General features: G+C 36.8%; 6 protein-coding genes across 7 annotated transcripts; 3 read left to right on the top strand and 3 right to left on the bottom strand.

Moving 5' to 3' along the window:
• Positions 1 to 14,546: 14,546 nt before the first annotated feature.
• ranbp3a (RAN binding protein 3a) lies at positions 14,547 to 47,425 on the bottom strand. 2 transcript variants are annotated; one of them, XM_077202745.1, is made up of 18 exons: positions 47,355 to 47,425; positions 39,325 to 39,407; positions 34,766 to 34,821; positions 34,651 to 34,687; positions 33,199 to 33,285; positions 33,047 to 33,118; positions 32,634 to 32,699; positions 32,341 to 32,433; positions 32,167 to 32,258; positions 31,087 to 31,197; positions 29,966 to 30,057; positions 29,790 to 29,865; positions 29,560 to 29,668; positions 26,195 to 26,319; positions 25,980 to 26,106; positions 22,469 to 22,611; positions 22,214 to 22,391; positions 14,547 to 17,813 (listed from the first exon to the last, which is right to left on the bottom strand). In XM_077202745.1, exons 2-18 carry the CDS (start codon positions 39,338 to 39,340, stop codon positions 17,764 to 17,766), a joined length of 1,530 nt encoding a protein of 509 aa, XP_077058860.1. In that variant the 5' UTR covers positions 39,341 to 39,407; positions 47,355 to 47,425; the 3' UTR covers positions 14,547 to 17,763. The 2 variants fall into 2 exon arrangements, with proteins under 2 accessions (XP_077058860.1, XP_077058861.1); XM_077202746.1 differs by lacking the exons at positions 33,047 to 33,118; positions 33,199 to 33,285; positions 34,651 to 34,687; ... (1 more) ...; positions 39,325 to 39,407; positions 47,355 to 47,425 and adding an exon at positions 33,000 to 33,020.
• Positions 47,426 to 48,510: 1,085 nt separating this feature from the next.
• On the bottom strand, positions 48,511 to 57,461 carry ctns (cystinosin, lysosomal cystine transporter). The gene is made up of 10 exons (XM_077202719.1): positions 57,122 to 57,461; positions 56,965 to 57,043; positions 56,787 to 56,874; positions 55,915 to 56,018; positions 53,281 to 53,418; positions 53,102 to 53,201; positions 52,807 to 52,926; positions 51,541 to 51,711; positions 49,124 to 49,241; positions 48,511 to 49,027 (listed from the first exon to the last, which is right to left on the bottom strand). Exons 1-10 carry the CDS (start codon positions 57,183 to 57,185, stop codon positions 48,858 to 48,860), a joined length of 1,152 nt encoding a protein of 383 aa, XP_077058834.1. The 5' UTR covers positions 57,186 to 57,461; the 3' UTR covers positions 48,511 to 48,857.
• Positions 57,462 to 64,318: 6,857 nt separating this feature from the next.
• Positions 64,319 to 65,364, top strand: ccl25b (chemokine (C-C motif) ligand 25b). The gene is made up of 4 exons (XM_077202718.1): positions 64,319 to 64,377; positions 64,514 to 64,586; positions 64,916 to 65,033; positions 65,202 to 65,364. The coding sequence occupies exons 2-4, from the start codon at positions 64,523 to 64,525 to the stop codon at positions 65,299 to 65,301; spliced, it is 282 nt and encodes a 93-aa protein (XP_077058833.1). The 5' UTR covers positions 64,319 to 64,377; positions 64,514 to 64,522; the 3' UTR covers positions 65,302 to 65,364.
• A 30,568-nt stretch (positions 65,365 to 95,932) lies between these two features.
• On the bottom strand, positions 95,933 to 109,467 carry LOC143711322 (serine/threonine-protein kinase NIM1). Its single transcript, XM_077202717.1, has 4 exons — positions 109,311 to 109,467; positions 106,047 to 106,337; positions 99,186 to 99,454; positions 95,933 to 96,884 (listed from the first exon to the last, which is right to left on the bottom strand). The coding sequence occupies exons 1-4, from the start codon at positions 109,330 to 109,332 to the stop codon at positions 96,132 to 96,134; spliced, it is 1,335 nt and encodes a 444-aa protein (XP_077058832.1). The 5' UTR covers positions 109,333 to 109,467; the 3' UTR covers positions 95,933 to 96,131.
• A 3,049-nt stretch (positions 109,468 to 112,516) lies between these two features.
• On the top strand, positions 112,517 to 117,029 carry pole4 (polymerase (DNA-directed), epsilon 4, accessory subunit). Its single transcript, XM_077202716.1, has 4 exons — positions 112,517 to 112,873; positions 114,444 to 114,528; positions 114,631 to 114,672; positions 116,816 to 117,029. Exons 1-4 carry the CDS (start codon positions 112,622 to 112,624, stop codon positions 116,827 to 116,829), a joined length of 393 nt encoding a protein of 130 aa, XP_077058831.1. The 5' UTR covers positions 112,517 to 112,621; the 3' UTR covers positions 116,830 to 117,029.
• A 2,709-nt stretch (positions 117,030 to 119,738) lies between these two features.
• ccl44 (chemokine (C-C motif) ligand 44) lies at positions 119,739 to 122,479 on the top strand. The gene is made up of 5 exons (XM_077204251.1): positions 119,739 to 119,903; positions 120,277 to 120,406; positions 120,721 to 120,868; positions 120,963 to 120,995; positions 122,090 to 122,479. The coding sequence occupies exons 1-5, from the start codon at positions 119,843 to 119,845 to the stop codon at positions 122,096 to 122,098; spliced, it is 381 nt and encodes a 126-aa protein (XP_077060366.1). The 5' UTR covers positions 119,739 to 119,842; the 3' UTR covers positions 122,099 to 122,479.
• Positions 122,480 to 123,447: the final 968 nt, after the last annotated feature.

Here is a 123,447-nt window from a genome sequence, read left to right as displayed (position 1 = left end):
ACACACACACACACACACACACACACACACACACACACACACACACACACACACACACACACACACACACACACACACCCTTTCAGCTCGAGCATTGTTGGACCCTGTTGACCAACTGCAATAAACATTGATGCAATGCATCTATATAACAAATTATGTATATTTATTAAAGAGTAAGTTATGGTATGTTTATTTATTTAGATGTAGAATCACTGACTTAACGAGAACATATTTATGAATTTTTTTTTTTTGGTGCCAAAAAGATCTCATATGTATTACATTCGATATATAACGTTTAATAAACTGTATCAGCTTTAAAACTAACCCTTTGTGATGTATTATACTGTCATGCTTTTACTTTTTTATTGAGATTGTTACTATTAAAATAATAAATATCAATGCACTTTGTAGAGTAGCAGAAACATTAAAGAGCTTTTATGTCTCAGACTCTGACAAAAAATTAAAAACCTGTCAAATAGTTACAAAAGCTGTACATTTTCATGTTTTGTCTATTTTATTTGTTTTGTTTTGAGTAGAGAATTGTGTGTGGTTATATTGTAACAAATGGACAAGAGTTTGAATGCTTGTGTGCTGCACTTGTCTAATCAATGGTATTAACTGCACAGATGTGCAAATAAGAACATCAGTCAGTGTCATTTATCAAAAGCTGTCAACAGAAAAACAAGCATTCCAGCAGGAAACATGACAAAAAAAAATCTTGTATATTTTAAAGTGCGGTTTCACGAACTTCATTTCCATCCTCCTCTCGTCCTCACTGGTGGATGATAAATGTAAGTCGAGAAAAACGAATCTCTTGAGGACACATATTACCCATAATCCCCCTGAGTTTCAGTTCATAGTGAATGGCCATTCCTGACAGATGCATTACTGTCAACAGTTCTTGGTGTACGTGAATAAATGCCCGTGTAAAAATACATAACACACACTTGCAAACTCTGAGACTCAAAAGACTGTGAGAGAAACTGGTCCTTTAAAAATGACATGCATTTACAGTACATTGCAGCATTTAAATTACACAGTTGTGGGATCATTCTCAGGAAACTATCATTTGCCGTTGTGTCTTCTGTGGGAGAATTCTTCTGTCTAAAGCTGAAGGAAAGTCACACATTGTATATCCAACTATGTATCTTTGTGTTGACTTTAACAACTAATCTATTGACTCTCTTAAAATAAGCTGGAACACATCACTAGAAAATCTTTGATAAAGCCTAATACTCAGAGGGAGGATGGAATGTTTTAGATGTTGACAAATTGGCTAAAAAAAAATTGAGCAGGAGTTTTGGATTTGGATGCCTAATTTGATTTTTTTTGACGGAAATTAAAGGGATAGTTCACCCAAAAATGAAAATTCTGTCATCATTTACTCACCCTCAAGTTGTTCCAAACCTGTATGAGTTTCTTTCTTCTGCTGAACACAAAAGAAGATATTTTGAAGAATGTCAGTAACCAGACAGTTGACAGCACACATTGACTTTTATAGTATATTACTTTATAGTATATACTCTTCAAAATATCTTTTTTTGTGTGTGTTCAGCAGAAAAAAGAAATTCATCCAGGTTTGGAACAACTTGAGAATGAGTAAATGATGACATAATTTAAATTTTTAGGTGAACTAATCCTTTAAGGAGGAAGCATTCAAACTGGTTTTCAAATAAGCAAGCTTGAGTCATAGAAGCTGATCTTTAAACTTTTCACCTCATATAATTTGAAAGAATCCATATACTGTATATTACCAGCTCATGAATCCACTTTTAAAAATAAGTGCACTGTCTTTAAGTAAGCAACTTTTGGAAATTTTACAGAACATGTCAAATTTGTTTAGAACGGTTTAGATGGGGTAAATGCATCTAAACAGAATTTTATATCAAATATTATACATTATAATCTGTTCTTAATTAAATCTTACACATTTTATAGCAATATGATTTGGAATATCGGTCAATCATTTATACAAGGTGTAGCATTTTGAATATAAAATGTACAAATCAGTTTCTGAAAAAATGTATTACTGCTAATAATAACTCAGTTACTAAAGCTTATTAGAAGTCTGTTTATAAATTAATCATCATTACTAACATTGTAATAAAACCAAAACATTTTGCCACTGTCTTCCTTTTGCCAAGAAGTGAAAGAATCTCTCTCTCATCTATTGTATTTTTGTTCTTACAGTACACATCTTTATCTTCAAATATCAGCAACTTTATTTCTTATGTTTTATCAGACTATCAACATTTTTGTCAAGGTTTTTTCCAACTGTGTCCACAGTTTGTATGATAGGGAAATACTACATTCACAAAGCAAGACATCTTGAAAGTTAAACCTAATTGTAAAGTAATTGCCTTAGATTTACATTTACTATAAACATCACTTAAAGGTACACTATGTAACTTCAGGCCCTCTAGCTGTTAAAAACAAAACTGCATACATTTTGCAGAACAACATTGTTTTGGTTGTGCTTCGGCTCTGTGTGACTGTTCGGATGAATATGACACTTCACAATAGATAATGCTTTACAATGAACTCTGTTAGAGAGCTAGTTGTGGTCAGAATTATTTTGCTAATTTTTTGAATGAAAGATCAAAAGGATAAACAATGCAGATTTATTTTTACAGCCATCTTTGATCATATTTACCAGGGGTGCCAATAATTATTACCACAACTGTACATATGGCAATTCATCTGTTATAAAATACCTTACTCACCTGTTGAGTAATGAAAACACCATCACCGTCGCTTTTACAACTTTTCAAATCCCTCGGTTCTCGCCATCTCAGAAAAGCCAACCCGATGTTGATTCTTGTTTCATTACGAGCTCTGTCACATTCTCTTATTGCCAGCAGACTCTCCTGTTTTGTGTTGTTGTTTTTTTTACGGGGGATTCCCCAGAGGTTCGAGATTTAGCATGTCAACCTTTCTCACTCATTGTGACAACTAACCTCTGTCACCCTCACTCCATATACGCGTCAAAGTAGCCGGAGCAACTTTTCTCCATTTACGGATATGATGAGACACGGACGGGCGAGTGACGCATGTACACAATTTCCCACAATCCATCCAGAAGGGTCTAAAATAAAAACACTTATAACAGACTTGACACAGTGAATCAGGGTAAGACAAAAACCCGTTTTGGAAGAATGATTGATGTATTGACTCAATTGAATGGGTTTTGAACATCATAAAATTACAAAGTGTTTCTTTAAAAAAGCTGTAATAAAAAGTTTTTAAAACATCCCTCATTATTGACCTACTTTTAAACAAACTGTATTTTTTCTCTTTTTTTTATTCCCCATTTGTTATAATTCTACGTAATGTTGTATTATTATTGGAATAACTCTTGTACTTTTTTTTTTTTTAAATATAACAATATTGTCATAGTAGTTGATAGATTTAACTTGGTTATGCATGCAATGCAATGCAATGAAAATACGTTTTCTTGACAGATTCACAGTACCTTTTCAAATGAAACTCTAAAAAAAGTTTTTCCCTGAAATGTTCAGGCACAAACGGTGCCATTTCCTGACAAATGCTACAATAGGCAGATAAGGCAGTTGTGATTTAACATTAAAGCCTGTAAGAGCCTTTCAAGACTCATTTATGACTTTTCTATTTTTATATTGTTTATCTAACCGTGAGATTAGATTTCTTTTTCCCCTTATGTGGTTCTTGCTTTGTGCTAAAAGAGTGTAATGCAGTGTAGCATGTGATCTATAATATAAATTACACAATCCAGGCTTTATTTCCAAACATTTCAAACACAAGTTGAAATAGCCTACACAGTGATGCTGTAATTGGCCATGTGCTGAGCGCCCTCTGCTGTCCATTGACTGAGAGAAGCACATAATACTAGACGGCCACAGGCTTGTTTGACTTTGAAATGAGAATGTATGTACACGAGAGATTTTGGCGAGCCAGCAGGGTGATCACACTAAGCAAATACTGCTCTGCTTTGAGGAATCGATCACTGTAATTTGGATGGTAAACTCCACCGACCCGTGAGAGTGTTACGTTATCTCCTCAACACAAACATCATCTATCACTGCGAGGCCCTTCTGTTTGCCTGGACTCGATTCTGTCATTATACAATGTCTGGATCTCACTGGCCATCTGAGTGGGTCACTCGGGTGAACCCAGACAGACTAAACATGTCGGGAGTCATTATTTCCGGTGACGAAGCTGGTCTCGATTACCTGAAATCAAGGCTTAGGGCTCAGTTTTCATGTTAAAGTGATCACTGATTTGGTTGTCAGTGCATGAGAATGTTTTCAACCAGAACACTCTCATTACGAGCTCTGATTGTCTAATTTTGTATCAAGAGGACTTCAGCGTGAAACTTATGTAACACTACTCAGAGTATCATTGCCCATGATATTTTTTTAAAGTTACCATGAAATCCAAAGATGAGAATAATCTTTAATGGAATATTGCAGTATTTATTGTACATTATTTACATTTATCCATGCACATTTTTTCCCCTCCCTCTTGCAGTGAGATCTCTTCTCTTCTCTGATGATGCGTTTACTGGCGCAAGGGTGGGACAACCTGTCAATCACATGAGATCACAGCCATTGCAAAGAACAACCATACAAAAGCAAGTCCTGCCCTACTATTTTTGTTTGTTCCAGGGGCCGTTTCATTCGGATATACATCACAATAGGGATACTATCGCCAGTTCTGTTTCATGCTGACTTCAAGCAGACAGTTTGTCTTTTACAGAGCCCTAAAATATATCTATTACAGAGTCCCTAAGAGGATAAGTGACTGGAAAAAAAATTGGAGTAAAAAGTTATATTTTAATGCTTCTCCATTCCCCCACAAAAATATTGCGTTCCCCCAAGTAACTTTGCGTTCATTTGCAAAACATTTTGCTTTCATTTTTCTAGGCCACAACTGTATTTCAATGCATTTGCTAGTAATAAAGTTCACATTCGCAAAACCTTTGAGAGTAAGCACAAAAGCATTTAAATACAATATTTACTCCCATCCCAGTCTGCAGGATACTGGCACTGCAGGACTGGAGTTGGAAAGCCCTGCCCTATGGGAACATGGTGATTGAAAAATATGAGATGGGAGGAAACAATTTCAATGCTTTTGCTTTGCTCGCAAAAATGTTTGCGCTCTCTTGAGATATTGCAATGAATGCAAAAACTGTCCAAATGTCCATTTTATACTTTCAAAACTAGAATCAGGATCTGGTAAAACTCTACGGAGTCCCTATAAGGGAAATGATGTCAGATTACAGATTCAAAATTATATTCCAACAATTTGCATTCAGTTTTGTGTTCTTTGCAGTTTATCAGGGAAGCGCAACCAATTGCAGAGAAAAAACTATTTTTTTTTTCTTAAAGGGATAGTTCACCCAAAAATGAAAAATCTGTCATCAATTACTCACCCTCAAGATGTTCCAAACCTGTATGAGTTTCTTTCTTCTGTTGGACAAAAAAGAATATATTTTAAAGAATGTTGCAGTGGCTACCGTCAACTGTCTGGTTACCAACATTCTTCAAAGCATCATCTTTTGAGTTCAACAGAAGAAAGAAATTCATACAGCTTTGAAACAACATGAAGATGAGTAAATTACACTGAACAAAATTATAAACGCAACACTTTTGTTTTTGCCCTCATTTTTCATGAGCTGAACTTAAAGATCTTAGACTTTTTCTATGTACACAAAAGGCCTATTTCTCTCAAATATTGTTCACAAATCTGTCCAAATCTGTGTTAGTGAACACTTCTCCTCTGCATAGATAATCCATCCACCTCACAGGTGTGACATATCAAGATGCTGATTATAATCACAGCATGGTTATTGCACAGGTGTGCCTTAGGCTGGCCACAATAAAAGACCACTCTAAAATGTGCAGTTTTATCACACAGCACAATGCCACAGATGTCTTAAGTTTTGAGGGAGCGTGCGATTGGCATGCTGACTGCAGGAATGTCCACCAGAGCTGTTGCCCGTGAATTGAATGTTTATTTCTCTGCCATAAGCCGTCTCCAAATGCGTTTCAGAGAATTTGGCAGGATATCCAACCGGCCTCACAACCGCAGACCACGTGTAGCCACACCAGCCCGGGACCTCCACGTCCAGCATCTTCACCTCCAAGATCATCTGAGACCAGCCACCCGGAAAATTGCTGCAACAATCGGTTTGCATAACCAAAGAATTTCTGCACAAACTGTCAGAAACCGTCCTGGGAAGCTCATCTGCATTCTCGTCGTCGGTTATGGTATGGGCAGGCGTATGTTATGGACAAGAACACATGTGCATTTTATTGATGGCATTTTGAATGCACAGAGATACCGTGACGAGATCCAGAGGCCCATTGTTGTGCCATTCATCCACGATCATCACCTCATGTTGCAGCATGATAATGCACGGCCCCATGTTGCAAGGATCTGTACCCAATTCCTGGAAGCTGAAAACATCCCAGTTCTTGCATGGCCAGCATGCTCACCGGACATGTCACCCATTGAGCATGTTTGGGATGCTCTGGATCAGCGTATACAACAGCGTGTTCCAGGTCCTGCCAATATCCAGCAACTTCACACAGCCATTGAAGAGGAGTGGACCAACATTCCACAGGCCACAATCAACAACCTCATTGACTTTATGCGAAGGAGAAGTGTTGCACTGCGTGAGGTGTCTGGTGGTCACACCAGACACTGACTGGTTTTCGGACCCCGCCAATACAGTAAAACTGCACATTTTAGAGTGGGCTTTTATTGTGGCCAGCCTAAGGCACACCTGTGCAATAATCATGCTGTCTAATCAGCATCTTGATATGCTACACCTGTGAGGTGTATGGATTATCTCGGCAAAGGAGAAGTGCTCACTAACACAGATTTAGACAGATTTGTGAACAATATTTGAGAGAAATAGGCCTTTTGTGTACATTGAAAAAGATCTTTGAGTTCAGCTCATGAAAAAGGGGCAAAAACAAAAGTGGAGAAGTCCAATATAAAGTTTTGCTGTAGGCAGTACATTACAGCAAGAGAACTGATTGTGTGGAAACGTGTCATACTCTGGACTTTTAAAGAGGACAGTTGACTGGCTAACATCTAATTGTTGGAGAAGTGATTTTAATCAGATTTAAAACTTGCCTCAGAATTTAGTTTGGATCAAGCTCATTCAAATAAGAAAGCATTGAGAACATAGACAAATATTCAGGCACAGATTTGCCCTTGTCTGCTAATAATTAACTGATTAAAAATGACTCTGTTCAGAATGTAATCAAAGATTAAATGATGGCTCAATGTAAGCATTGGTTAAACGCTTTAACCAAATTAGACAAATCTCAAAAAGCAAAGACCTGAGAAAAATAGTGAGATTATAGATTTATACAAAATGTTGATTAAGTAACCTGACTTTAACATAGAAAAATATTTAAGTTACATGATTCAGAGAACAGTCGACATAATAGGAATCCAAAAGTAATAAATATGTAAAAATTGAACGGATTCCACAGCTCCACCGCGAGCATGCTAATGGAGAGGGTAATTATCATCATCACTGTCGGTGATTCATCCAGGGAACATTTTCTGTGGTTGACCACATTTGTTTTTTAAAGGGAACAGTGAGGAAACCCACAATCAGCGCTGAGAGACGCTGCACACGGACTCATTACACTCACTAGTATGACTATGTCTATGTATACAAACGTGCGTTTCAAACATCTGTATCCATAAACATTCGGACAGAAGCGAGATGTGGCACTGAGGCTTCCACCACCTTATTGTGTCTGGAAAAACGAAAAATAAGGTGCTACAATTTTAGACTTGAAATACTACACCGTCATTTGTTGCTGCACAAAAAAGAGGAATATTATAAAGGGTCATTTTTAAATGTTAGTGGCACAGTAAAATCAATTTAAAAAATAACATGAAATTAAAGAATTTGTTAGCCTTGAACTTTAAAAAGAGTCCACATGACTCATTCACATTAAGAGACATGACTGTATTATGGAGACTTTTCTAGAACTCATGTTTATTGTCCTAAAGCTGTTAGCATGAGACACTTTGACTTCTTAAAGGTTTGGGGGAAAGTGTTCCTCACAGTTCATCTGAATGCTGCATTCACAGCCCCACGCATGCAAACACTTTCACAGCCGATCCCAGACCTCACCAAAGCTGACATATCACACCCTCACTGTTAAAATAAACTGAACTGAAGCTGTCCAGAATGAGTGGCGTGTTTAAGAACTATGGAAAATTACAGAAATGCCCCAGTGGAGGAGAAGCACAAAGATGTTTTCACATATCAAACCAAGCATTGAGGATAATTGCTCTTTGTGTACTTTCTTCTACTGTACAGTCAATACATTGTTATGGTCACTGTGATTTTGACAAGTAAAACATGTTCCTGGGTCAACATATCCTGTTGTAAGTCTGAACTTTACATAAACCCTCAAATCTGACTGGTTGATTGGAATGTTGTTCCAGGATCAACAAAGATGTTGGTCAACATGATGCATTTGGTGAAATGATGTTCAACACATTGATATAGTCAAAAATACTTCTTTATCCTGATAAAACAACAACAAAAGTTACATTGAATAACAAAATATCAAACCAAGCTTGATTAAATCAAAGACTTGGGGTTCAGGAGTTTTTTTAGTAAATGTTTGAAGTCAGTTTCACTCAAGTTCACTTAACCACAGGTGTGGTTCATAGATTATGTGATTCATGTGAGGGTCTAGATTATGTGAGGTGCCAAACAATTCTTATTTTTTTGCTAACACTTTATTTTGATAGTATAGCATATACACTACCAGTCAAACGTTTTGGATCAAAAAGTCTCATCTGCTCACCAAGGCTGCATTAATTTGATTAAAAATACAAAAACAAAAAACAGTAACATTGTCAAATATTATTACAATTTAAAACAGCCATTTTCTATATGAATACATAGTAAAATGTAATTCATTCCTGTGATCAAAGCTGAATTTTCAGCATCATTACTCCAGTCTTCAGTGTCACATGATCCTTCAGAAATCAGTATAATAATGATTTGATGCTCAAGAAATATTTCTCATTCTTATCAGTGTTGAAAACAGTTATTTAATTTTTATTTCAGGATTCTTTGATGAATAGAAAGTTTAAAAGAAGAGCATTTATCTTAAATAGAAAGATTTTTGTAACAAGCACTACCGTTCAAAAGTTTGCGCTCAATTTTTTGTTGGGGGAGAAAAAAAGATCAATACTTTTATTCATGAAGGATGAATAAAATTGATCAAAAGTTACAGTAAAGATATTTCTAATGTTACAAAAGATTATATTTCAAATAAATGCTGTTCTTTTGAACTTTCTATTCATCAAAGAATCCTGAAAAAAAAATGTGCACATAATAAATGTTTTTTGAGCATCAAATCCTCATATTAGAATGATTTCTGAAGGATCATGTGACACTGAAGACTGGAGTAATGATGCTGAAAATTCAGATTTGATCACAGAAATAAATTACATTTTAAAAAATTTTTACACAGAAAGGTTATTTTAAATTGTCATAATATTTAACAATAAGACTTATTTTTTTATTTTGAATCAAATAAATGCAGCCTTGTTGAGCAGAAAAGACTTTTTAAAAACATTAAAAATCTTAACATCTTAACAATCTTAACATTAAAAATCTTAACTGATCGAAACATTTTGAACGTCAGCGGCAAAACATTTCAATGGTCCACAAGTGTAATCTGACATTTTCTATGTTATGTTTGTCAAATGTCCAAATCTCATTTTCGAACAGTTACAGTTGCTGCTGCTTTGCCTTCATGACAAAATTAAACTGATCTTTTGTTTTAGTTCTGCGTTTAGTGCTTCAAATTTATTGTAATGAAGGAGTTAAACAGCAGAGGATTTAAAATGACCAGATGTAACGTTACCTTAAAGCATGAAACCGAAATCTTTTCTTTTCTATTGTGACAAATGGCTTATCGTATACGACTAAAGAAAAACAGAAATTGACTGCATTGTTGAAAGTGTTGTCGTTTACTAACAGCTGCACTCGTTTCATATGATTAACAGGTTGCTGGATAAGAACAGTTAAAACTCATCTCGGTATTGGACAACCCAGCCCTCGTGCCATCAAAATAAGATTTGTCAATTTTGTATGTGACTCTATCAGTAAGTGGCAGATTGGAAGAAAATTACCGTTGTTTGGCACATAAATAAATGACGGATAGTTACATACGTATAATTGCCAACATTTTAACTTTTATGGTACACCTCAAACAAGGGAATTTATAGTAATTTATAGTGTTAATGTTAATTAGAAAGTCCACGAATGGCTTGGGTAAGCAGAGAATTCACAGCTTATATGGACCGCACGCCACTGATATATATATATATATATATATATATTATATATCGTCTAAAAAATTAGAAAATATTTGGACTTTCAAGCCACACTTTAAAAAATCGATAGCATTTAGGACCGCACAAACACACTTTTTAAAGAAACATTTGACAAGTTCAATAGATACAAAATGAAGAAAATAACATCCGGACTTCATACATCCTTTAAAAACACTTCAGGATCGCTGGCCTAGCATCATTTGTTTAGAAATGTCATTTGGCATGATAACCTGTTTATCAGAAATTTGAATCCATTCTTTTTGGGTGTGTATGTGTCCAGAATTGTCCAAATAGGGCCTCCGCATGAAATAGCAGTGGGCATGAACATTTAAATCTCTTCACTTAACCTGTAGTTTGTCTAAATAACAGAATGCAGCCAATATCTGTTATTATTCTGTGGCTATTTGTACACAAAGCCAACCGTTAAAGAGTTGCTGGTGTTTCTTCACCATGCAGTTATAGTATAAATGAAGCTATAATTAGTTTACAAAAAAAGCTTCCAAACATCCATTAACAAAAATAACTTGCTCAAAATGGCCTTGACCTTTAAAGCGCTCAAGCACGAGAGAATGGAAGAAAACAGTGGATCTCTTAAAGTACACAGACCTCCACCGAGTGGATACACTCCTCTGCATAACCATGGCTCTGTCATACTAAAATCAAGTTTAAAATGGAGAGTTTGTGGCTTTTAGTCTATTCTTGAGAAACTGAGATCATCTACCTGTATATGGTAGTGAACTTATAAAAAAAGACGAAAGTAATAATAAATAATAATTTTCAACGGATGTACACATTTATTACATGGCTCTCTGGAATACTATTAGTATAAGAACTATTATTCAAGCATTATTGGAAATAAAGCAACAAATTCTTAACCTTTATTTAAGACTGTTGAAAATCTTCTCAAACCAATTAAGGCCATTGTTCATTCCTCTGTTGACCAGTGTAACAAGTTTCTTCACTATTTCACTAGAAAGATCGAGGGCTTATACTAAGTCCTTTTACCTCTATCACACCAGTTGAGCTAAGTTGATATTCAGCCTTTAAATCCTCCGACCACTACCTTTTCGAACTTTGATATGGTTGGAGTCGATTTTATTATAAGTACAGTTAAGTCCATGAATTCAACTACCAGTATTTTAGACCCGGTTCCCTGCTCAGTTATTATGAACTGCCTTGCATCAACCTGCCCTCATATGACTTCGATTGTGAATTTATCATTGAGTTCTGGAAGTATTCCTCCAGAATTAAAAACAGTTGCCATTACACCAGTCCCTAAGAAGCCTGGTTGTGATGTTTCTGATTTGTCCAATTACAGGCCTATTTCTAACCTTTCTTGGCTAAAGTTCTGGAGCGTGTTGTGGCTATACAGTTGAATCATCACCTATCACTGAACAGTCTTTTTTAACCTTTTCAATCTGGGTTCAGAAAAGGCCATCGTACTGAGACAGCTCTATTGAGGGTTGTAAATGATTTACTTATTGCGGCAGATTCAGGTGCACGCAGTATTTTGGTCTTATTAGATCGCATAGCTGCTTTTGATACTATATGTCACTCTCTACTGCTAGATAGGCTTACTTAACGAATCGTGCCCACTTTGTAAGCTTGGGTAATTACAAATCTGACACCATGCCTGTTCGACAGGGAGTTCCTCAGGGTTCAGTGTTGGGTCCGATTTTATTTATTATTTACATGCTTCCTCTTAGGCAGATCATCAGGAAATATGGTCTTGGGTATCACTGCTACACGGATGATACGCAGATTTACATCACCACTAGTCCTGATGTTCATTGCTCATTAATAGCTTTGTGTAGTTGTCTAGCAGAGATCAGTTTATGGTTACAGACTTACTTCCTGAAACTGAACAGCTCCAAAACTGAATTGATGCAGATTGGTACAGTGGCGGCTACTCGTAAGGCCGAGTAGATACGTTTGATTGTTGACTCCAGCATGGTAATTCCAACTTCACAGGACCAGAATCTTGGTGTCATTTTTGATCCACAGTTAATATTGAAGCACATATAAAAATCTCTAAAACAGCTTTTTACCATCTGAGAAACGCTGTTCGACTTAGACCTTTTCTCTCTTTTGCAAACACAGAAAGGCTAATACATGCCTTTATTACAGCTAGGTTAGATTATTGTAATGCCTTGTTCTCTGGTCTTCCAGCTAAAACTTTGAGCAGGCTACAGTATATTCAAAATTCTGCCACCCGTGTGCTCACTCGTACTTCTCCTCGTGAACACATTACACCGGTGCTTTCACAGTTGCACTAGCTTCCCATAAATGCGAGAATTTATTAAAATTATTATATAAACATTCAAGGCATACATGCGACTGCACCAGAGTACCTTTGTGATCTCATTAGCCCTTATACACCACGTTCTCTCCGTTCTTCTAATTCTTTTTTACTACATCAGCCTTCATGTAAGCTTAAGACCATGGGGGAAAGAGCCTTTTCATACAAAGCCCCCAAGCTATGGAATGTGCTTCCTCCTATACCATCAGAAATGCACCAACACTGGAAGACTTTAAAAAGCTGCTTAAGACATTTATTTAAGGCTGTTTTTCTTTAATCGTTGTATTGCCCTTGTTGTTTGCTTATTTTACTGTAGCGTTTTGGGTTTAAGAATGGCACATTACAAATAAAATGTATTATTATTATTATACTCTATTTTAAAGTGCCCCCATTATGCTTTTTCAGATATAACCTTTAATGTAGTGTGTAATATAGCGTCCGTTTCATGCTAAACCGATCAAGATCATTGCAGAGGAATATTGTTTAGGTGATTATGCGAGTTGGGCATTGGCTCAGCTTTTCAGGGATGAATATGATGTTCTGAGGCATACAGAAATATTTGGAGAATCCTATATTTCAGATTTCTTGAAAATAATTTGCCATAAAATAAACCAGCCATTGAAATTGTCAACTATGAGTAGCATTTAGTCAAGTTAAAAAAAAAAACTTTCAGTTTGTATGTTCCCGTTTTCATTTAGTTTTAGTTCCTGATTCCTGTGTTCCCAATTCTAGTTTGTTTCCATTGTAACTTCTTATATTCACCTGTTTATAGTTTAGTTCCTTTAGTTCCCGTATTTAGGACCTTGGTTTGATTCTGCCCTTTGTCCTGTATTGTCTTTGTGTGAGTTGCAAAGCTCGTGTGCTTGTTTACTGCACCTACGATTTTGCTCCGTGTTGGATTGCCTTTGTTTCTGTAGCCGCTATTCAGACGGTCAGTCCAAATCTGACTGCTATCCGATCATATTTAGCAAGTGTGAATGGCAAAAACATAACATGAAATGTGATTTTTACAAATCATTTTTGAGCTACATTCATATGTGGTTTGAAATCCAATTTAAATCACATTTCTGAAAATCCGTTTTAGTCTGACTGCTCTAATCAGATTTTGCATGGATTTTACTACACAACATGTTGTAAATAAGACAACATCTGTATTGCAAGCCCCTCCACGTTGCTGTTGTTGTGGGGGTTTTTTTTTTTTAGGATGCACCTACCAACGCAATGTTATTGGCATAGAAACCATTCTGGAAAACGAAAGGAGGATTATCACATTTAGAAAATCACATTTAAATAAACTTGAATGCTGCTTCTCATATGCTTTCAGGGTGCGTTTTATCTCCACAGGTTGACGTTTTGCATAACATCTTAAAATTACCAAAATGATCTTTAATGTAGACTTAAGATTACTTAAGTATTCATTACTTCAAAGAGCTCATTGTTTCTGCATTAAATTCTTATATTGTTTAAAAGAATAAATTTTTCGCTAACTGTGATTTTGTATATGTACATTTCTGAAATATATAACTTAGACAGTTACCTCTGATAACAGATCACTCTAAATTGTAATATGGACACTTTCTACAAAGCTGCTTTGAAATGATGTGTATTGTGAAAAGAGCTATACACATAAATGTTAATTGAATTGACTTCTGAGAGTCTTTCCCAACTGGGAAATGGACAAATCATTAATGGCTCCTTACACTAATGGCATACCAACATTTCTGACCAATCAAATTTCTCTTGAACAAGAAAGCCTCCCTAATACCACCAGCCTTTGAATAGCAATGGCAAGGAAGCTGGCGCTGAGGTGTCATTATAGACCCTTTACAGAAAACTGCAAAAAGTACAAATATTTAAGGAACAATCAGACAGTGTAGAGATTGCAGACAAAGAAAAAGACTTTATGGAACAAAGGCGGTACAGGTTTCCAAGTGGCAGAATAACGTGACTTAGAAGCAGCATCATATTTCATATGTAAAATCAGCAGGTGTGTGTGTGGAAAAGTGAAATGGTCTGAATTATTTTTAATTTGCAAACATGAATACAATATAGAAAGAATACAATATATTCCATTAAAAAAGAATTATGGTTGAGATTCTGGAAGCATAATGGAGAAATAAAAAAGAAAGAGGAAAGAAAGACAAGATCATTTGCATATTCTAGGTTTGGGCTTTTATAATGGTGCAACTTGTCACATGGTTAATGGAAAAAAAGAAATGTCTATAACCGACCAAATATATGCCCACATTATTACACGTTTCAAATTCGTGGTTAACAAAAAGACAAACTTTTTCCAGTGAAGCCAACAGATGTTTATTCCAATAGCAGCCTAGCCCTTCTAAATGATCTTTAAACACTTCCACCAGAGTGAAATTGTATATTTAAACCACGAGACCAGTGCAGTTGAGTTGTTCTGGACCAGAAATAGCACCGGCATGTTCACAGTCTCTCTAAGGTCTATACAAACAACCCAAAAAAGACGGGGGGAAAAAAAGTGTGTCCTATACATCTGCTGCCTCTAACACACCGAATGTAAACATTTACAGACATTTACAGCAATCAAATCGCACTGAGCAAACATCTGTTTTGTAAACCTTTAGCCCTGCTAGTTTACGTGCTTTCATATTAATGGGAAAAATCTAACTGTATAGAAACACATTCATTCTGAAGCAGAACAACAGAATGTAATGCTAAAAGCAAAGCAAGTACAACACAAATATGAACACAAAATAAAACAGTCAAGTGCTGTAGTTGGTATAAACACTAAAACCTCCGCAAACAGGACAAAAATATTATTTAACTTTTAAACTGGCTAAATTTATAACAAAGGCCTATTTAGCATTTTGAACTATGTATCTACATATCTCTCGTTTTCATTTTTTAACAATATTTTAATTAAAGCGTATTTGAAGAGTATCCTACTATAAAACTACAAAATGTAACTTGTTCTCATCTGAACACATTTAGGTGAAAAACGCAATGAAGGATGATTATTTCAGCTCTTTCTTTAGTCTTGTTATCACATGCTACACCCCCTGCTCTTCCTGTACGTGAATGGCAGGATGGCGCAATGGATCATCGGCTTCAGACACATTACAGCATGTGTGTGGACAGAAACAGTCAGACAGTGTACCATACATTGTTGTCTATTGTAACATTTTGTGAATACGCTACAAGTGAGTACCGATCGCTGGCAGTGTATTAAGGATATTCAGCAGCAGAGTGGGAAAAGCCCTTCTTCGACTACATTGTGTGAGGCTTCTGTATGTTGTTTGGTAGTAATGCGCCTTACGAGTGATGCCTGACACACACTAGCTGACAACCCTGCCTTCTAGAACTTAAGATCAGGTTGTGCTTCTTCAAACTTTATAAAAGGGCAAAGCTTGCAAAAAATATCTAGGTCACATTCACCCTAAAATCAAAACAAAACAACAACAAAAATTATTACTTCTTATTAAAATTATTGTTATACAATTGTATGTATAACTGTAATATAATATAATACATCAATGCAGCCTAATTAGTATGTATAATATAATAGAATAGAATAAAATACAATACAATACATCAATGAAGCCTAATTAAAGGCCATTCATATGTTTTGTATTATTTTGATTATTTTTTGACAAATAAGCACACTAATTAAAGGTAGTATAACAAATACTACGTGACATGATGTACATTAAATAATATTGATTTTGCATTACAATAATGAAAATGCATTTTCTTTCAAATTAAAGTAGGCTGCTGAAAATTGAGGTTGGATGAATCTTATCTAGAAAAATAAGATCTTAACAAATGATTCGATTGATTTTAGTGTGAATTACGACCCAGACATGTTCCTTTGAGATTCAACCCAACAGGCCGGTTCGAAACGCTCCGCAATCACAAAGAGTGATTCCACTCTTTAAGAATAAAATAAAAATAGTCCAAATGTCAAACTAATCACTATTTTTTAACAAAATTCTTGTTAAATGAGACACTCTTTCACTAATTTAATGACAAAAACTCTTCAATAAACAAAATATGTTATATATGAAAAACACTGTAAATAGTATTATTGTAGTAACAGATAGTACAGAACCAATTTTATGATAATAATTAATGTCATCATTAATAAGACATTTTGCTATAAAACTTGCGATCCTAAACCATGTACAATACTAACTCTAGATATACAGGTCATTTTCATAAAAATATACTGTGTGAAAAGGTACTATTGCATTAAAACTGGAGGATAATTTACAGTAAGTATTTGTACAACTCTTCCTTTTGTCTGTTGGCGAGGTCAACCTCGGCGTGATGGTTTTTAAAAGTTGAAACGTTTTACCCAAAAATGAAAACCGTCTTCGTTTTACACACCCTCATGTCATGCCAGACCCATATTCTGTGAATTACTCCTATAGAGTACATAGAGCTTTGAAACGACAAGAGATACACAACAGAATTTTCATTTATGGGTAAACTTTTCCTTTAAGTAAACAGACTGAACAAATTTAATATAATATGAATAATGTAATAAATGAGGTCCACTTAAAGCTGCATTGTGAATGTTTCCGATTCTGAAATGTTTATATAACTCTCTTATCAAAACTCTGTTTAGATAAGAGCAGTCTCATGAGTGATCAGCTCTCTTTTAACATTGTACTGTTCTACAGCACTATATGAGCAAACTACAGAGTAAACTAAATGCTGCTTACGCATCCCATGACTCATCTGAAATCCTTCTGAGATCTAAAGTGAGGGAAGATTTAAACAGTGCAGCTGAAACTGAGATGGTTGGTCTCTGTGTGCACTGTATCCTGTTTCCACTTAAGAGGGGATGGAATAATTAAGTCTCACATAAACGAGTTATCACATTTAAGAAATCTTGATGCTTTACTAAAACACTAAGAGCCTCTCATTTTCATCAATATGATGACATTGAGTGTGTTACGTGTGCAGTCTTTTTTGCGGTTAAAAATGCAATAAATAAAACCAGCTGAACATGACTATAGTACACCTGAAGGAGTTTGGAGAAAAACACCTGCATAGTTTTTGAGCTGATCAGAGGGCTGCAGTGAGGCATTGTGGGATAGAAATCAGCAGCAGGCTCAGCACTGCGCGTCACCTGTGGATGAACACACACCAGCCTCTGAGTTACCTGGAAATAATAGACAAAACCGGATTAAATTTGCAAAGCACAGATTTAATATTTTATATAGTTTATATCTCGCAATTCTGACTTTTGTAATTTCGCACTTGCGAGAAAAAAAAAAGTACGAATTGTGAGATAAGTCGCAATTACCTTATTTATTTTTTTATTCTGTGGAGGAAAGGGAGAGATAAGTGCTTTACTTCTAGTTTAAAAAAAATGTAGGGGTGTAACGATATTCGAACCGAACCGAAAAACCGCGATACAGAACCCACGAATCGCGATTCTCTCATGGCGTACCGAACACGCCCCGCCCCCTGCTACCCCGCCCAGCCCTGGCTCACCGGACCTCATGTCTTATGTGTACACAACGAAGTCAGTTTTGTAGCCAAACCACCATTAACACCATACAATAGCAAGCCCCATATTTTGTTACTTTCGATAATAAGCAAGGTGTAATCTTTCAAATTCTGTCTATTTGATCACGAAATTCACTGGTTAGTTTGTCACATAGCTCAGCAGGCAAGTCATCCAAATGAACTCTTGCACTACATAAATGCACTACATTAGCCTATATTAGGCTATATTTTACTTAACGTGTTAATGATATCTTGGTTATTTGTGTAGAACATTATATAGAAACTGTGTCTATTCCTCGCTTAGTGAGGCCAAACAATAAATCTAGTGTAGGATCTAGGAAAAATCTTATTGTAATTAAACCAGAAAATCTAAATATCAGTGAACAAAAACAATTTCTAAAGCTAGGTCTTCTAAACATTAGATCGCTCACACCTAAGGCGGTTATTGTAAATGAAATGGTCACAGATAATAGTTTCGATGTACTTTGCCTTACTGAAACCTGGCTTAAACCAAATGATTATTTCGGTCTAAATGAGTCTACTCCACCAGGATACTGTTATAAGCATGAGCCCCGTCTGATCGGTCGTGGTGGCGGTGTTGCAACAATCTATAGAGATATTCTTAATGTTACTCAGAAAACAGGTCACAGGTTTAATTCGTTTGAAGTACTTGTGCTAAATGTTACGCTCTTAGATGTAAGAAACAAATCCATATTATCTCTAGCCTTGGCTACCCTATATAGACCTCCAGGGCCCTATGCTGACTTCCTAAAAGAGTTTGCATACTTTCTCTCAGATCTATTGGTCAATGTCGATAAAGCAATAATTGTTGGAGACTTTAACATACACGTAGATAATACAAATGATGCGTTAGGGGCTGCGTTTACAGATTTATTAAACTCTTTTGGGGTCACGCAAAACGTCGGTGGTCCCACTCATCGTCTAAATCATACACTAGATTTAATTATATCATATGGAACCAATCCAACTGATATAAATATTATACCGCAAAGTGACGATCTCACTGATCATTACATGGTATCTTGCATAATACGTACTGCTGAAATTTGTCATGTTGCACCACATTATAGACCAGGCAGAACAATCCTTCCAACCACTATAGATAGATTCTCAAATAGCTTACCTGATCTATCTCAGCTGCGCAGTGCACCCAAACAAACAGATGAACTAGAGGAAATGACTAGCAGTTTGAGCACCATGTTCTCTAGTACACTAGATATTGTTGCACCAATTAGATTAAAAAAGGTTAGAGAGAAAACTAAAGCACCATGGTACAACAGTGCTACGCATGCAATCAAGAGAGAAACTCGTAACTTAGAGCGTAAATGGAAACAAACTAATTTAGAGGTCTTTAGAATCGCGTGGAAAGACAGTATGTCACGTTATAAAAAGGCTCTAAAAGCAGCCAGGGCTGAGCATCTCCACAAACTAATAGAAAATAACCAAAATAATCCAAGGTTTTTATTCAACACCGTGGCTAGACTAACAAATAAACAAACATCACCAGAGCAAAATATTCCGTTACAATATAGTAGTAATGATTTTATGAATTACTTCAATGAGAAAATAGAAAGCATCCGACACACAATTGTAAATATACAATCCTCTATGATGTCTTATGATTCGGCCTCAATTATCGCCCCTCTGGAACAACTACACCGCTTTACAACTATAGGACAGGAAGAGCTAAATAAACTTATCATTGCATCTAAACCAACAACAGGTTTATTAGATCCAATACCCACTAAACTACTGAAAGAAGTGTTACCTGTAGTGGAAGAGCCTCTTCAATATTATTAACTCGTCTTTATTTTTAGGTCATGTTCCAAAAATATTCAAGCTGGCAGTAATAAAACCTCTCATTAAGAAACCGCAATTAGATCCAAATAACTTAGCAAATTACAGACCCATCTCAAATCTTCCATTTATGTCTAAAATACTAGAAAAAGTTGTGTCTGCTCAATTGTGCTCTTTCTTGCAAGAAAATGATATCTATGAAAAATTCCAGTCGGGATTCAGACCGCATCATAGCACAGAAACTGCGCTAGTTAAAATTACAAATGATTTACTTTTAGCTTCTGACCAAGGCTGTATCTGTGTTCAGGGACAGGCATTAAGCTGGTTTAGATTGTACTTATCAGACCGTTACCATTTTGTCTGTTTAAATGGGGAAAAATCAAAGATAACGTCAGTAGACTATGGAGTGCCACAAGGATCGGTGTTAGGCCCTCTGCTATTCTCAATATACATGCTGCCACTTGGTAATATTATAAGAAAACATGGAATTAATTTCCACTGTTATGCTGATGACACTCAATTATATATCTCATCACGACCAGATGAAAACACTAACTCATCTAAATTGACAGAGTGTCTAAATGATATAAAATGCTGGATGACGTGTAATTTCCTGCTATTAAATTCAGATAAAACGGAGGTACTACTTATTGGTCCAAAAAACTACCCACAAAATCCCTTACAATACAACTTTAATTTAGAAGGATGTCCTGTTACTTTGTCAACTTCAGTAAAAGACCATCGCGCTCTTTAAGATCACTAAATTCGAGGCTTCTGGTCATTCCTAGGATATCTAAGTCCACTAAAGGAGGGAGGGCGTTCTCGCATTTAGCTCCTAAACTCTGGAATAGCCTTCCTGATATTGTTCGATATTGACTCAGACTCGCTGTCCCAGTTTAAAACTAGATTAAAGACGCATCTCTTTAACCAAGCATTCACTTAATGCTTAACCTTTAATACTACTGCTGAATCAGTTCGAATGCATTAACATTATGAACATCAGCTATGCTAATTATTTCCCATCTGCCTTTCTGCTGTTATCTCAGCGTTAGGTAAATAGCGTTCGTCAGCTCCAGTTTGTATCCAGCCTCTCACGGAGACTTCAGATGCCCCAACGCCTGTGAAGAGACGACTCGACGCCTGTGAAGAGACGACTCAAAGCCGGCGATATGTTGTGCCATAAATTAATACATGATTAACTAACTGTATTTTTCTATGTACATTTCCGAAATGCACTTTCTGTAAAGCTGCTTTGAGACAATGTGTATTGTGAAAAGCGCTATACAAATAAATTTGAATTGAATTGAATTATTTAATGTATGATTAAAATATCTTTCATGAAAATGACAGCAACTGTGTAAATTATTATATTTCAATAAGGAATTAGAGTAAAAATACAAGTTAATGCAAAAACCGCCTTATGTTCAGTTTACTTGTTTTCATACAATGTGTTGGGTGTTGATTATTATATCAAAAAAAATAAATAGCATCTCAATTTAGGCTAAATGTCTAGGCTCTGTTGTTAACCTTAATGTTATAGTAATGTGCGGACTCCCTATATAGTTTAAGTTTACAGCATTAGCAGATCTTTTTTTTTTTAATCCTTGCGTTTCAACCCGAAACGTTTAATTGTAATTGAACTAATTTAAAGACAGACACCATTTTTTCATTAAACCACAGTTTAAAACAAACAAAAAAAAGCAATTTTAGCTTTCTAAAACCCACCTCACCCCCACCCCACCGAACCGAACCGAGACGTTAAAACCGTGGGAAGAACCGAACCGTCAGTTTTGTGTATCGTTACACCCCTAAAAAAAATTTAGTTTAAAGTTTGTGAAAGCAGTCTCAATTCATGAACTTCAAATTTCCATTTAAGGACAGTAAAATCTCTTGTTTTATGGCTTTTTCCTGCATATTAGTTAGACCAAATGACTTTGATTTGGTGGACAAAAAATATATATTATTATTATTATTATTAATTGTTATTATTACTATTACAATAAGAAATAAGTTTTTTTTTAAATCACATCAAACTACTTAAGGTTTTTTTATTATTTCATTTTATTATTTATTATTTGATGTAAGAGTTGTATTTTTTGTGTTTTAATAAATTAATGTGGACAAAAAAGGATTGAATTTTTGCTGCTTATGGTAATCTATGAATACATTTTATGCTTGATTTTACAAGCACATTCCACAACCACAAGCTCAGAATTTGACATGAAAGATTACCTGGATCAGGCGTAGCCGCTTTGGGGGGCGTGCGGGACTCGTCGTCGTCGCTGAAGTGGATGACCTCTCCGGCGGGGAGATCCGGCTGGCCGTCAGACTCCTGACCCCCAATGCTTCGCAGCGCCAGGATACGATGATGCAGGGCTGCAAAGAGCTGGGCAGCGTCCTTAGAGCTGGACTGAGAGATGAGATTAGACCACTTAACACTCACTGTTCACAGCCTCTCATTACGGCTATAGGCCTCATCATTCTTACAGATATGAGGAAGACTTTGACGCCCTGCTCGTCTGTGTCCATGGCTGTTATTCGGAGACTCTTCTCGCTGGCTTTATCCACCTGCATCTGAGGCCAAAGCTTAGTGTTGAGGATCACTCGAAGACTTCCTTGAGTCCGCATGACTGCAAACCACAAACAAACCCCAGGATCAGCTCTCAGTAAACAGAAACACTACGCCGTGAATGAATTACATTACACCCATGCTCCTTTTAATCCTTGTGTCTGACAAACATGTTTCATGAGAATTTGTAGCAAAAAAAAAGTTTCACAGGCCGGTCGGTATATAGTAAAGATCAATTATATGACCAGTATTTGGCCATTTTGAGACTACTGGCATCAGCCACTGACTTGAGCAACCATGGCGTATAAAACAGAAGTATTAGCTCCCCCTTGTGACAATCTGCAGACAGCTTTGTCTGTAATGAACATGAGATGTTTTTGTACGGTGGCCCAGTAGTGCACAACACAACAAAATTTAAAAAGCAAACATAAGTTCACAGCACAGCGAAATTAAGCCACAACACAACGGAAAAATGTTCAACACAACGAAATAAAGCCGCAACACAGTGAAAATGTTCAAAATCCAAAGCTTGATAGTATGGTAACACTTTATTTTGATAGTCCACTTTAGACATTCAACTAACTATAAGTAACTTTGCAGCTACATGTCAACTAACTGTCATTAGAGTATTAGTAGACTGTCTGCTTAATATCTGCTAACACTTTATTTTGTTGGTCCCCCAATAGATATTCTACTGACTATAAGTAACTTGGCAACTACAAGTCAACTTGTTCTCCTAACCCGTACCCTAACACCTAACCTAACAGTCTACTGACAGTCTACTACAGCCTACTAATACTCTAATGAGAGTTAGTTGACATGTAGTTGAAAAGTTACTTATAGTTAGTAGAATGTCTAAAATGACTATCGAAATAAAGTGTAACCGATAGTATTGGTAGTAGACTGACTTACTACATGTGACTTTTTTCCAAGACCTCCCTTCATGTATTTACAGTAAACAATTACAGAATCCTACAGAATATTTTTTTTATCATGTTGTTTCAAAGGTAGTAGTTCCTATTAACCAGACTGACTTAGAACAAGTGAAAATAGCTCCCTGTATGCACAGTACACAATTCCTTTTTTATAAAAACATTAGGCCTACAGTAATTCATCTAAAGTTTTTTCTTGTCATGCCCCAAATCTTGTGGTATGTTCCTAGTGACCAGACTGACTTATTAGAGTTGAAATTGTGCCAATACCTTCCTGTAATTCTGCAATTCACCAAATGGTGATTATATTATATTATAATAAATTGTACGTTTTAACCACGTGGTGGAATTGCCAGACGTTCCCTGAGCAAGCGCGTCAAAGCATTCTCGCTATAATTCATGTAGGTGAATTTGAAGTAATATTTTATGTCGATATACAGTGGTTACACACTGTTAAAACTAATCGTGGTATTGATATATTAAGACTGCCGACTCTATAGAACAGTGGCATGGAAAACTAACTTTACCGCGCTCCGAGAGCCCGCTAGTGGTCGTGAGCATTTCTGTTGTGTTGTGGCTTTATTTTGTTGTATTGTACATTTTCCGTTGTGTTGTGGCTCATTTCCGTTGTGTTATAGATTCATTTGTTTGTGTTGTGAACTTATGTTTTCTTTTTACATTTCGTTGTGTTGTGCACTACTGGGCCACCGTATTTTTGAATATGTTCAGAGGTATCAAAAGTATTCACATTCATTACTCAAGTAGACGTATAGACAGGGGCGCCGCTAAGGGGGGGGGGGGGAGTTACACTTATGGGGCCCCCAGAGATCGATTTTATTAATGGAATGGGTGCGGTAGGGGGCCCAACCTCATATTCTTTCATAAGGTCCAAAATATCTAGCGGCGCCCCTGAGTATAGATACTAGGGCTTAAAAAAAAAACTTCTGTAGAAGTTGAAGTATCAACTCAAGCTTTTTAATCAAGTAAAAGTACTGGTTTCAAAATTACTTAAGTATAAAAGTAATGTAAGGAAAAAAATGCCATTAAGGACAAAAGCTTAGGCCACACCACAGGGGCCTATAGTGCACTACCCCACCTCCTCAAAAAAACATTTTCTAAAGGCCATAATGACTATAATGTTATATTAAAATGTTAATGTTGAAAAATTTGGGATGCACTAGGCTACCTGTTTCAGCCGCATATATGCCCATTGAAAATGAACGCATTTTAGTACAATGCACATACATTAAAGAACCATATATGTGTACTTCTGAGCATTAATGTCCTTGCTGGAGTGTGACGTGATCTGTGTCATGTGCAGGTGCGATGGATCGCGTACAAACCAATAGGGTGTCGGAATGTTATACGTTTACACTTTTCATCCAACCACAATCAAATGCACTCTATCCGGATGGTGCGGTTTATCTGGATAGTTGTTGTTGTTGTTTTTTTAACGATGACAAGCCGGAATGAAAACAAGCCAAAATGAAATAGGAGTAACAAGGCTATTTTTAAAATGTAAGGAGTAGAAAGTACAGATAATTGCGTGAAAATGTAAGGAGTAGAAGTAAAAAGTAAGCTGAAAAATAATTACTCCAGTAAAGTATGGATACCCAAAATTTCTACTTAAGTAAGGTAATGAAGTATTTGTACTTCATTACCCGACACCTCTGAATATGTTTAATGTATTTTGCATAAATATTGTGTAAAAGGAGCATACAATAAATTTCAGCAGTTTTGTGCATTTCATGTGCTCACTTTAAATTGTTTTGAAATAATAGTTCAAATGTTTGGGGTCATTATTTTTTTTTATATTTAATTAATGATTTTATTCAGCAAGGACTACCAAACTGATTAAAGTTTTCTATTCATCTCAGAATCCTGAAATAAAAAAGTATCACCATTTCCACAAAACATTTAAGCAGCACAACTGATTTCAACATGGATTTCTTGAGCAGCAGATCAGCATAATAGAATGATTTCTGAAGGATCATGTGACACTGAAGACTGGAGTAATGATGCTGAAAATTCAGCTTTGATCACATGAATAAATTACATTTTAACATTAAAATCAAAAAGAGTTATTAGTTGTTTTAAATTATAATAATATATTATATAATATTACAGATTTTACTGTATTTTTGATTAAATAAATGCAGCCTTGGTGAACAAATTACTTCTTTAAAATACGTTTTTAAAAAATCTTACAGACAGCAAATGTTTGAATAGTTGTGTATATCATAAGACTAAAAATACAGACCTACATGTATGAAGAACATTTTTTAATTTTAAAACTCCTTTTGTGGTTCAAGGAAGCAAAAAAAAATATCCTGGAATGACATGAGTACACGATGACAAAACTTTAATTTTTGAGTGAACTATTTCTTTAAATGTCAGTCATTGGCCATTTAACTCTGGCACATGTCCACTATCAAAATTCACAGTTAAACGTAAAGAGTGAAGGTGATTCGACCAAGGCCTTTTACAACATCATTACCAAGTCTGGATTGTAAGGTGCCGTCATCCGCTGTCGCTGATGTCATGTCATTAAGCCTGAGCACTCCACATCCTCTCTCCACCCACGACTGAGACGTCATCTCAAACACAAACAACTTACACTGCATCTGAAAACACACAGGACAGTGCAGCATCATCTTCTGTTTTCATCAAGCGCATTTGCATGGATCAGTTGCGAGAGCTGCTCTCTCTCACCTGCAGCACGTTGCTCTCAGACTCCTCTCCTGTCCTGACCTCCACCCGCTCTAATAAACACTTCTGAGGCTTGTGTGCTTCATGTCGCGCCGCCGACTCCTCCAGAGACTCTTTCATGTTGTCACCTACAGCACATTAGAGAGTCACATTAATGATTTAGTGCAGTGGCTCCTAAACTGTGGTGCAAGAAAATGGTCATGAAATGGTAGAAAATGTAACTTAGACTACCAGAAAAAAGTTTGGGGTCATTAAGAATATCTTGTTTTCGGAAAAAAATATTTTTTTTATTCAGCATGGGTGTGTTATAGTGATCAACAACACATTGATCAATGTCGCAAAAGATTTATATTTCAGATAAATGCTGTTCTTTTGAATTATTATTATTATTGATAATAATAATAGATGTTTCTTAAGTAGCAAATCAACATGTTAGTATGATTTCTGAAGGATCATGTGACGTAAAAGACTGGAGTAATGATCTGAATATTCAACTTTGATCCCAGGAATACTTTTAAAAATGTATTAAAACATAAAACCGTTATTTAAAAATTAATTAAATTGCACAAAATTACTGGTTTTACTGTACTTTGGATCAAATAAATGCAGCCTTGGTGAGAATAAGAGGAAAACAGTATATCAACTAGTATACGTTTACATTTTCTTCTATACTTATTTTTCATTTTTATATTTTTATTGGCTGAGCTTAAATTAACATGCTCACTGCATGCTGTTACACTATATTTTGAACGTCCTGCTACATTTGTTTTGAGGGATACAACTTTATATGAATGTCTCAAGGCCCATGCTCGGTTTTATAATTGTGTGCTCTGTTGTTGTTTTACAAAAGAATGAATCTTGGTTAACCATACTCTTAGAAACATGTCAACCTGAAATCAGTCTATTGGTAAAAAACAAAATTGTCCTGTTTTTTTTCTTTGTTATTTTAATATGTTCCTTGAGGTTCACTTGTAATTTCCAAGATTTTTTGCATAAAAAACAAATGTTTATACACAGACAAGATTTTTTAACCCTGATTCTGACCCTCTGTCTAAAATGATCCGTTTTTAAGGGGCGGCTCCTTTAAGGCTTGTCAGTACAACATCACTGCATAGGAAACAGTACCACTGTTGCTGTTGCACGCGAGTAAGTGTATTGAAAACTTTATCCATATAAAACAGTCATTACAGCTGAATGCTTCATCTTTTAACAAAATTTTCTTTGCAAACTCTCCATTACACTGTGCCTCGCTAACAAAACAAAATACTCCGAACAAACATATGATCCTCCGACGCGATACGGGACACCATTAAAATAAACCATCCATTTGTTCCGGACGCTGGGATCCTTCTGAAATCTGTACAGAGACGCAAACGAGCCGTTTAAACAGGACGCGTCAAAACAAACTTTCTTTCCATTTGTCCTGTTTTTGTCAGACTCAAGTGCGTGGAGTAGATCAGAAATTGACTGTGCACATGTATACTACATCGCAGTGGTTCCAACCTTTTATGGGCTAGCGCCCCCTATCCATTATCCAGGTCCCTTACCCCCCGGTTTTTTTTTTCTTTATCCATTTGAAAATCTTGTTAAAATATGCTATTATAAACTCGTACGGGCAACAAATGAACTTCCAACTCTCTCCCATGCCACTGAAAGTAGATATAAGATGGGCTCTCATTGGACAGTAAAAACGACCGTAGGCTATACGGTCATTAAAACGGTTATGTTTGCACTTAGGTTTTTATTACGCATTTAGGAGAGTATTGCAAGAAGCTGCTTACATTAACCTTACTTTCGAGAAAAAAAATGTCATGAAAAATTGTGTTAAAATTGTAGGCCTAAAATACCTTGGTATCAGCTTGTTTTCATCAATGGTAAAATGAATACAATTACAATTAATTTGATTTGTCATGACTAATTTGTGTTCATAATCAGTAAAAAAAAAAAAAAAAATCTCCTAAACAAGAATAAACATATGAACAATTAAATTATTGTATTAATTATTTTTAACTATCTTGAAAGTATCCAAGCAGCGGTTCGCGCTCAGATGTGACGGCGGAATTAATACATTATCAAAATGTGATTACAGAATATTTATTATTTAAATTATCGATCAAATTGTCATTTTCTTCTTACAGTCTTGTGAGTTAACAATAATGCCTGACCAATAAATTACTTGGCATTAGTTAATGCCTGACAAATTTAAAAGTTTTAACTTATAAATAGAATTTAGTTTAATTAATTGTAAAATTCGTCGCCGGAGTGAATGGGAACATTATTTATTGAAAATATATTAGTGGTTCTTAAGTTAATACTTTTTTAACAGCTTATCAACTTTCCATTCCTCCACTGCATGATTCTAGTCAGCGCCGGATTGCTGTCAGCGTCAGTGATTATAACAGACCTTATTCACAGCAGCGCTAGCTTTGATTTTTAACGGGATAGACATACATCTCTTCAGTGGGTTGAACTGTGATTTAATGCGTTTTTGAATTGTTGACGAAACACTATAAAAATATCTTCCAAGAAATTTCAGTTGACAAAAAACCCCCGAAAATGGAGCGGTGGAAAATCACGATTGACCTAGGAGCTTTTACGGCGGATGCCATTGAAAACACGATAAGTCTATCCCTCACAGCCTCGCTTTCATACCCGTCATGGTGCTCCTCTGAATTAGGTCTATGGGTTCCATTTGCTTTCGACGCAACGCTCACATCCAGTGTAGGCAAATGTTAGCTGTTAAGCAATTGAATGACAGTGGTGTTAGCCTACGCTGTGATGATGTGAAACTATTCATCAATGTCTTGCTTTGGAGGCAGGCATATGCAAATGTATTTTCCCGTGTGACATCACACATCCCAGAATATTAAAACGATACATTTTTGGAGGTTCATTAATTAAATGTTTTGTTTATCATGAGGAGGATGTTTTAAGCTATGAAACTTGCAGGATGTTCTAATGGTAAAAAGACATGACCACTTAAAATGACTAATCACAGTAGATTTTTTTTTTTTAAATGCATTTTTGCACAATCCTAACATGCACTAAAAAAAACAGGTGACCACTAATTATTTATGAACTAAAAATGCATTTATGAAACATGAAATAGTTGCATATGGTTATCACATTTAAAAAATGTGATTATGCTTCTGACTTTATGCTGGCTTTTGTTGCAAACACCAAATAATCTAATGGTATAATACACATTTAATTAGTCACTTTACACAACATTTTGCTTTCAGTGTGAACAGAAAAGCTGTTTGACGCGGCAGTGTTCTCATTTTCGCCATAGTAACGATGACCATTAATCTCAAAACTCAACATGATTTTTGTCAGGTTAGGTTTGTGATTGTGTCTGGAACACATACTCTTCTCCACAGTTTGATCTTGTGAGGATGAAAGCTGGCTGAACAGGCCCATCTCCGACTGAAACTCTCTGCTGGCCCCTGGTAGTTCTGTGCTGAGTTTCGGCAGCGCCTGAAAGCATGCAGTACAAGTGGGATTGAGTGATTTACAAGTCTTGATACTCAGCAACTGTGAGCTATGATAACCTGAGCATGTCAAATTATGACAAATAGAAAGGAATTAATCGCTTTACCAAGACCCGATCCAACATGTTCTGCCCAAAGACAAACTTCACACTGTTGGCATTGCTGTTGTCAGGTTTCTGTGTGCTAAAAGAATCAATATTGATGCCAAGAAAAGTTACAAGTTTCTGTCTGAGAAGATCTGTAAAATGTCTTAGAACGAACATGAACATTTGAACTGCAGTACCTAGAAGTGGTGCACTGCAAGAAGTAATTTGTTTCCTCTGAACTTTCTGGCAGAAAACGATCAGTATTCTGAGAGTCCCAGCTGTTTCCCACCTGCAGCAAATGCAATACTTTAAACAAAACTCCAAAACCAAGCTTTTTTTTTCTTTTTTTCTAAATTATTGCATTATTTGCAGTCTGTAACTTTTTTGTGTTCAAAACTAGCAAAAATTACATAATGAGCAAGTACATCATGAATTCATTTTCCAAACTGTGTTTTTGTCTTGTCCTGAATCACTAAGGGTACACCTATAATAAGTGTTTATATTCAGACTATTCAGACTGGTTCGGGTGGGCAATGCTATGGAGTAGCCCAGTACCTGCGTGACTCATCATAATCAGAGAGAAGTAGCTCCGGTTACGATGTTCTTCCGCAAGACCCATGCAGTTCTGTTTATTAACCACTAGAGCGCCAAAAGTTACGGACTGCAGATTAAATAAGGAACATCAAAAGTTCTGATTTGCAGGCATTTATTCGGAATTAGGACTGGGTGATAATTAGATCAATTATATCTTTACCTTTTCCCTAGATTTAAAATATAGTGAAAAGGATTAAATAATCATATATCTAATGTATTTTCTCTGAAGCGGTATGTTTTTGTGATTTGTTTTCTAACAGTAACCAATAATAAAATCAAACTTTATTCAAATCTACTATATTGTAATTAGATTTTTTTTTAAACTAAAACATTATCAAATCTACTATTAAAAAAACAACAAAGGCAAGTTCTCCCCAACTGTTATTCTTTTTGTTTTTATATATCAATATATCTAATTATTTTCATGTATGTGTGACAATATAACAGATTAATAAACAGCAATATTATCAATATACACTACCGTTCAACAGTTTGGGGTGGGTAAGATTTTTTTAATGTTTTGTAAGAAGTCTCTCTTCTGCTCTATTTGCCGCTTTTTTTGCCCCGACGCAGGCTAAATAAATAAAAAGCCAATTAAATCCTCGTAATATTCCAAATGTTGCTTCATTTTTATATTGACAGCAAAATCGCTTGCACTGTAAATATTCAATATATAACCCAGTCCAAAATCACACAGAGAACATCAGTATCAGATGAATCAAACCTTTGCTCTGTCCCTCATATTCTGTCCAAATACAAAACTGTCCTCAACCGGGGCATCGTGTCCTTCAGGTTTGTCATCTGTTTTTTCCCCCAAAGAACTGTTGTTCTGTACCTTAAAAGAAATAACAAAAAGTCGTTTTAAGTTTTAAAAGTGTGACCAAATGACATATGTTCACTTTGCTGTATTCACACATCAAAGATTTAACAAAAAATATCGGGTCAGCCAAAAAAAAAAAAAAAAAGAAGATGTTTAGCACAAGATGACAAACTATTTTCTGGAAACCAAAAGTAAACATGTCTGGCCTTTGGAGCGTAGCCCATGCTGTGTTCAAACATGCTTCTTTTGTAGAGTATGAAAAACACAGAGTTTAAACATTTCAGTGGCCCCTAAATATATGTGGACAATTAAAGCCTCACTTCAAAATATATAAATTCCTTTGTGTTATATAACAAAATGGGATTTTATATAGCAAAAATACATATTTGAAGCAAATAAATTCACAAAAAGAAGTATGGTATGCTTAAAATGATATAAAACAAGTTATTATACGGTTTAAAACTAATACAAAAAGTATTTTGACACTGATTGTCAAATCATTATACTGCCATTAATCTATTCATCTATTTTTTTGTGATAATTCAATTTAAAGTTCCCCTATTATGCTTTTTCGAACATTACCTTTCATACGGTGTGTAATATGGTTGTTTGTGAATATAAAAGGTCTGCAAAGTTTTAAAAATCAAAAGTGAATGATAAATAAAGTTATTGTCTTCTAAAAGAAAAAATGATTCAGAAATTCAGAGTCATCAGCTATTCCACTCTTATTTCCAGTTACATACCTACGCAACAATGTAACAAATTTGCATAATATCAGCCTATGTTCTTCATTGGCTGCTCACAAACAATGTATACTTTGACCTGGCATTAAACACTGTAGTTGTAGCTAAGACTGGAAGAGTTTGGTTTGTGTTGTCGACATGTAGAGAAGAGGCTGTTTTCAGCTCTGCAAATCCACTTCAAAGGATGAGAACTCGGGCTCAAATTGATACGGTAAAACCGGCGGTTCGAGTCATGTCTTACCAATGCCACGTCATTTTCCTGTGTGCCAGCAGCAGACATCTCTGAGTTACGTTCACATTCTGTTCCTCCGTTTGAACTGCTGTTGCTCGTGTCTGGTGAAACAACAGACATGTCACATGTTGTATAGTTCTCCTTCAGCTGGTCTACTTGAGCTGATATTCATCATGTACTCACTGTTCTGAGGGGGGGTTCGGGCCGGAGGGGGCTGCAGCACTGGAGGTCGCAGAATGCTGCGCTGGGCTTCTTTGGGTTTGGGGCTAGGGATACCTGAAATGAATCAATCAAATAATGATTGCTGTGAACTCATCATCCCTCAAGCTGTCAGGCCCTCTGAGGGTCTCTGGTACTGAAAGTTCAAATGGTGACTATCTGTGGAATCATGTAAATAAACAATCTTATGAAAGCACCACAACTGGACATTAATCAACAGACTGTTCAAAACAGCAGATGCTTGAACAGTGACTCACCAGTGCTCGGTGCCTGACCGTGGATCAGAGTTGGGGGTTTCATGCGAAACCCCACAGTTTTCTCTTCTGATGAAAAAAAAAAAACAATTGAGAAAATTAGATCTGTCAACATGAAACTAAAACTGACCATTTCTTCCTTTCTCCAATGCAAATGTATTGTGCAAATGTTTGTCTTTGTAAACTTTGAAACTGTAATGACTAAACTCCAACTTTCCATTTTATGTCGGTCAAATACAGACCATTTTTGATCTATTCATGATGGATAAAATCAACTCTTGAGTCATTTATTTCTCACTGAATATCCTGCTGCACTCATAGATGTCACATAATGAACATAAAACAGGCTGCCATTTCATGCTGACTTACAATGTGTGATTTTGTATAAGTTTGTAGCACACTGTAGCAAGTCTCACCGGGTTCTGAGTCGGAGTTTCCGGTTGGTGACTGACAGAAACTGGATGGCATGAAAACATTATTCTTAGAAACTGTGAAACGGAAAAGAAGTGTGTCAAAAAACCAGGCTTAAGATCTGTTATTATTTTCCAGGTGTAAATCTCTGGATTACCGGAATGAGTTGGTGGGAATTGTGTAAATGGTGATGTTCTTCCTCTTTTGGCAGCAGGACTGTATCTGCCATCTTCTTTATCAGAGTCTGGGGGAGAAAAGGAGTCCGGAAAAGACACATGCATAAATGAATTCTTCACACAGAACTCAATGGATGAAGCACATTTTCAAGATATTTTCCACCCCAAAATTAATTTTTTTTTAAAAGAAAATGAAGACTGTTTTAGGATCTTTTTCACTGTAATAATATTTTTGACATTTAAGCATCCTTATTTAAATTGCAGTTATATAGCTGAAAATATTTGTTTTATTTATTTATCTCTCAATATAATTTTAGCAAGAAATTAATTGAATCAAGATGATTTTGGTGGTGAAATTTGCTAGGGTGGCTCGATTGAGGCAAAAAGCATAATGACGATTATTTTGGTCAATATTGTAATCACAATTATTTCACATGATTTGGTTAGTTTACTCAAATGAAAATTCTGCCATTAATTACTCGCACTCATGTCCTTCTAAACCTGTAAGACTTTCGTTCATCTTCAGAACACAAATGAAATATTTTTGATGAAATCGGAGAGATTTTTGTCCCTCCATTGGCAGCCTAAGTAACTACCACTTTGACGCTTCAAAATGTTCAAAAAGAGATCGTAAAACTAATCCATATGAATTGGGTGGTTTAGTCCAAATTTTCTGAAGAGACAAGATCGCTTTACATGATGAACAGATTGAATTTATTTACATACGATCTCTTTATGAATTTTTTGCAACATCAGAGTGGTAGTTGTGTAGCTGTCAACGGAGGGACAGAAAGCTCATATTTCATCAAAAAGATCTTCATTTGTGTTCCGAAGATGAACGAAAGTCTTACGGGTTTGGAACGACATGAGGGTCAGTAATCAATAACAGAATTCTCATTTGTGGGTGAACTATCCTTTTAACGATAACTATATATTTCAAATATGTATTTGTTGTAAATTTCCTATGATTTCTACATTTTAGATACCAGCCAAATTTAAAGTTAAACTTAAAGTTAAAAAGTTAAAATTATTTAAAATAAGTAAACAGTCAGTAATACAATAAAAAAGCAAATTACAAACAATAGGACAAATACAATAGGAAAAAGATAATAATAAAACAAACAGTGCTTTTTCATTCAAGTATATAAGTATTCAGCTACCAGCCTACTACAAAAAAAATGAATAATAAAACACAGCATTGTCTTCACTGTAAAAATTAAACTTCTTTTTATTCTTATTAAAGCAACCAAAGTAATTCGGTCAAGAGCAGGGAGTGATTTCGTTTAATCGAACAACCCTAAAATGTGCATTAATTGGGCCACAACAAACATTAATTTTTCTTTTTTCCCCATCTAATTATATAAAATATATTTCTTTGTGAAATTCAGCATTTCAATAATATCTTTTGTTGACTGTAAAAAGACTAAACTCACCTTCTCCATCCTCTGTGCTGGATCCGTCTGCTGACCTCTGGGGACAGAATCAGTGTCTTAAAGCCAGTTTTGGACAGGTGTGATCAGAGTCAGTAAGAACTGGTGCTGGTCTTACCTTTTGGGTTTTATCCTTCTGAAACACAAACACTGGAGGAGCAACAGCAGGTTTCTCTGCAAGATGAAAAACAAGATGTCTGAGTCAGTGTGAGTGAATATGATTCAATCACTCTGTACCAAAATCAAGTGTTTTCTGTTTTACAACATTCTAAAACGGATAAAGTGTAAGAAATGTTGATTATAAATGTATTTTATTGTAGACATTTATGCATTGTCCACACTAATGCGTCTTCGTTTGAAAAGGCATCTTTTGCTCTCCGTTTTGGCTGTCCCCCCACACTGAGACAGCGCTTTTTTCCTGCAAAAACTGAGCTTTTTAAAAATGCTTTTCGCGTTGTAGTATGGATTCTGAAAAAGGAGGTATTTGTTACGCATACTGAACCAATAGTTTGTCCCTCTAATTGTGGCATTCACTTTTACACTGTTGCTAAAGATATGTTACTTTGTACAATCTTCGTACTGCGATATGAAGATTGCCTGTGATATGACAGAAAAGTTACGCACAATTGCTGTCCTGCAGCCAAAACAGTAGTTGCGTTTTAGACCAAACATATAATGGTGACCTGAACGCATCAGTGATATTTCGCTAAATAAAATGGTCCTGTCAGAAGAATAAAATGAGAACTGTTTGATGTCTGTTCTGTCTGTATCATCTCAGTGTGCTTTTATGAGGTTTTACGCGTGGAGAGCATTTTGAAACAAAAAGGCATTTTTCAAATGTATCCGGATTAATGCAGGCGTAGCTTTAGATAGTGTATTATAATACATAAATAGATTACAATTCAGTAAAAACTGAAAAGTATCAATACATTTGTTTTTAATTATTACAAACAGACTATTATACACAAAACTAAATTTATGGCTGTCAATTTAACAATTTTACATGCTAGAGCGATTGATTTAATAATTGTGCTGTGAACTGTAGGCCAGTGATAGACTTTTGAAGCTACTTTTTGGGAATGTCTATTTCAATTATTTTCCCAAAGTAATGTAATTTCTTTGAATCATCATTTTCATATTGAATATCATTCAAGTGGTTTGTTAATCAATTGACAGCCCAAAGATTTATTTACTTTTAGTACTGCACTGAATCTCCTCTTTGCATATAGGCCTATAGCACTATTTGAGTTACTGCCTGCAGACTGTTCCAAATCTGTCACATGGGGTTTCATTTCAGTTAAGATACTGAATGTAGGTTATATAATTATATGGAAATAAAACTATACAATATGCTAACTTTTGAAGCCCCCTTTTAGTACTGTCTATTCAATTATTTTGCTAAAGAAATGTGATCAGTTTGATTCAATTTCATGTTAATAATCAATAGACTGCCTCAATATTTATTCTTAGAGTACTAGAGTCCGGCATCGAGTCTCATGTAGTATATAAATATATAAAGAGAGACAGAGGGAGAGATTATACATGGATTATACAAGGATTAAACAAGAAAAATAAGAGATTTTTCTATATCTAATGATCCTTTTTGGTGTCAATCTAAGAAAACCAAATCAGGTTGCACAGTTTAACAGGGAGAATATTTTTCCTAGATGTTAGTTTAACCCTGTAATACAGGTCCTTCTCAAAAAATTAGCATATTGTGATAAAGTTCATTATTTTCCATAATGTAATGATAAAAATTAAACTTTCATATATTTTAGATTCAGTGCACACCAACTGAAATATTTCCGGTATTTTATTGTTTTAATACTGATGATTTTGGCATACAGCTCATGAAAACCCAAAATTCCTGTCTCAAAAAATTAGCATATCATGAAAAGGGTCTCTAAACGAGCTATTAACCTAATCATCTGAATCAACTAATTAACTCTAAACACCTGCAAAAGATTCCTGAGGCTTTTAAAAACTCCCAGCCTGTTTCATTACTCAAAACCGCAATCATGGGTAAGACTGCCGACCTGACTGCTGTCCAGAAGGTCATCATTGACACCCTCAAGCAAGAGGGTAAGACACAGAAAGAAATTTCTGAACAAATAGGCTGTTCCCAGAGTGCTGTATCAAGGCACCTCAGTGGGAAGTCTGTGGGAAGGAAAAAGTGTGGCAAAAAACGCTGCACAACGAGAAGAGATGACCGGAACCTGAGGAAGATTGTGGAGAAGGACCGATTCCAGACCTTGGGGGACCTGCGGAAGCAGTGGACTGAGTCTGGAGTAGAAACATCCAGAGCCACCGTTCACAGGCGTGTGCAGGAAATGGGCTACAGGTGCCGCATTCCCCAGGTCAAGCCACTTTTGAACCAGAAACAGTGGCAGAAGCGCCTGACCTGGGCTACAGAGAAGCAGCACTGGACTGTTGCTCAGTTTTGCATGTCATTCGGAAATCAAGGTGCCAGAGTCTGGAGGAAGACTGGGGAGAAGGAAATGCCAAAAGTCCAGTGTCAAGTACCCACAGTCAGTGATGGTCTGGGGTGCTATGTCAGCTGCTGGTGTTGGTCCACTGTGTTTTATCAAGGGCAGGGTCAAGGCAGCTAGCTATCAGGAGATTTTGGAGCACTTCATGCTTCCATCTGCTGAAAAGCTTTATGGAGATGAAGATTTCATTTTTCAGCACGACCTGGCACCTGCTCACAGTGCCAAAACCACTGGTAAATGGTTTACTGACCATGGTATTACTGTGCTCAATTGGCCTGCCAACTCTCCTGACCTGAACCCCATAGAGAATCTGTTGGATATTGTGAAGAGAAAGTTGAGAGACGCAAGACCCAACACTCTGGATGAGCTTAAGGCCGCTATCGAAGCATCCTGGGCCTCCATAACACCTCAGCAGTGCCACAGACTGATTGCCTCCATGCCACGCCGCATTGAAGCAGTCATTTCTGCAAAAGGATTCCCGACCATGTATTGAGTGCATAACTGAACATAATTATTTGAAGGTTGACTTTTTTTTTGTATTAAAAACACTTATTTTATTGGTCGGATGAAATATGCTAATTTTTTGAGACAGGAATTTTGGGTTTTCATGAGCTGTTTGCCAAAATCATCAGTATTAAAACAATAAAAGACCTGAAATATTTCAGTTGGTGTGCAATGAATCTAAAATATATGAAAGTTTAATTTTTATCATTACATTATGGAAAATAATGAACTTTATCACAATATGCTAATTTTTTGAGAAGGACCTGTATATGAAATAATATGTGTTTTTGTTGGGTATCACAATTGATACATCAGGCTTTTATTTCAGTAAGAATTTGGAGCTCGCACTCAAGGATGAAAATATCAGTTAATATCAGCAGCTACACCAGATTGCATATTTTTGCTCAAGTAATCAAGTAAATCTAAGCTGCTTGAGTTCATCCTGAAATATTGCTGACAATATATAAGTTATTCTTACGTTTACTTTATAAAAATCCATAAAGATTTCACAGCAAAAAGACACACGTAGCCCAACCTGAAGTGGGATGTTTTTAGAATTATAATTACTAAAAGGCTTGTTAATTGTTAAAAAAGTTTATTACACGGCTCTGTGGAATACTTGATTCTGATTGGTCAATCGCGCCATCCAGTGGTTTGTTATTCCTCGATAACAACCGCTGAAAACAGATAACACAGGCTCATCCGGGATACTGAAGTCAGCAGTGCTATACGCTTGCAAGGAACGATTTTTCTTCGACGAAGTTTTGCGTTTGGTGAGCTAATAAAATATTAAAACTCAGTCAAATTAATATTTTGTGTAAACGCAGCTTCTGCCATTTTGAGACTATTGTTTTGTACACTGTTGGATTATAAAATGCAAAAAAACAAACATCTTAAATCAATATCTCTTATCTCCATAATGATTTATGTGGCGAAATGCTGTGTAATAACTGGTATGACTGTATACCGTATCTCTTTAAATGTCCGTCTATTTTAAAATTGCCACGCTAGCAACTGCTCTATCCGCAGAAGCTTTGCATTTAAAGACCTAATAAAATATTGATCTTTGGCAAGTAGCCGTGGCGGTCCTTATTCTGAGATAACAACCGGCTGGATGTACATTATCCCTTAAATAAATGATCAATCAGACGAGAGAAGGCATGATGTAGATTGTGTACAACAGGATTTCCGGCAAAGTTTTGATTACGTTGATAATTTAGAGGCCTTAAATTAAGTAGTCTTTATAGGGTTAATATCTTAGAATTATAAAGCCTCTGTCCTGTCACATTCTTTGGCTGATCTTTGTTAATACAAGAGCACAAATACGCACAAAAAACAAAGCCCAGAAACAGAGCAGAACAACTCATGAGGGCAATGGGAAAAGTTCCAACCCTTTAGAAACAGATGGACTAAAAAAACTGAAAACCCACAAAAGACATTTTTGGCTTCAATTGTTTGTTTATTTTTGTTACCATGGGCTTGCAGAGATAATGTCCTATAACACATCTACTGGTTACCGGCTCTGATGCAGTGCACTGACCCATTTAAAGCCTCAGTCCATTATCACTGAATGAAAGATTCTGAGAGTGCAAATCAAACTGCAATGACTGTCCCAATAATATATAATTCAACAAAAGAACTGCAGAAGAGATCATCTCTTTATCCGTTAGCCAACACAACTCACCGTTGTCATCTGCCATGCTGCTGTCTGATCCCTCCTCAGGATGAAGTTAAGCTCTTCTGTTTCCAACCATCAGAGAGAAAACACTAAATAAAAAATGGTAGCAAAAGCATAAGAGTTCAATTAAATAAATAAAAACTGACAAGAATAAAATATCCTAAATATAATAAAGATGTAAAAGGCAAAGCTTACCAACTTACAAACACCAAAACTTTAAAAGAACCGTTCAACCATAACTGAACATTTTGTCATGTTATTACATTTGTACGACTCTACATTTCTTCAGAATATTATGGCACTTTTTTAATACTACAAGTGAAGAGTTTTTAATGAATTGGTAAATCTAGTTTAGAAAAAAATAGCCTGAATGATTCATTCAGGGATCTGAAACTCACTGATTCAATGATCCAGTCATTATTAATCATCATATTGATCACACGTGGCTACAATCAAAAAAATATAGCCTATATTCAAACAGCTGTGATATTTTACATGACTACTTACACGGCTGAATATTCGATCCCTTACTTCAAAGGCACTTATTGTTAATAATATGATTACAGATTATAACCTAGATGTTCTGTGTTTGACAGAAACCTGGCTAAAACCAGACGATTACATTACTTTAAATGAGTCCACCCTCCAAGATTACTGTTATAAACATGAACCTCGTCCGCAAGGCAAAGGGGGAGGTGTCGCTGTAATTTATAGTAATATCTACAGAATTACTGATAACAAGTCTTGTTTTAAATATAATTATTTTGAAGTGTTGGTGTTTAATATAACACTATATAGTGTAAATGATAAATCACGTTTGAGATTTATGCTGGCTACTGTATACAGGCCACCATACAGACTTTATCAAATAATTTGATAAGTACTGGCTGCAGATAAAGTCCTAATATACATTTTAATAGACATGTAGATAATGAAAAAGATGCATTGGGATTCGTATTTAAAGATATTCTGAACTCAATTGGAGTTAGACAACATATGTCAAGATCTACTTATTGTCGTAATCATACTCTAGATCTAATATTATCACATGGAATCAATAGCCGCTTTTCCATTACTCTTCAAATTGTGCAAATTGAAATTGCGAATTGAAAATATGCCCAATGGAAACACGTCAATTTTGCAAAAACTCCCATATGTCGCAAAAAAGTTTTTACGCTCGCATGAGGTGGTTTTTCAGGCAATTCGAAAAGGGAATATTTCGCAAAACTGCAATGGAAACAGTTTTTGCGCATTTACAGTCACATGACGTAGATGGAGCAGTATGTTTGGACAGAAGACGAGGAATACTGGGAATACGGGAATACTGGATTCTAAACAACAAAGAAATGCCACAATTTACTAAGATCTTGAAGCAGATAGGAGGAAGAAACACCACATATGTGCTGCTCCCAAGTATAAGGGGCAGTCCCTGAACGCAATGAATGCTTGAATAACATTGCCTATGTTTCCTTTGATTAAAAGTAATGGCTAATGTGGTGGCTGCGATATACTTAAACCTACCAACATCCGTTGCCATGATTTTTGGAATGACTTATCGAAAGTTTTAGACACATAACATTGGTTAATGGAAACACTGTCATTTCAGAATAGTTTTTAATTGACATTTAGAAAATATCGCAAAGGTTTTTCGCAAATCTGTTATTGAAACACGGCTAATGTTGATGGCGTTGAAATTCTACAGCAGAGCGATGAAATCTCAGATCATTATCTAGTCTTGTGTATACTTCATTTAGCCAAGGCTGCAAAGTCGACTCCGTGTTACAAATATGTTAGACCCATCACTTCTGCCACTAAAGATTGCTTTTTTAAAATTCCTGATCAGTCTAATCTCCTCAGCATCCCAGATAGCTTAGAAGAACACGATATTGTGACAGAAACTTTTGACTCTCTTTTCCAGCACTTTAGACACAGTTGCTCCTTTGCGCTTAAAGAAGATAGTCCAACGCCATCAGGGCTTGCAAAATCGCTAGCCCGACATCCCGGTGCTACTGCTATTGTGTTTTCCAGTCGTGCTAACCAAAATGCATAACCAGCCTGCCTGACGGGCTATCTGAAATAGTGTAATCAAATTCCTCCCTTTATTCGCATTATTGACTAGTTATTTTAATGAAAAATATGACCATGCAAGTTTTTAATCATGGTGATTTATTCTGCAGCGCAATTTCTCATGAATCTCCATGCCTATTTAAGAGAAACACATGATCAATCAAAATTAAAGCACCACTTTCACATGAATGCTTTACTTTGTGTGTCAGAATGTTTGAATCCATGTGCTAACACACCATCACTGTAAAGCTGCTTTGAAACAAAAAAATCTATAGGCTATTGTAAAAAGCGCTACATAAATAAAGGTGACTTGACCATCATATATTAAACAGCATAAAATATTTAGAGCGCCATTTAGAGCACTTGCCTCAAAAAAGTCTGGCATTATTATTATTTATTGCTACACTTCAATATGTGAATTATTCCATGAGAAAAATAACATTTTTAGCATTGTCAGGCTTTAAAACAATGGAGCTGCGCGCTCTGGTTTATGGCTGCTATAAATCTGACCTGCCACAAGATGACAGTGTTTTCAAAACTCCTGCCGGTTGCATAAACCGCTAAGACTAGTCTTACAACCTAGACACCAATTTTTTTCTTTAAGACTGTTCATAGCTTTTTTTAATCAGTTACATAAAAGAGATGAAAACTCATCTCTTCCGTGAGTACTTAACATTTAAAAAAACAAAAACTTTCCTTCTCTTTTAAATCCTTCCTTCTCTTTTAAATCTTCCCTTGTCTGGCTTTTGCTACTCTGAGCAATGCCTGAACTTTGTATTTTGAGCACTTCTTGCGTTGTTCTTGCCTCTTCATGATGACTCGCTTGCTTTAGTCCTCAGTTGTAAGTCGCTTTGGATAAAGGCGTCTGCTAAATGACTAAATGTAAATGTACATAAAAACGTAGATTAGCCTAATTTAATACCGAAAAGTAAAACTGACATCCCCAGACTAACTGCTAGTGGGTCACACCAGAACTTAAGACACTGTCTTAACATAATGGCTATGTTTATACAACCGGCCCCTGATGCTTAGAATCTTGCATGGAACAATCAGAGAAAAGTGTCAAAATTTCAAAGAGTCATTTCTCCATCCCTCCTGCATCCAACTGCAAGTTCTGACGTTTGGGGAAGACAACTGGTGCTTTCACCGCTTGTAAAGCAGTGCCGTTCTCACTTAATTTATTGTTGTTAAGTGACAGATTGCATGCGCAGTGGAGAACCATTGATTGTGCGTGTGTGACAATGTTATGAGGAGCATGGATTTACGGCAGTATTTCAGTTCTACTCAGCCACAAAAAAAAAACAGGTCAGGATGAAAACGTTTTTGATTGATGTTTTGACTCCTAACCAATTTTCTGCTTTAAACTTAATCTTTTTACTTGGGCTAGTAAAATTCATTTCGGTTTTTTGCATTTCATGGAAAGAGAGCATGATTGCGTACAGCGAGGGCATAAAAACTGCTAGATCTGCTTATTTTTCAGCCCTAGATGGCCTGGATGACTAGTAATTTCCTACTACTTAATTCTGAAAAAAAAAGTTTCTAATTGTTGGACAAAAAACTTACTCAGAAATAACCAAGAATACTGTCTAACACTTGATGGCTGCTCTGTCAAGTCCTCGTCGTCGTTTAGGAACCTGGGTGTGCTCTTGATACCAGTCTTTCATTTGAAAGTCACGTGTCTAGTATCTGTAAAACCGTATTTTCCCATCTTAAAAATATATCTAAATTAGGACTGTGACGGTGGCAGTTTTTTACCACCGTGGTGGTAATGGACCAACCACCGGCGGTGGCACAGTGGTTGGAGAATATATACACCTCAATTAAATACATTTTGAAATAAAAAAAATAACAATAAACGAGGCTCAAACATCCATTTCGTAACAAACATGCGTGTTTGAGCACTTCCATCAATGAAACATCACACTAAAGCCTGTAAAGCATTGAAATAAATATCAGTAAATAATATGAACTTAAATAATATAATAAAGTTAAATATTTAAAAAACATTTGTTTTATATTTCCACACAAAGACGCGTGATATAGCCTACCGCTCTGAGCTTTGAGAGAGATGTGGGTCTGAAGATTGAATTTTATGTTCCACAAAGGCAAGACATTTAAGCTATGTTTAATTTTGCGCTTCCAGGGAAAGCGAAACCAAAAATCACCCGTGTGTGAAACGCGGTTTACAAATAAACTTGACGCACCTTACCAAGTATAATAACAGGCACAAACTGTGTTAAAAATCTTTAACAAAGGCTATCTTTCTTTACTTTAAAGAGTTATTTTGACAAAGTTTTTCTACTTTACCACGGTCAAGAATGTGAATATAATAGGCTTACTTAAAAGCGAACCAAAGGAAGAAACGTTTAATCCCCAGCGAAAATGAGTGAGACGAGACGTGAGTAGATTTTGGAAAAGAAACAAGAGATTCCATGTCCAGTGGAATAACTAGGTCATGGAATAGGCGCTGATAATCGGGTGACCAGATCGCAAAACAGAATGCAAAGCCGACAAAGCTTAAATTTATGAGCTCACGCTAGGGTGACCACCCGTCCCGCTTTGCATTGTACCGCACAGCATTATCACCCCTTGTCCCGCACGTCGCATATTGACAAAATGTCCCGCATTTTCATCAGTCTGTTTTTTTTTTTAAATCATTTTAAGAAAACGTGCATGCGGTCTTTTACCTTTTTAAGAAAGCATTTTATTTATTCTTTTTGCGGCATAGTTTTTCACCTATATTAAACAGTGCGTCGTCAGAAGTACAACTACAACAGCGTTTTTTTAAATCCTATCCAATGGTTGAAAGGACAGGAGTCAACACGGTCACTAGTGGGTTGTGACGGCTGTCAATCAAATGTGGAGCGGTGATTCGTTCCATGTGTTTCTGTCAGAAAACAAATGGATAATTCGGTAAATTAATTTTTAAATTTAACAGAATTTATCAACTTGTTGCCTGCTGTGGTTGTTTTAATTCACATCCTTTCTAAAAAAAATATGAACGTTTTTGGTGTAATCTTATATATAATATTAAATATTAATAATATTTAATATATTAAATTCATGTTGGTTTATATTATATTTGTTCATTATTTATTTAGTTGGATTTTAGTTGGGCTTGGTAAGAAATGTTTCAAAAATTGTTATCTGCATGATGCCTGCCTTTTGGCTCAGTGATGTTGAATTTAAACGTCATGTAAAATAAAGACATGTTATGTTACATTGTGATGTAACGGTGTTTTCTGGAAGGGACTAAAGAACAAATAATTTTTATCAGCTGAAATGCAGAATACAAATGTTTTTATTAAGTTAGATAAACATATAACAGTTTCAGGTTATGTTTTAGTGTTGGTAACATGTCCCACACAAACTTATAATTGTCCCACATTTGGTTTGTTTGATGGTGGTCACCCTAGCTCACGCACAACTCTCACTTTCGTCAACAATCCAAACGTTTCCATGGTATTTTATGGTTTCCATGCTAACCCATTATTTCTTTTGTAAACAAAGCTTTCTGCTTCACTCCTGTCATAATATTACATTTAGTCATTTAACAGACACTTTTTTCCAAAGCGACTTACGAATGAGGACTAAAGCAAGCAAGTCATTAGAAGAGGCAGAGCCGGTCCGAGCCTTTTGGGGGCCCTACGCAGAAATTGATTTGGGGCCCCCCTCCCACGCGAAGTCACCTGTGCTTGACGATTATTGACACAAATGTCACGCAATAATGATACATTCTAAATGAATACAGTGAGTATTAATACAAAATAAATACTTCATAAAAAATAGATGCCTACTTAAATAAAAAAGTTTTAACTTTTACTTTACTCTTTTACTAACTCTTTGAAACTTCTTAAAACAAACGGTCTCAAAACATATAAAATAAATTATTTGCTAAAATAATGACAAAACTGAGAAATCAGAAACATAATAACAACAATGACATAATAACAACAATGACAATTATTGTTGAAAACTGTAAAAATATTATAATTTCTCAACTGTCTCAATAGTGTAACTGTCCTCAAATTATTATTGTAACAGACTTTGTTGGATTGTACATGACAGAATCCAACAAAGTCTGTTACTATAATACCGGTAATGATGTACTGGCGCTCGTTGTATGTGTGTATGCAATCTATTTTTCCCCTCGGGGCTTGCCGTCGATAGGAATGGGTTGTGCGCACTTGGTACTGGAGTGTTGCGGGTTTTTGGAGTTAGTAATCTGATGTGTGGTATAATAAAGTGGAGAAGAGTTCAAACTGCTATGTTTATTATTTATTCAAACTGCTACCCTTACACCTAGAAGGTTAAGTTCCCCTGCGGCTATTTTCTCCAACTTAAACCGATACCGTGACTATGCACAGTTGCGCACGAATTGTCTATGCACTCGCGAGGTGTCTAGATTATGCGCATGACTTAAACGCTGGCAGACACAGCAGCAGTTGTTGGCAGGTATATTGATCATGAAATCAGAATTTTCTTGTCTTGAATTATTCATTAATTCATTCATATTCATTCATTCATTCATTTATGTCACTTGTTTAAGTCATCTAAAATATATATATATTTCTAAACTCGATTGGGGGGCCCCCTGGTCTGTCAAAAAAAATTCTACTCAGCCACCGCAGTGTTGCGGTTGTCAAGTTTACCGGCACAGCCCTAATCTAAATTACGTTAGAGCTGCACGATTATCACAAAAATCATAATTGCCGATTATTCCCTTGAAATTGTAATTGCGATTATTAATTACGATTATCACAATTTACATTGAATATATATAGGCGTATTATACATGTTTACACAAATTTTTTTAACACACACACACAAGTACTGTCCCCCTTTACTTAACATACCCATCAATTGTAAGAATGACTAATAGTAAAGACTACTAATAGATAAACATTAGGACTATGCTAAAGCAATTAAATAGCAGTCCCAAACTAGTTTTTGTTAATACAATGTTGATATGAGCCACCACAGTCATTTAATAATATAAAAAATAACACAAAGTGAAAATAAAGTGACATTTTGGGCTTATGGAAACGACAGTTACCATAGTAAATACACAATACTAACAAGAACTGTTAATGAAACAGCTCCTGGTGAACAGAATGAAAATCACACCTGCATTCAAATCCTTCTCAGCTAACACGTGATTTATTGGTATTTTACTTTTATTCCGTATTTTATTTACTATAATTCACTTATATTCCAAATGAAATGGCTTCTTAAACAAGAAAAAATATAGGGCGGAACTTTATTTGTTTCCATGGAGAATTGATTGGTGGCTAGCTACAATTGTGTTTTTGTTTTAAAATATCAAAAAGGCTACATTAATATTCTAGTTTCAGATCAACTTTAAATTAATTAAAAAATATACTCATTAATTAAACATTAAAATTCTTATTAATAGAAGAATAGATATTAAACAATGTTATTTTCTGTACTTGCATCCAAAACGGCACCTAAACTCACTACACATATCACAGTCGACTTTCTAGGCTGGAAAAAAAGCACACCGTAATTCCTCTAACTCAAACGACGTTCAACGTTATTTAAAACGTGTTGAAACTGACACATCAACTAACGTTACTGCCACAAACCCGCAGATAGAAATAACTGCAATACACGCATTTGCAGCGACAGCTCGTATACGATTGATGGAAATAGCAGAGGTTACATGCCCGCAAATAAACAGAAACAAATATACAGTACTTGTACATAATTAAAACTCTTCTGTAAGAGAATATGAATAAACACAAATGTATGTAAACATTAGTTCTGTCTCTTACTGAGGCCGGTGCGTTTAAATGCTTCGATAAAATTGCGTAATTAAACCAAAAACAATAAGCAATCACTCGGTCTCTCAATTCCAAACAGTCTAAGACATCATTACATGATTCATTATAATTAATAAACGGGTATGGCAAAGAAAAACGGGTATTTATGACACAAACACCTCTTACCCTCGTCTGTCACCTCCGCCATCTTACTTCCGGCTGTCTAACCATAATCCTTTGCGCTCAACAGTGACGCAAGAGCATGACGTGAGCTCACTTCTGTCGAGCGCTTGCTGAGTAGAGGAGTGATATTAGCTTACTAAAGAATTATAAAGTTATTTTATTTTACTTTAACCTGTTAACTGTCCCTCCGCTTTTTGAGCATCGATTTTAATAGATCATGAATGCTTTGGAATACAGACCTAAAGTTAGGTGAATCACTTCAAAAGTTATAAGTCAGTATACTGAACTAAAAAAATATGTATTTTACAAAATAATATCAGTCTATTTACTTGAAAAATCAAAACCATTTGTTTAAAGGGTAAGTTCACCAAAACATTTAAATTCTGTTATTGATTACTGACCCTGATGTCGTTCCAAACCCGTAAGACTTTCGTTCATCTTCAGAACACACATGAAGATCTTTTTGATGAAACCTGAGCTTTCTGTCCCTCCGTTGACAGCTACACAACAACCACCCTGATGTTGCAAAAAGTTCAAGAGATTGTAAAAATAATCCAGAAGAAGTGAACGGTTTAGTGCATATTTTCTGAAGAGACTTGATCACTTTAAATGATGAACAGATTTAATTTAGGCATTTATTCACATTTAAGCATTGATCAGCGAACAAACAGAAGCTCATTGGTTCTCGCACATCAAGCGAACATGCTTGAGCTTCCGTTTATCATAACTGATGTGTGTTGATGAATGTTTATATGTGAATAAAAGCCTAATTCAATCTGTTCAGAGAATTTGGACTAAACCACTCAATACAGTACATATGGATTAGTTTTTGAACTTTTTTGAGCATAAAAGTGCAGGAACAGAAATCATTCAGATTTCATAAAAAAATATGTTAATTTTGTGTTCAGAAGATGATTGAAGGTCTTACGAGTTTGGAACGACATGAGAGTTTGTAATTAATGACTATCTATATTATTGGTGAGCTATCCCTTTAACCAAGTTGTGTCTTAAAAAGTTGATATCACAAAAATAAAGTCTCCTAACAGGTTTTAATGTACAGTAGCCTGTTAACTGTATGTTCTGCTACTGGGAAACACAGTTAACAGAAAATATTAGAGAAGAACAAAACTTTAGTAACGCCATAGTCAGAATGCAGTACTGAAGATTCGTCTCATGTAGTTTATCTTACTGCCACCAGATGACAGTGTGAAACAAATATAGAAAACCACCAACACAAACCTGCTTATTATATATTTTGTGTATATAATATAATGTCGCATTCGTTGCATTACAATACCAGTTCCAATAGTTAACCTGAGCATCAACTTATTGGAATAAGAAAAATTATTTATAAATATATAGACTAAACCATATGAAACAAGTGCTCTTTTGCTTTCAAGACATATTAAGATACACATTCCCTTTAATAGATGGTTCACACTTTAGATTAGTACAAAAAGACATAAAAATCCATATAAAATCTTCGTGTTATCGCCATGTTCCCAATCATGTTTTAACATCAGTTTGGTGATCATTCTGAGCATCTAAATCATGATACAGTGGCTCTTTGTTTCTATACAGACAATAATGCTGTATCATGAAAACTACGTCAAAGAATATGGAGAACACGCCCAGTCCAAACTTTGTGGGGTCTCCAAATATAAACTTCCATTTATCTGTCAAGGAAACATAAATTAAAACAATTATTTGAGTGCATTCTAACTCCACTGAAGTGTTTCGTATAGGAAATGAAAGTGTTTGTGAGGTCTCACCGTTGTTATAGGCCTGAAGGAACATCTGAATCAAACTGAAACTGCCCCCTGTGAGGTCCAACAGCACATTCCCGATACTCCATCCCTTTGTGCTCTGCCTGCAGTAGTTCATGTACGCCTGAAAAGTCATTCACAATTATTTAAGTGTAAAATATGTTAAGTAAAATATTTTAACCTGTTTTCAATAAAGAATATGCAAAAAAAAAAACATATGGAACCAGGCTTTGTGGAATTGTTTAGAATATCAAGTTGTCAATTTTGTTTTTAATGCAATTGATCCATATTTGAATACACTATATTATATATTTAGAGTATATAGAGTGGAACTATTATGAGCGCTGATTTATTTTATGAATGGGAGGGTGGGAGGTGGAGGGGGGTGGGAGATGGGATGGGTGGGAAGGGAATGTTCAATCACCGATATTTTGTTTTCTACCTGTCTTTTGAATACATCTGTGGATATATGGAGATTTTTAGTTGTTATTATTTAAAACTAGATGTATAACACTGACAAGAGTTGATATTAGAGAGCAAAGCATGCATGATTTTGATAAGGACCTGGACCCTGATAGCCATGGTGAAAAGAGCAGCAAGCAACATGAGAAAGGGCTTGACTCGTGGTGAAGTTTTAATGATGATTATGCAGCCTGACCCCTCCAGTGAGCTGCAGAATGTATTGTTTTCTCCCTCTGACACCACAGACTCAGGAGAGTCAGATCCTGATTTGGATGTGGCACCCTTTTGTTTACTCCATGTAGTTCTGAGAGCTGAGGTGCATGTTTTGATTTTCTCAGACGCATCAAGGTGAGCTCTCTCTCTCTCTCTCTCTCTCTCTCTCTCTCACTCTCACTCTCACTCTCACTCTCACTCTCACTTTAGTTTGCTATTATACTCCATATAACTCCATGTAAAAGCCCTTTTTTGCACAGGGCTATCTAAAGGGTTAATGGTGCCACCTGGTTATCAACATTAAAAATTATAGATTTTACCTCTTCCCAACGGGGAAAACCACCAACAATCAAAAATGCATGATTATATGGTGTCATGGCTTTGCAATCAAAAAATGTGGTTAAGATGTAAGTCAATGGGGCAAAAACAGCCACGAAATGAGGGAGAAAAATTTTAAATCTGATGCTGCACAAAAACTGACAATGCATCAAAACCAATGTTTTTTCTAATCTTTGAGATGTCCAAGAAAAAAAAATCCAGTCCACAATCACATTTTATATTGAAAATAAGTCATTTTGTGTGTTTTTTCGGTCAGGACTGAGGTTGATTAATAGGTTTATGCAAAAAAAAAAATATTGAAAAAAATATTTATCTGATACATTTTTACAGCAGTTTAAAGTAGTGGCTGTTTTCAGCCACGAACATAACTAAAGGGTAGTGAATTTGAACAATGCACAAGGGTAATTCAAAGATCAACAGTATTTAACTTTGCTTCCTATAATTAATTAAATATATATTGTATATATTATTTATAGAAGGCAAAGTTACATAATGTTGATCTTTTAATATACTGTGCGTGTATGTATATATATATATATATATATATATATATATATATAAATTTTGGGTCAAATTTGATTCATAGGGAAAAAAATATATTATAATACATTTCCTATTAATCAAATTTGACCCCAAAAAAATCATATTAGACCTAAAACATGTTATACAAATGATGTTACTCCAATGTACAATCAACTTCTATTGAAATCATACGTTGTACACTTCAGGACACAGATAGCTACACTTTCTTAGGACATTAGAAGCGTTACTTGTATTCTGATTCTTTGGAAACTCTTTCTCAATCTACTGTTACAAGCCACAAGTACAAGCAAGTGTACAATCCTGTTAAAACAATGGGGAAGTGTGAAATCTATGTTTAGCATTGCAGAGAACTGCATCAACATCTACTGCACTGGTCTATAAGTAGCCATCATTTTCAAAGGGACCGTTCACTCAAAACTGCCAAATTCTGTCCTCATTTACCCACACTTATGACATTACAAACTGACATTTTACTATATACAAATCCACCACAGCTCTCAAATTTCTTTCACGCATGTGAATATTCAAACATGATGTCATGCCTGGTTTGATTCTCATGTTTCTCATGACTGAACAAAACACACTGAATGTTTCCAACTGAATGAGATTTGACAGCTACTGTACAATGGAGGATGACGATTTTGAACTGTTGAAGTGTTGTTTTTGGAGTTTGACAGCCCCAGTTCTCATGCACTTTTGTTTGTAAGAACAAAAAAAAACATAAGATATACATCTCCTTTGTATTTCATTAAAAATAAACAAAGTAATTTTTTACAAGACAGTGAGTAAATGATGTCAGAATTTTAATGTGTGGGTGTAGCTTTAAAGCATTTTTGTGCTGTTGTGGTGTGAGATAGGAGTTGTACCTGAGGGATGTACTTGACGAGTGTGACACCCAGTTTAATGTAAGAGAAATAGTACAGATAATCCAGCCAGGAGATCTTCTGTGCCACAGCAACAAACAGGGAGACGAACGCAAAGGTCCAGCCAATCACTAATAACCCAATGGCCACTTTGGAAACCTTTTGCCCACCTCTCTAAATAAAAAATAAAAAGTTTAAGAACGGTTTAAGAAGCAATGCAATTTCACTCTCTTAACTTTTTTATTTAATTGTAATATTTTATAATACAAGAAATGTATTTTTTTTATTTAAAAACTACTCATTTGACTAATTATTACTTGCCATAAATATATTACTATAATGTATATACTATACTATATGTTTTAGAAAGAAGACTGCATTTATCTGATTAAAAAGATTCTGCAAAAACAATAATATGTGAAATATTATAACAACTTTTCCTTTTTAATGTTTTAAAATGTCATTTATTCCTGTAAAATTTTCAGCCTCATTACTCCAGTCTTCAGTGTCACATGATCCTTCAGAAATCATTCGAATATGCTGATCTGCTGCTCAAGAAACATTTATTATTATTATCAATGTTGAAAACATATGTGCTTCCAAATAATTTTTTTGAGAAAAATGTGACAACATTTTTCAGGATTCGTTGATAAATAGAAAGTTCAAAAGAAGAACATTTATTTACAATATATATTTTTTGTATAATGTAAAAATATGTATTGTCATTTCTGAGTTAAGTGCATCCTTGCTAAATAAAATAATTACCTTTTTGAAAAAAAGACTGACCCCAAACTTTAAGCTTTCAGATAGATGTGTTGTGGCCGAAATAGCAAGCAAGAGGCGAACAAGACTATGCATGCAAAAATAAATAATTAAATAATTTATACAAAAATGTTTTGCACGTGTGCTCTCACACATTCTTTTGGTCAGAACCCAGCAGACGGCAAGCAAAACATAACATGGAAGATGTCCAGGTGTTTTCCCGTTACAGTCAACACTGAGCGAACTTTGTTTTGACGTTTGAGTTCCAGAGGAATTGATGTTACTGTTACACCTGGGTTCGGGATTCAGTTTAAAGCCCGAGCAGACCTCTAATGTGTGTGTGTGTGTGTGTGTGTGTGTGTGTGTGTGTGTGTGTGTGTGTGTGTGTGTGTGTGTGTGTGTGTGTGTGTGTGTGTGTGTGTGTGTGTGTGTGTGTGTGTGTGTGTGTGTGTGTAAAATAATCTATTGGTAATATTAAAAATTTCACATTAGTGTTTCAATGTTTACCTCATAGATGGCACACTGGCAAATATAGACGAGAGTGAGAACTACTGCATGGAGACTGAAGAAGACGTCATTGGCATCGACAGGAATGACTCCATTCGGATCTTTCTTCAAGAACTCCTCCTGTAGATGCACCATTTGTCATCTCCATTAAAAAACTGCTAGTAAACAATCAGACAATAGCTAAAGACAGTATACTGCTTTAGTACAACTAGCACTAAATTAGAACTTTTTAACATTAAGCGTGTAACTTTTTTCAAATAAATTTGACAAACTGAAAGCTGTCAATTGCATGCACCTGTATATAAGTCACCCAGAATAGGCCAACGTTGAACACACTGTAAGCAATGAATCCAGTCAAGTTGAGAGCGAGGAAATCAAAATTGAGGCCTACCACACTGCATGAAACAAACACACACGTTATTCATCATATTTTCATTCAGTCTGAATCCTTGAATCTCAAAGATAATATTGTACCTCCGTCGTTTCCAGTTCTCAAACGCCTGTGGGTAGAACGACACGGACCAGGCCAGGAAGTAGATCCAGCCAATGATTTGGTTGATGATGAAAAGGACGTTGCTTCTGACAATCAAGAATCTGATTCGTGTTTCAAAGCTGGAAAAAGAGAACCCCCGCTAGCCGTTATTTTCTTAACGCACATCTAAAATAATTCAACTTATGCTTTTATTTATCAATGTAGTAAAGCCAAAACAAATAATCAAAATATTATCTGGAAAATATCTAGTGCCCATATTATGCTTTTGCAGATATTTCCTTTCATGTAGTGTGTATTATAGCTGTTTGTAAATGCAAAAGGTCTGCAAAGTTTTAAAGATCACAATAAATGGAGTTATGCAGTCATGCTCTTCCAAAGGAGTTGATTATGGTAAAACTAAGGCCATCGCTACTGTTGTATCAATGTGTGCATTTTGTTTTCAACATACGCTGTAAGCAGTAGACCAATCATAACAAACTGGCCCGTCTGGCCAATCAGAGCAGAATAGGCTGTCAGAAAGGAGGAGTTTATAGAGACTGAAACCTAGAGTTTCTCTTAGAGAGTGTTGTGTTACAAATTTATTGAAATGTTTAATTGAGCTTCCAATACTATAGTATTTTAACTGAGAAAGTTGCACCCTGTTTTTTCCATTTTTAGGCATAGATGATAACTCAAGAACAGCTGGGCTTTGTTTCTCTTTGATAATGCAGGTCTGAGGAATCTCCGGGAACAGGATTTTATTTACCTACTTTGTTTTTAGAGGCTCTGAGTTACACTGTTATGCTGATCTCTATCTCTATGTAAAATCCCTCCCCCTTGAAAGGTATAAAACACTGTGTTTAGCTATTGAGTGTAGACTTGGATAAGATTTTGGACGAAGCAGACTACAGCAAATAAAGAATCCTGCTTAAAAGATACAACACCGAGTCTCCTGGTCTTCGCTTCTGAGTTCCTAAACTTTAGAAGAAAGTTGTTCACAACAAGAGAAACCTGGCTAGAGTTTTTGACATTCGATGCATGTAAACCTATTGTAGGAGACTTCCAAAACAAAATTAGGAAATATAGCAGTTTATAGTTTTGAATTAGAATATTATAGAAACTTTTTTCATTTTAATGTAAATTTATTTGTAAATTTAACGAAATCTATGTTTGTCGATGACCTTTTTTTCTATGACTGAGACGATGACAAGGCGACACTTATGCCAATAAATGATAACTGTGACAATGTCAACAGGGATTATTATTGACGAAAAAGACGAGACTAAAATGTAATAAAATAAAAACTTTACCGAAATCTCTCTTTGTTTTTTTTAAAAATATTACAGACTGGGTATTGTTTATAGAAAAACATAAATATCCCAATGTGGTGAAAATCAAGTTTTTAATGTTGTTTATATGTCTATGTGGTGTTTTTAATGTGCTTTAAGACAAACCATGTACAAATAGAGGAGACTTTAATGTAATTCGTAATTACTATTAGGAATTTCACCGTTTTATTTTTTGAGAGAAGTTTCTAGTTTTGCCTGTTTTTATAATGTAGAGAGTGTGTAAATTCATATGTGACCCTGGACCACAAAACCAGTCACGTGGGTCAATTTTTTGAAATTGAGATTTATACAGTACATCATCTGAAAGCTGAATAAATAAGCTTTCCATTGATGTATGGTTTGTTATGATAGGACGATATTTTGTCGAGATACAACTATTTGAAAGCCTGGAATCTGAGGGTGCAAAAAAATCTAAACATTGAGAAAATCGCCTTTAAAGTTGTCCATTTATGTTCGCGATTGTGCTGCATTCACTCAGAAAAATAAATGTACAAAATATCTTCATGGAACGTGATCTTTACTTAATATCCTAATGTTGTTTGGCATAATTTTGACCCATATAATGTAGTGTTGGCCATTGCCACAAATATACCCGTGTGACATGTGTTTGGTTTTTGTAATCCAGGTTCACATATGATAAATAGCCAACAATAAATCAGGAAACTACTAGATGAGGTCAAACAAACCATGCGTATGAGTCGACATTCTCTTGATTTGTGCTTATAGATGAAATCATTTTGATGAAATGTGAAAATAAATTTCTTAAAAGACAACAATAGTTGTGATTAAAACTGAGCAAAACAAGTAGTCGACAAAAACAGGACTAGATTCACTAAATATGAGAAAAACTTTTTAAAAAAAGTACATTCGGCACAGGACTAAGTCTAAATTAAAAAACATCTGACAAAATTAACACTACATAGCACTTTAAACACTAAATACAGTTCACCTATTAGACAATGGCACGCAAACACCATTCCGAAATCCCCTGAATTAAGGAACTAAATAAATAAATAGAACTGGTGCTTGAAAGGTGCTGATGCAAATGTCTCTAAATCTGGCTATAACCCATCCACTCGTGTTGCTTCATACTGTAACTGACAGCAATAAATAACATTATTGGAAAAATGAAAACTTTATAAAGAATGCCCATGTGTTGAACAAAATGTAGGCTGAAGAGTTCTTGAGAAACCAATAGGAAGCAGTAGGAGAAGATCACTTGTTTCATTTACATCCAGTGCTATGTTAAATTGGTGACAGATTAAGGGAATTTAGCTTACAACACACCTTTTTATGCGAGTGTCATTGCTGTAGAGGTAAGCGGTCAACTGACCAACCCCTTTTGACTGCACTTCAAAAGATACAGACGTGTTTCCTGCTGGCACAACAACCTGTGCGAGATGACAAGACAAACATAGATTCAATTGTTTTAGTTAATGTGATTATTCACGTAGAAATAAGATTGAAAAATACAGGATTATTAGATTATGATTGAATGGATGGATTGGATATGGAAGGCACAGACAAAGAGATTTTTATACTGAAAATTACTTTATGTTATGACATATATGATGCCTAATAATATAAATCTAAAGATGTAATAAAAAAAAGCTCCAATCCAGAATTTTACATATTCTGTATAAAAGAAGGCGACAACATTTAATATGCAGTAGAAAACCAACTTTACTGTTTTACGTGAATTGGCACAAAAAAATATGGAAGCTCGTTTCTGCCATGGAATAAACTTTTTATCTCACAATTCAGATTTTTTTTTTTTTTTTTTTTTTAGAATTGGAAGTTATAAACTTGTAATTGCGAGTCATAAAGTCTAATTTTGAGGGGAAATGTCGTCTCACAATTCTGAAATTTTGTTAGAACTGCGAGTTTATATCTTGCAATTTTGAGCAAAAAGGTCAGAATTGCAAGATAAAAATGTCACAATTACCTTTTTAATTTTTTTATTCAGTGATGGAAACAGGCTTCCATAGAAAACAGTATTTTGCTTGAACATGGACAAAAATAAACGATTAACTAAAATAATTTACTAGTTCCTGAGTGAACTGTTATAAAATAATCTTTGTATTCAACAGCAAACTTTGAATATAATTAAAACAGAAAGGTAATTTGTATTAAAATATGATAGAAAAAAGTGCACATACCTCATCAGGCAGTTGAATTATTGAAGAGACATTTTTTGATGAATATGTGATATTGAAATAAACGGTTACAGATCTGTTTAACGATGAACTGAAAATGCAAACACATGAGAAGCCACATTTAAATTATTTCCCAAAACACATCTTCTCGGTGATATTAGAGTGAATACACAAATCATACCTTAGTGTTATGTTGATGTTTTCAGAAGATTTTTCCTGTAGATTCACTATTGCTGGCGCTTTGATGGTCACGTCTGCATCTGTAAATAAAGTGATAATAACTTCTTTGTTTCCCCTAGTGTAATATCTTATTTTTGTGTTTAAAACATTATACTCACCATCAAACGCCGTATGCGCACAGACAGAAAGCGTTAGGAGAAAAAATAATACAGTGTGTATCATCTTGACATTGCTTTTATAATCTTACAAGAGTGTAATTATTACTGTTCAGTCATGCGCTCTAATTAAATGTAAAGCGTAAATAATTTTAGCACGTCCAGTAGTGTTTGAAAGACACACCTCAGATTAACTACATATCATCAACCGTCAGTCAGTCGATGAGTTAGTCATACAGTAGCAGCTACATATAAAACAATGAGCGCAAACTCAACCACAGGAGGAAACTGTTTATCTGTAGTTCCGCGTGCGACATGTTGGATCACATGACTCGGGTCAGCTGACTGTGGGTCGCCTCGTCACCTGTATCCAGGTTTCCTACAGCTTGTTTGGATAAAAATAGGATCTCTTTATTTTCGGTTCTTGAGGTTGAGGTTAATGAAAAGTCATTTTGCGTAGAGGAGCCGGAACAACAATGCGTTTTGTTGTTTCTCTCAAAGATGTTGTAGAGATTTTAGTTTCCTCTTGAACATACGTGTTGATATTACCTGAAAATGACACACTAACTTTTTGTAAATTTTATATTGAACAATGTGATTTAATTTGCTACATTTCATGCGCATAAAAACAAATTTAGCAAAGAATTCTTTGTGGCAAATGATATTCTTATATGATTCGTTATTTAAAGTTCCCCAATACTTTTTAAAATATTACCTTTCATGCAATGTGTAAAATAGCTGTTTGTGAATGTTAACAATTTGCAAAGTTGTGAAGCCGAAAGTGCACGATAAATAAAATGAACCGAAACTGAATGAAATAAAACTGAACCACCTAAACGAGTCATCGGGAATTGGAATCCCACTTCCGTTACGGCTACACGTCACTGGGTAACACATTTGCCTAATGCCTGTCTACGGTCTTCATTGGCTGCCGGCGAACAACATCTACTTTGTCCCGCCCTCAAACGTTGTAGCTAGGTGCTGGTTCGTGTTGAGTACATGTCGAGAAGACGCTGTTTTCTGCTCTGCAAAAGTTAAATTCTCTTTGTAAACACATCCAAGTGATGTGTGGTTAATGATCACAGCGATACAACAGCAGTACAACCTTTTGACAATTGCTTCTCAAATCTCTGTGAGGTCTAAATGGTATTTACAAATTTTTATCCATTAAAGATGGGACAGCACTTTATTTGGACCAACTCCTTAGAAACACAATGTTAATTAATTATTGATGTATATATTTTCTACCAGGTGTTCAAAATACGTAGTTTTGTGTTTTATATTTTGTAGGTCTCCAGCTAACCGGCTAACTCACATTATTACTGTCTTACTGAAATACATGTACTTCTGCAAATCAGCTGTGGGGCACGATTACCTAAAATGGTGCCCATTAATGCAGATTGTCTTTTATTCGCTTTCGAAAGGGAACTCGCGCTGCATCCCCTAAAGGGCACTATGTCACCACTGGTGCGACCGTAAGGGCACCTGTGAAATACGCCATTCTCTTTCTTGTCTTTAGGAGACTGTTTTTTGTACATGAGTGAGGAGCACATGCGTTTAGCCTAGATAGCATGTGTTTCAATTAATGAGATGCTAAATAAAATTTTGGCTTTACTAAGATTTTCCCAATACATAAGCAAAAATAATCTTGGTGTCCCCAATGATTCCTAGTCTTTAAGACAATAAAGCCTTTAAATGTGGCAAATTCGTAAATACGACTTCAAAAGTGGGAAGTAGGAAATTTCCAATAGCATGCACTCAAAAAATTAACTTTTGCCTGTTGTTAAATTTAATTAATTAAAATAAGCAAGAGTAACACAATTGTTTAATATTTTGTCACAACTTAATTTAATTGTGTTCAATCAACCTAATATATTTAAAACTGAAGTTTACTTAATTAATTTGTGAGAAAACTACATGAATCATTTTTGTTGACAACTAACTGGGCAGTGGATCTGTAGTTCCCAGCATGCTTTGTAAGGGACTGCATTAGGAGGGTAAATTTAGGGATTAAAGTGTTATTTTATGTGTTTTTCTTTAAATGGAAAGATGTTGTTAGTTAATGTTAATGTTTAATAATCAGTAATGTTCGAAACTTAGAAGACTTTCTGTAATGTTTTTGAATTTTGTGGTTACCATTATGCAGAAGAGTGATGAATGTGTTTAGTTTAGGGCTGTGGGCACTCAATATACATTTACATTTATTCATTTAGCTGACGCTTTTATCCAAAGAGACTTATAATTGCTATATATGTCAGAGGTCGCACGCCTCTGGAGCAACTAGGGGTTAGGGTTAGGGTTAAGTGTCTTGCTCAGGGACACATTGGTGTCTCACAGTGGATTTGAACCTGGGTCTCTCACACTAAAGGCATGTGTCTTATTCATTGCGCCATCACCACCAATATACCCTATACATGCATTAAACCTCATTTGCAGACCTGCATAAGTAATATTCAATATTCAGGTTTTAATTCAACTGAACACTAGTAGCTCCTATCATTGGAAATAACTGTAGAGTCAAATTAGCCAAAATTATAATGTTGGTGATTTTAGGCAGGGCAAAAATTAAATTTAGTCAACCTGACAAAACTTTATCTAGCAGGAATGACTAAATAAAATTAAGTTCAAACAACAAGATTACAACAAATAATTTCAAACAAATTAGATTTTGTTGGAAAAATCTAATTCATTTTTGTGGAAAAGCTTTCCTTAATTTAATTAAGTTCGTTCAACAGCTTTGCAGTGGTCTGGTGGTACAGGTCGTAGCTCTCAGAAAATTACAAATTTTTGTAATTACAAGTTCCTAAAACACGTGAAGGCTTTTTTTATGGGGGTAGAATTGTTGCATTATTCCAAATAAATCGAGTATGATCCACAAATAAATGTAAAGAGATTCACAAAAATATATCAAATTCAGAAATAAATAGATTAAGATCCACAAATAAATGTGAAGAGTTTCACAAAGAATTATAAAACTCACAAATAAATAGAATGAGATTTGCAAATAAAAAATATATTTACAAATGTTGTTGATACCACAAACACAACTTGGCCTGGCATTTATTTGTCAACCGTTTTTTGAGCATTTGTGAATCGGTTCCTGTGCATTTGTAAATCCCCTCATTCATTTTTGAATTTTGAAACACTTCTAGCATCAATGTTCAGACAAATCCACAAATAAGTGGACTCCACCCACCCTTTACCTAAGCCAATCAGATCACGGCCACATTGAGCTCACCAATCGTAGCACGTTCTCGCTACAACCAATCACGTTAGGCTTTATCTACAAACAGAGTGGTCTTGCCCTGAAATAGCTTTGCTTGTTCATCTGCATTGGCTCAAATAGGAAGTGTAAGGCTATAAGGCCCATAATATTGCTTCAGTAAAATATGTTTAAAATTTGGATTTCGTTAGAGTTAGACAATTAGACTGTGTATCAAGCAAAGACACATTTTTATGAGCCTTTGAAAATGCCAGAGAAACCACGCTTATGTTATGGGATACGTGATTTTGTGTAATATTGGGGAAATTACTGTCCCAACAGCTTTTCCCACTTCTTCAGTCAAGTTTTAAATAGCAGGTCCGTGGATCTAATGATTAAATATATATGCATTTAAAAGTGAAATGCCCAGCAGACAAGTGATTTGAATTTATCCGTTAAAACGCTTGATCACATAAATAATATTTCATATGAATCAGACTTAATAATATTGTATTGTATAAGTTACTTAGGCCTACAACATCCAATATAAATGCAAATATGTATTTTTTCAGCATTGCATTATCCACTCAAAACCCCAGTAGCCACGCTGTTACATCTTCAATGATGGTCATTTGGGCTGATATTTTGTCTTCTGCATAATATTTATGTCCTATAGCTAGCTATTTGTCACAACGATTTGTCCTTTAAAAGACAAAATCATACGTTTTGTAATTTATTACATCGTGTCTACCCCGTGCGAGGCTTTCTACATTGGACAAAGGAGCAAATGTGCAAATGATCCTCCGTATAGTTGTAGTAGCCGCTACTTCAGAACAAGAACGGGGGTCCGTTTACTATCAGTGAATCATCGTGTCGCGCTGCGCCGCGTCCAGTAGACAGTATCACGAATTATGAATTTTCATGTAGCCAGTCAATAATGAAGATTATACGTTATACCCTATTCTCACGCTCTCACGCCACGTCCCCGATTTCTCACGCTGAAGTGTCAACCCGTTCGGTCAAATGCCTGAAAGATGAGTTTATCTATATATCTACCTGTTGGGCCACTCGTGATCGACTAGTTATACTGCAAATTAGTTAAAATATCCCGTAATCTATCTAGAGCGAGCGTGCATGCGAGACAGATATTGTGCTTCAAACCGCGCGCGTGCACGACAGAGACGTAAGCGAGCGAGAGACCTTGCTGCTTTGTCTGCACGTCGACGCTAGAAGTGTTTCAAAATCCACAAATGCGTGAGGGGATCTACAAATGCACAGGAACCGATTCACAAATGCAAAAAAAAAAAAAAACGGTTCACAAATAAATGCCAGGCCGAGTTGTGTTTGTGGTATCAACAACATTTGTAAATATATTTTTTATTTGCAAATCTCATTCTATTTATTTGTGAGTTTTATAATTCTTTGTGAAACTCTTTACATTTATTTGTGGATCTTAATCTATTTATTTCTGAATTTGATATATTTTTGTGAATCTCTTTACATTTATTTGTGGATCATAATCTATTTATTTGGAATAATGCAACAATTCTACCCCCATATTTTTGCATATCAGAATTAATACGGTTATTACGACATGGCGTAAACACACTTTTGTTAACACTTTTTACACTTATTCAACCCCCATTGCAAATCAGGTTTATTGGCAAAATGTACAAATATGATCATACCGGTGTGATTAGAACAGTCAGTGCATCACGTGATTAGAACAGTCAGTGCATCACGTGATCAACTGCCAAATTCAAATGTGCTTTTTCTAGCGCGGAGTCAGAGAGACGGACTGCGCTTGTCATATATCACAACTATTCAGTGTTTTCAGTCTATTCAGTGTTTAATGTTTATTTTAAGTTTCAGACATTTAAATTCACATAAGTACTAAAAAACAAAGCATTTAGAGTTTTTAAAATACACACTGATGTCTATGGAAGCGGCAATAATAATTTGTCACAAGCAATGACGCGTCACCATGGAAAGATATATTCATTGAGGTATCAGGAAATCCTAGGAGAAAACGTCATGTCGTCAGTGAGGAAGCTGAAGCTCTGGCATCATTTGACCTTCCAACAAGGCTTTGTTGCAGAAGAAGTCCTGGAATATTCTACAGTGGCCATCACAGTCACCTGACTTGAACCCCATAGAAAATATCTGGTGGGATTTGAAGAAGGCGAATATTACTGAACTGGAGGTAAGAAGCTGGTGTCTGATTATTATACATCTTGTTTGTAGCAGGTCATAACAGCAAAAGGATGTTATAAGTACTAAAGATGCTTGCCATGCAGGGGTTGAATATTTTTGAGGTTGCAGAAGTCATTAAAAGTTGCATTTTCTGTTGAATTTGGGGAAACCACTTTAAACATGTTGTATTGAGCTATTTCAATTACTTTTGTTTGATATGTTCATTGCAAACAGCTGTAAATCTGTAAATGTTGCCACTAAACCTGATTTGCAATGTGGGTTAATTTCGATTACTGTATGTAGCCTACATATAAATATCTATGCTTATTTCATTGACTGCATTTCATTCTTGAAGAATTAGTCATGCAGAGGACTAAAGAGTCCAAGAACAGAAATCGAACAAGAATAAGCCAATAGTATAAATTATACGCACTACTTACACTCTCAGCAGGCAAAAAGAATATGGGATGTTCACTGCTATGTGGGAGAGTGGAGTAAGATGTTTAAGTTGTCATAAATTCTACTGCAAGCCTCAGAAAAAAAGAGAGATGAAATCAAGAACATCTGTAACATAGGGCTAAAGAAATATGACTTCATAAAAACGTAGTTAGGGGGAAGGTGGCATGTCATAAATAAATAAAACATGTGCATATCCTTTTTTTCAGTGTAGTATAATAGCATATTTATGCAGAAACATTGTCAGAATGTTCTTGTGACAAAACAATAAAAATGTTTACAAAGAGTTTTACAAAATCAATCAAAACAACAGTTCTCCATATGGGACTAATTAACATTCCAGACATCGGTGTTGCCGGGTGGTCCCCAAAGAGGCTGAAGTGTCTTCTAAGTTTGAGGGGAACAAAAACTCAATATTCTCATATTCAGATGTAGAGATCTCTTAAATAGTGGTGAATCTGACCCTCACTTTATTACCCTCAAGCCTTTTTTTCTGGTTTAATTAATGGTCATAAACGTCTGTAACAAGTAAGATGCATCAATTCAAAGATGAGATTCTCATGTCCTGCATGGTTAAATGTTTGTTAAGTTGTTTATTAACAACAAAAGGAATTCCCCAAAAGCAGCAGTGAGATTTTGGCACACTATGAATTATCGTCAGTTTTACTGGCAAAGACCTGCACGATATCACTGGCTGCTATGTGCCTGTCACTAAACCATCTCCTTTAAGAAACACAAGTCTGCAGTTTAGGTCAGATTAAGGCCAGGTCAGGGCCAAGATGCACAATGATTGGTTATCATTGTTGAGACACACATAAGGGAGGAAGAGATAATGTGACATAAATACACAACATCCACTGCTGGACCTTTTCAAAAGCATGATCAATTTAGGGGAATCTTGTTGCACAATATTACATTTCATCTGAATTTTTTTTTTTTCTGTTTTATTGGCACACAGACCATATAAAGTTCTAAAGCAGATCTGCTTATGTTTAAGGGGACAATTATTTGGCAAAGATGTTATATTGTGCAATAATGGCAGGGGCGAGAAATGGGGGCTGTAAAAAAGCTCCAGACTCCCAGCGGTTCCCTCACGCTAAAACATCTCCCTACTGACCAAATATAGAGGTTCAAGATATTAGAGATATCGCTTCAGGTATCCTGTTTATGATTGTATACAGGAACTCTTAAGTCAATTGCGATTTGTTAAAACAATACCTAAAGTCAATCAACAGGATTCACTTTTTGAACAGCGTCTAATGCAGAATGTAAAATCTAGGCAAAATGTGACAGGGGGCGTGGCAAAGGATCAGGTTTTGTTGCTATAAAACGTGTTAACTAAACAGAGGAGGAGATAAAATCCGCTTTAGCCGTGAAGAAAAACATTATTCTTCTGAGAACCTCTGAGGTAAAGATGAGACATGCGGTCTAGCTATTATTCAGCACATTAGAGCCTCATGTTATTTATTATATACATTGTCTGGTGGGTGCACATAATGAAATGAAAACTGCTTATGCTAACATTTTCTTGTCTTTTCTTGCAGCATTCAACCATGAAGTTTCAAATCCTGGTTTTTCTCCTGCTGTTGGCTTGCATGTATCCCAGCGTGGCACAAGGTAAGAATTTATTAATAAAGTGAGATCACTTCAATCATCCATCGATAATGAGATATTAATTTATTAATATTAAATATACAGTTAAATATTTACAAATAACTCAGTTTCTGAAACATTTCAGCTTTTTTATACAAGGGTTTAACTGGAAATAAAAAATGATAAATGAAGAAAGAGTGATGAAATGAGCTTTTTCATAAATAGTTACACTGGGGAAAAAAATAGAATGGTAACTAAATTAACTGTTTTTATAAGCCAAGAATATTATTTAGAATCAAACTTAATGCAAACTTAGCTTAATATAGATATATTTAATTTTGATTTATTCTCAGGTTCCTATGAAAACTGCTGTTTGAAGTACATTGTAGGCGTGAGGAAGTCCATGAGAAGAAATATAAAGAGTTACAGAGTGCAGGAAACAGATGGAGGATGTAACATTCGTGCTATTGTGTGAGTATTATAAATCAAGCCAATAAAACACAAACACTTGGAAAGCTGGAATTCATGGTTCCAGTAACACTGGCTTGTCTTATGCAGCTTATTACACATCAATTTAACAGCCACGGTTAAAGAGATATGTATGTCTTTTTGATTTTTCTTTATCTGGTCTCCAAACAGTTTAAAGCTGAAAAGAAAGACGCTCTGTGCTGATCCAAGACAACAGTGGGTGCAACAACTCATGCAGCAAATAGATAAGAAAAACACAGGCACTATGTAATGTACGAGTTTCTGAGACAGATTTGATCACGCCACTGCAGACAAACTGTTGTATTTTTAACCATTTTTTTTTACAAAAAAAAAAAATGTGTATTAGATCGATACACTATAATGTGTAGTTTATAACACCATCACTCCTGCTGATTCATATATTTTTTACATCAGACTGAATTACTATCTTCATGCCGAGGTTCATAATGAACTGTATTGGTTTGCTTCTGTTCAATGTATTAGAACAATATGAATGTACGAACTGTGAATTGTTTCCATTCTCCACAATGAATCCTTTTATACTTTGTATATATTTTTATCTCTTTTTTGATGTTTTAGTCGAAGATACATGTAACCTGTGAACTGCATAACCTATATCTGTATCTCTCTGTGTGTGTGTGTGTGTGTGTGTGTGTGTGTGTGTGTGTGTGTGTGTGTGTGTGTGTGTGTGTGTGTGTGTGTGTGTGTGTGTGTGTGTGTGTGTGTGTGTGTGTGTGTGTGTGTGTGTGTGTGTCTGTGTGTCTGTGTGTGTGTGTGTGCGTGTGCGTTTGCGTGTGCTTGGGTGGGTAAGAGGGCATTCAGTACATAATAAAGTGGTCCTATTGTATATTTAAATTGGCATGTCTTTTTATTTCTTGTGCAATATTCTGTTATATTTCTATAACAATAATCTAGCATCTAATATCAATAATAAACTAAATAAATTATATATATATATATATATATATATATATATATATATATATATTAGTTTATTTTGAAAAACCAAAAATTGAGACACTGCTTAATTTACCCTTTAAATTAAATATTAATTTCTTAATGAGAAAAGCTTGGTTTGCCTTTCAGGGTCTCAGCCTTTCTAAGAAAATGCTCTTATTTTCCAGCTGGTTCCATGCCACTGAGCATGTGTTTGTTCTTGCTTAAGATGTTTTTGATTGATTTAGGCCATTCTTATCTCTGTATCTTTCAAATGCCAAAGTATCACATTGAGGTGTGACAGGTGATGCCTAAACTTGCTGAGGTGGGATAAGTTATGTTGCATGCCAAATAACTCCAATTCAAATACTCTGGATTTAAACCTGTCATCGCATCCATTTAATCTTGCTGTGTGGGCAAAAGCCTTATTTGTTCAAACAAAATTAATTTCATCTTTATTCAAGGATACTACACTCTTAAAAATAATGGTTCTGTATTGTCTTGGTTGCATGGAACCTTTCATTTGTACCACAGGTTCTTTGTAGTGGAGAAATAAAGTTCTTCACACAAGGGAAAACATTTTTTTCTTTTAAAAACTGATCACTGAAAGGTTCTTTGAAGAGCCCAAAAGGGTTCTTCTATAGAATTGCTGTGAAAACGAGCCTACCTTTTTTTTTTTAAGTATTTAACTCTTTCCCTGCCAGTGTTTTTGAAAAAAGATGCCACAAACGTTTTCATGGCCCCCAGAATATTTTGCTGTATAAATCTGTATAAATTGGCGTATATCAAGAGAAAGAACAGATCATCTAGACCCTGCTTTTAAATGAACAAACAAAGGTTTTATTCTAGATTTATGCATTCTTAATTTTTATCAACATTTGAATTTGGGTAAGTTTCATTAAAAAAGCAACATTTCAAGCAAAAAGCAGAGAAAATTGCGTTTTTGAAAACAATGTTCAAAACATAGATAGAGTAGATCGAGTCCATCACCCCAATTATCTTCACAGCTTGTCTTGGGTCGACATTTCATTCAGTAACGTTAGGCAGTTTTGTGTTATTTTTCCTATGCATCTGCTTATGGTTAATGCTGGTTTCTGTTTCTTCGCCAATGTTTTTATCAGGAAATTCAGAGGTCTTACAAACAAGTGTGAGTAATGAAAGAAATTTTCATTTTTGGGAAAATCAGAGGTCGCTTTAACTGAAAAATGTTCCTCACTGAGAAAAAAATTTAGCAGTGACGGAAAAATCTGAAAGACAAGCCGTCCTGCTCCAGCCGATTGACTGTCCTGCACAGTTCATCTCCAACCCTAATCAAACACACCTGAAGCAACCAATTAAGGTCTTCAGGATCATAGACATAATAAATACATATACACTCTAGTCTCTATTGGCCGCTGGATCGTACTTCAACAGCGCCACCATATTGCGGAGGGCAACTTTCCCATATCTCTCATAACGGGAATTGAAAAAAATGCCTGATTCGTGTGCTGCTTGGGGCTGTACAAATCGCCGCACAATTGAAAATAGGTATTATATTATATAGGTATCATTATATAGGCTAATTAGTAGTAAGTTGGCCACTGGAGTCATTCAGACTAAAATAGCTAGCGATGTCGAGACATGAGTTGACATGGTTTATTATATTATAGTTTTAGCTATAAAATCTAAATGTTCACCTATATTTTCTTAAAACCGACTTTTATGACAAGTAGCCTACTCGTTTCGGGTTGGTAGTCACTATTTTATTTACTATTTTTATTATTGTCTTTTGTCTAACAATTGATATTACATTGTATTTGCTATTTTTATTATTATTATTATTATTATTATTATTATTATTATACCACTTAGGGCTTGGCGATATGGCCAACAAAATAAAAATGATTTTTTTCACAAAAAGTGCTAATAGAGGCCAAACCCATGTTGAGCCTTCTATAGGGAACCAAGGAATGGGCCTAGAGATGGCCAATCCTTATAATATGTATGAACTAGGACCATATATATGCATTGCCATTATAGTTTATGCAACACTTATTATACTTATAAAACTTATTATATTGAAAGAACCTTTGCTTGCAAAGCAGGAACTTTCAGGTTATAATATCTCATAAATGTGGGCCAGCCGGCAGCCGCACAGATATCTTCAATTGTTATTCCACTCGACCATGCCCAAGATGAGGCCATGCCTCTCGTGGAATGAGCTCTAACACCTATGGGACACTTACTTACTTGCTTCCAAATAGACTCTGAGAGCCCTGACAGGGCAGAGTAAATTCGCATCTCTTTCATCCTCTGACGAGGTAAGAGCTGACAGTGAAATGACCTGTGCTCTAAACGGAGTGGAAAGCACTTTAGCAACATTACCATGCCTTGGCTTAAGGACGACTCTGGAGTCGTTGGGCCCAAATTCAAGACAGGATATACTTACTGAAAGCGATTGTAAATCACCTACTAGCTTCTCTGACACTAGCGCCACCAAGAGAGCAGTTTTGAGCGAAAGAGGCTTCAGGTCAGACCATGGAGATGTCCCAGACAGGCACGGAGGGGGGTCAAAGTGGGTTTAACCTTCTGGCCCCTTTGAGGAAGCGCACAACCAGTTCGCTTCTTCCCAGTGATTTCCCAGCCACATGAGCGAGTAATGCTGCTATAGCCGCCACATATACTTAGAGCGTGGACGGGGAACGCCCTGTGTCCAAAAGCTCTTGTAAAAAGGACAGCACCTTCGGTACTCCGTATGAGTAGGGGTACAGGTTCTGAGCTGTGCACCAGCCGGAGAACACTGACCATTTTAGAGCGTAAAGACGCCTGGTTAAGGACGCTCTAGCTTCAGTAATAGTTTTCAGCACCCTTTCTGAAAAAAGTCGAGGGGCCATACATGTAGGGCCGACAAGTCAGGACGGGAATGCCAGATCTTCCCGTTCGTTTGTGAGAGGAGGTCTCTCATCAGCGGAATCGGCCATGTTGCTGTTTCTAGCAGCTGAGTCAACTCAGGAACCATAGCTTGGCTTGGACGGGTGAGTCACTTTAGCTTTCCATTTCCGTGGCAGTGGGCGGGCAGAGGTGAGCGGCCACCGTTTCTTTGAGGGGAGGAATCGCCTTGTAACCTTTTTCCACAGCGCCGTCGACAGTGGAGAACACTGAGGAAAATGAAGGCTTTAGACAAGCTGAATGTGGCGCTTTCCATGACTTTGTTAGTTCGTCATGTACCTCGGAGAAGAAAGGTGCAGGCCTCTGGTGAAGGGCTTGTCGGCGCCCCTGCAGGAACCATTCGTCCAACCTGATACGCGGGCTCCTCCGCCTTAGTCTTCAACGGCCTTAGTCAGAATGCGGAGAAGCTCTGCGGCGAGGCTTGATCTCACATCACTCATTCTAGCTTGCGTTGAGGGGGCGGGATCCGTCATGGAGCCTGTCCATTCCTCATGTTCGGATGCAGCGAGAGAAAGGCTGTCATCCTTGTCATCTTCCTTGTCTGATGCCCCCAAAAGAGACGAGACCGGCGCTCACTGAGAGGGGCGTTGGTCTGCTTGTGTGAACAGGACCGGTGAGGGGGTTTCTCTGGGAGAGAGCGAGACACGCGGGGACAGGGCCGGCGTGTGGTCGCTCGTAATTGTCCGCTCTAGCATTCTTTTGTGCGTCCGCTCTGGCATCCCCTCGAAGAAACGGCGGCACTTCTTTTTGCGCGGCTCGAGCAAAGCGAAAGGAGCGGATGCGTGGTTGTCATCAGCGAAACTGGCCAGTCGAGTCCGCAGATTAGAGAGCGCCATCTCATCACACTCCGGGCAGCAGCCCTTGGAGAGTGCAGCTTCCGCGTGGCCTAGGCAGGAAGCACAGAGGAAGTGGCGATCTCTGCCGAAGAGCGGGCCTCTGCACGAGGAGCAGTTGACACGAGGCATTTGGAACAACGCCTGAATTTGCTCTTTTAGAAAAGAGAGTCGCGGTGGCGAACACTCTTTTTAGTTTTAAAAAGGATATAGGGTGCCGAATGGCACAGCAGAACAGTGGGCTGAAGGCAGCGTTGAGTTGAAACAGGAGCCAGCGTCCGCTGGAACTGGAACTGCTTGTTCCGCTTAAAGGCTTTTCGACGGCGGCGAAGAAGGCTTCTAATCCGGAGGTCAGCGAAGTGAAAAGTTCACTGAAGGAGATTAAATCTGATTGTATGGCGGAGAAGGGAGCCTTATATAACATAATAAACCATGCCCATTCTGGCGGGAATGCGAAGCAACCTGATTTGTTCGTGCGCATGAGCCGCCTCGCCATAGGTTCGTGCAGTTGCCACCGCACAGCCAATGACCACTTTAGAGTCTTAGCTTAGTGTCTGCTGTGGAGCTGCACTGCGTTTAAAAAATGTGGCTTCAATATTCGAGAAAAGGAGTTTTCCCATGGAGTAAACTACTTACGCAATACGAAAGACCTCTCGAAAGGGAACGTGGCTATTTACAAGTTGTTTTATTGACAACTTTCTGCGGATGACTGATTGAGTGATTACATGAGAGACATGATACGGATTTCAGTAAGTTGTAGCTTTCAACATATTTTCTGATGTTCATTTAGTTTATTTCGTTTTGTAATGTAGTTAAAAGGAAGAAATGATCGCCTCACTCACGTTCCGCTTCGCTTGAACTGAAGCGCTGGAGTGATCTCTCCCTCCATATTAAAGAGTGCCAAAACTGTATTTATTGTTTGAAATTTGTGATAAAGTGGACATAATTTGAAAGCTGAGACTTTGTTTCTTATCAAAAGTAACAAAGCACAAAGCTTATTGCGATTTGACAAAGGGGAGCTGGAGCACTGGTATCCCTTGAATCCTCTGTTGGCCAACACCCTGATGAAGGCCAGTGTGCCGATACGCTGTTTTAATGTTTTAGGCCTTAAATAAAAAAATGTAGCCCTTTTCAACTTTTGCATCTTATTGCGATTTATTGGACATGCAGCATTCATAATGAAACCTGAAAAGTGACCCACAATCTCTGTTCAACTTTCTCTTCATAAGTAAATTGCATAATCTAGCCTATATGCTTGTCCTGTAAGGATGTGAACCAAACTGAGCCTATTAAATGGCTTATTATCATTAAAATATGAAAATTAAAATGATGGGTAATTATAGATTATGACGGAATTTATACGACCCTGACTGTCATGGACAATGCGGAAGTCTAAACGTGACCTCTGGGGTGAACCCTTTAATTATATTCTTTTGTACTGTACTTGCAGATTGATAATATATTAAAACTCTTTCCCCTCCAACGTTTTTTTAAAAAAGTTGCCAGTCACCGCCTGCGTTTTTTTTTGTTTTTTACATTTTCACAAAAAATTATGGCCCCCTGTTTTACATTTACATTACATTTACATTTATTCAGTTAGTAGACGCTTTTATCCAAAGCGACTTACAAATGAGAACAATAGAACAGTTAAACTAACAGTAGGACAACAATACGTTAGTGCTATGACCCCTCTCAGTTTAATTTAGCGCTGTTTTTTTTTATTTTTTATTTTTTTTTACTTTATATATAGTAGAATAGAAGAGAAGAGAAGAGAAAAGAGAAAGTGTTAGAATTACTGAATCAAGTGCTGCCGAAAAAGATACGTCTTCAGCAGTTTCTTGAAAGTGGCTACTGACTCAGAAGCTCTGGTTGAGTTAGGCAGATCATTCCACCAACAGGGAACAGTCATGGTAAAGGTCCGAGAAAGAGATTTTGTGCCTCTTTGAGAAGGTACCACAAGATGACATTCGCTAGCAGAGCGCAAGTTTCTGGATGGAACATAAGTCTGAAGTAATAAGTTTAGGTAAGAGGAAGCTGTGCCAGTGGTTGTTCTGTAGGCAAACGTCAGTGCCTTGAATTTAATGCGAGCGGCAACTGGCAACCAGTGGAATTTAGTGAGGAGAGGAGTGACGTGTGCTCTCTACGGCTCATTAAAGACCACTCTGGCTGCAGCATTCTTGATCAATTGTAAAGGTTTGACAGAGCAAGCTGGAAGACCAGCCAGGAGAGCATTACAATAGTCCAGTCAGGATAGAACAAGCGCTTGGAGTTGTGTAGCATGCTCTGTAAGGAAGGGCCTGATCCTCCTAATGTTGTGCAAGGCAAATCTGCAGGACCGGGCAGTTCTAGCAATGTGGTCTGTGAATTTCAACTGATCATCAATTACAACCCCAAGGTTCCTAGCTGACCTTGATGGAGTTATGGGGGATGAGCCTAGCTGAATGGAGAAGTTGTGATTCAATTTTTTTTATTTATGTATAGCACACTTAAAACAACCGAGGTTGACCAAGGTGCTTCACAAGGTAGATACAACAACAATACACTAGTCACACAATAAAGTACTGCAATAGAACACTATAATATACTATAAATGAGATGCAATAATATTTACATTAAAAAGATAGAAATCAATTTTTTTTAAGTGTTGGGTTGGCCGGGACCGCAAGTAGCTCTGTTTAGTTGGTTTAGTTGAAGGTGGTGGTCCTTCATCCAGCCAGAAATGTCTGTCAGGCAGGCTGAGATACGAGCAGCTACCGTCGGATCATCAGGCTGGAATGAGAGGTAGAGTTGCGTGTGATCAGCATAGCAATGATAGGAAAAGCCATGTTAAAAGCCATTTTATTCTATAGCTTCATGCATTCTTTATTTATCAACACTTAAGTTTCATAAAAACATTTTAAGCAAAAAGCTGAGAAAATCATGTTTTTGTCAAAGACAACATCAGGATCGGATTCAGATTGATGAAAACATAGATGGAGAAAATCAAGTTCATCAACACCCCTAATGCTTGCACAGTCCGTAGCTCATCCTGGGTAGACATTTCATTCCATAAAATTAGGCAGTTTTGATTTATATGTTGCTTAATGTTGCTGATCGCGTTATTTTACATATGATATGATATCGCTTGTTCCTGCTTCTTCATCTGTGTTTCGATCCGGAGATTCTGTACTCTTTCAGAAGATGTGTCATAGCGCCCCCAACTGTATAATAACAGCGAAAACACAAAAACACAGAAAATTCTGTGTTTGGCGGGGAAAGAGTTAAAGAGAGGACACTTAGGCTACAATTTTTTTTTCTTTTAAAAAGTGTACTTTGTAATAATGACAAAATAAATTTTGTGCTTTAAAGCACATTTTAAATACTTTTTTTTAATAATCTTTTATCATGCTTTAAAGGGATAGTTCACCCAAAAATGAAAATTCTGTCAGTATTTACTCACCCTCATGTTGTTCCAACCCCGTAAGACCTTCGTTCATCTTCGGAACACGAATTAAGATATTTTGGATGAAATCTGAGAGCTGGATCATTCCTCCATACTAACCTTAGTCCATAGGCTTCTTGAGGGATTGAACTTGAAAAGTCATTAAAGACATCGTTAAAATAGTCGAAGTGACCACAGTGGCTAAATCTTAAGTTTATCAAACGACGAGAACACTTTTTGTGCGCAAAAAAAACAAAAATAACGACTTTATTTCAACTATTCATTTCCTTCTCTCTGGGCATCGAGTCAGGTTACTAGTTTAACAGCGTATGATCTGTTGTTGTACGTCACACGCATCACCCACATGACCAGCGTCGGCCAATAGTGAGCCTAGGTGTGGCGAAATACGTCAATATTTTTTTTTTTTGCGCAGCATTTGGCGTGTACAGTTCAAATTAAAATTTTGGTGCTCAACTTTGCGTTTTAAAAATAGCCTAAGAAAAACGAGTGGATGCAAAAGTACACGGACCTTATATTATTACATATTTAAAAAAATGAAGGCTATTTGTAGAAAAAGTTAGTCTTGGGTCCATGTAGTTTTGCTTCCATTCGTTTTTGCACAAATAAAAGTAGCCTAGTTGCGAATGATGTATTATTATTTTCTGTATGACCAGAAATGATAGAGTAGGCTAGCCTATTTTAAGTTGTTTCCACTGTTGATAGAAAAATGCAAGTGTCCGCGCCCGCGCCTCCGTACCATGCAGTGCACGCTCCACACTCCGCACAAACACTTGGATAAGCGTCAAAATCTTGTGTTTATTTATGATAATCTTAGCCCTGTATTATTATTGTCTAACCTGTATTATGACTGACATTTGACGAATTGCTTTGTTCCTTTTTTTGATAAAAGCGGCTTCTAAATATGTAGCCTAAATGTACTAATATTAATAATGATAATTATTATTATTATTATTTGTGTTTATAATTATAACTATAAATGAGTTCACTGGAGACAGTAATATGTTAATCATAAAACAATTTATGAATGTTTTATTTGTATATAATAAAACCTAACCTTGTGTTTTTGTTATATCTCTTTTTTATATGTGAAGTCTTTTTTTTGCTTATTCTATTATACTGAGCTTTTTCCTCCCAAAAAATGGAGTTTTAGAAAATTGAAGAAATTATCCATTTTAAAAAATGAAGTTTAAACACAATGCAAAGCATCCCTCATAAACAGGTGGCCTGGTTGAATCATCGTGGGCACGATTTGTTAAACCGAGGGAACATTTTAAGAAGGTAACACTTTAGAATACGGTTCCTTCGTTAATGAATAACTACACAAGAACCAATGAGTAACACAATATTAACAATCTAGTAACTATTATTAACTAACAAGAAACTCTGATTAACGAACTAGTAAGTAATAGCGCACAGATGAAAGTGGTAGTTCACTATTAACTAATCAATAACTACTATTTTTTTTATGCTTTTTATGGGAACTACTGAAAAAGTTTATTAAAGGGTTAGTTCGCCCATTTAAGACATGAAGTTGTATGCAATCATTACCAGCACTAGTGTATACACACTGACCCACTCTGTTGTCACCCCCCTGGTCCGAGTTCTGACCGCTGGAAGTTTTTGAATGAAGTAATCCCGGCTACTTTCCGGGGCCACAAAACTGTGCGTTTTTACGTGAAAAAAAGATTTGCGTTTCAAAGCTTGATTAATTTAACACAAAAAAAACACGCCGGGCAAAATTCATACCTCAGTTTTAATGCGGCACTATTTTCCTTCCGTTTCTATCAATCCGCGCTGCTGTCAATGTCAACAGTGCGCACGTGACGATCAGCTCTTCCATAGTGTTTACACAATCGATCGACAACAAGGTAAAAAATATTAAATTAACAATGGTGCGAACTTGTAAATTCCCAGGCTGTGACAATGTGATGTGCCGGGATCAAAGTTCAAATTTCATCGTTTTCCTGTATCAAATATGAATATGAGACAGCTTTGGCTGGTTGCCATCGGCTACTCAGCGGGAGCTAAATTATCTCGAATAAAGGATTTTCGTGTGTGTAGTGCTCACTTCAGCGAAGACGATTACATCTCCAACCAAGGAGGAAAAGGAAAAAACATGATTTTAAAGAGTTTTGCTGTACCAGTACCACGGGTAAGCTCTATTCACTAACTTTATGATCCCATGTCTAAACTGTACGGTAAACAAGATGATGTTTAGACTCCATTGTAAAACACGTGAAAAGATGTGTAAAAATATATATATATATATATTGTTACAATTTGCTGTGAAAAATATTTGATTGAACACACCATTTGTCATTCATCCTGCCTCTTGCTACAGCTGTGGTGGGCCCAGCATCAGATTGGACAACTTCTCTGTCCTCTCGCTCTCTCTCTTCCCGTTCTTTGTCCATCTGCTCAAGTTCGGCATCGGTATACTCCGGTTCATAAAGATATCCCTTTGTCGTTGAGTTAAAATAACTGTCTTCATCTGATCCGTCTGACACTGTGCTAAAATTAGTTTCATCATCTGAAGTTTCGTAGTCGGACATGTTGTCGGCGAGTCGCGCTATCAACAGCTAATCGTCACGTGCGCACTGTTGACATTGACAGCAGCGCGGATTGATAGAAACGGAAGGAAAATAGTGCCGCATTAAAACTGAGGTATGAATTTTGCCCGGCGTGTTTTTTTTGTGTTAAATTAATCAAGCTTTGAAACGCAAATCTTTTTTTCACGTAAAAACGCACAGTTTTGTGGCCCCGGAAAGTAGCCGGGATTACTTCATTCAAAAACTTCCAGCGGTCAGAACTCGGACCAGGGGGGTGACAACAGAGTGGGTCAGTGTGTATACACTATATTGCTGGTAAGGATTGCATACAACTTCATGTCTTAAATGGGCGAACTAACCCTTTAACAATCCTAACATAAATGCTTTTACTTGGAGTAATAGAAGTGCCACCAGACGTTCACGATTGGATTATTGGTTAGTTTCTGATCATTTGAATATCGATAAAATATCAGGTAATTTCATCACAACCCCATTAACAGACCATAATGCAGTCTCCATCTTTATACCCTTGCAATCTGTCCCATCCACAAGATCTAGGAATGCTTACTGGAAACTAAACAGTTCGCTTCTGCAACACGATGAGGTAAAATCAGACATAAAAAATCTAATTTTAAAATTTTTGAATAAAGCAAAGTCCGAGGATGCTTTTGGTAGCAATTGGGAACTTGTGAAATTTAAAACTGGCAATATTTGAGGAATTATGGTAGTATCTTATCCAAAAATCGTAAATTGGAATAAGAAAGAGTGGTCTCTAAAATAATTTCCTTATACCAGAAGGGCCCTGCAGGTATATCAGAAGAGGAAAGACTAACTTTAATTTCGGAACAACTTAAATTAAATGAGATTTACTCCAACAAGGCAAAAGGTGCCTTTATAAGGTCAAGAAAAAGGTGGATTGAAGAAGGGGAGCAGAACTCTGCCTATTTTTTCGGCTTAGAAAGATATCATTGGAAATTTAATTTAATCCAGCAAGTTAATATTAACGATATTGTAACTGATAATCCGAAGAGTATAGCTGTTTTCTGTGCGGACTTCTATAGAAATGTATACAAATCCAAATATTTCCATCAATTAACCACTACATTGAAATCTCTTACCGTCACTCCAATCTCTCAAGATGATAGGAAACTCTGCGATGACCCTATAACCTTGCAGGAAATTACATGTGCAATTGAACATTGTAAAACTAACAAATCTCCTGGAGTTGATGGCCTCTCTGTAGAATTTGATCAGGCTTTTACACAAGATTTAGCTCCCTTTCTGCCTTGAAGTAATATTAGAAAGTGTTGAAAAAGGTTCTCTACCCCCTTCGCTGACCTAAGGCTTAATTACGTTAATCCCCAAAGCTAAAAAAGATCCACTGTTTATAGATAATTGGCGACCTATTTCATTACTTAACACTGACTACAAAATTTTTGCCTCAATTATTGCAAAACGTTTAAAAAATGTTTTAGACCCTATTATGGATGAAGTCCAATCAGGATTTATGAGAAAAAGACACATCTCAAACAATATTCGGCTTGTCTTAGATATAATTGATTATTCATTTTTATGTAGTTTTATCTTCTTTTTGGACTTCTATAAAGCCTTTGACACATTTGAACATAACTTTATATTTCAAACTATTGAGAAATTTGGTTTTGGTGATTTTTCCTGTAAAGCTGTTAGAACAATGTACTGCAAAGGCAATAGCTCTATTAGACTAAAAAATGGGACATCGCCAAGATTTGAGCTGCACAGAGGCATCCGACTGGGCTGCCCTGCCTCCCCCTATCTGTTCATTTTATGTACTTAACTTCTTTCCACCCATATTAAAAATAGTGCTTTAAAAGGAATTTCAATTGCAGAAAGAGAAGTTATCCTCACCCAACTAGCAGATGATACTAGCTTATTTTTAAAAAATGCCAGCCAAGTGCCAATCGCTATCAAAACAATAGAATTATTTTCTGCAGCTTCTGGACTCTGCTTAAATCTTAAATCCCTGTGGTAAAAACTTGTAGAAAGTGGTCAGCAAAGAAATCTGTAGTAGAGGCAAAGGCTGACCTTCAAACTGGGGATATAGTGGGACAGGTACAGCATGGAAGAGGGGGTTTTGGGCCCAGTTTAGCTCCTCCTAAATGGCACAAGGCAGGCCCAGCTCAAAGGAGGAAGCTGGTAGTCAACGAGGTGCGAAAGCAGGAGGAGAGGATGAGATGTATAAAGGCCATTTCCCATGTCAAGCATGGAGATTGGATGAGATGGGAGTGTGTGGAACAACGCAAAATGGGCTGGCATGAACTTTGGTCAATGGAAGAAAGTAGGATCAGTTTCCTTATTAGGTCAACATATGATGTTCTCCCATCACCGCAGAACCTAAACCTCTGGGTAGGAGAGGATCCCTTTTGTCCTTTGTGTTCATCACCTGACACTTTAAGGCACATTTTGACAGGATGCAAGGTGGCTCTTAGCCAAGGTTGGTTTACTTGGCGCCATGACCAAGTATTGCGATGTTTGGCTTTAGCATTGGAAGGCAAGCGTAGTATGACCAATAAGTTGCCGCCTGTTCTAGCAAAACATTACACGCAGAAGACAATATTCCTCCGCCCAGGCGAGCAACCACCAAGAAAAGGTGCTAACACCAATTCTCGCCCAAGACAACTGGAAGCTGCTAGGGACTGGAAGATGCTGGCTGATCTTGATCTTCCACCTGAGATTGCCTCCACTAACCTACGACCAGATATTGTTTTGTGGTCTGGATCAGCAGGCATTGTTCAACTGATAGAGTTAACAGTGCCATGGGAGGATGCGGTAGATGAGGCATATGAGAGGAAGAAACTGCGGTATGCTCATCTGGCCACTGAAGCAGAACAGCGAGGATGGAGAGTCCAGGTTTATCCAGTGGAAGTGGGTTGTCGAGGTTTTGTGGCACACTCTACAACCCGGTTCCTCAGAGACGTCGGATTCAGTGGCCAAGAGGTGCGTCGTACAGTAAAGAACTTATCTGAAGCAGCAGAAAGGAGCAGCAACTGGCTGTGGTTGAGATGGAAAGATTCTAGCTGGCTGTGTACAGGCCGCTATGCTACGGTTTCGTAGAATTCTTGAAAACTTGAGTCTGTTGGTTTAGTTGTATAGGTTGTATAGTATTTACAGTCATTACGTTCCTGTGTATATTGCGTGAATGACGGGTGGTTGGGCAGATATTGTGTTTTGCGGTAGGTGGTATGCCATACAGAACCGTTGCCGCTGAAACTGCATTAACGCACCAGTGGGGCTCGACAGCCTTAGTCAAACGGGTTGGCGCGTATGGTTGGGTTGCGGAGAGATTGTGAGATTGTGGTTAGGTCTCAGCAGCAAGAGGGAAGTAGAGGTCAGTAAGCTGGGCTGAGTTGAGTGGGGGACGGAGGGGGGGGGGAGGGGGGGGGACTCTGGGACGCCAGAGTCACTGTCGAGCCCTCTTGAGGTGTCGTGGGCTAGTCGACGAAACACTGAGGACGGAAGGTGCCCACTTGAAGACCCTAGAGATGTCCCCTACTTGGCTCAATCCAGACGGTTGTCGCACTGGTCCACTAGGGAGACCACACTGTAGTTGCAGCCGTCGTGTGTGCTGACGCGCCAAGTACACTGCAGTCGTTAACGCCGGACAGAAGGGGAGTCACACCACCATATGGAAAGAAGCGTAAATTGGTGAAGCATAGTTTACTGTAAAGCTACGTGTTAGTGTTTCTTATCTTGGCGAAAGCCGAGTACAAATCAGTATGAAGTTTTAACATCTACTCTCGTGTAATGGAAATCCTGAAGAATGTGAACTTTTTTCCCTTAAAGAAAGCGACACCTCCCAGGTCTGTATACCAGTCAAAGATAAGATCACTTATCTAGGGATTACTATAATGAAAAATGAGGAGGAGAGATGCCCTGTAAACTTTGATTTAATTAGTGATAAGACAAAGAAAAAGTTAAATCAATAGCTGCAGAGGGATTATCCTTGAAAGGACGAGTTTTGTTGACAAAGGCAGAAGGTTTATCCCGTCTTACATTTGCAGCTATCCCCTTGTTTGTCAACAAAAAGCTCTGTAATTCCATTGATAAGTCTCTTTTCAATTTTATTTGGAAAAATAAGACGCATTATGTGAAAAAATCTGTTATTATGAACACATTTGAACGTGGTGGTTTAAACTTTCTTGATTTTTCACCCCTCTATAATACTTTTAAAATAAATTGGATAAAGCATTTTCTAAAAAAATCCCACATCTACATGGAATTTTATACCTAACTATATTTTCTCTAAGGTTGGTGGTCTAGAATTTTTACTTTTATGTGATTATAAAATAGAAAAAAATTCCTTTAATTTTTTCTAAATTCCATAAACAAATGCTTTTAGCATGGTCATTCATTTACAAACATAATTTCTCCCCACATAGGTGCTTCATCTGGAATAATCGGCTTATTAATTTCAAGAATAAATCCTTATTTTATAAAACCTGGTTCAATAATAACATAATTCTAGTTTCCCAACTATTAAACGATAATGGATCGTTGCTGAATTATTCTGAATTCCTTCACACTTTTGGCATTCCAATCACCCCAAGAGAGTTCGCAATTGTTATGGATGCCATCCCATCTGGTATTTTAACTCTCTTAAAAGGGACTGGAAAACCAGATTGCCTACCAGCTTTGGACCCTAAATTAACCTCAGTTGGTAATATATGTTTCGCAACCACGATGAGGAATAATAATTGGAATATGCGCTCTTTATTCCAGAGAGATGTCACCTGCACCCCTAATGTTGTTCCCTATTGGTCTAACTTTGTTGATAACCTGAATTGGGGGAATATATGGAACCTTCCTTACGAATAAAGTAAGAGAAATCTCTTTCAAAATGATACATAGGTATTATCCTGCTAAGCAATATCTCCTAAGGTTTAAGCTTGACATTTGTGTTAACTGTTCTTTATGTGGGGTATGTCCAGAAACAATTTTTTTTCTGGAAAGATCTGTCCCGATACATTACTGTTAAACTTATCGCTGATTTTTCTTTGTTATGGAGGGATGTGCTGTTTGGTCTCCATGTTGACAAAGGTAAAAAACAGAAAGAAATATACCTAATTAATCTATTGATCATTTTAGGGAAATATCATATTCACAAAGCCAAATTTAGTAATTCTAAACCTTCCTTTATTGCTTTTGGTAAGGAGACGGAACATCAAATCCATTTATGATTCAAAAAATAAGAAATTAAATGGCTAAAACCATTCAATTATGCTCTATCTTTAATGTATTTATTTGAAACTCCCCCTGGCTCTGTTTTTGTCTAATATTGCGTTTTGTGTATTAATTACTCTATTTGTGTCTTACTGTTTGTATTGTTAAGATTTAATAAAGATTTCTTCTATAAAAAATATATAATAAAAAAAAGAAACAAAAAAGAAGATGCAGCCTTTGAATTGCTGTGATGCAATCGGCCTTCAAATGCGGCCAATCAGCCTTCAAATACGGCGTTCGAAGGACGCATCCTTCATATTGGGACACAGCTATTGAGTGCAGGATAAGGTGACCTATATATACACAAACTCAAACAAGATGATTAAACTAACACAGCTGACAAGGATGAACTTATAATGACATTAACAAAAGATACTGATGAGTTATGTTAATCAGAACAAAGATACATGACTAATGAAAAAAAAACCTAAAGTCCATGAAAAAGCACACTTTTTCCCACTTGTTATTTCAAGTGTCTTTAAGTGTTTGGTCACATGTCGTTAAGAAACCAGTCCACATCTTTGCAAAATCCCCTTGCACTAATGTTGGCAACACGATTGATTTTGCCTGGAAATGAAAGAAGAAAATAAATGAAAAACAGTCAAAGCATCGTGAATCACTCATGGTTCAAAAGAGAGTGCAAAAGAGATCATGGAGTGTAATTATGATAAACAGTCATAACATAAAGAAACTGATAAATAGTTTTGTAGTTCCAAACTTGTATGAGTATTTTTATTCTGTTGAACACAAAAGAAGAATGAACAAACAACATTGGATCCCATTGACTTTCAGTAAAAAAACATTTTTCTATCACTATATAACTTTTTTTATCTGAACTTTAACCACTTTTAATTTGTGCTCTCCCTCATACACACGCATAAATACTGTATGTAATAATTGTTGTGCCTCTGTTGGTTCTTACATTTACATTTTACATTTATCCATTTAGCAGACGCTTTTATCCAAAGCGACTTACAAATGAGAACAATAGAAGCAGTTAAACTAACAGTAGGACAACAATACGGAAGTGCTATGACCCCTCTCAGTTTAATTTAGCGCAGGTTTTTTTATTTTATTTTTTATTTTTTATGTATAGTAGAATAGAAGAGAAGAGAAAAGAGAAAGTGTTAGAATTACTGAATCAAGTGCTGCCGAAAAAGATACTTCTTCAGCAGTTTCTTGAAAGTGGCTACTGACTTAGAAGCTTTGGTTGAGTTAGGCGGATCATTCCACCAACAGGGAACAGTCATGGTAAAGGTCCGAGAAAGAGATTTTGTGCCTCTTTGAGAAGGTACCACAAGATGACATTCGCTAGCAGAGCGCAAGTTTCTGGATGGAACATAAGTCTGAAGTAATAACTTTAGGTAAGAGGAAGCAGTGCCAGTGGTTGTTCTGTAGGCAAACGTCAGTGCCTTGAGTTCAAAGCGAGCGGCAACTGGCAACCAGTGCAATTTTGTGAGGAGAGGAGTGACGTGTGCTCTCTACGGCTCATTAAAGACCACTCTGGCTGCAGCATTCTGGATCAATTGTAGAGGTTTGACAGAGCAAGCTGGAAGACCAGCCAGGAGAGCATTACAGTAGTCCAGTCTGGATAGAACAAGCGCTTTTGTGAAGTTTCTTCATATTTGATGCCCCATAACATTTATAGACTAAGATTAACCAGATAGACAATTTATCAGCCATCCATGAGCATGTCACACTCAGTGATCCAAGGCTGCCCTAGGACAAAATAAATATTTTATTTTTAATCCTCCAAATTATTTTCAGATGGTATAATTGCATAATAAATTTAAGTCTGTTCTCCACACAAAGCTATTGTATGGATTCAGGGGACTAATATAGAGTACGCAGTGTATTCATAATATAATGTAATATACAGTTTGAATGGATTTTTATGGTACTTTAATGGTGCTTTCAATGTCTTTTTTTAATGTAGTTTTAGAGTACCTGATAAATGCTTGCATTGTATAGATAATATCAACTTGTAATTTTGTCAAAAATTTGATACTTGATATCTTTTCTCTATGAAAAAAGTAAGTCATGTACAGTAGTGTTGTGAACAGCATGTGGGTGATAAATATAATTAAAAAATAGTGATGAATAAACAGCAATTCCAAGTGGGATTTTGCAGGGGATAGAATGGCTGGTGGAGTGGGCCCGGAGGCATTTCAAACCGGCCAAATAGAGGTCATTGGTGCTGAAGAAAGGGAAGGTTGAAAACTATTTTAAATTCCACATTAAAAAACAGAGTCATTCCAACTATCTCAGAAAAAGAGAGCCTAGGCAAGGTGTTTGACAGTTCTATTATGGACACAAGATCTTTCCAGGCCACCTGCATAGAGTTGGATTGCTGAAATCAGAATATAAGTCTGGGGTGTCTAGGAAGTTCAAAGCGCGCATGTACATGCATGTATCAACAGTATTCGGCCTAGAATCCTGTGACCCCTTCTTGTAAATGCAGAACCGATTTCAACAGTCGAGCAACTACTTAGTTAGCAACTACCTCAGGGGATGGCTAGGGCTGCCAAAGAGTCGAGCAAGCTGCATTACCCTTCAAATCATTGGAGGAGGAATTTAAAAAAACAAGAACTAAAGAAGTGGTACAATACATGGACTCGAGAGATTTGAATAGGGATGTAACGATTCACTCAGCTCACAATGCGATACGATTCACTTTACTGGTTTCACAATGTGATTTTCTCATGAATTTTTTTTTTTTTTTTACAAATTAAGATTTAAGACAAATTATAAATGAAAAAGTGCACTTCACCCCTGCACAGAGGCATAGCAGGAATAAAAAAGACTATAAAATGTAAGTACAACAGTGACAGGGGTTTCAGATTGTTATAAAGGCAAGATTTTAATATTATTTTAATTTGCATCATAACACTTGCAAGAGTTAGAAAAAACAGTATACATTTAGAAAAATATCGCATAATAATCAACAAATTATTTAAAAAATCCATGTACCGGTACCGCCACACCTCCGATTTGAATGAGTAAACGTCAACATCTACGCGTTTGCTGTCGTCATGTTTGCTTCTGTTTAAAGTTGTGTGCAATATGGCGCGGAGCAGAGCAAGCATTTCAATTCATTCCTGGAAGTTGAGGTTGTGAGCGCGCGTGAGCATGAACCTCAACTTCCATAGGAATTAATTAAAAATACTCGCTATCATTCCTGTAAAGTGAGTTTACAGTAATAGCCCCTGCTGTTTAAAACGTGTATCGATTAGTTTAACATCTCAACTGACTTGAATGGTCACATTCAAGTATCGATTTTCAACTGGCTCGGAGTGAATCGTTACATCCCTAGATTTGAAGGTAGCCAATGCAGGGATCCAAGTGAGGACTGGCAGAAAACGGAGCGCAGAAGATGCCACTCAGGAGGCAGAGGAAAGGTTGCAGCACAGCAGGCAGGTGGAGGTGGTTACACAAGGCAGAGTGGGGCTACGATCCTTTCCAGCGCCAAATATGAACATCAGTAGAGGTAAGGAAGGGTCTGCCTTGTCCGGGAGAAGGGGAGAGCTACTGTGGAGGAGATTATAGGAAAGTCACCTGGGCAGGGCTTTGGAAGACTGAATCACACTGAGTCACCAGCATGCATACTGTACAAGCATGGAACCCTGGAGTATATCCTTGGCTGCTGTCCAGAGGCACTTGGAGAAGGACAGTGCAGATGGAGACATGATCAAGTCCTGCAGACTATTGATGAAGCTATCAGTGCAGAAGCTGAGAGGACAAAGCTGTCCCGACCTTCCAAGCGGAGAATTGCTTTTGTCAGAGCTAGGGAGCAGCCAACATTGGCTAAAAGAAGATCTGCAGGCATGGTGACCTCTGCAAGCTCTCCAAGTATCTGTAAGCAGGCAGGATGGAGAGCAAGGTGCGTACCACTGGAGGTTGGACGTAAGGGATTTGCCAGAGCCCACAGAGAGTCGGGCATTGAGGGAGAGAGTAAGAGGACAGCCAACTGCAGTACCACTGAAGTGGCAGAGAGGGCCTCGAGGTGGCAATGGCTTAAAAGAGGAGGACTGTGGAATGTTAAAAAATAGCCATCCAGTTGAACACAAGTTGGGGTCTGATCAACCCCAGCTGGGTCAACTGTATGTGTATGATGTTGAAAGACCTGAAACTCCAGTATTCGTGATCAGTGAGGGCGGTCAGAGTACCGGCAACATGTGAGAAGTGCTGGTATGCAAGAAAAAGTAAGGGTATGCTACAAATTAAAATATAGAAGTATCAGCACTCTGTACTAGTGTGTACCAGCCCACTTTAAGCACTGGATGTATGTGCAACAGAAAGAAAAAAAAGTGAATTACCAGAGATAATTATACATTTTTGCTTAAAAAATTATTTTTTCAGCAGCTTTAGTTACGGGCTTATTTTTACTATAGGGATTTTGTGCTGTAATTAAAAGTAATTAAAGGCCCACTGAAGTGCCTTAAAACGTGCAGCTTTGTATGATGCGTTGACATAATTTCCATTGAAACAGGAAGCCAAGGCGGGACATATTGAATGGCTCCTCCCCCTTTTCAAATAGCCAATAGCGTTTAATTTTCTCACAGACTGCAAGTCATACTTGACAGCACCATGGAAGTGAATCTGAGCGCTGGTGATATGTTGGATTCAATAGTAGAGGTAGGAATACATTCTAGTAATTTCATTCCCAACCAATGTACAGTTGGGAATAAAAAACGGAATAAAACTCGAGTAAACGAACACACATCTCCAACCAGTAGCATAATTTTGTTTTAAAAAGTGTGTGGGACATCTGTGTGGATTGTGGGGAGAGTTTGCCATAGAATGCTAAGACAAAAGTACAAAATATGTGTACAATAAAAAAAATGCAGAAAAAATTACATTACGATGTCCATAAATCAATTTAAATACTACATTGGGTTTAATTTGCCATTTAATGAGATACTGAAATAACATAATTTTCATGTGAATAAATCCATAGATCCGCAATTGTAACTTGTGTGCTTTCATGGGCTAGTGGTAATAATTTTGGCTTGCTTGGGAATACTTGGCGTGATGTCCGGGTGGAGGGCTTCGAGCTCGGAATTTCTGCCCGAACCCAGAGTACTCCCCCCGTTGGTAAGAGTAGATGGAACTAGAGATGGAATTAAAAGTGAGGAGATGGGGTGGAGGTGGGATGCTGATAAACCGTCAAGAAACACAGGTGGGTTCTGTTGTTATTTATCTTGTCCTGAGTTGATTACTGATTGATCTCCACTTGTGCTGATTGGGTTAATTATCTGCACCTGCTCCTCCCGAACCTTGTTAATAAAACATCATATATACTGTATATATATATATATATATATATATATATATATATATATATATATATATTTCAGCACTAGAACAACTCTTATTTGACAAACGAACAAAATGAATGCCCTGCTAGTTAACTGGAGATATTTTATTTATTTGTATCATGTGCATATCCACATGTACATATCCATTAGTTGTTTCAAATAGTGGTTCGACCCTGGCAAAAACACATATTGCTCCGCGACGTGTCAGTTTAAACGAACGGTCGCTTTGGCCAGGTGGTTTATAGCATAGGGGGTGGGACGCTTTACATTCTCAAGAGCATTTGATTGAACAGAAGATGTGATGACAAGCTGAAATCCGCGGTGGCATCATAAAAATCTGTGATCCATTTTAGCGGAAGTGAGGGACTGTAAGTTTTGAATGCTTATATCTCCTAAATGCGAATTTTGTCATTGGTTTGGAACACTGCAGCTTATTCATAACCTTAATCCTAACATATTCATACTAAAAGCTACAAAATTTATATTTTGATTTCAGAAGGCCTTTAAAGAGTCATAAAGCCTTGGACCAAACCAACCAGCTATGTGAATTACAACATTACAAACTTTGGTTTGAATCAAAAAGTACTTCAGTACAATCAAGAACAAGACATTTAGTAAGTGGCTTTAATGAGGGAAAGCACTACTTTAAACAATATGGAGAAAATGATTGGGATTTTTACTTCCGGAACCTGACTGTTGCACATACCCATCAGCCAAAAAAAAAAAAAAAGTTCTAAGAACATATAGCTGTTTCCGTTAAGTTATGAAAATGATATTCTTTTAATATTCTCTAAACAGACATACATTTTTTTTATGTTTTAAAGTTTTTTCTTGGTTATGTGAACGTTAAGGAAACATTCCATTTTAACATTCTTCAAAAATTATGGGAACATTACTTTTATATGTTCCCTGAAAACTCTGAAACAAGTAAACATTTTTTTTTTAAATTTACAGACATTTAGATGACAACAATGTACTAAAAATGGAAATGTTTTTTTCTTTACATACAGGCGACAGCGTTGTCAAAACGATGCCCATTCACACAGATCCGCAAAAATGACTAAAAACGTGGTATTGTGCATGCCTGATCAGTAGTTGGCCATGTCACTTAAATAAACACTACACACTAATAGGGACGATAACTTACACTTTAAAACCTGTTTTTAAAAGTTTGTGTTATCAGGCCCCCAAAACGCCGTTGTCGTGTAAATGAATGGCCAAAACACAAAAAGGTTTCCATTTTTAGTTGTGAAAACGGTGTTGTGTAAATGGCCCCTTAAACGTTTTAGAAAAAAACGTTACATGAACGATGTAAAAAGTTTTAGTGATAATGTTTTAAGAAAATTATTAAAGACCAGAAATTGTTTTACAAACATTGTATTAACGTTACTGGATTAACATTTGTTAATAATTTTGAAAGATTCCTGCCAGAATTTGAGCCAAAGTTCTGAGATCGTTCCCTATTAGGAACCTGCTGGGTCAGTAGTTGGAACCCGTTGCATTTACATCCACACCAATAGGTGCCAGTATAAACTTGAATACAATTTCCATATCGGCCTGTGTAACATAAACAAGTTTTGTCATGGTTCTGCATGTGTCTAAGCCGTATTTGTCACTTAATTGTGAATTTTGCAAGGTTAGCGTCACTTTTCTCACATTCAGGGTGGTTGAACGTTTTCAGGACAATATCAATGTCTGCTTGTTTCACCAACAACTTGTTATTTGCCTCTTTCATGACCAAGACAAAAAAGCGTTGGCTTATAGCCATGAGAACTTTTGCAATTGCTTGTAAATGAATATGGCGTCAGCCAATTGCATGGACTATTTCACATGCTCATAGCCTGTCTGTAATTCTGATAACAACAGAACCTGTGATCGCTCAAACAGATTTAAACATTCATCTCCCCCCATACCCCCACCCCCGATATGTTTAATTTAGAATAAAACCAACTTTGGCCAATTTGCTAATTAATTATGTGTTCACAGAAGGGATAATTTCTCACACAGGGAATATTATATTTTATGAGTAATGATGGGTACATTTTCTTTCGTTTAGCAGATTAGTTCATTCAAAAGACAAACTGTCACACTGAGGATAAACAATCTCTCACTTATAAACTGAACTTTCCTATTAGAAAAAACATCTGACTGACTGAGAACCACGTACTGAGATATTTATTAAGAACACAATTCCATTAGGGGCAATCCAAAATCCAAGACAAAGCAGCAATGGCGATTATCAAATGTTACATTATTACAGGACATTATTACAAAGTGCACTTTGTCCCCATCAGCTCTCTCAGATCTTCCAGCCAAGAAGATCCTCCATGTCCCACGGTCCCGGCTTAAGCAAAAAGGAGATAGAGCCTTTTCTATTGCTGGCCCTCAGCTGTGGAACCAACTGCCATCTGATATTAGAAATGCCTGAACAATCACAATTTTCAAAACCAGGCTCAAAACTCACCTATTTACATTGGCCTTCCCTGTGTTTTAACTGTCTTACTTTGTTATGTCTGTAATTAACTGTTTTTCTCTTGATGTCGTCTTAGTTTAAATTACTGATTTGTAAGTGTATTTGTTTTATTTTATTTTATTATTTTGTGGCTATTGCGCTATGTACAGCACTTTGGTCACTGTGAGCTGTGATTATATGTGCTATAAAAATACACTGCCGTTCAAAAGTTTGGGGTCGGTAACATTTTTAATGTTTTTAAAAGAAGTCTCTTCTGCTCACCAAGGCTGCATTTATTTGATTAAAAATACAAAACAAACCCAGTAATATTGTGAAATATTATTTCAATGTAAAACATCTGTTTTCTATGTGAATATACAGTGGAGTGTAATTTATTCCTGTGATCAAAGCTGAATTTTCAGCATCATTATTCCAGTCTTCAGTGTCACATGATCCTTCAGAAATCAGTCCAATATGATGGTTTGATGCTAAAGAAACATTTCTCATTATTATCAATGTTGAAAACAGTTGTGTACCATTTTTTTTAGGATTCTTTGATGAACAGAACGTTTAAAACAACAGCATTTTTTTGCAATAGAATCTTTTGTAACATTATAAATGTCTTTACTGTCACTTTTGATCAATTTAATTTCTCCTTGATGAATAAAAGTATTGATTTATTTTATTTATTTCCCCCCCAAAAAAAAAAAAATTCTTACTGACCCCGAAGTTTTGAATGGTTTTGTTTAATGTAACAAAAGATTCTATTTCAGATAAATGCTGTTCTTTTGAACTTTCTATTCATTTTTTAATATTATGTTAATTGTACATCACACAAAAGATGAAGTGTCCGTTTACACTCCAGAAAATCACTGTTAGAGCTGAATAAATCACAGTAAAGGAAGTGCGCATTAAAGTCTTATCCATAAATTCTCTCTCTCCCTTGTATTATCATCAACACAGCGAATTACACAAAACCACTCGTTGCAACTAACAGTGAACAAATTTATACAGACTTTATGCCTTTTCGGGGGTGCTTAATAAACTGGTAAATTTTATATCCGTAGAACAACTCCTATGGGGAGATGAATGTTTAAATCTGTTTGAGCGATCACAGGTTCTGTTGTTATCAGAATTACATACAGGCTATGAGCATGTGAAATAGTCCATGCAATTGGCTGACGCTATATTCATTTACAAGCAATTCCAAAAGTTCTCATGGCTATAAGCCAATAGAACCCGCTTTTTTGTATTAGTCATGAAAGAGGCAAATAACAAGTTTAGAGTTGTTGGTGAAACAAGCAGACATTGATAATATATTGTCCTAAAAACGTTCAACCACCCTGAATGTGAGAAAAGTGACGCTAACCTTGCAACATTCACAATTAAGGATATTGACGATGAGACTTTAAAGTCTCTCTTCTGGATCAGGGCGAACTACTACCATCCTGTAGACCTCCCAGACACCTACTGTCTTTGCTGGAGGGACGCTGTCATCAGGTGTCTGGAGAGGGTCTACCCCCAATCCAGATCATCACAGCCAAGCAAAAAGCCCCGCGATCGACAGCGCCTGAGCCCCCCGCAGACTGGAAGCTTCCGCCTGCCGCGATGAGTGAGGCCATGAGGCCGTAGGACGGGAAAACAGCGCCCAACATCGCCCCGGAGCCGAAGGACCATGGAGCATGGAGCAGGTGTTTAAGCAGGCTGTCCCATCCTGCGCCGAGGCATTATGGGTGGAGGTCGAGGGTTTGGTTAGGAGCCCTGTCCACCTGCCCGTCACTGAGTTTCGTGAATATTATTTAGAATTAACCCTTCATCTGTCTATATTGGACTCACTGGTCCTCCGTCGCTGCCGCCTGGGTCTTCTGCGTCACTCCTCTTGTGGCGTCAGAGTTCTTGTGGCCATGAGAGAAGGTTCTCTCTCTTTAATCTTCCTCTACGTCTGCCCACCCGTCTGCTCTGATGGTGGTAACCAGAGGAGAGGCTTTTACGGTCACACCTAGAAGGGAGAAGTATGCTTTCCATACTCTGGTGATAAACTCTATTCGAAACTATGTCCTCAAGTAGTCCAAAGTTTCTGAACACATGGTTTAAAAGTAATACTGCCATCTCCATGACAGTTGGGATACCTTTGAGTGGGACAAGACAACAGGCCTTGGAGTCCTCTACTACGAGGTGAACACAGGTGAAGCTGACAAGGAGGCAAGGTCCGTGATGAAGTCAACTCCTAGGTGTGGCCAAGGGCAACATGGAACAGGTAGCCGGAGGAGTTTGCTGGATGGAAGTTTGTTGAGATGTTTTAGCCATGGAACATTCCTGACATCCTAAGACAAACCTTCTGACATTGTTGGTCATCTGGGGCCACCAGAAACATTCCTAGAGGGTTAGATTGATACCTGGGTGACCAGTGACCAATGAACAATAAGTTGACTCCTTAAGCGGGACTCTTTGGGGAGTGGGTACATAAGTCCGCCCAACTGGGCACTCAGGCAGAGCAGGCTCAGTGGTGGCAGCCTCACCAATCTTTCTAGGGCTCACTGGATAGAACTTATTGCAATTTCTAATAAGAGAATTGTTTCAGGGTCCGATAGGGTTTTATCATTGAGGTGGTGGAACTGCAGGTTCTGAATCCTATTTAAAGTTTTGAGGTATCCTAGAAAGGCAGCTTGACAATATAAATATCTAATACCACATATAAATAGGTTGCACACTGAAAACCCAAATACTTTAACTATATCTAAATGGGAAATGAAAGACAGTTCGGCTGTTAATATTGTGAAATATACAGGTAACATTTATCAAAGTAAATCAGTGATCTTGTGTGATCTTCACAAGTCATTGATTGCACATTTTGGTGCTGAAGCATGTGTGAACAAGTCTGGAATTATGGGGCCAAGTAGAGTATTGCAAAATCCATATCAGTTTGTAAACTGCCAATCACTTTGAAGAGACCATAAACTCTACAAGCACAAACTAGTAGAACACAGGAAGAGCACAAGTATTGTGAAATTGTGGCCAAGTGAATTCACATGGGAATGAAAAGAAACAGTTCGTTCTGAGGACAGTAAATCTCTACCATGCTTTGCACGTCTAAGAAGGATTTGAAAGGATGTTTTCTCAAGGGTTCTGTTGCTGAATATTCGGGAAGATAGGCTGTTATAAGAGATGTTTATGTGAAGCAAGTCTAAACCTTATGTGCTTAGCAATAGCAGGAAAATATTTAAAAATACAGTATGTCTGTATTGGTTGACTATGTCAATATATTGGTTGGCTTGATAAATCTTAGAGCAGTTAATGCCGTCCCACATTAGTTTACACTGGATATCTTATTCAAATTGAGCAATTCTCGGGCTCCAGTATAAAAAAAAAACCTTCTTTAATCGGCCATTTAACTGGATTCTCCTTTGTCAAATGAATCACTAATGTACATATTTTCTAATCATTTTGTCTGATTTCAAAATTTATCAGAACAAGGTGTACTGGATTACATAAGAAAATAAATTATTATTTTTTTTATCCGATGTTGCTCAATGAAATAAATAAAAAAATCACATGGGTCTTCATGTGGTTTTTTAATCTTCACAGTGCTTCTTCTAAAGCACATTGATTTTTATCATATACCTGTTTTTGCATGCATTATAAAGATAAACAATGTGTAGCTTCTTTTATTAAAGCTTACACTCTTCAAAAATCCAGGTCACATTTCACATCAGAAGTACTGCATAAAACTGTCAGGATACAGGCACAGAGGCGGAGGTAAGTGAATTCAAACGTGAGTTTATTCACAATGATTCAAGTGACAAGGTGAATAGGCAAGGTTCAGGTGAAGGTGCGGTGACGATCACTACGTGCAGAGCGGATTCCAGGTGAGCAGATCCTCCTTTAGTTAGCTTGGCGTGAGCAGACACAGTTCATTGATACATCTCCTTTTCTATTTCAGATACAGTAGCGGACACGGAGATCTCGGCGGGAACGTGGGACACTCAGACGAATCTCCAGGACTCTGGGAACATGGGGCCAGGCAGGACTTCTGGGAACAGCGGGACAAGGATACAAAGGTGAGTATACGTTACGTGGTGGTTTTCAGGTTGACTTGGAGACTTCAGGAGACAGAGGGTTATGGTCTATTCCTGTTGGAGGCTTGACAAAGACTGAAGTGTGCATGGGTGTTTTGTAGAGCTGGGTGATGAGGTAATTGATGGTGCACAGGTGTGAGTGGTTAGTATTCCGGGGAGAGTGATCTTTGAGTGGTGGATTGGAATGAATCTGATTGATTCCTGACACTACCCCCTCCTCCAGCGTCCGCGCCAGCGGACCCAGGACCCCGACGTCGCGGGGGTCTACCTCGAGGTCGAGGAGCAGGTTTTTCAGGATGTTGTTCATGGAAGTCAGTGAGTAGCATGGGATCGAGGACGTCCTTACGAGGTACCCAACACCTCTCCTCTGGTCCATAATTCTCCCAGTCAACCAGGTACTCGAGTTGACCACCCCGACGTCGGGAGTCCAGGATCCTTCTTACAGCGAAGATGGATTCTGCTTCAATGGGGAGTACCGGAGGATTCTCATCTTGCGCCAGATCAGTAGAGGGAACTGGAACAGGTGAGTGATGGGGCTTCAGAAGGGAGACATGGAATGAGGGGTGGATGCGATACTGGTTTGGCAGACGGAGCTGGTAGGTAACTGGATTAATTTGTCTCGTTATGGGAAATGGACCGTTGTATCTTGGACTTAGTTTGCGACAAGGTAGTCTCAGCCGGATATCCTTGGTCGAAAGCCAAACCAGTTGGCCAGGTTGGTATTCGGGGGCGTTGCGACGATGAGCGTCTGCGATGTGACTGTGGCGGTTTATGGCTTGTTGGAGGTGATGGTGAGCTTGGTTCCATACCCTCTCACTGTTCCGGAACCAGGCGTTGACTGCAGGGACTTCTGAGGACTCCCCGGACCACGGGAACAGTGGGGGTTGGTAACCCAGAATGCATTGGAACGGGGTTAAGTTGGTGGAGGTTTGTCGGGTTCTTCGTGGTGAGTTTCGGGGGCATGGAGACGAGACAGAGCATCCGCTCGGACGTTCCTTGAACCAGGGCGATAGGAGATCTGGAAATGGAATCGAGTAAAGAAGAGTGCCCATCTGGCCTGGCGTGGATGGCGCCCTCTAACCAATGTCGCCATTCTTCAAGAGCATGCTTTACCGCCAGGAGTTCCCGATTGCCGATATCATAGATTACCTCAGCAGGCGATAACTTGTGAGAGAAGAACGCACATGGCATAGGTTTGGGGGACGAGTTTGATCTTTGAGTGGTGGATGGGAATGAATCTGATTGATTCCTGACAAAAACTCCTTAAAATCTTTTCTTATCTTTTTTTTTTCCTTTTGTCTGTAACATTATCTTTATGAAAATAAGACACACATTTACATAAATTCTCATTATCATAATGCAACATTTTATTTTTGATTTTCTTTCTCTGCTATTCTCAATTGTAATCCTATATTACTATATTCCTACATAACAAATAATACACTGATGTATAATTACTTAATAATATATTATTGTTAAGATGAGTATGTCCTTTTTTGCATTACAGTAATGAGAATTTGGGAGGAGAACTTACTTAATTTTCATGAAAATATACAAAAATACAAAACAATGTATTTTTCATGTAGCATCTGTAATTCGTGTGACATAACGTTACATGAAATGTTATGGTTAATATTAGCAAAATACAATTTATCTGTCATGGATATGAGCTTCAACACAAAGCTGTTAATATTAACATGCAATCATGTAACAAAAAATCATGCAATGCTTGACTGTAAGTCGATAAATAAAGCTGCAAATGATGCAGAATAACAATTTCACATCTATGTCATGCCAATGAGTAATATAAGCAATTAGCAATATGAAAAGTATCTCTAAATATTATTTAAAAGCTCAAAGGCATATGTGTTCAACTACAAAATTATGCCTGTAAAAACAGCGTCTTGGCAGATCTTTTACATTCCTGATATTAATGTGCAGAGGCTTGTTTCCCTTAAAAGATGATTAATTCTATAGAATACAATGTAATCGCTGATACCACAAGCTTTTTATAAAGCACCACTCTAATTTGGCTTAACAGCTGATCAGCTATTAAATCCTTTACGTTTTACATTCTGTGTAAACCCTGTCTGAGTAGCAATTCAGCTAATTTAAGAGCGAGTCCATCAAATCTATCAGGCTTTTGTAAAGCTACAAGTGAACTTTGTTACATAAGGCCAAAACAGCCAGTAACCAGTTTATTGCAAACATTTACTGTGTGACACTCAGCCCAAAGCTGTGGCTATAAAACAACATTCTCAAACATTCAACCATTCAGTGATACAAAAATGTATCAAATGTTTTCCTAACCACTCAGTATTGGCCACGTTTCCCTATTCAAATTGGCAAAATGACCACTTGCTTCGATTGCAAAACAATGTTTCAATATAAAATAAATATCCTCCATTAGAATGACATGTATCTGATGAATGTAGTTGTGCATGCTAATTGTTCTGCTTATATGTGTGTGTGAAAAGTTGTTAAATGTAAAGCACAAAGTCAATGAGGCCCTAAAGTCTGAGACCTCTTTAAAAGTAGTATATTGTTGTTAAACTAGTGGCATAAAACATCATATAAAAATTTTAAAAAGAATGTGAAACTGAAGCATTTTCACTAGTCTCAGACCTTTGGACCCCATAGATTTTATAAAATAGAATAAATATAAAAAAATGTGCAATACAACTGATTTATTCTGATTCATTAGAGTATATTCCATTATAATGATTCAATCCAGTTTTTTATCAGTAAAAGATGTCATTCGTTCCGGGAATCGAGCTATGCTGCTTGCACTGTGTTAGTGATGTGCTAAAAAAAAAAAACAGCATCATAGGGCATAAAAAAACCCAGAGTCATTTGTTTGAAAAAAACAGGCAATTTTTGTTGCACTGTATATTTTTGATTAACTAGAAATGGTTCGTAAGAGTCATTAGTTTCATCAAACAGGCTACACCAATTGCACTGTATGTTTTTGAAAACTTTAAAGAACCGACTCTTAAGAGTAATTCGTTTTGAGAATCGATCTACGCTGGTCACTCTGCATGTTACTGATCCACTAAAAAGAATTTACTCATAAGTTTATAATACAGATTTAGCAGCAGGTGAGTACCAAAACACTGACATAGTGAACCTTCTAACTTGGTATATTATGAAAATATTAATAAAAGTAAAAGCTTAATCTTGGGATCAATGCTACGTTGCTAGGTTTGCGATGAATTTCAAACATGTAAATTTCAAACATGTACTTCCTGAAACATGGCATTCACATTCAAATATGATTTTAATTGTCTTCATAGGACAGTACACACTGCAGAGGCATTGTGCTTAGCAGTTGCGCTGTTGGCCCAGTATTTCCTGGAACCAAAATCCTCCTGGTACAGGGCGGAATATCCCACCGCCTCCACGGATCTCCTCTTCTGGATGCGGTGTCGCAGGATACGGTAAGTTCCAGTTATTGGGCTGCGACAGTCAGTGCAGGTGTTATTCTGCAGATGTGTGGCACTGATACCCAGCTCACTCAGGGCTGACTTTACTTCCCGTTCCTCCACGCACAGGCTCTTCGCAGGGTCAGCTAGGTAATTGGGCGTCATGCTGAAAGCGGGATAGGGTTTGGGGTATTCGATGCCCTTCATCCAGGAGCATATCATTAGCTGTGACACCGCAGTGCGGTCCACAGGTACGGGTCTCAGCATGCCTTTGATAGCCAGTTGGCAGGGGTCAGGGACGTATGGTGGGATACTGTACGCCCCTTGCAGAATGCAGCGTTTCAGTCGGCCTAAGTTGTCGGCGTAGAAAGGCATGGTGGCGGTCACCATGAAGTAGAGCAGGACACCCAGCGCCCAGATGTCCACGTAACGGCCCACGTAGCTTTTGTCTCTGAAGAGCTCAGGTGCCGCATACGGCGGAGAGCCGCAGAACGTGGTCAGAGTTTCCGGCGGCTCACTGACGGTGCTGAAACCGAAGTCGCCCACTTTGATGCAGTAGCATGTGGTGTAAAAAATGTTTTCTGCTTTCAGGTCGCGATGGATAATGTTATTTTCATGCTGAAAAATTAAGAAATAAATAGATCTGTTATACTGAGTCATACCAAATTAAAATAAAAAATGTAATTATAAATTATAAATGTAATAAATAAAATGAAACTAACAAACTACTAAATTACCACTGACAAATAATATATTATCTGAACCAATTCACCTAATTCACAGTGAATATCGCTGATCAGTATTAATTAATAACATTTGTCACAAGGGGTTTCGAATTTCTCAAATATATTTGAAAATGTGTTTTTATTCCTGTGATGTCATCATTACTCCATTCCTCAGTGTCGCATGATCCTTCAGAAATCTTTCTTAATTTTTACTGAGATCAAGAAACAAGAAACATTTCTTATAATCAGTGTTTAGCCCGGTTCTGTCAACACTGCATTGGCTCCCTATTAAACATCGTATACATTTTAAAATATTGCTGATTACTTACAAAGCACTAAATGGTTTAGCTCCGCAGTACCTGAGCGAGCTCTTAACCCATTATACTCCTTCACGTCTATTGCGATCTCAAAATTCTGGCCAGTTGATAATACCTAGAATATCAAAATCAACTGCTGGCGGTAGATCCTTTTCCTATTTAGCACCAAAACTTTGGAACAATCTTCCCAACATTGTCCGGGAAGCAGACACAGTCTGTCAGTTCAAATCTAGACTAAAAACACATCTCTTTGGCTTAGCATACACATAACACATTATAGACTTCTATAATTCAATGTTAGGCTGCATAGTTTAGATCAGCCGGAACCAGGAACACTTCCCATAAATCCTGATGTAATTTGTACATCATAAGAAGGATGGCGTCTACGCTAATATTAGTCTCTCTGTTTATCCCGAGGTTTACCGCAAACCGCCTGATCCAGGCCATATCCAGAACTGATGAAGGACCATCACATGTACACGACGACAACGCATCCCTGAAGTGCCAGCCTCATCAACACTGTGAAGGCCTCATGGACACCTCAACAAACTCGTCTCCATACCGGCGTGATGACTCCGACCCCTAACCAAATGAACTGGATAAATATTGTGAAATTTCTGATCCAATCTGACTTCTGACCTATTATGCCGCCTAAATCATAATCATACACTGTTCGTTTGTTGGCCAAAGGAGGACTGGCCCCCTGACTGAGCCTGGGTTCTCCCAAGGATGTGTCACTGTCACCTCTTTTATTTTTTCATTCGCCATTGGCTTTTGGCTTGCTTAGTTGGGGACATTTAACATTTAATTTTGAATTTAACAATACTATTACAACTTTACTTTCCTGTTATCTCTGTAAAGCTGCTTTGAAACAATTTGTATTGTAAAAGCGCTATATAAATAAAGGTGACTTGACTTGACTTGACTTGACTTGACTTTAAAACAGTTGTGCTGCTTAATATTTTTGAGGAAACTTTTTTTTGTTAGGATTCTTTGACCAATAGAAATTTCACAAGAGCCGCATTTATTTGAAGAGCATTGTAAATGTCTTTTCTGTCGATATAATGCATAAAAGCATTTTCAAAATAAATCTTACTGACCCCATACTTTTGAACGGGTGTGTATTTTTAGTTAAATTTCAGTTAAAAACACAGTAACAATTCTCAATTTAAAAAAAAACTCTGACCAATAATATTGGAATTAAATATTGAAAATAATTATGAATTTCACCAAAATAACCTAATTTAACTGAATACATTACCAAATGCCATATTTGGAGACATTAGAATGGTCATTCAAAAGATTGCAATTATTTTAAAAAGCTAGAGTGTTCTGGGTTGTTGCTAGGGCGTTGCTATGCAGTTGTTCTAGGTTTACAAGTAAAAAGAATCCCAATTCTTGATAATATTCTGGTCAGAGGCTATGTCTCTGAGTCTATACCTAGGCTATAGGATTTCTAACAAATGCAATTAAAATCATAAGTTTAATTGTTTAGAAAAATAATATAACACCTCCCTTCAACAAACAATTCACAATTTGAGGTAAAAAGATATTTAGAAGAATTGCGTGGCACCATTGACTTCCTTAGTATTTTTTATCCATAGGCTACTATAGAAGTCAATGAGTCCCATCAACTGTTTGGTTACCATATTCTTCAAATTATCTTCTTTTGTGTTCAGCAGAAGAAAGAAATTCATACAGGTTTGAAACAACTTGAGGGTGAGTAAATGATGACAGAATTGTCTTCTTTTTTATCCTTTGGTGAACTATCCCTTTAAGATTAGGGTGTTGATAAAATTCCTAATGTATGAGTAATATAAAAAGTGTTTTTTTTTCTGTTGTCAGATCAGACGAGGACACAGTCTTGCTGTTCTCACCATGTATTTGATGGCTGAGACGATCTGGGCAAATATGAGCTTGCTTTCCAGGTCTGACAGGCGCCCTCTGGTGGAGATCCGTGAGAACAGGTCTCCTCCACTGCCATACTCCATAGCGATGTACAAATGCTTACTGGTCTCAAGCACCTCGTACAGACGCACAATGTTTGGATGGCTGAGTTTTTCCATACAGATGATCTCTGAGGCAAATACATTCTGTGACTTCTTGTCGAGACGCGCCTTGTTAAGAATCTTGACGGCAACACGCTCTGTGTGTGAGAAAGAGATTTGTGTTAGATCAGAGTGAGTTATATTTTGGAAAATCCATGTTATACAAACTTGGTGACCTTAATGAAAAAAGTGACCTTGTTATCTTAACCCTATAAAGCCTATACTGTATCATATTTAATGTGCGAATTTCTAAGGCCTCTAAATTTAAAACTACTCTGAGAAACCTGTTGTAGACAATCTACAAATCTTTTTTTAAATTGAGAATTGTTACTGTATTTTTAACTGAAATTTAACTAAAAATAAACACCCGTTCAAAAGTATGGGGTCAGTAAGATTTATTTTGAAAATGCTTTTATGCATTATATCGACAGTAAAGACATTTACAATGCTCTTCAAATAAATGCGGCTCTTGTGAAATTTCTACACGACATGCCTTCTGTCGTCTGATTGATATTTTATACTTTTTTATGAAGTAAAATACCTTTTAGTATAATTCTGAAACCCACTTCAGGTCGTGACGCATGCTTTTTTTGCTGTGAAATCTGTATTGATTTTTATAAAGCAAACGTTAGTATAACTTTTATTTTGTTATAATACTTCTAGATGAACACCTACTGGACTGAAGCTATCTAAGTTTTTTTTTTTTATTAGAAAAAATAATGTTAAAAAGCAGGGTATAGGCGATTTGTTATGCTGGCTGAAAGTCTCTTCACATCATGATAAACTGTAAACCTTTCTACTCGCCTCGGGAGTTTTCCTCTTTCATTCTCGTGGGTGCTTCTCAAAATCCCTCCTCGTCTCCTCGCTCCTCTGTCCTCCATCCTATGACCCGGAAACCAATCAAGCACAGCCATCTTGAAGGACATCTCAATTCTCTAATTGCACCGCGAGGAGTCGAGGATCGAGGAGTGAGGAGGCTTTCAGAGGAGTAATGAGCGAGGATACACAGGTGTATCCTATGCGGAACTGTTCCATTGACTAAACGTGACGCACGTCTCATTCTTTTTCGGTCACATTCTTTTTAAATTATAGTTTACCTATGCAGTTTATATAAACCACACATCTCACATATTCCAACATGGTATCTTGCTTTATTATTATTCATTATGAATTTCTTATATAAACAAACTTCAACAACATAAGGGCAGATGCTTTGAGCGCTGCTGATGACGCTGTGAAGTGACGCTCGAGTGATAAAGTATTCCAATGTATAAAAAAAGCTGTCATTCGATTCCTCCGTCCTCATTTTCTTTCCTTGCGTCCTTCCCTCACAACCTACAGGGGAGGAGCTGAGGCGCTAGGAAAGGAAGCGAGGAAAGGAAACGAGGATGCACAAATAAGAAATGAGAAGCACCCCTTGAATGCATACATCCCTCCAGACGCCTGCGTGAGCGCGGCGCTACAACAGCTGGCTGAACAAATAGCTGAAACAGAACAAAGGTATCCTGACTCTCTTTTAATCATTCTTTGGGATTTTAACAAAGCAAATCTTTCCCGTGAACTACCAAAATACAGACAGCACGTTACATGTCCCACCAGAGACAGTAATATACTGGACCACTGTTACACCACAATAAAAAATGCGTATCACTCCGTCTCACGAGCAGCTTTGGGGCTCTCTGATCACTGTTCGGTTCATCTCATACCGACCTACAGGTAGAAACTGAAATCAGCTAAACCTGTGATAAGGACTGTAAAAAGATGGACTAATGAGGCAGAGCAGAATCTGTTTTTGAAGCTGCTACCAACGATCTGGATGAGCTCACAGATACTGTATCATCATATATAAGTTTCTGTGAGGATACATGCATTCCTACCAGGACATTCATTTACTAATGATAAACCATGGTTTACTGGGTAACTCAAACACCTTCGTCATGCCAAAGAGGATGCCTACAGAAGTGTGGATAAAATCTTATATAACCAGGCCAGAAACAGACTGACAAAGGAGATCAGAGTTACTAAAAGAAACTACTCTGAAAAACTGAAAAACCAGTTTTCATCCAACGACCCATCATCAGTCTGGAATGGCCTGAGGAACATCACCAACTACAAGTCACCATCCCCCCAATCTGTGGACAATCAACACCTGGCTGATGATTTAAACTCATTTTATTGCAGGTTTGAAAAGCCCTCATTCACACCACACACCCGGTTCTCTCTCCACTGCTCTTCTCCCTGTACACTAATGACTGCACTTCTAAAGACCCCTCTATCAAGCTACTGAAATTTGCCGACGACACCACTGCCATCGGTCGCCAGCTGAGGAAGTTCAACTTGCCACAGGAGCTGCTGATTCAGTTCTACTCAGCCGTCATTGAGTCTGTCTTGTGCGCTTCCATCACTGTCTGGTTTGGTTCAGCTACCAAATCAGACATCAGGAGACTACAACGGACAGTCCGGACTGCGGAGAGGATTATTGGTGCCCCCCTGCCAAACCTCCAGGACCTGTACTCTTCGAGAGTGAGGAAGAGAGCAGGTAAAATCATCATAGACTCCACTCACCCTGGACACCACCTGTTTGAACTGTTACCGTCAAGACGGAGACTCAGATCACTGGCCACAAGAACATCTCGGTACAGGAACAGTTTCTTCCCACAGGCCATTTCCCTCCTGAACAGTTAACACTCCTCCCAAGGCATATGCCTTAAGTGCAATACTCCCACTGTTTAGTGCAATACCCTACAACTCAGGTGATACTTATATGTAGATTTATTTATTTATAATATTCAAAACACTATATATGTTCACAATCTGTAAATCTGAAAATGTCTATTCTGACTAAACCCAACTGTGATACTTTTATTCTCATATATTTATTTATTTTTTTATTTTTTATTCTTAGAATTTGTAGTATTATATTTCTTGTTGTACTTGTATTTGTATATGTCCACTGGAAGCCTCAGTACCAAAACAAATTCCTTGTGTGTGCAAGCACACAAGGCAATAAAAAGCTCTTTCTGATTCTGATTCTGATTCTGATAGCAATCACTTAGTTAAGTGGTATAAATGTATTTATATATATATATTTTCTGTGGAAGGCTTAGGACCATAAAATGTTCATCCATTCATTGCATTCGGTCCGAATGCAATGGTACGATGTCCAAACTGCTTGTCATCGTATGTATTTCCATACCTCCACGCACCTGCTCGCGCAGAAATCACACGTCATCAATGTGTTTCATGCTATGCAGAGTTAGACAGACGTCAGTCACAGAGCAGCGCAACCAAAACTGAACCAAAACAATGAGCTTCTGCTGCGTTTACGCCGTAACTACTGTAATTTGTAAGAGATGAAAACCTGTGACATTATATTCGGAGCAGTTTGTGACTCGACTTTTTGTGTTTCAATGGCAACCCTGTCAACGCCTTTAAGCGTGCTCTTTAAGTTATTATTGTAATATTATGTGCTTTAAGACCTTGGGTACAGTTGTTTAACCTCTCGTCTCGTGATGCTTTGCAAACTCTGCTGTGTGTGTTTTGAAGGAGGCGTGGCTTTGGGGATGCTCTAAAAGGAGGGTGGGATCTCATGCTTTCAAAGCTAACTTGCTATTTCTAGCTACTCTGAAAATTGCCTTCCCGTCACATTCATGTTAGTTGGATTCGTTATGTTTTGTCATCACCTGCCTACATCACTCATTTGTTGTCATGGACACTAATCACGTTTAGCTGTGCACTCAACAGTCACCATCATTAACACCTGTATATATGTTCAGTTCTGTTTCAGTCCAGTGTCCGGTATTGTCTATTTATGTGTGTTGCTATCCGTTTGCATTCCTGTTGGATCATTAGAGAATAAATCTTTTAAATTGAATCGTACACGTCTTCCTCATCTGTCTTCCAGCAACCACCCGTGACACTACCCTAAAGCCATAGGATTTTCAGTGATGCCACACACAAAAAACAATGGATTTAACATGGTAATGCACTGAGGGATTCAAAAATGGATGTGCCATTATGTATCCTGTTAAGAAGACATTTCAGAACTCTAATACAAATGAGATTCAACATCAGAGCACAAGCACTTATCTGGTGGTTGAAGATAAAAAAAATGTATATAAACAGTGTATATATATATATATATATATATATATATATATATATATATATATATATAGATATATATAGATATATGTGTGTGTGTGTGTGTGTGTGTATGTGTGTATGTGTGTATTCTGCCCAAAACTAAGTGTTTTTTTAATAGTTTTTGACTATAAATAAACACTTAGTTTTGAGGGGAAAAAATTTATTTATATTTTTTATATCTTCAACTATAAAACTTATTCATTGAGCCATAAAAGCCTATCAATCTATGAAAAATTTGTTTAAATATTGTCTAATGTTTCAATATCAAACTATTCCATAATAATTACTATTTTAAGAAATACTATTTCATAGCAGGCTTTTTTTTCTTTTTCTTAAATATGTTAAATATTAAAATATGTGGCAAAATTCTTGAGAGGCCTCCCTGCTGTGTTGTTTTTCAAGAGGCATCTCACCAGTCCTCTCAAAAATATTAAAGAGATTCACAGAGGGGGTGCTGTAAATCTGATGAGATTACATGAGCGGATCAACTCGTGGTCACTGACATGAACAGACCCTGTTAAACTGTGCTGCCTTTTCTTCAATACTGTTATGTACATTAGAGTGCAACAGATTCTCGCAAAAGAAAACATTCATTGGTTGTAATTGGATTTTGAGATGTGGGCACTGCACTTAAGAAGAGGCAGATTAAAGCGAACATGGGTTTAAATGACCCAGTGATTTGAGAAATTAGGAAAACGTCACCAGAGAGAAGATTGAGTCAAAAAGGTCAAAAAGAAAAACACATGCAGATGAATCATTCGCAGTAAGATCAATAAATTATTTAGAAAATAGAAAGGGTGAATTGAACAGCAGTCACATGGCAATTTGTAACTATTTTGTTTTGGCAAATTGGTGGCTAATTCGTATAAATTTATACAATCTCATTCTTACGTTTTTGCTTAATCTGCTTCTTGCTTTTATACTAAAAATCACATGTTTTTTAATGAATCAAATCACACAAATTCACATGGAATCGATACCTCGTAAAATTGTCTTCTCATCAGATCAAGTTGGAGTTTTCATTTCATGCTGACTTTAAATGTCTAGTTTGAAATATTTTATATTTTAAGAAATGTAATATACATATATATATATATATTATTAATTAAATAACCTGACTTTTGCATGCAGTGGCCCATAAAGCATTTGGACTTTTAAAATATCCTTAAAATTAGAGATGCACAATATAGGTATCGGTATTATATAATTTATAAATAATTCACACTTAAAATTAATCCTTTAAAAATATATATTTATAAATAAAATAAAATAATTATTTTTTCTAGCAAATCTCAAAATTAATCTTATTTTTTATACTGTAAATTATAATGTTGTTATGCCTAAATGAATTATTAATTGTTAATAATTTATTGGTCTTTTAAAGGACATCATTTATTTATTAATATAATTATTAAGTAATCATTATCTGACAAAACTTTAGGAAAGATAGGTTAAGTACAACTTTTCACTAAAAAAATGAGGTTAGCCTGAGAACAGGTAACTTGTTTCTATTTAATTTATAATGTTTCCATTCAGACAATGTGGCATAAGTGTCCAAATACTTTTTTGGGGCCACTCTATGTACAGTTCTCCAAAGCCTTCTTAAACTTAAAGTATCCCTATTATGCTTTTTCAAATATATACTTTCATGTAGTGTGTAATATAGCTGTTTGTGAATGTAAAAAGTATGCAAAGTTTAAAGGACCAAAGTGCACAATAAATGGATATATTTTTGGATAAATTTCTCCCAAATGAAAGAACTGATTCTGAACTGCCTGAAACGAGTCGTCAGTAATTCCCGTCTTACTTCCTGCAAACCTACGTAGGTAAAACCGACGGCATCGTTGCTGTTCGTATCAAGTGCTGAGGAAGCCTCTGGAGCTGAAATTCTGATATGGTAATGAGTATTTAATTTCTGACATGCGCTTTTATTGTTTGACCAATCACAACAGACTGGGTCATCTGACCAATCAGAGCAGAGTAGGCTTGCGGAAAGGAGGGGTTCAGAGAAACGGAATCCTTCGAATCAATTCAGACAATGTGAGAAAACAGGGGAGGTGCAATGTATATTATGAGAATATGTGGTGGTGTTTTTTTTTTACTTTGGATGCATTGTTATGAACCCAGTATGGGTTATATTTGAGGGTTGTTTGTTTTTCCTTTGTTTGGTTTCAGGATTTAGTTAGGGTGAGTGGCGTCATTGATGACTGAGGAGTTACACCTGTGATGGAGCTGATGCCGGCAGTTAAAGCAGTTCCCTTCAGCTGTGACAGCGCGTTCACCCATCCTCGTGCCGTCTGCGTACTTGATTCATTCTTGTCTCGTCTTTTTCCCATTTTAATTATTCTTATTTAATAAATGTTATTCCTTTTGATCAGTATCCAATGTGTTGTCTCCTCCTTTGTCGCGGCTTGCGAGCCGGCCGTGACAGCATTTAAACCTATTGTAGGAGACCTCCAAACAAAACTATAGGAACCTTTCAAATAGCATAATAGGGTCACTTTAAGTAATTAACACACTGAAATCGATCACTGATTGTCTCACCTTTAGTCAAAGCGTGAACAGCCAGTTTGACCTGGGAGAAATTTCCTGTCCCTATTTCCCCTCTGAGTTCATAGAAAGCGATCCTGCGGCCCAGCATAACGTCATCGATAATCCGGTCATTGTGGGACATGTCATAGAGGACCCTCTCGAAGGCTGTCTGCTTCGCTCGTTGTTCAGGTGTTAGTAATGGAACCTTGCGTTTTTCTGGTTCTGTTTGTGCAGGTTGGGCCGCTGGCTCATTCTTTCCTTTTTTCCCATGTCGCTTCACCAAGACATTTAGTATTTTGGTACCTTGAATTGGACAAAAAGATTCACGATGATTGAAAATGGCAGCAAAATCAAATTACTCAAATTAATAATAAAAAAGTGGGTGGATATAAACTAATTTATAAACCATCTAAGGTAGAGGTTATGAAGAGTGTTTTATGGTCATTTGGCACTCAATGACTATACTCTGAAAAAAAGTAACATCTAAATCAACTGGTTTTATTAAAGTCAAAACTATTATTTATCACAGAATTGTCACATCTGGATGAATCAGAGAGAAATAAAAAAAATGCAGGATTTAAACACAGCAGTCTTCTCTTTATTGAACAAAATACTCAAAATCAAAATCACAGGAACAGAACAACCAAACATAAGACAAGAATGGACCAAGAACTAAAAAAGAAACAGGTCTTAAATACACAGAACAAACCAATCAATGAAAGAACAACAGGTATGCAAATTAATTAAACAATGAAAAACCATGGAGACAAACTAAAAACTAGGTCAGAGAACTAAAACATGTGACACAACCCAACCTACACAGAAATAAACACAGACTATCCATAACAAGAATCAACTTAAATTCTTAAAGAGATTCACAGAATCAACTTAAACATTCAAAACTAATTTATATGGGTTAAACATGGTAAAAATAGCTCTTAAGGGTAACAATTACAGGTTTTTACATTATAAAATGTATTTAGAGTTGCAGGAGCCTTCCTTTTAATGTACTGTTTAGAAAAACAATTAGATCAAATATAAGTCTTTAAATCAAGATATAATGTCATGAGAAATATAAATCAACTGTCTCCTAAAGTTTGTAAAAGTCTTGAAATGTAAAAGCAATGGCTGTGTCATTCTCCACAGACAGAGACACTTCCTCTTGATGACCTTCCATGTTGGAAGAAAGGTTTACAGAGGCTTAACCTTACAAAGATGGGGTGAACGGGGATCATGACAGTATAGGAAAAAAGGAGTATTTATGCCATAAAAAACTCTTATTATAGCTGCAAATTCTCATCATATATTCTTTTAAAAAATGATTATCGCTATTATCTTTGAGACATACAAGTGGCCAAAAAAGTTATAATTTACATCTTAATCCTTCATTCAAAAATGATTACAAATGTGTTGAGATTTTGCGTAGAAATTGCGCAATTTTTGAATGAAGGGTGAAAATGTCAATTATCAATTAAAAAATGCTTAATCCTTCATTCAAAAATTATTACAAATGTGTTAAAGATTTTGCGTAGAAATTGCGTAATTTTTAAATGAAGGGTGAAAATGTCAATTATCAATTAAAAAATGCTTAATCCTTCATTCAAAAATTATTACAAATGTGTTAAAGATTTTGCGTAGAAATTGCGTAATTTTTAAATGAAGGGTGAAAATGTCAATTATCAATTAAAAAATGCTTAATCCTTCATTCAAAAATTATTACAAATGTGTCAAAGATTTTGCGTAGAAATTGCATAATTTTTAAATGAAGGGTAAAAATGTCAATTATCAATTCAAAAATGCTTAATCCTTCATTCAAAAATGATTACAAATGTGTTAAAGATTTTGCGTAGAAATTGCGTAATTTTGAATGAAGGATGAAGATGTCAATTATCACTCTGACATCTCTCTCTATATATATATTAAAACTACTAACTACTAAAAAACTAACTATTTTCCTCTTATTTTGATGGTTTAAGGGGTCATTGTAGAGTCATTAAAAACAAATATCCCCACCTGACATCTCTTTTGGCCACTAACTGTACGAGAGGTTAAAGTTTAAAAATGATTGAAAATATCCTATACTGTATACATACTTATTCGTTAAATACCTAAACTTAAAATGAGATGTACATGACACCAGCATATTGAAATTACATGTTGAACACCCTGTTATTTTTGAAGAGAAATTGTTCTGATCACAAATTTAACTTGACATATTTAGAGTCGCATCTCTCTAGATGTTCTTGTATAATCCTAATCCATGAATGCATGTCCTTTCTATTTCAGTTCAAATGTCCAGTGTGTCTGCGCTGAAGGCAAGATCAGCGTTGTGCGTCTGAATAGGAAAGTCTTTAAGTAGGGGGGATTAGGAGTTTTTTTAAGACCATGCATCACAGGTTGCAGACTCGACATGCTTCTAAAAATACACGGAATATCCACTGAACTTCTTTCAACATCACTACTTTTCATGGTTACACTTTATTTTAATGTTTCCCTGTTTCAATGTAATTATACATTAAAGTACTGAGTAATATTAATGAACTACATGTACTCACTGTAGGGTTAGGGTAGGATTAGGGTTTGGTTTAGGGTTAGTTGCATGTAATTGTGCATAATTTGTAGTTATTAATATACAAGTAACATGTGTAACAAGGACACATTGAAATAAAGTGTTACCCTTTTCATTAATGGCTATTGCCATTTTTAATATAATGTTACTACATTGTAATAACAAAAAATTCTAAATCAGTGTTATAAATTGAATTTAAACAAAATTACTAAAAAAATTCTTCTTGGTCACCAAATAATATTACATCTTAATGTTTATTATTGGACTTACTGTACTGTAAGACCCTTCATCATCTTTAACAAACCAATGTCTGCAGATCAAAACTGTGTTTAGTGTTGAAATTAAAGATTTAATACTTAACAACATGTAATACTTCAACAACATTACATCTCAAGCACATGCACTGTATGCAAATAGCAGAGGATCACATTTGTCTTGTAAGAAAAAAAAACTTTCATTATCTTTTTTTCAGTTGTTATATTGTTCATAATCCATGCAACCTGTCCTGACATGTGTACTACTGAACATAAAACATGTCTAACATGACAGAGAATAATTAAAACAGCGTAGCCCTATAAGATATGCCTTTCAAAAGAACATTTAAAAATGGTCAATATGATTCATTGAATAAGATCTGATATTTGCACTCCCTTATTGGTTGATTGAAAACTCTCCATACTCTATTCCATGAGTAAAACAAACTTTACCTGGTAGCTGTGGATCCTTCATTCTGGTGTCTGTATGAATGGATGTAGAGAACAGCTCTATAACCTCTCACTCTACAGTCTTTAATCCTCCACCGATCGCCAGTGCTCAATCCAATTAGAAGAATAATAATCCAAACTGCAACACACCTCAATGAAGCTGTGCAAAAGCTGCATGCAAATATCCTACTCATACAAAAGTAATAATAATAACACATACTTGATATAGGGAAGACAATTAAATATAAAATAAAAATAAAATAATATTCCAATATCATCATATAAAAGTCTGGTTAGGGCAGGTTTTCACTTGAAGAAAGTCAAATGTATAGTATTATGTGTTGAATTACACTTTACTGATAACATTTTTTGTTCCAAAACAATGATCTTATATATTTTATGTATGTAACCTACTTGTAGTATATATATATATATATGTATATATATATATATATATATATATATATATATATATATATATATATATATATATATATATATATATATATATATATATATATATATAAATGTGTGTGTGTACAGGTCCTTCTCAAAAAATTTGCATATTGTGATAAAGTTCATTATTTTCCATAATGTAATGATAAAAATTAAACTTTCATATGTTTTAGATTCATTGCACACCAACTGAAATACCTGAAATATTTCAGGTCTTTTATTGTTTTAATACTGATGATTTTGGCATACAGCTCATGAAAACCCAAAATTCCCATCTCAAAAAATTAGCATATCATGAAAAGGGTCTCTAAACGAGCTATTAACCTAATCATCTGAATCAACTAATTAACTCTAAACACCTGCAAAAGATTCCTGAGGCTTTTAAAAACTCCCAGCCTGTTTCATTACTCAAAACCGCAATCATGGGTAAGACTGCCGGCCTGACTGCTGTCCAGAAGGCCATCATTGACACCCTCAAGCAAGAGGGTAAGACACAGAAAGAAATTTCTGAACAAATAGGCTGTTCCCAGAGTGCTGTATCAAGGAACCTCAGTGGGAAGTCTGTGGGAAGGAAAAAGTGTGGCAAAAAACACTGCACAACGAGAAGAGGTGACCGGACCCTGAGGAAGATTGTGGAGAAGGACCGATTCCAGACCTTGGGGACCTGCGGAAGCAGTGGACTGAGTCTGGAGTAGAAACATCCAGAGCCACCGTGCACAGGCGTGTGCAGGAAATGGGCTACAGGTGCCGCATTCCCCAGGTCAAGCCACTTTTGAACCAGAAACAGCGGCAGAAGAGCCTGACCTGGGCTACAGAGAAGCAGCACTGGACTGTTGCTTAGTGGTCCAAAGTACTTTATTTCGGATGAAAGCAAATTTTGCATGTCATTCGGAAATCAAGGTGCCAGAGTCTGGAGGAAGACTGGGGAGAAGGAAATGCCAAAATGCCTGAAGTCCAGTGTCAAGTACCCACAGTCAGTGATGGTCTGGGGTGCTATGTCAGCTGCTGGTGTTGGTCCACTGTGTTTTATCAAGGGCAGGGTCAATGCAGCTAGCTATCAGGAGATTTTGGAGCACTTCATGCTTTCATCTGCTGAAAAGCTTTATGGAGATGAAGATTTCATTTTTCAGCTCGACCTGGCACCTGCTCACAGTGCCAAAACCACTGGTAAATGGTTTACTGACCATGGTATTACTGTGCTCAATTGGCCTGCCAACTCTCCTGACCTGAACCCCATAGAGAATCTGTGGGATATTGTGAAGAGAAAGTTGAGAGACGCAAGACCCAACACTCTGGATGAGCTTAAGGCCGCTATCGAAGCATCCTGGGCCTCCATAACACCTCAGCAGTGCCACAGGCTGATTGCCTCCATGCCACGCCGCATTGAAGCAGTCATTTCTGCAAAAGGATTCCCGACCAAGTATTGACTATTGAGTGCATAACTGAACATAATTATTTGAAGGTTGACTTTTTTTGTATTAAAAACACTTCTTTTATTGGTCGGATGAAATATGCTAATGTTTTGAGATAGGAATTTTGGGTTTTCATGAGCTGTATGCCAAAATCATCAGTATTAAAACAATAAAAGACCTGAAATATTTCAGTTGGTGTGCAATGAATCTAAAATATATGAAAGTTTAATTTTAAAGTTTTATTTTATGGAAAATAATGAACTTTATCACAATATGCTAATTTTTTGAGAAGGACCTGTATAATATATGTATATATTACACTTAAATTTTAGCTGAAAACCTCATAGACTGAAGAGACTGTTTAATGGCAGCTTCCCATTTTGTGACAATTTATACTCCATAAACGTATCTTATATCCTGAGTAATAATGGTGGAAAAGTTTTACTTAAGAATGGAGGCCGTGGTTTTTGGAAATATTTTATCAATGAAATTATTATTATTTTTATTATTATTTATACATAAATTCCTCAAAAAACTTGTTACTTGGTCATATGGAAAACAATTTTTTTGTATACCCCAAGAATGCATATAAGGGGATCAAACTGACCCAATAATATTAAGGAAAGTCGACAAATAAACATGTTTGATTAAAATATCTGTATTCTTTTAATTATATGACACCTTTTTTTTTACTTTAATTTTTTTTTGAAAATCATTCATACCAATACGGTTTATTTTGACCCCCTAAGCATTTCAGTAGGTCTTTTGGGTTAGCCAAGATATGTCTATGCACACACTGATTGTCAAAAAATAAACCCACTGTACCAAACGAAACATTCACTGGCCTATCTTCCATTGTACTGAATAGTTACTATATTAATCAAATAAAAAAATAATTCAAAGAATACCACTGTATTCTTTCATGGTACCATGATGTCACGAATTTTGTGCTCCGAGGCATGAGATTAAATGTATGAAATTATTGTAGCCTATTTTTTAAACATTTAATATAAGCATTAAACCAATTATTTACTCAGAGATTTATATTTTATTTCGAGAGTTCCTCACCAAATCCCAATTTTTCCCTATTTTTTCTTCTACGCGCATCAGCTGAGGAATGAATGGATGTAGTGGAGTTTACAAAATGTTCTGTAACGTTACTTCCTCAGTTGTTTCAACAGTATGACTAATCACTCTTCATGAACTCGAGAAATAAAATGTGATCTGTGATTAATTAAAAATCAACCTTTCTTAAAATAAAGTGCAATGCCGCTCGTTAATGGACTTTAACTGAATGGAATTAGTTGACCTTCTAAAATGACGTTGCGCTGTGACGTCTGTTCCGCCGTCCGCCTCGAGGTTGTGTTTACTGCCAGATTTGGCGGGAGAAGATTCGACTATCCGCTTTCGGTTTACAGCGCGTCCTATTAAGCGCCGTGTGCGTCAATGGCGGCGACTGTGTCAGCAGCTCCCGTGGAGTCGGATTTGGACCGCAGCGGAGCTGAAGACGAGCCCCGGGGCACCGAGCCGGAGGAGGACGGGGTGAATGTGCAAACTGGGCCAACTGGGCCCACCGCGGGTGCGCAGCAGAACCGCCTCGCCAAGTTACCGCTGTCCCGCATCAAAACACTGATGAAAGCAGATCCGGATGTGAGTCTGGCGAGTCAAGAGTCCGTGTTCATCATAGCTAAAGCCACGGTGAGACTCACACTCACTCACTTACTCTGTCTGAATTAATATCCCACTCCTTTCTTCTGGCTCTCTATCTATCTGTCTAACATGTTCATTTTAGCTTCCTTTGTATGTCTGTGATTTCACTTTATGTTCTGTGTGTCCTTCTGCCTGCCTGTCTTTTTTGTCTGTCTGTAATTTAAATATTTCTATCTATCTTCAGCCAGACAATCTTTATTTCTGTATGTCTGTCTACCTGTCTGTCTATATTGCATTTAAGTTATATTGGTCTCTCTGTCTACAGAGTTAAACTATAAGAATTTATTTTCTGCCTGCCAAGTCGGGCCATGTCATTTTTATTGGCCCTGCCAACATTTTCACTGGCCTTCGTTTGCATACAGTTCTGGTCAAAAGTTTGAAAACATTATTTTTAATGCATTTGAAAGAAGTCTCTTACTAATATATATATATATATATATATATATATATATATATATATATATATATATATATTAGTAGTCAACATTTGAAGTAGATCAAAACCTTTTATCAAAGTTATACATGAATTTTGAACAATACCCATTCTTGTCTTAGGACAACTTTGATTAACTTTATTGATCCACTTCAAATGTTGACTACTGTGTCTGTGTGTGTATATATATATATATATATATATACACATATGCATACACACACACACACGGGTTGGACAATGACATTGGACAATTTTTGTAATTTCAATGAAACCATTTGTAAGTTAGCCAGCTAGATAATATGATATTGGTGAAAATATAGAATACATCACAGAAAACCAAACAGTCAAGTGTTCAAGGCATTAAAATGGTTGTACAAGATCACTGAATGTAAGATTTTTCTATCTGTCTCTCTCGCTCTCTCCTTGACTTGTCATTTCAACTTTAGATCTATCTGTCAATTTCATATCTATCAGCCTAGTGCACACTATATGTTTTTGCCAGGGTTTTCTTGTCTGTAGTTTGCAGATTGTGTGTAAAATTTGATTCGTAAGACACAAAATATAGTAAGACGGTCTCAGATCACATTTAAGCATTATCCCATGAGCAAGTGTAATATAACTAAGCACTAATGCCGCTTGGACAATCAGTTCAAACTAATTGCTTTATGAAGTGTGGCAGTTTATGCTCAGTGAAAGCCCATTACTGTAATTGCCTTACATGGCAGAATTGTTGAAGATGAAGTTCTCATAGTGTTTAAAAAAAAATGTTCACAGTCCTGCTGTGTCTGTTCCTATGACATAGCAGCTGATAAAATGTGTGAAAGAGGAGAGATGATCTGTTAAAATATTTTAATACTAGTTCGTCTATGGGCCTGTCATGATAACATTACATTCACGGATACAATGCTTGTCTGTCTGGATATTCTGAATTCAAACTAGGGTAGATTCTTTGATATGTGGTAAATCTTCTTGATAGACCTGTTTGTGCCTAACTCCCGCCAGGGCCGTTGCTTGAATTCACAGGGCCCAGAACAACTTGTATGGATGGCTCCCATCTATACACTTGGTTGGGTAAAGACATCTCTCAAATCTGAGTTAACAAAATTGTTTTTCTGCCTGCAGGAGCTTTTTGTTGAAATGATTACAAAGGACGCTCTTGTTTATGCCCAACAGGGAAAGAGAAAAACTCTTCAACGCAAAGACTTGGGTAAGTTAAAACGTTAAATTTTAAAATGGTTTAAATTGAATTTTTAACTATAAACATCAGTGGTATTGATAAAGTAATGGTTGGTGCTTTTTCTCTTGGCAGATAATGCTATTGAAGCAATAGATGAATTTGCGTTTTTGGAAGGTAAGGGAGACATAATTTAATGTTATTTCCTCCTGGCAATGGTTTAAAGGAGTGAGGGAGAGTTTTATGGATCATTCTGATTGCCTATATTTCTTCCCTAGAACGTTTTCCTAAAAAGGCAGAACTAAAACCAAACAATCTTGGTGTCTTGGTGTCAGATTATATGTGACTGCGCAGAGCTTTGAGAAGGCCCATATATATATACACATACATACATACATATATACGCAGTCGACTCGCCTATGTTCCTCGATATATGTACAATAACATTACGATGTCCAATCAATTTAATTAATGGGTTTAATTTGTCGTTTAATGAGAGCTACTAATATTGTTTGTGGCGAGAATTTTCACATGAATAAATCCATAGATCCGCAAATTTTGCTTGTGTGCTTTCATGATCAAGTGGTAGAACTTCTGCCAAGCGTGTCAGAGGTTCCGGGATCTAATCCGCACTCATGTAGTTTTTATTCCTCATCAAATGCGAATATGTTCATCAGTGGTTGTATATTAAAAAGGAACACATTTGTGTGCATTTTGTTTTGTGATTTCACCAGAACGAATAGTCTTCGCAACAGCATTGAGAAATAGATTAAAGTGCGCGTCCGTGTGAAGACTGCGCGAGCCACGAGAATACTGTATCCATGCCACTGATAGCAGCTGCAACGAGCACTCAGCTGCTTGATTTAAAAAAACAACACATTTCAGCGCTAGAATTCAACGCCTCTTATTTCACAAACAAAATGAATGCTTTGATAGTTAACTAGAGATGTTTTATTTTGTGTATTAGGTAGGCCTACATCGGTGCCGCGATATGTTTTAAAAATGTCCCACCCGCAAATTATTGGCGGAAGTACCTGCTTTTTGGCGTGTTCGCACCACAGGAACTGGGACAATTTTAGTTATAGGAACGCCTTTTAGGGGGACTAATGACGCTTTTCCACTACACAGTACCAGCTTGACTCGCCTCGCCTTTGTTTGGTTTTCCACTGCGTAAAAGTTGTACCTGTACCTGCTTTCGGGTACTTATTTTCGCATCACCTCCAGCGAGATTCTGAGCGGGCTGAGGCGAGCTGACGCGATACTAAAATGTGACGTGTAAACACGGCAGACTGCTGATTGGTCAGAGAGAATCGTCACTATTCACTGTGTCATCATTGCACGCGCCAGACGGAGTATCCTGAATAACCCGGCCATTTTTAAATAGTTTGGCCAGAGATTGCGTGATTTTTAGATAGATATAACTTTACCCATGGCAACTCTGAAGGATACGCCGTGTGAGAAACAGCCACATCCCGAGGATCAAAAACAGACACTCGATTTCCTCCATTGTCCTGTGTGTCGTCTATGCTGTGTGTGGATAGCGGGTGTGTGTCGCGTTGAAGATTGTCACAGCAGATTCCTGCGGCGTCGCTATGACGACCAGGTACTATTGGGGAGGTACTATCTGCAATGGAAAATGGAGCGAAAAGCGAGCTGAGTCGAGTTGAGCTGGTACTGGTAATGGAAAAGCGCCATAAATTAGCTCCTACCTCAGAGTAGGGTCTATTCCAGCACAATAGGAACTCCCAGTGATGTAAGTGTACGTTGATTGGTCGAACACATGCCATAGGAAACACCGGCACCTGCCATTTTTAAAAAGCAGTGTAAACACAATTCTCGATATGTAGCACTGCAAGTTGCAGATTTCTCTTAGCCTACTATTTGCTCTTTCATTACTTTCGCATCACTTGTATGTCTACATTCCATCTCCATTTTCACTGAACCCACAGCACACAACAAAAACGCAGCTCTGATCAAGGCATTCTCCATCCTCCAGTTGTTGAATGCTGCAATTAAAAGACATTGCTGCTAGCAGGCTAACGTAATTTCAGAGTTCCTACTGGCGGTGCGATTAGAACCTGGAAAATGGCCTAAGGGGAAAATTTTGTTCTTGGAGGACTTCCCAGATGGCTAGGCTAGTTCCTAGAACTAAGCCCCAAATGGTAAACAGTTGCAGCTAGTACTTAGAGTATTTACTTAGGTCAATGATGCAAACTTACTAAGTTTCGGAACAAAAAGTGCAATAGAACAAAAGACCTGTGGAGGGAATTTTAATTTAAACTTTAACCTCAACTCTGTTTTCTGTATCACTCTTGTGTAGGTACCCTGGACTGACTGAAAAGGTGCATACATATGAATATAAAGACTGTCAACAAGTTCCCTCTCAGATTTGAGAATTTTTTGTGATATTGAAATGCTTGGGCAGTTTGAAAATATTGTATAGTTGTCAAAGTTGTAAAATGCCAATTGTATTTTTCTCTGTTGTCCAATTCTTATAACCATGTATAGTGTTTAAATAAAGTGAAGCTCTTTTATTTGTTCTGGGTGTTGTGTGTTTCTTGTGCAAGTGGGATAAAATGATTTGCGTGAATCTATGCTTTTTTGGTTTCTTGTATTGCTAGACTTTGGATTATCAGCAGTAAGTCTGGTCTGCAGACTATTCTGGCCATGAATTATTCTGCTCACTAAAACCAGAAGAGGCCTAATTACCAACCTGTGAGGAACCAGCAACAGTTTTTGTTTTTATATGCCATAAATCTGAAATTTAGCGTATTACAGTGACTAGAAATGGATAAACTCAAATTATGGCATCTCTGTGAATAATTGTATAAAAAGTACATTAGAAATTGGTGGAAAATGCATGTAGACTTATGAAATTATAGAATGTATGATAGGCCAAAATGAGTAGATACCAATTATTTCACAGGCAGAAAATATATCAGAAAATACTGCTGTGCTTTAGATTAAGATTTAATGGCACTAATATGGCAAATTTTGGCAGCGACCAGTTCTTCCTTGATAGTGCTCAAAGGCCCTTACTGCAAAAACTACTGGTTTCAAAAGCTTCTGTTGTGAGGGAGTCCACTGTGGAGTTAGCCTCAGGGGTCAAAGGGTGCACTCATCAAGGAGGTGCTTGTGGGCCACCTTCTGAAACCTAAAATGACACATGGGCCCCCTACAGTCTTGTGGACAGACCATTGAGGAAAAAGGAAAGTCCACAGCTGCCATATGTAAAAAAAACAACAAAAAAAGGCCTTTAGAAACAATAATGTTTGTTTTCAGGTTGTGCAGTGGTTCCAGTAATTGTGTAAAATCAAATCTGATTGAAGCTTGTGACTTTTCAAAAGTGCTTTCCAGTTTTATTGTTCAATATGCATCAGAAGGTCAGTGAAAGAACTATGAGCAGTGTCCCATCTGCATAATCAGACTACCTGTCTACCTCAATATCCAGGATGAGATGGGCATTACTGTTTCTCTCTTAATATCTTGGTCTTTGTCTTGAGGCACAGAGCTTAACAACATGGCAACCAATCCCAAGATTTTTATGAATCACCAGATCAGGAGAAACTGAGCAGAATGTGCATGTTCATCTCATCATAGCATGTGTCTTTCCAGAGATTTAACTAAAGCGTGTCCCCAGGGAAAAACAGTCTGCCTTGAATGGACAGTCCTTGTGGTCTCGCAGTGTGAGAGATGCTGTCGATCCAGCATAAATAAAAACATTGCAAAAAAATTGAAAACCAATATTTTCTGTTAGTTAAGTTGGCTTTATATCTTGATCCAGGACATAAAATTAATTAAGTTTAGATGAAGGCACGCAAGTATGTGAGTCATTACATGAGCAATTTAAGACCATGATGAAGAATGCATGCTGAGAATTCTTTGCATAGTTGTCTTTGTGTGGATGGACTATTGTAACATGCTTCAAATGACAAGATGCTTAAGACCTCGTACTGCAATGGACTGAACCCATCACCAACAAAATTGTACCACTTTTGAGAAATGGTGTGCTATCATTTCTACGATTAGGAAAAAAATGGACTTTTAAAGTAGGAATGCTCTTTTTTATTAGGGCCGGAACACCTTTGTATCCACACAGAAACGTGATGAAACACTTTGCATAGGCATTGTCATGAGTTAAGCGTGAGCAAAGACTACTCACAATTGATTTTGAAGATGAATAAATGTACTTTGACATGGTAAGTCATTTATAGAATTTGTATCTTTTATGACTCCATTCCCTGGGATGATGCAGTTGGTTTGTTAACTGACAAGGACTGCTAATCAGGCTCAAGTCACAATGGGTATAGTGTTCAAACGTGCCACCTCTCAGTGACTATCCTTGATTTTTTTTCCACTAGGAGTACTCAAGTAAACAAAACAAATCATTTTGTTTGTTTTGTTTTCCCAGATACTCAAGCAGATGATGCAGTTTTTAGTAATGTAAAAGCTGTGCTCATTTGTCAAAGGCCCATGAAGATTCTTTCATAGAAGAACAGAGGTTTCTTTGAGCAGCGACTGGCATGTTTTGTTCAGAATGCTGTACAGCGATACTTTAATTGCCAAAGAGATATGCGCGAAAGACGATTGGCCCATGGACTCCATGAGGTCATGGGCAGGGTATGTTTTCGCATGCCTTCCACTCCCACCTTGGACACGAAGATGGCATATTTTTAATCTAATGATCCCATGTATGCCAAAACCATAAAGTCCCAAAACAGTTTCTCCACATGACGCAAGAACTTGACATGATGACAGGCTCTAAATGTCTGCGAGTATCCATATTGATTCCTGATGTTTTGTTCATTCGAATGTTTTCTCACACTCCTCCTTGCAGACCCCAGGACTGTATTTTATCCAGCTCTAACATTTTTGACTGCAATAAATCATAAGTTTCCAAAAAAAAAGTTAGGCATTTTAATGTAAGGTGTTTCCATCCCTTCATCATTCAACTTCAGGCCCATATTTCATTGGAGACGGCTGTTTTTAACCGTGTTTCTTCAAATGTTTGGAAGACTTTTTTACTGATTTATTATACGGAGCTTTTCAGTTTTAAATTTTAAAGCAAACAGGGATGATGGGCTCAAGACTGCAGTAATTATGGCATGCATCGCACCATTGCTTGCACAGCTCAATGTGTTAATTGAAGAGAGTTGTGCGTTTCTCAACAGTGAGGGGAGATGCTACGACTGTGAAAACAGCACACGAGGGGGGGAGCGAGGGAGATTGTGGGTGTGTTAGCGCGTGAGAGAAAAAATAGGGGAAGGGAGGGAGAGAGGAGAGAAATAAAAACAGCACAAGAGGACAGCAGACAGAACGGAGGAAAAAATCCCTCTGAGGTTCCACCATGTTCCTGCAGACTGTCTCCATCCTCTTCCTCTCGGCCGTCCTCTTCGGCTGCCTGGAAGGTAAGGTGAAACTCTCTCTCGCATCTGATTGTGATGTCGGAATGGGGCGGTTGGGACCAGATCTCGGTGGGAGGGAAAGAGGCATAATGCTGTGATAGCCAGACTGGTTCAGAAGCTTCGGATGCTGGAGTTTCACGCATGTCTGAGAATATGAGGTGTGTTAAAGCATGATGGGAGGCTGTGCCTGCCACAGGAAGCTCCAAAAATAACGAAAAGGAGTCAAAATCTGATGATGACACTCGATTTCCTCTGCAAACTGTTGAACATGCCAGTTTCTATGCATAATTTCATCAGTTATGATACTTGACGATGGGTTCCAGGTGTGAATATTTCTTGAATTCTGCTGCTGGTTTGTGACTTCTCTCTATGCCAGGGAAGGGTGTGCAAATGCAGCGAGATGTTCAGTGCTGCATGCAGTACTCTCACGGCAAAGTCCGGACCAAAGACGTCCTGAGGTATGAGAGGCAGACAGAGGGGCCGGATTGCAGCATAAGAGCCATCATGCAAGTATTCCAGGCATCCTGGAACAATCACAGACATGGAAAATGTGCCCTATTAAACCTCACAGGCATTGCCGTCTAAGCAGGTCAGATTTTTATTACTGAGAGCAGTAATTGTCAGGCAAGTAGAGCAAAAGAATGCACTCAAGCTGGGTGGACAATACCCAAACTGTTTCTTCACCGGGGCCAATTTGGCCTGTGCTGACTTGAAGCGTAGCAGATTAAGAGATTTGGGATTTGCTGTATGTAAAGAGAGGTTTTGGAGGGATCTCTTGAAATCTTGGCACTCATGTTCTCGATTGTTTGAATCATGACAGATTGTACACCAAAAAGGCGGTGAAGTGCGCTGATCCAAGGGACAGGAAGGTGAAGAGGTTACTACGGAAACTGAACCAGAGGCAAGGAGCCAAAGCCCACAGGACCATGTGGCCACATCGGCATATGAATCTGCCCGTCATGTCGGAGGTAACATCTCGATGAAAGTAATGGCAGTATTGCTGTCCAAATAAAACTTATGCTTAAATTGAGTATTGAAGAACCATTTTCTCTTTATTGACAGGTCGCTGTTGTTAACTCCCAAAAGATGAACAAGGTAAACAAGATTTGCCGGATGCCATTTCAGTAGAGTGCAAGAAGTATAAATCCCATTCATTTATTTCCATCGATATATTGATTTCTGATATTAACCTTTCATGATGGATCTACCATGAGCTCAGAGGTTAAGGGGTGGTATATGATTTTGTAGAAGGCACAAGTCAGTGTTATTTCAGCTTTATCTGAAACAAAACTGCACTTCATTGGTAAATTCCCAGTAAAATAACTACATTACCAATAATCCTGAAGAGAGATCCACCAATTAGAGAAGTTGCTGTTTCCATGGAAATGGAAATTGGTGCATAAAGGTTCAGCAGCGACCAACTACTCCCATGAAGAGTTGTGAATAAGAATGCATAGTTCTGGCCGATATCAATAAGCCAATCATTATTTTCATGTTATGGCCAATATGTATTTTCTATGGAAGTTTGTTTCCACCACGGAATAAAAAATTTCAAAAGATTATTGCGACTTTTTATCTCACAATGCTGACTTTTTTTCTTAGAATTGCAAGAAATAAACACACATTTCCAAGTTATAAAGTCAGAATTCCGGAATATAAACTCACAATTGCGAGTTTATTCTCGCAATTCTGAGAAAAAAAGTCAGCATTGTGATTATAGTCCAACTCTGAGGGAAAAAAAGACTGACATTTTTTTCCAGAATTGCAAGTTTATATCTAACAATTCTGACTTTATAACTTGCGATTGTGTCTTTATATTGCGCAATTTATATTGTTTATATTGCACAATTCTGAGAAAAAAAAGTCAGAATTGTGAGATAAAAAGTCACCATTACCTTTTTAATTTTTTATTCAGTGGTGGAAACAAGCTTTCATCATTTTCAATATCATTCGATACTGTTAAAATAAAATAAAATAAAATCTCTAATATCGGAAGATAACCATTTTGGTATTGTTTTGCATATAGTAGTGAATGACTTAATCAAGTCCACCTACTCTATTAATTAACATTTAAAAAAATTGTATAAATTTGTTCGCTGTTGTTGTTGTTTGCATTAGTCTTCAATTTAAAGATACTTACCTTGGTAAACTCTGATATTAAAGTAATCAGAGTTGTTGTTTTCTTTCAGACCAAGTGAAATTTGAGGGAAGACAGGTGATTGATGAAACTCCAGCCTTCTCGTGTGTCACTGTTTTCTTATATATGTATAAGAAAATATATATGTAGACTCATAACATTCACTACCAAACAGTATGTTATCCAGATATGTTGTGATATTTAGATGTCTTCTCAAATGACTGTTAATCTATATACCAAAGTATTCTTCTCTGAGACTTGTTGAAGGTTGTTTATAATCTCTGCAGCTATGTATAGTCTCTATAACTTATACAAGCTCTTCTATAGAGTCCAGTAAGATGGTATGACTGTTCTCAAACAATTTATAGTGCAATTACAGAATCTCTTGTGTATGTTAAACACAACTGATTTTTATATATAAAAATAAATGAAAAATATTGAATATCATTTTGTTTTTATTGTATATAGGTCTGCACCATTTTTGCCTTTGTTCTTTCTGGAAATCTACACTTTTATACATTTTCAAACCTAATTTTGATATAGAAAAGATATTACACTATTATTGGGATAGGCTCCAGCATCCTTGGGACTTTACAAAGGACAAAGCTTACAAAGCATGGAAAATTGATGGATGGATTACACTATCAACAACAAGTAAATAAAAATAAAATAATTGTGTCTTTTTAAGGCACAGTATGTAAGTTTCGCTGCTAGAGGTCGCTTATTCAAAACCATTACAAAGGCGTAGCATGATGATGCCATGAATGAGGATGGAATCATGGGAGTTGTCGTCCACAGCCGATGGAAAGAAATCTGACAGAACTCATGTTCATGGATGGGCTAATGTGTTAAAATTGTATTAATGTTACTGTTGAATGAAGCAGGGCTAGGACATTTTACGTTGATGTTTTAATTAAAATCCTTTAGGTAGATCCTTTTTCCTATTTTGCACCAAAACTTTGGAACAGTCTTCCCCAGTCTTCATTGTCCGAGAATTAGACACACTCTGTCAGTTCAAATCTAGACTAAAAACACATCTCTTTGACCTGGCATACACATAACACATTATAAACTTATATAATTCAATGTTAGGATGCATAGATTAGGTCAGCCTGAACCGGGAACACTTCCCGTAAATCCTGATGTACTTGGTACACCATAAGAAGGATGGCGTCTACGCTAATATTAGTCTCTCTGTTTATCCCGAGGTTTACCGCTTATCCGGATCTGATGAAGGACCTGCGTCTGGACAAGTGTCAACTAGTCTTACCCCTGTGAAGGCCTCCTTCTCCTTCCCTTTACATCTGTACAGATAAAACTTTGTCAAAATATTTCCAGTTCACATGGCTATGCGGAAGCGATAAACAATTCTGTATTATAATTTATTAAGGCTAGACAAGTAATTTGTTA

Source organism: Siphateles boraxobius, unplaced genomic scaffold (assembly GCF_051911475.1).
Source record: "Siphateles boraxobius isolate OS27281-9 unplaced genomic scaffold, OSU_SipBor_1 5, whole genome shotgun sequence".
NCBI lineage: Eukaryota > Metazoa > Chordata > Actinopteri > Cypriniformes > Leuciscidae > Siphateles > Siphateles boraxobius.
The sequence above is the reverse complement of the archived record's forward strand: the minus strand, read 5'-3'. Positions and strand labels throughout refer to the sequence as shown.

What these genes read in the sequence shown, in the direction of transcription:
- ranbp3a (XM_077202745.1), bottom strand. An exon ending in AGAAGGATAAAACCCAAAAG is followed by an intron (nt 34,688 to 34,765) that starts GTAAGACCAGCA and finishes TTCTGTCCCCAG; the next exon opens with AGGTCAGCAGACGGATCCAG. An exon ending in CTGAGAGCAACGTGCTGCAG is followed by an intron (nt 26,107 to 26,194) that starts GTGAGAGAGAGC and finishes GTGTGTTTTCAG; the next exon opens with ATGCAGTGTAAGTTGTTTGT.
- ctns (XM_077202719.1), bottom strand. Translation starts at nt 57,185, where the DNA reads ATGATACACACTGTATTATTTTTTCTCCTAACGCTTTCTGTCTGTGCG. An exon ending in TCGTCAAGTACATCCCTCAG is followed by an intron (nt 49,242 to 51,540) that starts GTACAACTCCTA and finishes ATGACTTTTCAG; the next exon opens with GCGTACATGAACTACTGCAG. An exon ending in CCTTCAGGCCTATAACAACG is followed by an intron (nt 49,028 to 49,123) that starts GTGAGACCTCAC and finishes TTTCCTTGACAG; the next exon opens with ATAAATGGAAGTTTATATTT.
- ccl25b (XM_077202718.1), top strand. Translation starts at nt 64,523, where the DNA reads ATGAAGTTTCAAATCCTGGTTTTTCTCCTGCTGTTGGCTTGCATGTAT. An exon ending in GTATCCCAGCGTGGCACAAG is followed by an intron (nt 64,587 to 64,915) that starts GTAAGAATTTAT and finishes ATTTATTCTCAG; the next exon opens with GTTCCTATGAAAACTGCTGT. An exon ending in TGTAACATTCGTGCTATTGT is followed by an intron (nt 65,034 to 65,201) that starts GTGAGTATTATA and finishes GTCTCCAAACAG; the next exon opens with TTTAAAGCTGAAAAGAAAGA.
- LOC143711322 (XM_077202717.1), bottom strand. Translation starts at nt 109,332, where the DNA reads ATGAAGGATCCACAGCTACCAG. An exon ending in TGTTCACGCTTTGACTAAAG is followed by an intron (nt 99,455 to 106,046) that starts GTGAGACAATCA and finishes TCTCACACACAG; the next exon opens with AGCGTGTTGCCGTCAAGATT. An exon ending in TCTCAGCCATCAAATACATG is followed by an intron (nt 96,885 to 99,185) that starts GTGAGAACAGCA and finishes TTAATTTTTCAG; the next exon opens with CATGAAAATAACATTATCCA.
- pole4 (XM_077202716.1), top strand. Translation starts at nt 112,622, where the DNA reads ATGGCGGCGACTGTGTCAGCAGCTCCCGTGGAGTCGGATTTGGACCGC. An exon ending in TCATCATAGCTAAAGCCACG is followed by an intron (nt 112,874 to 114,443) that starts GTGAGACTCACA and finishes TTCTGCCTGCAG; the next exon opens with GAGCTTTTTGTTGAAATGAT. An exon ending in TCTTCAACGCAAAGACTTGG is followed by an intron (nt 114,529 to 114,630) that starts GTAAGTTAAAAC and finishes TTCTCTTGGCAG; the next exon opens with ATAATGCTATTGAAGCAATA.
- ccl44 (XM_077204251.1), top strand. Translation starts at nt 119,843, where the DNA reads ATGTTCCTGCAGACTGTCTCCATCCTCTTCCTCTCGGCCGTCCTCTTC. An exon ending in CCTCTTCGGCTGCCTGGAAG is followed by an intron (nt 119,904 to 120,276) that starts GTAAGGTGAAAC and finishes TCTCTATGCCAG; the next exon opens with GGAAGGGTGTGCAAATGCAG. An exon ending in ATCTGCCCGTCATGTCGGAG is followed by an intron (nt 120,869 to 120,962) that starts GTAACATCTCGA and finishes CTTTATTGACAG; the next exon opens with GTCGCTGTTGTTAACTCCCA.